Raw genomic sequence first — 121,896 nt, 5'->3', positions numbered from 1 at the left:
TATAACAGCCACACACCCCGCCTTCCACCCCTGTCCTGCAAGCATGCCATCCCTGACGACGAGTGTGTATGGGGGAGGTGGAGGGCAGTGCGAGGCCAAGGGGTTCTGGGCACAGGTCGCGGGGCGGGGGTGGGTGTTGCTGCACTTGATGACAGCAGCCTCATTCCCCACCATCTGGGTGGCGGGGAGATCTGTGGGCCCCAAACCCGAGGCGACCTGGGAAGAGTGGGCAATTAGGGAGATGATCCAGGGGCCCCCCTGGCTGCGGATTCCGCCCCCTCCCCCCGACCCCAGCTGTGAGGCAACGCAACATCCGGCTGTGAGATTCAAGAAGCAAAGACCAGGCTCTGGGACTCTCCAAGCCACACCCCCCAACCCCTCACCACCCTTCCCATAGCTACCAGAATTCCTAAGACCGCACTGGACAGCCAGGGCCGTAGATGGGAGTTTATTAGGATTTGCAGAAGCATGACGGGATGTACCAACAAAGTTTGACTTTATAACATGAACTATTATGGCATCAATGTACCAGCAAAACTGGGATACAGAGCACAGGTTCACATTTTTAAAAGGCAATGGACAACGTCTACTTTTGTCCTTAAAATAAAAATGGGGGGTGGGGGTAGGGGGAGGTATGAGGGGACGGCGAGAGGACCAGCAGAGGCCAATCTGATTTGCAGTTAGCTGTCAGAATCTAAATCTAGTATTGCAATTATAAGAAACTATAAGAAAACTATTAGAAAAATAGAACATCAAACGAGCAAAAAAATATTACACAATTTACATAATAAAAAACACAATCCTCTTAATAATGGCTCCATGTTCAGTAGAAGAAAAAGTACACTGGAGAACCCACACACCTTCAGGTTTGACAATAAACCAACCCTCGTGGAGACTGTCACCCCTGTATGCTCCTTAGACTAATCCACGCTTAAAGGCACAACGTAAGCAGGAAACTTATCTTAAATAGATATTATAAACTTCTCCAATGGGAAAATAAGTCCCAAACTTAAAAAGTTTGTCATCAAGAAACACAACATCATACACACCTTGTTAATAATTTAACAAGGCCTGAATGCCTCTTCCCAGCCATGCTCCGACCCTGAGAAATCTCATTTGGACTTCAAGCCGAGGTCTCACGGTGGAGTGTTCAGCCAGCAGTTTGGCACGTTCACAGGGTGGTCCTGGAGAAGGGGGGGCTCCTGAGAACTGCGCCCCGAGACCCCTGGCTGGTCCACTTCCTCTTGAAAGAGCACTGCCACCCAGTGAAGCAATGGGCACAGAAAGACTGGATCATAGTGATGAACAGGAAGGTCAGTTGACTTTTTTTTCTTTTTCGCCTTAACCACCCATTAGGCATCATAACTACGATGATGAGATACGGAGTGTTTGTAGCTTCTTGCACCACTGGATCAATAAAGCATTTTGTCCCCCAAAAAGTCCACAAGAGTCTGATAAACTGTACATCTCGCTCCCACTAAGGAGCCTTACATAATGCTCTCATTACCAAGGCAGACAGATATTAATATATTTTAAATTATACATAAAATTATACACAACACATATTTAGTTCCATCTGAAGTTGAATTCACACACCTGCGTGGACATGCCACAGCCCTGCCTCTCTGTCCATACTCACACACTGGGGCGACGGACCGGCATGAAGCCGCTCCCTCTGGTCTCCATGGGGGTGGTTCTCAGGGGTCAACAGAACAAGCGGCTCTTAGTGTGTCAAAGTGGAGTGTCCACCCCTGGCGCGGGGCCAGGCCTCTTCTCTGCAGCAGCGAGGCCCCCGAGTACCCGTGGGCTCACCTGCAACAGGGTGGGGCTTTTACAAGCTGTGTCCACACATCCTGTGCTGACGGATCTGCTTCCAATGTCAGGCTAGTCGCCATCCTAGGCAGGACCCAGTCAGCTCACCGTACCCGCCTGGCAGTGGGGGTGGCGGGGAGGAGACCTAGCCCAGCCTGGGTTCCCATTCCCCACCCCCCCTCACCCCATGCACAAAACAGCAAACACAAGCGCAAGGCTCCTGCTTGCAGCCCTCCCGGTGAGAACAGATGTGACCAAGGGGCAGAAGGGAGTGACAAGGGCCCCGGGGGGCTCAGGGTGGGCAGAGAAGCCCCACAAGGCTGTAGTCAACCTGCGGGTATCCAAACGCCACGGGACCAGGTGGTCGATCACTTGATGGAGACCAAGGGGCTCAATGGAACAAAACCCAAAGCGGGGGAGATGCAAGTGATGCTGATACTGTATCAACTAAGCAGCAGTCGTTCGACCATGGCTCTATCACACCCCCCCTCTGGGTTTCTAAAAACTCACCTGGCCCAAAATCAGGGAGGAGGTGTAGGCAGCGGGGGTTGGGGGCCATGCAGGGTCCTGATTGCCCCCAAAAGGTCCCATCCCCACCCAGGGGCTCACGTCTCCCCTGCCCACGGGCCCAGCTGATTCTCCAGAGACACTGCGCCCCTCACTCTCCCACACAGGGCCCGGGGGACCCCGGGTTTTCACAAGGTCACGCACGTGCAGGGAGGGGCCCACAAGTGGTGGGAAGGGGCACTTCCTCCCCACAAGCAGGTCTTTCCAATGTGAGTATTTGGGGCTGGTGCCCAGGGAACCGAGGACACAACATCCCCAGGGAGTGTCTCTGGAAAATAATAGCCAAGCCATGAAACTGAGTCTGGGCGGGGCTGAGATGTGAGACTGTTGGGCACTTCCAGTGGTTATTTTCTGCCTGTGTGTGTGTGTGTGTGTGTGTGTGTGTATTTATGTGGTATGTTATGTCTCTGTGTGTAATGTCTGTATGTGTGTGTGTTGTCTCTGTGTGTGTCTCACACTTTTGTGTGCATATGTGTATGTGTTATATCTGAAAAGTGTGCATATGTGTATATCTGTGTGTATATGTATGTGTATATACATATGTGTGTTGTCTGTGTATATACATGTGTGTATGTGTGTCTGTGTATGTATGTATGTTGTCTGTGTATCTTGTCGCTGTGTATACGCGTGTGTCCATCTCAGGCACAGGAAGGCAGGCCGTGGTAACAATGTCTCCCATCCCTGGTGGGGATAGGACATTTCAGGGGCAATCAGGCCCCCCTACATGGCACCCCCCACCCCACTTACACCTCCTCCCGATTTTGGGCCAGGTAAGTTTTTACAAACCCAGAGGGGGTGTGATAGAGCCACTGTCTGCAGACACTGCTCAGTCTCTTGGCAGCATGGCCCCCGCACAGAAACCCCTGGCAACGGTATGAAAGCCTCTCTTCACAAAAGCACGGGTCACTGAACCCCGTCCAATGACCCAGGGATCCTTTCCTCAGATGGGGCTCTGGCCCGGCGTGGAGGGTGGGGGCTTCTGATACCAATGGGGGGCATTTCGGCACAGCCCCTGGGCTCCAGGAGAGGAGGGCGACCATCTGTCAGGACAGGCTGCCCGTGAGATGCTGAGACACACCTTCTCAGCTGGAGGACGAGGCGTGTAGCTGACTCAAGTGTCAGCTGTGCACAGTCTGCTGGGGGCGGTCAGGCTCAGAAATTTCAGCCAGAAATAAAAAAGTGAGAGAAACTCTACCCGCCACCTTTCCTGGATACCCTCGTTCCCTTACACTCTCCACCTTGGTGGAGAACAGCAGACAACAGACAGGTGGCTAGCGGGCCCCAGGAGGAGAGCAGACAACCAAAACACCTCAACGAAATAAGTTAAGATTCATCAAAATAGGGTACAGCACCAGCTACATAAACCTAAATACTTTTCTTTGGAAACCCGAGCTTCGGGCTCTTGTCCCCACTTTGCAAGATTCGCAAGTGAGACTGTGAATAAAGCTCCCACGAGCGACCAGAGGGGACGACGAAGCCTGCAACCGGGGCTGGGCCCTCACCCACCTGGGCCAACCCTGCTTCACTCATTCTTGCATTTTTTTTTTTTTTCCTCCAAGAACTTTCTGGGGCAGAGGGAGAAAAGCCAAGAGCCATCAGTTTATCAGGCTTCTTTCTACCAGTTTTGTGTCAAAGGGCAGAGGGGGAAGATAATGGGAGCTAAGCTTCACAAGCAGCATTTACATTTTGTGTGGAGTCAGAAATGCCAGCCCCCTCACCTCCTGCCAACGCAGGCCCTTCCGTCCCCTGACTCCACTCTTGGGAAGGAAGGCACGGCCCACCTCCAAGGAGTGTCCCTGGGGCATTGGCAGGGAGCGCCATGTACACAGGGACACGCAGTCATCACGGAGGCAGGGGTCCGGGCCTAGGGTCACCAACCCGTAGCATCCAATGACACACAGAGCACGCGAGAGGGACAGCATGGGACCCCACACCGTCCCCTGCAGGCAGATCCCCACACCCTGAACGATTCAGGGAACGACTCGGCCGTTTTCCACATCACCATTACGCACTAGCTGGATTGCGTGGCGACTCACAGCCAAGGGACAGGAGGACTCCATGTGACGATGAGACGCATGAGGGGCCAGAGGCAGCTGAGGGGCAAGGGGGGGCTGTGCGCCACTCAAGACGAGAGGACACTGGCCTGGGTAACCTTGAGACCCACGAGCAGCAGGAGGGCAGGACCCCGTGAGGAGCCGGGACCATGGGGAGCACTCAGCTAAGCTCCGCTCTTTTGAGGCAGGTCCTACGGAAATAGTGTCACGTTCCAGTTACTCAGGACTCAGCCGAAGCAGCAGCAGAGACCTGCTGGAGGGCTGGCAGGGGGGAGCCTGGTCCCCTGGCAGGAGTGTGCAGAGTGCGGGCCAAGCCCCCTGCCTGGAGGGAGGGGGCGGTCACAGTCCAGCGACCCTCTGGAGGCAGCTCAGAGGGCCGAGCAGGAGGAGATGATCTGGCCTTCCTCTCTCAGTAAACTAAACCGCTGGGGCGGGGCATGGGCACAGCCAGGGGACAGACACCCGGCACCGGGGCGGCTGTCTGGGGCTGGGCCAAGGCAGGGACGGGACCCGGCACGGCACCCCCGGGATGGAGGCCCGGGCTCCCAAGGTGACCTCCGTTCTGCCCGAGGCCGCAGCAGCCGGAGTGCCGGATGGGCGAGGAGAATGGCTGCCGTCCTTGTCCGGGAGGAGGCTCGGAGGCAGGTGGTGGCCAGTCCCGGCCCTGGCCAAGTGGCCCCGCAGAGAGCTGCCGGGGGGTCGGGGCCACGGGCCACACGTGGACTGTGTTGAGCTCTGGGCGCGTGGGCTGGGTGGGGTGGTGGTGCAAGGTGCTGCGGGGGTCTCTCGGGGGCTGGCCCATGTGTCACTTGCAATGATCCAAGTGACCGTCAGGAGTCCTTGAGGGGTCGGCGGCCAGGGTCGCCTCCTCGCTGTGCCAGAGACCGTAGCCAAAGTAAATGAAGAAGCCTGTGGGCCAAGGGCAGAGACGGGGTGTGAGTCCGGGAGGTGGCCCCGGGGTCAGGGCCTCACGAGAGGCCTCTGCAGGCAGCCTGCCCCCCAAGTAAGCCCACATGACTTCCGGCAGGGTCACCTCTACAGCTGGCAAAGGCAGGCGCATCTTTCTGGGCAGCCTCATGCTTGGCAAGCCACTGGGGGGGACCCCTGGAGGGGCGCTGGTGCCTCTGCCTCATCCACTGCCCACCTGGCAGGGCGGCTGCCCTGCGGCTGCTGGAGGAGCCAGGACAGACCCTCCAGAAGTTGAGCTGGGTTTCCAAGGGCACTAGGGCTCCCTGGGCTCCTCACGCTGTCTGTTATAGCTTCTGTTTTTCCCATGAGTGGCTTAGACGCCCAGGTCACGTGGGAATTCATGCAACCCACCAATTCAGTCATTCCGGTGAGTTTCAGGGGCCATGGGGGTCTGTGGTGGGACCCAGAGATCTGTGCCCCTAACTACCGCCCCCCACACTGGCGGGGTGCCACCTTTGTGCCAGTGACAAGGGAGAGCAGTCCTGGAGCCGAGGAGCTTGTGGAGGGCGCTCAAAAGCAGGCATCCCCCACCTCTGCAGGGAGGCAGGGAGCTAACCTCCCTACCCCTCAGTCACTGGGGAATGGGGGTTTGGCCATAACTCAGCCTGAAGGCCACTGCTCTCATCAGGGGTATAGCCCAGTCAGGCCAGTCTCCCAGCCACCAGCACTACTGGGTCCATTTCTGCAGCTCAGGCTGCTGGAGGCCTGCAGAGGGGCCATGGTTGGTGCAAAGCAGGGCCAGGCCCCAAGGGGGACCTCTAGTTCTCCACGGGCCCAGCCAGTCCCTGTAGCCCAGGGGGCCAAGGGCGGGGCTGTCTAGATGATGCTGTCTGGGGTGAAGAAGGTGGTGCTCTGTCAACAGCAGACTCATGGGCTGGTTCTTTGAACATTGAGCTCTTTCCCAAATAGACAGCTGGTTCAGGCAAAGGCTTTACAATTATCTACGAGGGAGGGAGGACCCACAGCCTACCAGGTGTTCCTCACTGTCAGAGAGAAAACCACTGACTACACGTGTTTTCACTGTGTTTTGAAATTGGAAACGGGGGCAGCTGGAGGATGCAAGCCAGCCAGCCAGTAGCAGAGAGGACAACGAGCTGCTGGGCATGAGCGGGGTGGAGGCGAGTGGGTGAGTGGGGGGCCTGAGAGATGCTGGGACACCACGTGCTGGTCACCTCGAAACCCACGCCTCACGTACCAATCAGCATCCACACGGCAAACCGGACCCACGTGCCCTTGTCCAGCTGCATCATGAGATAGACGTTCACGAAGATGCTCAGGACGGGAAGGACTGGCAAGAAGGGCACCTGCGGGGACAGGCAGCACAGCATCAGGTGTGACGGGCGGAGAGCATGAGACAGCAGAACCACCCGAGGGGCGCGCCCTCCCAGGCCTGATCTGGACGGGTGGGGCTGTGTGGGGAGGGGCTGAGTGCCAGGCCCCACTCCAGCAACCCCCATCCCCTCAGCACCCCCAGTACACCCCACAGGCAAACCCTCGCAGATGGGAGTTTGTTCCGAGCGACACTAATTGCCACAGTGAACTTGCGTCTCACTTCTGAGCTTGCTGAACGATCTTATTATTTGTAGACTCTACGCCTGAAGAGGCCCTGGTCATCTCTGAGGCCTGGTAATGACACACGATCCACCAGGCAGACGTTTACTTGTGAAAAGCTTACAGGATGCGGGGCACTGCCCCACCCAAGGGCCTGGGGCCAGCCTTTCTCAGCAGCACTGTCTGTGCCCGGCTCACATGCCCCTGAGTTTGGCCAGCAAGCACCTCACTCCACACACCCAGGCCTGCCGGAGCCCAGCAGAGCAGGGTGGCCTCCTGCAGGAGAGTCAGGATCATGGTCTCCAAGGGGTGGGTCCCTCCAACTGTCAGGCTGAGCTGTTTACCTTGAATGAGAGCTTGGTCTTGCTCTCGGGCTGCCGCCAAATGATGGCCGTGACCACGGAGCAGAGGAAGGCAGAGCCCATGAGTAGAAAGACTGCCCACAACTCCCCCTTCACCAGGGCGTCCTTGCCAAGCACAGCTGCCAGGCAGAAGGTGATGACCAGAAGTGCTAAGAGGGACAGACAGAGAAAACCACACTTCAGTCATTCCCCAGGTTCCCACAGACAGATCAGTCCTTCCCAAAACCCCAGGAGGGTTGGGCTCCATCTCTGCGAGCACCAATCCCAATTAGGGCAGAATAACTGACATCGTGGTCACCCTGGGACCCCAAACACCACATAGGGAAGGGCAGTCTCTTACCTAGGAGGCTGGTTGAGATGTTCACGATCAGCCCGGAGAATTTGGAAGGCTCCGTATTTTTGGGTGAGAGTATGGTTTTCAAAGAAAGCCTCTCTGCTTCTGGTAAAAAGCCCGTCTGAGAATCGCTGCTGCTCACCAATTCATTCTGGTCAACTGGATCAAGCTCATCACTAGTCCTGGCCATCTGGTATACCGTGTTGGGCTGCTCGGGCTGATATCTGTGAGGCAGCATACTGTTTAGCCATCAGATTAGGCTTTAACTCAGCAGAAGTACACACACCCTAACTCATAGTAAGCCTTCAAAGGGAAGCTGCCTAGGACACAAGGCATATAATGGGAAGAAGATGGTCAGAATGATACGTGTGTGTATGCTAAGATGCTTCAGTTGTGTCCGACTCTTTGCGACTCTGTGGACTGCAGCCCACAAGACTCCTCCGTCCATGGGATTCTCTAGGCAAGAATACTGGAGTGGGTTGCCGTGCCCTCCTCCAGGGGAATCTTCCCGACTCAGGGATCGAACCTGTATCTCTTATGTCTCCTGCATTGGCAGGCAGGTTCTTTACCACTAACTCTCCGCAAATAGAAACAGAGGAGACCTGGGCCTCACTCCTGCCTCAGGGCAACACCTTCTTCCTTTTATGTCTCTGTTTTGAGGCAACTTGACCTCCACCATGAAACAGCCCAGAGGAAGATGCTAAGACCGTTTCTCTCACTCTGAAAAGCAGCACTAGCCCTTAAGATATGAGGCCACTCACAACAAAACTGCAGTTGTAGGAAGCTAAAATACAGACAGAAATAGAAAGCAATCATATTAGGATCCTATTCCGTGCAGAGAGCCAGAGAAACATGTCTGCAGGCTGATGGATTTGAGAAATTCTATTTGCATGATTTAATTGGATCAATTTATTTAAAAACTCTAAGTGCCTTGGGATAAATAACTCTTTAAAGCTGGGTGAAGGACCAACCCTATGGCATGATTTCCAAGACACAAGCCACCTGCAAGTGAAGCATTCATTCTAAATGAGGCTACTTATCTCCCCAGCCAAAAGGAACAGAGCTCCAATCTCCTCCACCAGCTTCAAAACAGGCAGTCCTTTTGCATTATTCTGCATACAATCTACGAGTGAGTATGAAGATACTTCACCATTTTTTTCTTTCACTGACTCACTTAACAAGAAGGTTGGGGGAGACTCAGAGAAGATTGTAGCACTGAGCTCTTGGGAAGAAACACGTGGTCGGAAACACTAGCTCTAGCTGATTCTCCAGAGCCACTACTGAGGCTCAGCCCAGGGACGGTAGCTGCAGAGCATGTTAGGGATGGAATCCATGACTTGGCAAGATTAAAGCTCTGCAAAGTAGGGGGCCTCTCGCCAGGAGACCACACTGGATGTCTATGCTACCTGAGGTCACCCCTGGGAGCAAGGAAGCAGAGCCCTGTCTCCCAGAGCAAAGGAAAATTGGAGCAGAGTGAGCATGGAGAGAGGGGTGCTGTGGCGGCCAGGAACCCCAGGACACCAAGCCCCGGCCCGGATCTGCTGTGTCATGGCCCTCCACAGGGCCGGCTCCATCCGGACGAGACTCAAAGCAAAACCTGGAGAGTTTTCCTGCACATTACCCCCAGCTCTCCAGGCCCTGTAACGGGACTCTCACCTCCACGGAAGCATCACAGTGTCCCTAGTTCTCCCTGTGCCCACCAGGGCCAGGCCCTAGTCTCCAGTCCAAACTGAGATCGTTACCCTCAGCCTTCAAAAATTCTGATCCAAAGATCCAGCCCCCAGCCATCAAGTTGATAACCTGTCTCTGTCTTCCAGACATCCAGCCAGAAAAATCAGAGCACGTGAGAGAGCGACAGCTGTGGAGCCAGCCCGGACTCCTTGCAAGGCTATTCTCTATAACTAGACTTTCAAGCACCAGGTCCCACCCTCTCCCATGCAGTTCCCAAAGGAACGATCCACAGTCTCAAGTTTATAGCGTATAAACCGTTAACATGAACTGGTAGCAGGAAGCTGGCAGGGGGCGTCTGCTCTTCTGTCCTGGAACCCAGAAAGCCACACCTACCGTAAGACCAACACGCAGGCAGCCACCAGAGAGTAAGCCAGGAGAGTGCCGATGGACATGAGGTCCACCAGGTCCTTCAGGTCGAAGAGGAAGGCCATCACCGCTGGGGAGGAGGAGACGAACATCAGGACGGGCCTGAACACACTGGCAGCCAGAGCCACCACCCACCCGTGACCCAGGGCACCAGGGAGAGCCTCCCCTTCCCCCTGCCAGCCCTTTCCATGAAGAAACACGGCAGCACTGCTTAAAAGGAAGGAAAGCTTGGGATTAAACCACATACACAGCTCCCAACAGACAGTAACAATAAATAACATTTATATAGAGAGAGCACTTTTATCAACATGACCCTGCTGACCCCCATGGCAATTCTGCCAGCCATCCCTACACTACAGATGGAGAAAGCAAAGTCCAGACATGTTGAGAGACTTACCTAAGTAAGGGCACATAGCTAATAAGTGGAAAAGTCAGGCACTGAGCTAGGTTCTTATGGCTCTGGGGCAGTATGTCTTCCTCTACACTATGCAGACTCACAGAGAGACATGCACATCTATCCATCCACCCATACACCACCCATCCACCATCCATCCATCGTCCACCCATCCATCATTCAATGGCACTCTTGAGCACACCAGTCAATGGGTGCTAGGTATATGCCACTGAACTTTGGTCTTCCCAAGAATACCACCTGAAGCCTGCATCAGGAGGCAACAATGATGAGGAGCTGGGTGAGGGCAAGTCCGGTGCCCTGGGAGGGCTGACAGGGGCTCCTAACCCAGAATGTGGGCATGGAAAGCGATGTTATTCCCAAACAATACCAGTCCCTTCACCGCAACCCCACTTAACACAAAGCAAAACACGCAGTCTTTTTGGAAAATCATTCCTAGATTTCTTTTTTCATTCCTAGATTTTTATAAGTGTATGCACGTCTATTTATGTGGATATATGTGTCAAGTTTCCCACTTAAAAAATAACTTGGCTGAATCTACTTTGGGATACTTTCAAATCACATGCAATCAACACAAGTTGAAATATAAACACAAAGCCATTACTTTTCCACAAATACTTCTCAAATCCACACAAACCATGGCAACTAAAACAAATTCAAACTGAGGTTAACTAACAGAATTAAAGAGCCGCGAGGGACTACTGGATAATTAGAAAACCCACTGTGTGTGTATCAAATGCTCACGTCCTCCTCACTCAGAGAAACCTGAGCCAAATTTCTTCCATGGGAGGTGATTCTTAGAAAACTAAAGACTTATATATCACTCTGACCAAATAAATAAAAAGAGCAAACCCTTGGTCTGGTAATACAAGAACTTTACAGTGGCTTTAAAGATTATAGTTTCATCTCCCTTAATCAGCACAGGAAGGAAATTAAAGCCAGTCTTCAGTATGATCACATTACATGTAAATATTGGAAAAAAAAAGAAAAAACACTCGCTATTTCCAGTTCCTTAATCCCTTAAACACACGGATCATATACTGACACACAGTGTCACTTAACCTGCCCACAGTGATCACGCTTGAGAATGCAGACTCATACAGCATGCGTGTGAAATAAGAAAAACTAGCTTCCTTTCATTAAACAACATTGACCCATAAAACTAAGCAAATTTTGCTAAGGGTGTGGATGCTGTTAACAATTCACTCATTAAGAGGGTCAAACGCCTCCCCTGTGGCTATCTGAGAAGTTCCTGTGATCCAGCTGTGGCTGGCATGTGTCCTCATTCACCATGGAGACCTCCTGCTCCACCCATGGGCTGGGAGGACCCAGCCAGTCTGGCCCCAACACAAACCGGGAACCAAGAACCACTGCTGTCCTCCCTGGGCGTGCATCCTCACACCCTCTTCTGAGCCTCTGCCTCTCCTCTGTGCACCTGCCTCTGGGCTGTGAAACACGACTCAAAGAGGAAACAGAAAACCAAGAGTCTCTTTCCAGGGCTGCCCTGGCTTTCAAGGCACACACAGAGGCCCAAGGGTTCTCCAGCCCTCCGCTCGCTTCTGTCCTCTTGGCAAGGGACCTGATATCGATCCGTCAGATCCACCTCCTCTCGTCCTGCCGTTTGTTGTCCATAAGCTCAGGGTCCAATCACACCCCCAGTGTCCCCTGGGGAAGAGGTGGCATGTTTTATAAAACGCTGATCATAAGGGATTCTCGCTTCCCAGAGAATTCATGAGCTAAGACACATGGAAGGTGAGTTTCCAGCACCAACAAGACACGGCATGTACCGTGAAGGACTTCACCCCACCAAGGTCTACTCAGGGACACCTGGGGAAGGGGAAAGACACAGCTCTAAAGGGACAGTGTGCATGCTGAGCTCAGTCCAGTGAGACGGTAATCACTGAAAAATGCAACCTGTTCGAGAATTCCATCACATCCTCTGTGAAACTGGCATCTGCCTTTTGTCAAAAGGCACTCAGTTACCTTGTGACAAACCAGACTCGAAGGGTAAAAACCAAATGTTAAAAAGACCAGTCGCAACTTCTCTCAGACCAGCACAGGTCAAGACATTTCCTTAGGGAGTAATAACCCAACTGTTAAAATCCTGGATAGGACATTCTAGTTCTTACCGGCAATGGCACCCGAGGTTAAGGTGGCGATTATCGGTGTTTTGGTCCTGTCGTTGATTCTGGCCAAAAATTTAAACAGCAGCCCGTCTTCAGCCATGGCATAGATAACTCGAGGCATGGGAAACATGGAACCTAAAAGACTAGATGGGAGGAAAAGCGAACCGTAAGAAAGCTCGGGGGAATAAAGGCATCGACACACCAAGCTTGGAGGAGCACTTGCAGCAAGTCTGCACATGTGCGTGAGTGGGAAACGCCTAAGTAAACCAGCGTGGCATCTAGACACAGTTCTATGGAAGAGACATTCTGCATTTATTCCTGCGATTATCTCCGGCTGAATCAAAAAGAAAAGCGTCACTGCCTTCATGAAGATCTCCCGGAGGTCCACAAATGCCTCCTGTGTGTACAAGCTAGCAGGAAGCATGAGAGCAAAATGACTCTCGTTAAAAGGCATTTGCGGCACTTGCTCCTTTTTAACGGTAGCCTTTGCTTTATGGCCAAAATAAGGGCCGGAGACAGTGATCACAGAGGTGGCCTGGTCCGGCCAGTGGCCACAGTCAGGGACAAGAGAAGCAGCCCTTGCTGAGCCGACAATGCTGAAATGTGGGCCTCGGGCTATTGAGATGAAATGTCCGTAATGCAAAGACAGCCTCAGGGATTGATGGAGAGCAGCCCAAGGGGAGAAGTCCCACGATCAGGGCTGGGTTGGGCTCTACTTCAAAGGGAGAGAGGAGTGGTCACGGCACACCTGCCTTCCCGAGCGTCTCTGCCCCTCACCTGGTAGACAGGGCGCAGAGGGAGCCGACGGCCACCGCATACTTGGCGCCCTCCCAGCCCACGTGCTTGAAGGCATCCGGCAGGGGGCTGTCCTTGTCCAGGCAGAAGTAAGGCATCATGAGGGTAAGGGCGGCCGACACTCCGAAATAGGCGATGAAGCAGATGAGCAGGGATGCAACGATGCCCACGGGGATAGCCTTCTGTGGGTTCTTCACCTCCTCCCCTGCAAGCCATGAGGAGTTCAGCCAGAGGGCTTGAGACCACCCTGCAGCTCATGGCCCTGAGGGGCCAGGGCCCTTCCAGGCTCCAGGGAGCCCAGGGGAGAGGCCCTCAGACCACAAACCACAACACCCACGGACCCAGGGAAGGTGCTCTCAGCCTTTGCGCTGAGGGTCAGCGAGGAAAAGATAACACACTGGAGGCTGGGAGCCCGGCCCCCTCGAGCGCCCAGACAACGTTGGACTAGGTAGCCACACTCCCCCGGAGGGCATATGAGGTCTGCCATCAGCTGCAGCCACGGTGCCGTCACCCCAGGCCCGCAGGGGACAGGCAGGCCACTTGGGGAGCAATGAAAGGGGGATTGGCAGGAAGGTGCAAATCCACACTCGGGCACTCAGGAGCAAATGGGCGGCGGCAGGCATGCATATACCTGGGGGAGGGGAATCAGACGCCTGGCCAGGCAAGCCCAGGTGTCCCGAGGGCGGTGGACCTACCTGTGGTAGCGATGCAGTCAAAGCCCACGAAGGCGTAGAAGCAGGTGGCTGCCCCTGACAGGACGCCGGAGAACCCAAAGGGCATGAACCCACCAACACCGGGTTTCCCTTCCTTTGTGTCACTGAAAGAGAGAGCTGCCATCAGGGTCACAGCCCCCTGCTTCATGGTCCTGAAGAGGAGCCACCCTGAGGCCCAGCTAGGCCCGGCCCTGCAGCATCCCCCATCTGGCAGGACAGCAGCCCCAGGGCCGTGGGCAGATGTAACTCCAGGACCTCACTGGCGATCGAGGGGCCGGGAAACAAATGCCTCTCTGGCCAGAGGCCAGCACGGGTCATCACCGCAGGGACACAGAGCACAAGGACGGCCAGTGACAGGAAATTCTATCAGCTGGCAGAAACAGTCTCTTCAGAACAGTATGAATGCCCTGTGTCATGCATCAAACTGGGACAACCCTGAGGGATGGGATGGGGAGGGAGGTGGGTTCCGTATGGATGGGAGACACATGTACACCAGTGGCTGATTCATGTCAATGTATGGCAAAAAAGACTACAGTATTGTAAAGTAATTAGCCTCCAAATAAAATAAATTAATTAATTAAAAAAAAAAAAAAAAACAACATCAAGAAGACTAAATCTAGACAGACAACCAGGAGACAAGAGGCGCCATCTCCGTTCAACTCTTTACCGGCTCACAGTGACTGGTGAGGGGGCCGTGAAGCTTTCCAAGTTGACTGGGTTACTCCAAAACATATTTCAAATTGGCTCTACTCCGCCCGGAATTAATGGGCACTGATAAATTTGGCACGAACAAGACTCAGGAATGCTGGGGAGTGACTTATTAAAAGCTCTCAATTCTCTATAGTCATGTTTCGTCCCCAAAAGGAAGGCTCTTTTTGTTTGAACTGTTGACCGTATGGTGTTAGAGCTAGTTTCATGGGTTCGTTTCCTGTCTGCGCTCCAGTTAGTGAACCAGCTGCTGATAAGCGCCTGCCCACAGAGTAGGCCATCGGAGGACACGCCGGGCACCCGGGCCTTAATCAGAGGTCAATGCAACATGTGACCACTCGGCTTTCCGGCCTCTCTTGCAGCTGAACGCGGCCCCCCACTGGATTCTGGCCAGGGGGATGTGGGCAGGAGGAACACATCTTCCAGATCTGAGTGCATGGTCCTTGCACTCTGGTCCCTGGTGGGAGAGCTGGGTCATGCCTGTGCCCACCCATAGCCCAGCTCTGACCACACTGTGTCCTTGGGGATAATGGGTCAGCGAGGTGGACGATCGGGCCCCTGTAAGCCTGCATGTGTCCACGCTGGCCAGCCACCCCCAACTGATCATTCCTGGAGCTGAGATATCCTTGTAAAGCCACTGCATTTTAGGAGGATCTCTTCAAAGCACCAGTTTAACCTTTAGCCACAATTAAAACAGAATTGTAAACAAAATTAGAACTCCCCATTCTTCATCCCAAGATCCTAACATGTATCAAAAAATCTGACCAAAAAAAAAAAAGGTCAGAGAGATCCATTCCAATGTTTGGCTTTTGTTTCCCGAAACAAGGTGAGCTTGTTGGTAAGGGCCTGCCCAGAGGCCTGCAAAGGCACAGGGTGGAGAGCCGGCTGGTCACCTGCTTCCAGCCCTGGGCGTCCTGAGCCCAATGTGGAAGGACGCTGAGGCCACGGCGTCTCAGGGCTGACACACCCCCGTGGAGTGGTAGTGAAAGAGGTTGTCAACATCACGTTGTGATAACTTCAGTTGTTCTGAAAAACTACTCTGAAGAACACCTGAGATAAAAAGTTCCACCGACTTCTTCGTTCAAGGTGATCAGATAGGAAGGCATTTCAAAAGAAAGCAGCATCCACGTGGTACCGCAGAGGAAAATCTTCCTTTCGGAAAAGGAAATTCAGAGTTCCATCATCAAAAAGGATACGGGGAAACAGGGACAACTGAGTGAGCCTGACCACGGTCCTCACCGAGGCAGGGTTTTGGAATCAGCATCCAGAGATGCCGCTGTTCCCCCAGCATCTTCCTGTGTCGTACAACAGACAGTCAAATACAAGGCAAGAAAACACAAATTTCAGACAAACGAGACACCCTCAGCTATCTGACTGCAAAAAAAAAAAAAACAATTCAGTAATGACAAAATATCCTAGCTCAAATTACATTTTTTAACAGAGACCGTACTGGACTGTGTTGTGGTAGCCAAGGTCCACCCTAGCCGCACCAGGCCCAGGCGCCCAGAGTCAGAGGGACACCCACTTGTTCAGGCAGAGGTGACCCGACGTGTTCCGGAAGTCCTCCTCCGTGAGCTGCCAGTTTTTAATTGATCCTTTCACAAACCCCGACACCATGATGAAGCCCAGCACCAGAACGTTGATACACGTGAATATTTTGTTGACCATGGCTGACTCTTTCACACCCAGAGTTAAAAGTCCTGCAAAAGGGCATAAACAGAAACGGCCTCAGTGCTGACCTCGGGCCAACAAGTCCCTCTGGGATGGGGAGTGGGGACGAGAAGGTGACGTTAGAAGAATCTGAGCAGTGTCAAACCTCTGAAGAGGAACGAGGCTGCAGTGACTCTCATCCTAGAGGCAGGGAACAAAACAACCCAAGTCCGCGGGGTGTTGAACAAAGCCATCAGGGCTGGACTTCCAGCCAGCTTGTGGAATTGAGACAACAACCAGGAGCACCCCAGGGACAGCAGGGCTGGGGACGTCTGAGCCAATGGCGCCCCTCAATAGCAAAGCCCTCTCTGGAATGAAGGGAGGCTCTCCCTGAACCTCCATCACTGAGAACCACTCAGTGAGTAGGAGTTCATTTCCTCCAAGGAGACACTCTGTTCAGTGTCTCGAGAGAAAAAAAAAGTTCTCCAGACATGGAATCATTCAGATGCTCTGTGGGGTATTAGCAGTGTCCGCAGTGACGGCCACCTGGGGGTCCTGCCACAGAGTCCCCCTCCTGGGACTCAGTGCACGTAGAACGTCTGAGCCAGACCAGCTCTACCTCGAAAACTCGAGATAAAAAAGTACTGGGTGAAAAAGCACAGGTTGGGGAACACAGGACACACGTCTGTGGTGAACCCTCGGCCAGGGAAGAGTCAGGGAAGGCGCCCAGTGACACGGGACCACCCATCTGACTGGACGTCTCTTACACATTTTAGCATAAAAGATGCCCTACGTCATAGACTGATTTCTGAAATACAGACATTAGAAGGGCATGGAGCAATTCAGGGAACACGTCACACTCCGCTGTGCTTGTTCTTCAGCCTCCCACCCTCCTGTTCTTATGAAAACCTCACTCGTGAAGACTTAATTTCTGATCCATGTTCCTGCCAGCTGGACCAGATGTACCACTGAAACTGACCCTGTGCAGAACGATTTCAATTACATGGTGTGTAAAACAAGGCACGGATGTTTTTAAAACCCATCCCAAATCTTCTAACCTCAAAAGAGAATTTATCTGAGTTTCTGCTTAATGGGTATATTAACAGAACTCCCAACTTGGTGGCTGAGACTCGGGTCAATGTCACTAAGAAGAAGCTGCCATCAGCTGTGTTCAAGCCCTGTCTGCAATTTAAAAATCCTGTACCAGCAACTTTGTGGGGAAACTTCATTATTTAAGGAGGTGTTTTGCCGGCTGGTTGGGTGCAAATCACCTGAGCTGTCTCCAACCCCAAGGTGCAGTGAGCATCGGGCCTGGTTCCTCCATGTCGTCCTGGCTGACAAAGGCCAACTCTCATTTCTAAATGGTCATCCGCTGAGTCAGAAGAACTTGTATTCCTAGGTCACCTCTATACAAAGCCTGCAGCCCTAATGAAATCCTACTCCACAAACATGCAAACACCTGAGAGTCTCTCTTAATTAAACAGCGCACAACTCAACCTATTCAATAGGCCAACCCTATGTGAATCTCTGAGAAGCCACTTTGACAAAAAAAAAAAAAAAAGATGTCTGCATCAATTAAAGAAGACAAGAAAACGGGGGGATGGGAGAAAGAGAAAAGGAGGGAGCCTGAGCCTCACCCCAGACTCCTGGTCCCCCTCCTGACACACCCGACATGTGGTTGTACCTGTGAGGATTACAATGATGATCACGGCAAATATGTCCGGGTTCTCAGCCAGCACCCCGGGTGCATGCAGGGCCATGTGCGTCCGTGAGAACTCCCCAATGGGCTTCCCAATCAGCTCATCAAACGTCGCGCTCCAGGCCCGCGCTACGCTCGAGGTACCTGCCAAGAAACACACTGTCAGATGGAAGAGAAGGCAACAGTCAACACAGCGCCTGTTGTCAACATCTGCAGCACCCGCGGGGGCTCACAGCCCTTGGGTGCTGGGGAGCAGGGAACCCCGGGGCAGCCGCCGCACCCCAGGATGTACTGACCAAGAAGGGAGCGCTGGTTGGAGTCTGCAGAGAAGCCAGACATAGGGCCTGGGACGAGATGCATTCTCCATCACAACCAACACAAATGTGTGTGAGTGTGAGAGTGTGTGTGAGTGTGAGAGTGTGTGTGTGTGTGTGTGTGTGTGTGTGTGTACCATGTGTTTTGAACCTACGTGTAGCTGAATCATAGTAAAATTTAACAAAATAACACCATCCTGACCACCAAGAGGCGCTCTGACAGTACTGACTCTACCTATTTTATTTCACTGTAACAAGAAATCCTGGGAACAGACCATTCAGGGGACCTCACGACCCACCCCTGTGTTGCAGTAGGCAGTGGGGGCCACATTCCTCCCCGAAGACCCTCAGCAGCCGAGCTGACAGGGCCTGCCTCCCAGAGGGGGCCGGAGGGCCAAGGGCGGTGGCTCAGGACTGGCCCCTCCCCAGCAGCCAAGTGGCTGGCTCACCAACCCCCGCCCCCGCCCCCGCCCCGCCAGAGTCAGCCACCTCTGCCGCTCTGTGCCAGGCCTGGGGGGACCATGGGCCCAGAGGCTCTGACTGCATGGAACAACAGGTGTGGAGTCCAGCACCCCCCACCACCACCCCAACAGCCAAGAGCACCCGACTGTTCTCTCAATCCGAGTAACACCCGTCACTGCTTTTCCAGCAACGCTTCCCGGGAAATGCTGCTAAAGTTCCAGTCACCACAAAAGGCGTCTTCCTTTATTTGTAAAGGGTGCCTTGCTGGTGACTGTCACTTGCTGGTTTAGGAACGGCAGGAGCTTCACGCTCACCATTCTGTTTTATTCGCAGGCAAGCTCTCTGGAAACGTAAAGGCCCTTTTAAAGTAGTCGCATTCCCACCAAGAGGCTGGGCTGTCAGGCTGGGTAATTTCTAATTTCTTCTTTGTGCTTTTCTGCATTTCTTAAATTTTTCTGTTATCAGTGATGTATTTACTTGAGTAATCAGGAAAAAGACTGAAAGAGACGAGGTCCTTTTTTCACTAGCTACGAGCAGCCTGATTCTGTGTCTCTTTGTGCTAACAAGACTGGCCTCTTGGGGGCTGGGCTTGTTCCCACTGGGTCCCACGTGCGGCAGGCCTCCACCTTGCACCAAAGGAAAAGGGAAAGACTGCAGCAGCAAGGGGAGGCGGGAGGTGCCGAGCTAGGGGGGCAGCCAGACCCCGTGGGTCTGGGGATCCAGGCTGGGGCGGGAACACCAGGAGGGAGGTGGGGCCCGGCGCAGAGACCTACCGATGATGTAGGACAGGATGAGGTTCCAGCCGGTGATGAAGGCCCAGAGCTCACCCACGGTGACATAGCTATAGAGGTAGGCCGAGCCCGTCTTGGGGACCCGCGCGCCAAACTCGCCGTAGCAGAGGCCAGCCAGCACGGAGGCCAGCGCGGCGATGAGGAAGGAAATGACGATGGCGGGGCCGGCATTCTCCCGTGCCACGGCCCCGGCCAACACGTACACGCCGGCCCCCAGCGTGCTGCCCACCCCCAGCGCCACCAGGTCGAACGTGTTCAGGCATCGCGACAGCCGGCTCTCCTCGCGGCTGCAGTCCACCACCTTCCGCCGCAGCATCTGCTGCCCGACGCCTTTCAGCATGGTGCACCCCATCCCGCGGCTGCAGGTCTGCGGAGGGGAGGACAGAGGCAGGAGCTGCGTTAGCGCTCTGGTCTCACCCAGGGACCCCTTCACCGCAGCAGGTGGGCCACGCGGTCCCCCACTGTCACTGGCCGCTAAGCCCTCACCTCTCACGATCCCACCACCCGCGGGCAGAACACCCACCCACGGATTCCCGGCCTCAGGTGTGACCAGCGGGAGAAACACCCAGAGGCCAACCCACCTGCTGATGGGACTCTGGTCTCTTGAGCCCCCACACTGATTTCAGTTCCTAATCGAGAGCCTTCTCCAGGCAGAAATAGCAAGAGAAGCGCAATTAAGCCCACTGTTCCTGCTGAGAGTCATACAATTCACCAGGAAAAGTAAGCTGTTATTCTAAGGGTATGGGTTTCCCTGGTGGCTCAGACGGTAAAGAATTCGCCCACCAATGCAGGAGACGCAAGTTTGATCCCTGGGTCGGGAAGAAACCCTGGAGAAGGAAATGGCAGCCCATTCCAGTATTCTTGCCTGGAGAATCCCAGGGACAGAAGAGCCTGGCAGGCTACAAGTTCATGGGGTTGCAAAGAGCTGGACACGACTGAGCGACTAAACAACAACAACAACATTCCAAGTGTGCTGTTGTGGAAGGCAAACCAAACTAAACATGAATTTAACTATCAGAGCCCAGAGGCCTTCAATGGCAGTGACAATACTTTTCAGACCTTCCCGGGACCAAGCAGGAGCCAGGCTGTCTCCAGCTTAACAAAGAGTATGCCCAGAGCAGAAAAGCATTGAACTGTTATGAGTTAGGGCCCTTGTAACTGTCGCTACTCTGGGAAGCACTTTTCCTCTGCATGAAAATGTGGGCAGAGTGCTATGTGATACAGTCCAGACGGTGCACATGGGTCCAGTCATTGACCTTCACAGGGACCTTATCACTCCATGGGGCCCGGGATGCCACCCACCTTCTGAACTACGTCCCTGGTCAGCACCCTCTGGGAGACCCCGGCCAATCACAGGAGAATTCATCCCGAGGGAGTGGGGCCTGCCTGGAGCCCCAAGGAAGGGGAACCAGAGCCCCGATCCTTCCAAAGAGGACAGTGTGGGAAGCGGGAACCCTGGCAGAACATCACCCCGGCCAGGCGGCCAAGGTCCACATCAGGAAGTGACAGGTTATACTCGAGCGTATGATGCGATGAGAAGGGAGAGAGAGCTTCCTCCCCAAAGCCGTAACCCCAGGCTAATCCTGAGAAAAGTATCAGACAAATCACAGAAGAGGAACTCTACGAAACACCTGCGTTTCGCTCCTGGTGTATGTGTGCACGTTCTTTTCAGTTGTGCCCAGTCCTCGGGTGTCATCAAGAACAAGAGAAGTCCGTGAGCTGGTGCAAACAGGAGGAGCCTCGGGAGACAGGACACTAGCCTAGAGGATGGGATGAGGCCCCGGGATGGGAGGAGGACAGCGGGGAGAGCTCAGGAAGCCTGAACAAAGCACGGACTCCAGCTGTATCCATACCAGGCAGTTGGCCACAGCCGAAATATCACACCAGGGTTAAGATGCTAATCTCAGAGGAAACGATGTGGGCGTGCAGGAACTACCCTCACGGCTTTCCTGCAAACCTAAACGTGTGCAGAGACAAGCTACCATTATGACTCTGAGCCACGAGAAATTCACCTTGATGACCAATTGGTGTTGCCTGATCTACCTCACTTTGCTGCAGTTAAGTGACCGGAAAGTGCAATCGTCTCAGCGGAGACAGCAGATCTGGCAGAGTCCGTACCTAATCACCTGGAACCCTGAACTGCTTGCCCACACCCCTGTGGGCTGGTCCTCTGCCCGGCCTCAGGCCAGGCCCCCTGCGAGTCACAGAGGGACGGGTGGGGGGTCCTCTCCACATTTTATCTGATGGGCCAAGAGAAGAGAAAAAAACAGTTTCTCGAGACTCAAAAGTTTTCAGCTAGAATGGGGAATAAACTCCTCCGGTCGGAAACCCTTCATGTAAAGATGACGAAAAATAACGCAGAGAGCCAAGAGTCAAATGGGGTCACGAGCTCGGAAGGTGCAGGGGGGCCAGCTCCATATCTGGGTCTGGCATTGGTGGGTGGGGGAGGTAGGAAATGATATCACCCTTGGTGAGGGGGGCGGAAGTGGGAGGAAATGAGGGAAGATGACCGTATTAGTGGAACAGCAGCGGAGCAGGAAAGTCAGAGGTCTGATAAGAGCTGAGAGGGCAGGGACAGAACAGGAGACACAACAGAGAGCGCCAGTGCCCAGGATGCTTGCAGCCACTCGCTGGCCCATTGCTGGCGCTGGGTCGGGAGCCCCGAGCCCTGAGGGGTTCCAGCGAGGCGGCCGGGCTGGGGCAGCAGGTGCTGAGGACCCGCCGGGGACCAACTGGCTGGAAAGCCCGGGGTGCAAGTCCTCCTGGTCCTGCCTTCTTCTTTCTTCCTTCCAGGATTTCCCTGAATTCATTCAAGCCAGACTATGAAACACAACAAAGCCTATAATAAACCACTGCTTGGATAACAAGTTAAAAGGGAAGATGCACCATTTCAACACCACTCTCAGCGGAAGGGCTCTGCCAGGGACGGTGGGAAAGGCAGTGAATAACTTGGCAGCATCATCTCGGGGAAAACCCAGAAGGGAAGTGGAGCCTGAGAGCACCTGACGACCCGTCCTGCTTCTAAAGTGATTGGTAAATGGGACCGACATTTAGAGAGAGCAGGCACCCACTCCCACCCTCTCCTCAGTTCAGTTCAGTCACTCAGTCATGTCCAACTCTTTGCGACCCCATGGACTGCAGCATGCTAGGCCTCCCTGTCCATCACCAACTCCTAGAGCTTGCTCAAACTCACGTCCATTGAGTCAGTGATGCTATCTAACCATCTCATCCTGTCATCCCCTTCTCCTCCTGCCTTCAGTCTTTCCCAGTATCAAGGTCTTTTCAAATGAGTCAGTTCTTCCCATCAGGTGGCCAAAGGATTAGAGTTTCAGCTTCAGCATCAGTCCTTCCAATGAATATTCAGGACTGATTTCCTTTAGGATGAACTGGTTGGACCTCTTTGCAGTCCAAGGGACTCTCAAGAGTCTTCTCTAACACCACAGTTCAAAAGCATCAATTCTTCGGCGCTCAGCTTTCTTTATAGTCCAACTCTCACATCTACACGTGACTACTGGAAAAACCATAGCTTTGACTAGATGGACCTTTGTTGGCAAAGTAATGTCTTTGCTTTTTAATATGCTGTCTAGGTTGGTCATAGCTTTTCTTAAAAGGAGCAAGCATCTTTTAATTTCATGGCTGCAGTCACCATCTGCAGTGATTTTGGAGCCCCCCAAAATAAAATCTTTCACTGTTTCTGTTTCCCCATCTATTTGCCATGAAGTGATGGGTCTAGATGCCATGATCTTGGTTTTCTGAATGTTGAGTTTGAAGCCAACTTTTTCACTCTCCTCTTTCACATTCATCAAGAGGCTCTTTAGTTCCTTTTTACTTTCTGCCATAAGGGTGGTGTCATCTGCATATCTGACATTGATATTTCTCCTGGCAATCTTGATTCCAGCTTGCGCTTCTTCCAGTCCAGCATTTCTCATGATGTACTCTGCATATAAGTTAAATAAGCAGGGTGACAATATACAGCCTTGACATACCCCTTTCCGTATTTGGAACCAGTCTGTTGTTCCATATCCAGTTCTAACTGTTGCTTCTTGACCTGCATACAGATTTCTCAAGAGGCAGGTCAGGTGGTCTGGTATTCCCATCTCTTTAAGAATTTTCTCCTAGATGTAGTTTTTAGTTCATAACAAATGGATTCTCTCCTCAAAACGACAGAAGCCAAGTGCAAAGCAAAGACACTGCAATTGGACAGCACGGTCTCTCCTTGGCTTCCCAAAGTGACCCAGGAGGCTAGAGCGAGCACCACCTTCCTCTGAAAGACCACTCTATCCTGGGCCCTGGGAAGGGCTGGTCCACAGTCCACACACCTTTCTCACAGGGGCTGCTGTCTGAGGAAGAAGCCAGAGCTGCCAGAGTGACTGTGCTGGGACACCTGGCAAAGGGCATGCCAGGGGACACCTTCCGAGAGCCCACTGACCTCATTATAGGCTGAAATGAGCCCCCCTGGACACTGCAGCTGCAGTGAACATGCCACATGCCCCTGGTTACCCCTGTCCATGAACCCACTTAACCAACCCTGGGGACCCAGCACCATCTTTAACATAAAGGGGCCGGGGCACTGAGTTCTGTAAATTCAGACCCAGACACTGGACTGCAAACACGTGAAAGGGACTTTTTGGTTGAGACTCCCTGGACATAGCTGACTTCTTGTAAGTGGGGAGACAGCAGCCACTGTTTCTCAGAAAGAGTCCTGGGCTGGAGGGAAGTGCTCGGGTGCAGTGAACAGGAGCGCAGGAGGGCTGGCTGTTTCCTCCTGGGCTGCCTCTCCAGCACGCCCTCTCTGTCTGGGGAAAGGGCAAACCCAGTCCCTTGGAAACCACTGGGGCAGGAACGCAACCAGTCGCCGCCGAACCCCAGGGCTGAGAGTGCGGACAGCACGAGTGCCGTGTCCAATTCTACTTCCCAGGGCGGGAGAGATTGAGATGCTCACTAACCCCGCCCTGGGTTTATTTTAAAGTAACATCCTTTCTTTCCCCTTGGCAGTAATGGAAAAAATCTGGGTTCTCCAGGCAGCATCATCTGTCGGTATTGTGCACATTACCCCACAATTCACGTTCGTGCCCGGGCTCCTGAGCTGCTCATTCAGCCAACAGCTGAAAACAAATGAAACTTCTCCACGTAAAACCAATCGAAGCACACCAGCCTCACCAGTGTCAGGCTCGGACAGACTTCCTGCAGTCAGGATTTACGCAGAAAGTCCCCAATATGCATTGAAAGCATTATCTGGAAATTACGTTATCCTGTCTCCCAGGGAGAAATTTCTGCAACAGTCGAGAGCTACACTTTCATTCCAGTTTTTGACAGGAATCCTGTAACAGCAAGAGCTTTGGCTCTCTCTCACTCCCGACTCACACATTATGAAAGAATGTCCTCTTAGAAAAGCAAAGGAAATCTGTCCCTTTCCCACAGAATTTCTAACTCCAAGTTTGATTCCAGTGATCACTATATAACAGTCGGAGCAAGATGGCCCAACGGGTCCAGACTGCTGAGATAAAGACTTTAGGATGCGGTGCTGAAGGCGTCTGACAAAGGCAGGCAGGTGTGAACTGTATGATTTTTTTTTTTCCACTCAAATTTAATGACAGTCCCATTACCGAAAAAGAAGAGCTTAATGGCTTCATGGAGGGAGGGAAAGAGGTCACAGACGGAGGCTGTGATAGACACCAAGTTCATAAATGCTTTGGAGAAAGTCTTGACATTTGATTCTTCATACGTCTGCTTTTTTTTTTTTAAGTGGTCATTACATTTGGGAGTGGTCCCAAGCAGGGGAGTCATGTAGAATAAACCCCGTCATTCCAGCAGGAGACAGACGCACTGAGGTCTACACAGGACGCTGACCGGGGACGGGCGGTCCCCAGGTCCCCTTCAGCCGCGTGGGGCAGGGCTGCCCAGGAGTCCTGAAAGCTCCGGAACACCTGCAGCTTTAATGAGGAAGGGAGCAGAAGTGAAGCCATCTCAACCAGACGTGGTTCAAAGCGAGAGCATTCCAGGTCACGGGCCACGGCGGAAGAAGAGAGATGCACGCAAGGAATGCAATCTGCGTTGAAGGAAGTTGTTCTCCAAGCCAGATTCACTTCCCCCAGGTGTCAGGAGGCCCAGGTGCAAGAACTTTTAAGTTTTTAAAGAAAAAGAAACAAGGATGGAGGGGACTGGTTGACGCAGATGAAGACCCAACACATGGGCATGTGGAAGGAGGTTAAGGAAACGACAGAACTGAAGCTGGGGCACAGCAGGGCAGTGGAGAGGCAAGGGGAGGAGGGGACCACAGGGCGCTGAAGGTTTGCAGTGGCTGGGGGGGCCAGCCACACCCCCATGACATGTGACCTCAGGACTCGGACTCTCTTAAAGTCTCCCAGGATCTACACTCATCTGACCCCAGGCAGCGATGGACAAGCTGAGGGCAGAATGGAACTCCTCCTGAATTCAGGGATCTCACTCCCGGTATGATGCCCTGGGCTGACACAGCTGGGCTTGGGGAAAGCAGAAAGGCAATCTCAGCCGAAGAGGCAGAGTCGGGGCCAGTAACTTGGTGGAGGGCATGCAGCCAACAAAAGATGGGAGTCAGGGCTCAAACCCACGCCTCACCACCTGCAGAGCCTGCTGTCCTCTGAGTCAGGATCCCCGGGGCCCCGGGAGCGTGGAGGGGGTTGGGGGAAAGGCTGGGCAGCTAACTGGCAGTGGGCAGGAGGGTGGTGGTGGTGTAAGCCCCCATCTCGGAGCTAAGCGTCAACACGTCCCACTGGCAGGGCCGCCTCTAATCGCCTCTGCCCCCAGCACCTACAAGGCCCATGAGCAGAACGTACGGGACCAGAACACGTACAGGGCCCATAGCTCACACTCAGTACGATCACTGATTTAATTTCAGGAAACTTAACAGGACACTGGCTGGACGTCTGTCCTTCATCTTAGGCAACATCTTCACCATTGCCTTCAATGACTTAAAAGGGTCTGTCCATCAAAGGAGATCTCATTTGCTGAATATTCAAAGGTTCGCGTCACCAAAGAGTCCGGTTCTGTTTCTCTAAATGAATACACATGTAAGAAGATGCTATTTGGGTTAACATTCAACCCAAGCAACAAGGAGTTGCCTCTGAGGCCTTGAAAGTTTCCCAACAGTTCCTTGTGTCGTGGGAGGTGCTCCACTGTGGGGACAGCTGGTGTCCCTGTCATCTCTGCCCAGGGTTCCTTGGGTTAAAGTAGTGCATGTCTCTGGGGCCTCAGTTTCCACATCTGAAAAACGGGGTGCCTCTCTGGTCCTGCCTTGACAGATAAGGCACAAGGAGTATACTAAGACGGCTTCCCTGGTGGCTTGGTAAAGAATCTGCCTGCAATGCAGGAGATACGGGTTCCATTCCTGGGTCGGGAAGATCCCCTGGAGGAGGGCATGGCAACCCACTCCAGTATTCTGGCCCGGAGAATCCCATGGACAGAGGAGCCTGGCGGGCTACAGTCCATGGGGTCGCAAAGAGTCAGACACAAGTCAGCATACACAGGCAGGCATGCTCAGAGGCAAATTCTTCCCAGGCAGAGTCAGCTCTGGTTCTTTCTTCTAAGTCTCAGCACCTGCCCATCACTTCTCCCTCACAGAAGCAAGGCAGACAAATTCTGGCAGCTTGAGGTCCCCATCACACGGCGGTCATGAATTGACGCCTGGCCTGACACTGTCAACGTTGCTGGCTTACCCACACTCAAGCTTGTCCACAGCGTTTGCCCACATCCAAGAGAGACAGCAGACAAGAAGCCAGTGGACGACCCAGTAAGTGCATCCTCACAAAAATCAGATAAAATCTAGGAACGCTTCCTCCTGCAGCCAGCAGGATGTGACTAAGTCTTTTCGTCTCCCAACAGTGTTTCCATCACCAGGGAAGCTGTGCTTTATCAAGACACACGCCCCGGTTCTGCGTGTGGAAACGCGTTACAACAGAAACCTGTGTTTCGTGAGGGGCTCAGAGTTCCTCCAACATGTGCCTTAGTGCTTCTCACTTCTCTGGGATGGAAAGAAGCAAACGTGTGCCACCTGATTCACTGAAGCCAGTGACAGACAAACTCTGTAGGTAGGCCCGGGGCCGGGGGACGGGCCCCCCCTCAGGGCAGGGTCCATGAGCCAGAGCCCAGCAGGGGCCTGGACCTGAGTGGGGTGCGGGTGCAGAGGGGCTGGTGAGCGGGCTTTGTAAAGTTGCGTGTGTGTGAACTGTGGACACTTCGTCTGGCTCTCCAACCTCAAATGGAAATGTCTTAAATAAAGTTCCCCCAGGATCAGAATTCAGACTTACTGGCAGAACACTGTTTCTTTAGTTCTCCAGGCTCTAAGGAATCCTGAAAAGCATATTAGAGATTTCAGAGGCTCCTTCTCCAAATGTCCTCTTTCACAAAGCGCCAGGACAGCCGGCCCCTGGAACCAAGCAAGGCGGGGACTCCTGCCCAGCAGATCTGACCACACTGCTCGGTCACAGACCATTATTTTCCCATTTACTCAGTTACTCACTCAGCAAACTCTCACAGACTCACCTACTTACCCGTAAGCTTGGGGCCACTGTAATCCTCAAATACCTGTCACTTCCTCCCTTCCCCCAGTCTTCCCACTGCCACAGGCTACTCTGAAAAAACTCAGAATTTCTAGAAAATGCACTGGCTCAAAAGTAAAGTAGCTGTGAGAAGTCAGGGACAGCTTCCCCAAACCGACCTGGAGAAGAAACTCTCTCGGGAGCTGGGGTCCACCTGAAACCAACCCAACACACCAGCTCCTCGCCACACACACACACACGGGTTCACTTTGTCCTCACCAGAGACCAGCCGAGTCACAGGCCTCCCTCCTCTCCCAGGAGGATGGGTAGACCCCCAGCCACAGTCACCTCACTTTAAGTAGGGAGCCAGGATTTGAACCCACGTCCTCTGACTCCAGGAGCCCTGTTCCATGGCAGGTGCCAGAGTGACACAACTTTGACCAAATATACTCTTCTTCCCGTCTGACAACACTCAACTTTGTCACTTATCTGAAATCCTACAAATAAGGGAGTCACATGAGTTAAGACAACCTCTTTCTGAATGCCACTACTCCTGTCAAGTCCAGTCAATGAGTTACTCACACGGTGGGGTGGATCTGCGTCACCCACCCACTTCCCGCAGCCGCTGGCCAGGAGCCACTGGCTTTGAAGCAACAGGCGCTTTCTCTGGGTCTGAGGACAAGGAGGTAACTGGGGCAGCAAAGCCCAGCAGGGGCCTCAGGGGAGAGTTCTGGAAATCACACAGAGGGCAGGGGCCTGGAGAATCATATGGAGCAAGAGCTGCCAAGGAGACAGATCAAATATTGCGTTGGGAGAGTGCGTGTCTCTGAGAAAAGGGGGAGGACAGAGTCAAATGAGCCTGGCAGCAGCCCTAGAAAATAACAGGAACACACACGAGTGTGCGTGTATGCTCAGACTGATAGAAAATAACAGGAACACACATGAGTGTGAGTGTATACTCAGACTGGTAGAAAATAACAGGAACACACACGAGTATGAGTATATACTCAGACTGGTAGAAAATAACAGGAACACACACGTGTGAGTGTATACTCAGACTGGTTGAAAATAACAGGAACACATGTGTGTGTATATACTCAGACTGGTAGAAAATTAACAGTAACACACACAAGTGTGAGTGTATACTGGAAGGAGAATCAAGGCAGTGTCTCTGGACAGATTACTGGCATTTTCACCAGCATTTTAACATTCTTTCAGTGACTAATTACTGCTTCTGAACTGAGGGGAAGGAAATCTCTTAAAGAGTCCGCCTGGGAGGTACCTGGGTACATGGAGTTTCATTACGTTTTCTCTCTGCATACGTGCACATTGAGAAATTCCCAAAAGCAAGAGAGAGGATTTCCTGTTGGGCTGACCCAGAAAACAACAAGGAAACTCCTCTGGAGACCTGCACCCCCAGGGCAGCCCCTTGATGCTAAGACATGGCTGTGTACAAAGTCTCTTACGCGTGATTAGGTTGAGCTATATGAAACTATCAATATTCGGCCAATTTTTTTTAACTAGAAAAACAGTAAAGGATTTGTAATAGGCAGTCGTGGACCATGTCCCTGACATTTCTCTGGGCCTAAATTGTACCATTTGGGGACTTTGCCTGAAATTACAGAAACCAATGTGAGTTCCAAAGAAGAGGTTAAAGGAAAGCGAAGAACAAAGTGGTTTGTAGGTTATTCAAAAGCTGGGAGAGAGAAACCAGCAGACACGTGTTTCTGTGCCATCCATGGTGCGGGACATATGTGAAATTTCAGGTTCACCCTCCCCACTTTTTGGCAGGTCACACGCTCACCTGCCCAAGAGACACAGCTCAGGCCCACCAGGCTGAACAGGTGAGGCTGGGCTGGGCTGCGGGGAGCAGCCAGGAGAGCTGTGGCTGAGCGTCTGAGGGATGTGCACTTGAGATGTAAACCTTTTATGTAAAGGAAGGGTTGAGGGCATCAACCACATACCACCAGGAGGATTAATCAGGTCTTACTGGGCAGGACAGACCCGAGGGGAGACGGTCCCAAACCGCCACCCGCCTTTATTTGGGGAGAATCGACACATTAGCCTTCGAGCAGGGTATTTTGATCCAGCTGACAAAGTGCCTGTGTGCAAGCAGATACTCTATCCTTTCCCATATTCCTGCATTTACTCCATCCCTGTCCTCTCCCCTTGGAGCCCCTGGTTACCATGGGGATTACCTGTGCAGGGCTTACTGTGCAGGGATAAGCCCCAGCAGGAAAAGCATGTTTCGTGACAGGTCGTGCTGGTGTGTGTACAGCCTGCTTCTCTGGTGGCCAAGACTTCAGACACTCGCCCCCAAGAGAAAAGCATTTAAAGTCTGAAGGAAACACCGTGGCCCCCTTCCTGGCTCCACACCCCATCTGTCTGCAGGCCAACTCCCAAGCACTTGTTTGTACACTTCCCCAGCGTGGGGACTTTTGTTACATCACACACGTGGGGAAACATCCAGCGGGCAGTAACAGAATTGTCTCCCTCACAGAGAACATGCCACCGTGGACCTGAAGTCACTCCACAGATTCGGGAGCAAGCTGCCAAGTGCACAAGGGCCTGTGGACACCATAACGCATGACTGACAATCAAGAGTCAGGAGAAAATGCAGCGGAGGATCACGGTGAAGCCTGAGATGGACAAAGTGGCCAAGAGTGCGGACAGGAGGCCAGGGCCGGCCTGCGGTACTGAGTGTGAAGGATGGACAGTGGTTACACCGACGTCACAGGCAGAGCCCCTGGCTCTGCTGTGATGGAAGCTCCAGGGCCATGACCTTGAAGACAGGCTGTCTCTCTGGAATGCCACTGGAACCTGACCCCGGGCCTCGCCATAAGCCAGGGCTCATTTTCTGGCCTGCAGTTAACTGGTTCCCGCTCAGTGATACAGGAAAGCTCAGGCATACGGGGCTCACTCAGAGCATCCCCATGCCCACAGGGAGGTCTCTATGTGGCAAAGGTCACAGCTATGCGCCCCCCAGTCCCCTTATGAAGGACTCAGCGAGGGCCACTGATCCTGACTACTGTGTCTTCTCAACGCAGCTCCACACTCAAAATTAAGAATATGAAGGGCCCAGAGGACTGTAGGAATGTGGGCGGGGGTGTGAGTGGGCAACTGCAGTTCTTTTACACACACACACACACACACACACACACCCCTCTGAAAAATTTTGTGATGAATGAAACAGTGACAAAAGTGAAGCCTCCATACTCAGTGACCAGTTTCTTATCTAAAAATAACCTGAACAATAACTGTCCAGCACTTATATAGTAGGATTCTTTTTCACCAAACTACATCCTCTGCCAGATGAAAATATAAGCAACAGGTGAAACTTGACCCACTCTCACTATATTTATTAGGTTTTAATTTTTTGGCTGTACCACATGCCTGCTCTCCATGCCTGTTCCTGTCCCACCTTGCCCCCACCCCCGGACTCTGGGGCTCCAAGGACCAACCTGAAATACACTGGTTATGGCACCCAGGAACAAGCTGTGGGAGAACTCTTGAGGAGTAGAGTGAAAGGCTGAGGACTGAGAGGCATGGGGGCCAGGATGCAGACTGGAACAGGCCCTTGAACCTGAGACCGCAACGGCTCCAAGAATCACAGGCAGATGAGGAAAAGATACATTGAGGCCATGGCGTTATGGCCGCCCGCGGGGCCCAGTCCCTCCGAGGACGGCAGGCCACGCAGACAAAGCCCTGAGCGCGGAGACACCTGCTCCCCACCACGCGCCCTGCACCGAAGGCCCTGCCATCCCAGGACATCAAGCAGTCTGGACCAAGCAGAAGTGCACACAGAAACTCAAGAGACCATGAGAGTGAAGACAAGCCTTTCCAGGTGAGACAGAAGAGCTGACTGAGGCAGGCCAGTGAGATGTTAAAAAGAAGACTTAGGGCTTAGCTGTCAGTTAACTTAAAAAGCCAATAGCCAAGGAAAGGCCTAAATGAGTAACATCCCGGCACCAAGAGCAGACCCTCCTGCTGGACTGCACCTGGACTACGATGTAAGGACTGTCGCCTCGTCACTGGGGGGTCCCTGGTCCTGGAGCGATGGCGTCTCAGGAGCCTCGAGAGGGGGCCGCTGGCTCCTAGGAGGCAAGGGAAGAGACCGTGTTAGACTCCATCTGGGGGCCCAGAACCTCCAAGCCCACGGCCGACACAGGGAGGAAAGCTTCTGTTCAGCTCAGCATCAGAGGGCAGACAAATGGTGGGGAGACGAGGTCCCAATGTAGATGGAGCAGCATGGGTGGGGGGTGCAGAGGGGACGTTGTGGGGCACTGCTGGGGAGAACCCGGGAAACTGGACAAGACGGCCTCCAAACCAGGGGTCCCACCCTGCCACCACTGCAAACATGGGGTCACGTCTCAAGTAAGAACAGCAGCAGAGCATCATCCAGACAGGCCACACCCACACACCAAGGGCACAGAGCCGGCCTGTGCACACTCAGAGGCCCTGAGAAGGGCCAGCTGGGCAGTGAGTCCTCTGGGATGCTGGCACTGAGACTTCCAGGTCAGCAGGGCCAGAGAGCCTCAGCTGCATCCTCCAGGGAACTCGGGACTCCAATCTGTGACCATCCGCTCTCCTGTCCTCGCTGGGACCATGGCATGGCTCCAGTACCCCATTCAGTTGGCACTAAGTACCCGCCGGCCCCAGGGACTTCGGGGCAGGCCCCAGACTGCTCCGATGTGGGCGGGCCCTGTCACCGTGTGCCTGCGGTCCCAGAAGGAACAGATGCGGAGACGGCCAGTCCTCACGGGGCGTCCAGGAAGAACCTCCGGGATGAGACGCCTCAAGTCCTCTGTCTTCCTAGCCGCAGGGTTTCTACTCTGCACGCACTCATGCCCTCACTCACTCAGGAGCAGGAGAGGTTTGGTTATTATGCTTCGTGACCCCAGCGAGGATCAGCTCTGAGCCAAACACACACGTGAAGTTGCTCACCAACAGCTCCAGCTTGTGACTTCAGAAAAGCCAAGTTTCCAGCAGCTGGAATCAACTATTCCATCCCAACCAGCACCTTTCCTCTGTTCACCCTACACTAAGATGCCATTCTTTGCCACTTCCTCCTTTGCAGATGTTCAGACCTACAGAAAAGCTGGCATATTTACGTACTTTTCATCTACATTTTCCAACACTGAACATTTTGCCACATTTGCTGTATCGTTACATACATGCACACTTTTCTCCCAAACCCCTTGAGCGTGAGCTGCAGTGGCTACCATGACACTTGACCTCTAAGTATTCTGATAGCCCACAAGGATGACACTCACCTACGTAACTCTTAACGCTGCTGTTACAGACAAGAAACCGAACATTCGCTCGACAGCCTCTAAAACGCAGCCCGTGATCAAACGTCCAAAACTGACAGTATTGCCAGATATTGTCTATCATGTGCCAAGTACAAGGGCAGTGGCAGGAGCGAGGGTGCGTGAGGCTCAGGTCACAGCACAGGGCGGATGGACACACGATCCTTCCCGGGGACGGGCGCACCCACCAGTCTCTATCTCGGCCCAAGAGAAAGAGGCAACTCCACCTGGAGACCTCAGGAAAGGCTTCTGCCACAAGGGGATGCCGTTCAGAAGACGAGTTTACCCGACATCACTCAGAGAGCAGGGTCGGAACATAAAGACGGAGATGCTAGACTACGGCAGCCAGAACCATGCCGCCCAACCCCGATGTCCAGGTCCTACTCATGTGACTACAGCAGGCTACATGACAAGGAGGCTGCAGACGAACAGAGGAGCCAGATGACCTTTGGTGAGATGTTCTCGGGTGGGTCTGATGTAATCCCCAGCGTCCCTGAAGGATGGGGGAGTCCCGGTCAGAGGAGTGGGATGGAGAGGCTCTAGGGGCACTGCCAACCTCAAACTGCCCAGGGCCAGGAGCCAAGGCAGGCAGGCAGCCTCGAGAAGCCAACAAAGGCAAGGCCCTGGATTCTCCCTAGAGCTCTAAGAAGGTACACACCCTCCCAACACCTGGCCTGGAGCCCAGTGACACCTATTTTGGATTTCTGACCTACAGAACTGAAAATAGTAAATTTGTGTTCTTTAAAGATTTTCTTTTTCTTTTTTTTTTTAATGTAGAGGCTTGAAGCAAGGCTGGAATCCATCCAAGTGCTGGGGGCTGGGAACAAGTCATGGAGTTTGGCCGCCAAGAGCCATCATTAGATCTATATTTTAGGAGGAAAATCCTGGAATGAAAGGAACAGAATTGATAAGGAAAACAACTGACGATGTTTGGGGACAATGATAAGATTTGAACTATCAAAAAAAAAACCTAGAATTGTGGAAAAGTTGTATCTGTCACCAAGGTCTCAGTTGATGGTTTCCCAAGACTTAAGAGTTTTCTGAGGACACTGGTGGTGATATTAACAAATGTGTTTTTAGATAAACATATACATGTGATGGCTTCCCTGGTAGCTCAGACAGTAAAGAATCCATCTGCAGTGCAGGAGACCCAGGTTCCATCCCTGGAGACCCAGGGTCGGGAAGATCCCCTGGAGAAGGGAATGGCAACCACTCCAGTATTCTGGCCTGGAGGATCCCATGGACAGAGGATCCTGGCTACAGTCCATGGGGTTCAAAAGAGTCAGACACATACTGATCCATACCACCCACATAAGTAGAAGCTCCGTGGAGTTCTCCACAATCTTTAGGACCGTAGGGGGTTCCGAGATCAAACAGTTTGAGAACCACTGCTTTAGGGCTGCCCTAAGGCGTGGACACAGCCAGGCTGACACCGGCCCCCCAGGAAAGCTGCTCTCCAGCTTCCTCAGGCAGGGTGAAGCAGCCTGACTGAGGGCCTCCCTGCCCGTGTCTCCCTGTCAGAGCAGCAAAGCAGGTAAGGGATGCTCAATTTAAGTGCTAGAGAAGACTGCCATACATTAAACCAGGCTGAGCCCACCAGGATTATTGGGGCTGGCATGAAAAGCAAGTAAACTCATTGGCACTGCTTTTCTTTACTCCAAGAATGTTCCAACCGATTCATTCTACTTCGGATTTGAAGTTTCACTTGTTAAAAGCAGGGTAGTAAGAATGCTACAACCACCTCAAACCGAAAGCATCTTATTTCACTTATTTCATCATAAATACAGCAGGCTGTATTCCAACACTATCCTGGACAGGCTCCCAAGGGCACAAGTGTGATCACGACACCACATGTCTGTGCAACAGGGGACACCCGCACACTGATGGGAAATGTGTTTATGCAAAGTCACCTGGAAACATCAGTGAACACACTTCCACTGAATAACTTATAAATCAAGAGGAATCAGGCCTTCCCATTAGGTACATTGATAGGAACTACTAAACAGGTTTTTTTGCTTTATCTTATTAAACATAATGCACAATTTTTTTTGGTTGGTGTTGTTCAGTTACTAAGTCTTGCCTGACTCTTTGCGACCCTATAGACTGCAGCATGCCGGGCTTCCCTGTCCAGCTGAAGTAGCTGCTTTGCCTTTGAATGAGTCTGTGTTTTGTTCTTCAAGCCACAAGTGTCTTGAGTGTCAGACACAGTCGTGGAACCCAGGGACACAGCAGTGAACTCATGAGACCAAATTCCTGCCTCTGAGAGTTTATGTACCTCTTATGATTGGAACATCTTTGAAACATATGGATGAATGAAATATCAACAGGAAGAACATGTTTCTGATTCATTAAAGCAATTCCATGAAATTATTAGAAATAAGATGAGCCCCAAATACACAAGCCAGCGCTCCATCCCGCCAGGTCAGATCCGAGGGTCATGGTAAGGAATGAAGCTACAGGAACATGGTTCAAGGCCTTACGGGGGGTTCTAACAAGTCTTCTGACTCCAGCCAAGTACCACAGCCAGGAGCCCACAGAACAGATGAGGATCTCCTGAGGGGATGCGCAGGGGATGGGATCCTGGAAGGAGAGCATCTTTCATTTGAAAAAGCAAATGTTAATTAAATTTTTCCTTTGGTGAAAAGTTTTGAAATTCCAGCATGATTAAAGGGAGCATGGGCAAAGAGGCTGGTGATCACTGAGAAGGAGTTAATATCCTTCCTGGTCCAGGAGAGAGGGGATGATGGGCTCAAAGCCCGAGTGCTGGACAGAAGCCTCAGGGTCTCTAGAACCGGAGCAGGGTGCCCTCCAGGCACCACCCAGGATCCAAAACTGTCCTCTGAGACCCTCGCACTTTGTCCTTCCTTCCGTTAGGACCCTGTGGGATGGGCACCGTGGGGATACGTCCAGAACTGACATCACGGCAGCTACGCTCGCCAGAGCCTCGTGCTGGTGACTCCACAGGGCCTTCCCAACCACAGGAACCTGGGAGCCATCCCCTCTGTCCTGAGCCTTCCAGCCTGAGGCTCTGCATTTGGGATTTACCCAGAAACGAGCAGACTGTAGTAACCGAGATAATACGCTCGCGAGGGCAGACCTGGCCAGGACCAGAAACCCAAGTACTCTCTACACATCGTGGCCCCTGCCCTCCCCCGACCCACACCGCCTGCCACCTGGATCTCCACCACAGCAGGACCACACACACTCACTCACAGGTTCTCAGTGAGAAAGGATGGGCTTCCACCTGAGGACGGGGGATGGGGGCTCATGAGGACAGGGGGTCTGACTGCTGTTACTAGTGGTTTCCCGGAGAAACTCATGGAGCAGACTCCAGTGTCCAGTCTCCCCCAAGTTCCAGTGTCCACCCTGACGCCACCTTTACTTGGGGCCGACACCACTTCCTGCCCACCCCCTAAGGCAGCGACAACACTTATGCATAAAAGCTGTTTGAAGGACCTTACAACATATACAGACGAGTGTGGTTCTACAATGCCTACTGGGGAAAAAAAATTACAAACTCTAAAGGAAATGCGGTCAAGGAAGCAGCAAGATGTCCATCCAACTCCCAACCCTGCAATAATTAAAATCACTGCAGCCTTTTCTGGAGCAAGGAAAGCCCACAATCTGATGATTCACCCTCCCTCTGAGATGAGAGATACTTCACAACAAGGTGACTGAGTCTTTTTTGACTGCATGCTGTCGAGGAGGGGAAACCCGCCTCACAGTGTGGAGCTGAGAGCAAGTGCTCTGCAGATGCGTTTATTTTTAATGAATTGGTTTTTAAAGTAATGTTTCAAAATTTAAAAACCTACAAACAATTCTGGGGATAAGCACGTATTCACAAAGAAACCAATACCTTGTCCCCAAACCAAGACTGAGAATTACTAAGAGGCAGGCAGATTAAGGGAAAAAAGTAAAAGATGAAAAAAATGAACTGATGACCAAGCTCCACTCCTTACAGCGGTTCTAAGACTGAACCTGGTCTTGAAGACGCGTGGGAGCGTGTTCACTGAGAGTCACGTGAGATGCTCAGAAGTCAGCGGGGATGGGCTGCTGGGAGGCATCCCCGCCCCCAAGAGAGAAAGGAACCAGGCAGCATCTCCCACTGATGCTTCACAGGTGGGGTGTGAGGCTCAGAGCAGGTAAGAAGCTCAAGCTATTCTCAGGCTCCCCTGCCACTCTTGTTATGAAAAGGTCATTGCATCAGAGTCTGAGTGGGAAGGAGGACCGTGGACTCTGAGATTCTGGATGAACATGAGGAGGCGATCCACCGCCACTCTTGCTATGACTCTGAGATTCTGGATGAGCACAGAGGAGGCGAGGCCCGCAGGTGGGGACAGCAGCTTCCGCCCCAGAAAAGCTCCACCTGTGAGCCTGCAGCCAGTCTCGATTTGTTAACACCTGAGAATCCAAGTGACGAAATCTTAGACTCTACGACTTGAACAGGACCAAATGGCCACCTGATGCAGAAGTCCTCGTGGACTGTAAAAGGAAAAAGTGAGCAGGGCAGGAAATGTGTGGCAGGGAGAGAGAGGAAGAGGGGCATAGAAAGCATGCAGGCTTTCCATTCAGTCATTTCCCTCCAACACTGCAAACACGCTCAGCAACCAGACTCCGAACTCCACCGCTGGCCCAGCAAAGATGGGCACGCATCTGGGGGTCAGGGGTCTCCCCAACGAGGACAGCAGCATCATGACGGCTGACGTTTTCGTGAAGTGCCTACTTTGTCCCACTGGAACACAATTCCACTTCCAGAAAAGCAGCTTCATAAAGTAGGGGGAAACGCGGAGTTGTGGCTCAAACCTCTGCTCAGCTGACTAAAACTGCTCTGATGCTTCTGAAACTCTATGTGAGACTTATCATAGGTCGCCCAGGGCAACAGGCCATAATGTAATTACAGTAAAATCAGACACAGTGACGTTCCTCCCACTGAGCAAACCATCAGAGGCAATGGAAAGAGGAGAAATGGTTTCTGAAGACAACCTGACTGGGTTTTGACTCCCAAGTACCTGATTGACCTCTCGTAGGTTACTCTGAACCCCTACTTCCCCACTTCTGCAATGCGGAAACCACTGTCGAGCTCACAGAATTGCTTAAAAATAATTAAAAATTGAGATTATTATCCCTATAGCTACATCAAGCACTTCTTAAAAATCAATGAATCGTTAGGGAGACTTTCTCTGAATAAGGGACATAAGAAGAAATACTTCCTCTTTGCTTCCTAGTTTTTCCAACTGCACAGACTCCTGGCTGGCACTCTGGAACTTCTAGCCCAAACAGCTACGTGAGCAACACCAACACACACATGCAGCCGGGGGAGCCACTATTTAAAGGCATCCTCCCATTCAAGTGAACAGCCATTTGACTATGAATATCAGCCCTTACTGATATTCAGTCAGGCTTCCGCAGTGGCTCATTTGATAAAGAATCTGCCTGCAATGCAGGAGACCCAGGTTCGATCCCTGGGTCGGGAAGATCCCCTGAAGAAGGAAATGGCAACCCACTCCAGTACTCTTGCCTGGAGAGTCCCATGGACAGAGAAGCCAGGCAGGCTACAGTCTGTGGGATCGCAAAGAGTCAGACACGACTGAGCGATTAACTTTCACTTTTTCATCAGCCCTTACAAAGTGTGTCACTATTTTCAAAGAATCCGCTCATGAATGAGCTGTTAGGTCGACAATGATGCCTGTTCTGAATTTGGACATTTGTGGCTTCTGTCTGCCAATGACTTACCCCAAAGAGTTTAATAAAACAGCATCTCTGCCAGTGAGGAAGTGACGTACTGCTGGAAAGGTGAAAGGGCTGCTCAGGAAGAATTGAACACAATATGAAAACTCCAGGGCTTTCTCCAAAACAAGCAGCCGAGAGGAGGCCTGGGGAACCTCAGGATGGAGTTGTCGGGGTGGGCCAGGGGGAGGCCGGGCCAGGCATCCCGGGACAGGACGGGGCGTGAGGAACATGGAGTCCCAGATAAGCGGGCGGAGGGAGCCAAGGTCGGGGCGCCCACAGTCCAGGCTGACCTGCAAGATCTCCTCTGACTTGATGATGGTTCCCCCGTAAACACACACTTTGGCCCCACGCAGATACCCTCTCCTGAGACTCAGAAAATACAACGCCTCATGGCCTCTATGCTCGGGATTCCCTGAGGCCCTCTGCCAGGGCCAAGGGAGATCTGGGCATGACCAGGAAAACACGCCCATGTGCGGGGAGGATGGCGTCTCTCCACCACACTGGGTGGGCCCCCCAGGAGGAGACAGCAGGCCCCACTCCCGGTTTCTGGGTAGCCTCGGCAAGTTACCCTCTCCTGCCCTCTTAACCAACGTCTCCTGTCTTTGAGACCCTATGGTCTGGGGCCAAGAGCCCTTTACCTGTTCTCACTCTCAGAGGGCAATGCGTAGGCTCACGACTAACCCATCGCTTTGACAGATCAAAGCCAAAGCCACTTCCCCTCCTGGGGCCCAAGAGACGATGCCTATTACGTCAACAGAGCCTAGGAGGGGAACGTGGTGATGACGGCACAACAAGGTGAATGGGCTGAATGCCACTGAAATGTGTAATTCAAAATGTACAACAGAAAATACATACGATTCAAAAACGGAAAAGATTCCTCAAAAAATCAGAGTCATCGCCATAGGACACAACCGCTCCTAGATATCTAACCAAGATAAACAAAAGCCTATAAAAACACTTTAATACACACATTTGCATACAGATGTTCATAGCAGCACTTTTCACAATGGCTGAAAAGTGGCTAAACAACCCCAAAGCCCATCAACTCATAAGTGGATAAACAAAATGTAGTCTATCCATTTGGTGTCGTTCAGTCACTAAGTTGTGTCCAACTCTTTGCAGCCCCATGGACTACAACATGCCAGGCTCCCCTGTCCTTCACTATCTCACGGAGTTTGCTCAAATTCAGGTCCACTGAATCAGTGATGCCATCCACATGAGGGAATATTATTCAGCCTAAAGAGGAATGAACGTGGATGAGGAACGACAACATGGATGAACCTTGAAAACATGCGAAGTGAAAGAAGCCAGTCACAAAAGGCCACACGCTGTGTCAGTTCAGGGACACGAAAAAATCCGGAATAAAGACAGAGGAGATGAGGGCTTGCCTGAGTGGGTGATGAAAATGTTCTGAAATTGTGGGAATGGTTGCCCAATTGTGGATATAGTAAAGCCACTGAATTTGTACTTCAAATGGACGAACTTTATGCTGTTAAATTATATTCAGTAAAGCTGTTAAAAGACAAGAGGCACCCAATTCACAAGAAAAGTATGGCTTTTCTATCAAAGGTGGCCAAGCAGACCCTGCACCTTCTATACGAGTTCAGTTGCAAAAGCAGCACTGTGTCCCCCATATTTTAATTCTGCTCAAGTCAAAACTCTGCCACTTCCCCCCAAAATCAGTAATTATAGCTCTGGTTGCAGTTGGTAGGACAACCTCCACTCTATCTGCACAAGCCACTTATACGTACCAGTCATTTTGCTCTGAGAGTTTCACGAACATGGACTTAGCTCCTGTTCCATGAGTCCCTCCCTACACTGCACTCCCTCGTCCTTCATTCTGTGACACTGAACACAAGCTCCAGTTTCAATCCAGAGCTTAAGATTTCATGGTCACAGGGCACAGAATACTTTGACTGAGGACACCTGCAACAAAGGTTGGTCTAAGTGATGCACACGGTTTAAGATTCCAGCTCACACAGGGCCTGGGCTTCCCTGGTGGTTCAGACAGTAAAGAATCTGCCTGCAATGCAGGAGATGGCAGGTTAGATCCCTGTGTCGGGAAGACACCCCTGGAGAAGGGAATGGCAGCCCACTCCAGTATTCTTGCCTGGGAAAATCCCACGGACAGAGGAGCCTGGCAGGCTATAGTCCGTGGGGTCGCAACAGTCAGACTTGACTGAGTGACTAACACCTTTCACACAGGGTCCAGGGGAGAGGGGACCCCTCTCGCTCTGTGTGTGACTATGGTCCAGGACCTCAGAGAAAGCAATCAATTTAATAGAGAATCAGCAGAGAGGAGACCATCATCAGGCAGCAAAAAAATCTAACCAGGTCTCTAAGCACCAGGAGAGTATTTTCTAAGACTGCCAAGGTGCACCACCAGGACAAACAAACCACCCGAGAGGTGGGGACGACACACCCAGCTTGAGAAGCTGCAAGGAAGAACGCACAGGAGACCAACTGGGGGCCACTTCCCGAGCTGAGTGTTCAGGGTGCTGCCGAGACTGGGTCACAGCCCTGTCTGCCGACTCTGCAACACCTGACACCCACCTTACTCTCGAAAATGCCCACAGGGGCTCCTCCAACACACTGTAGGATAAAGACGTCTAAAAGAGATTCTCAATTGAATTTAATAAAACCTGAGCAGCTGGTATGTCACAGACACAGCCCGGTTACATGACGTGAATTAGGCTGACACAAAGAAGAGGTGGGGATGGGGCAGGGGGGTCGGGGCAGAAAGTTCCTGACGCGACACAGAAGGCCCCCCAGCCACCACAGCCTCACTCACACACCGCACCGCCTGGACAGGCCCACAGGGTGGACACCCACCCCCCTGGCGGCTTCAGCCTGCATATGAACCCCTGGGCAGGTGTGGTCGCCACGTCTTGACCGCACGGGAGACACCGTGAGCTCGGACAAGCACCAGTCCCCCATTCCCCGAGGGAGAGTCTTCTGTCTTGGTTTCACCCCCTGAAAACCGGGTAGAGCGTCTTCAGTTCAGTCTCTCAGTCGTGTCTGACTCTGTGACCCCATGGACTGTACCACGCCAGGCCTCCCTGTCCATCATCGACTCCTGGAGCTCACTCATCTCATGTCCATTGAGTCGGTGATGCCAACCAACCATCTCATCCTCTGTCGTCCCCTTCTCCTCCTGCCTTCAAGTCTTCCAGTCTTACCCCTCTGATACAGCTCCCTACCCACCCACCCCGCCTTGCTTCCCGCTGTGAAGACCAGAGACCAGAGAGGCGAGACAGAGGTTAAAGTCTCAGACAAAACTGGGTTCAGAACATGGCAGGTGAGTGACTTAATCTCTGTGGGCTCCCTTTTTCCCCACTGCAGGCTGAGACCAGTCCTGGTTCCGGTCACCTCCCAGCGACGGCAGGGTGGGGAGGAAGGGGTTAACACCGTGGTGCCCGGAGCGCGGCTGGCACACCAGTGCTGTCATGAGCACCTTCTTCATCCATGTGGGATCTTACCAGCAGCCCCCGTGCAAGACGAGCCAGAGGGTAAGCAGGTCCTCCAAACAATACCTGTTCTAGTCTATGACGGGGTTCCGTAGCTGACTAAGCGCTGTGCAAACATGCGGTTTAAAAAACAAAAATAAGCTTATTGTTTGACGTATTTCCCTCTGCACCTGTTTAGATAGTTGCAGGTTTGAGGACTACTGCCTCAAAATAGGTAAACTGACTTAAAACTATTAAGAATATATATATACAAGGAAATGAACTGTGTGAAGAAATGGACATACACATTATAATCAGTATTGAGTTTAGAACCACTGACTTTTATTTCTGGATCTGTAAACATCTCGGGTTCCACGGAGCTGACGGCCGCGGGGTCTGTGGCGCGTGGGTCTGGGGCTGGCCGTGGCGGTGACCCTCCTGGTCCCCGCTGTCCTTTAGGAGCCGGGACCCGCTCAGGCACCCTCTTCGCAGGTGATGGGTCAGATGGCTCACCTGTGAAGGGGGCTGTGGGCTGAGACCACTCCACCCAGGGGCCTCTTTGCCTGTCTGGCCCTTGGGCCCAATCCGGCTGTTTTAGGAAACGAGATGCTCTGTTTCACCTGCTCTCGGCAGGGCGGCCGCGCCCACCATGAACCCTGGCAGAAAGCGATGCCCAGTCATGAGGCCGCTTTCCTCCTGCCAGGAGGTCTGGACGCTCACAAAGCCCTGTGGTTTGTTTTGCCAAACTGCACATACATTGAATGGAAATGTTTGTTTTCCATGTCCCGCTTTACGTCTCTGCAGACAAGTGATTAAAGAGTAATTTCAAGGGCATTTTTTCCGCTCATCCCCCTCTAACCTGGTTACATCACGCTGCTCCACTTCCTGCCTTTTAACTTATGTTTCTGTCGGCGTATCATCCACTCTTCTTTGTTGACCTTTCCGTGCACAGCATTGCTTCAAAACCCTTCTTCAAAGGAGAGGTCAGTGTGAAATGTCACTAGGAAGAGTGCCAGATGGCCAGTGGCCAGGGGCACCGGCTCCAGAGCTGAGCCTACCTGTGACTCGGGCGCCAGAGGCAGGAGGCTGGACCCCTGGACCTACCGCCGGCCACACCCACACCCAGAGAAGCCTGGTCCACCCGCCCAGACCCCCCGGGACCCTCCATCCAAGAGCTGCTCACAGAGCACCCACTGCACGCACGCACGCACACACACCCTGTTAGGCAATGCAGGCGACAGAGAAAGCTCTGTGCTCCCTGTTCTGGAGGTTCGTTTCACACACAGAAAGGATCTGTTAAAAAAATGTACAGAGGGAACACGTGGGAGGACTTCCAAAAGGTGGAGGTGGGAGAGGCTGGAAGAAGCCAGTAAGGTTACTGCACAGAAGAAAAGACGGCTGAGACAGGGCGGTGGGGGAGGATGCGCTAAACCGCTGATACTGGAGGCAAGAGATGGAAAGGCAGCCAAGGAAACTGATGTCTCAAGCCCGGGAGACCGAGGACCATGAAGAGGCAACGTCAGCAGTACGTTTTCGGGTGCAAAAATCTAAGTTTCTGCATTCCAGGTGAGGGTGAGACCCACACAAGATGCTGTGACCTGCCGTTCTGGCTCCCCAGTCCCCTCCGCTCTGGTTTATAAAATACAAGTGATCGGAGGCATGTGACAGCCATGTGGTAGCCACACAGGGGCCCTGAGCAGCGGACTCCCCTGACGTGGAGAAAGGGGTGTGACTCCGTGTGTCCCCTGGGGCCCCACCCTCCCCCCTCCAAACAAGGCCAGACCACAGGCGGGACACCACTCACCCCAGCCTGTCACGTGAGCAAGGACAAGTAATGGCTCAGTGTAAGTGTGCCCCAAGTGTATCATGACTTCGTTCCAAATACCGCCCGTAAATTCTTTTTCAGTATTAAAAAAGTGAATACTAAAATGGATCCATCGACTGTCTACAACTCAAGTTTCTCTTCGTGTCCAAATTTAACTGGGCATCCGACCAGTCTTCTTATTTGCTCAGCCTGGTGACCCCCAGCCTGGTGTCCGCGGCCCAGGCCTGAGCACCTCGCTCCCACCCCAGACCCTCCTTGCCCCTGACCCTCAGCTCTGACCCACAGACGGCCTCTCTGCAAAGGCCTTGCCCCACCTCCAACATAGTGTGCATGGAGGACGCCCCCATCACAGACCCAGAAAAGGACAGAATCTGCAAGAAAAGGGAAAACCGCCAAGTATATGAAATACATCGGGGAAACGGGTGGGGGGGCTCCTGAGAGCACACAACTGGGTCTAATTAGGAAAGACTGGCTAAAAGGGAGCAGTTTCAGGAGGGATGAAGATAGCTGCTAAGAGCCTGGCATCCTCTCCAGTTGGCTTAATCACAAAGAAATGGGTCCTTGGCTGGCGGCCTGCATCTTCGCAGCATCTGCGGGGAACCAACCCCCCGGAACGCGGCCCACGAGGGTCAGCACTTGGGTGGCTCGGCCAAACGCCTGTGGCAGCTGACCAACGTCTGCTGAGTGAGCGAATGAGGGAGTGGATGAGTGAATCTGGACTTCTTGAAGAACTTGTTCAATGAAATTTTAAAATCATCGAAAAATCCAAGTCTAGGGTAAATCTTCCACTCCCTGGCACACCTCACCAGGGCAGCTGATATTCTTTGCTTTTTAGCCAGTTTGTCAGCTGAGAATTATTTGTACTACGAGTTACAAGCATCTGTGCTGGGTCTAAACCAAACAAACGAACCCAAACACCTGCTCGTCCACCCGACGAAGCACCTGTTAGGATTCACACGCAGAGCCGAGGGGCAAGGCCACCCCCTCCCAGACAAGAGAGAACCTTGGTCCCAAAACGTTTTTTTTCCTACGGTCCTTTGTGTGACCATTGTAGCTGGTCTTTAGTTACGGGAGCGCCTAATCAAACAAACATCTGAGAACACCACAATTTTCTTATTTATACATAAAAGTATTATTCAACCCTGTTCTGATTTCCCTTGCTCTGGCTTGGAAAGTGTCCCAAGGACGCCCTGGCCAAACAAAAAACTTCAAAAAAAAGAGGACGACATATATTTTTAAAAGAGAATACTGCACACTGTTTCCCAGATAAATCCCTGGTGTATTTTGAGTATTTTATAAAGAAACTTTGGCTCTGCAACTATGAACTTCCCATTCTGCTAACAGACCGATAACTTAGGGTTTACAGACACTTTCGAACCTGGACAGTGGACGCTGGGTGGAGCCCTGGGATACAATTCACCTGGTGTCCGGCAAACCTGCTCTTACTTCTGCTGCTAAACATTCAAGTATTTCATGATGGGGTTAAAAAAAAAAAAAATGGCTAAAAGCGAGTTTAATGTACAAATCAAGCCAAAGGTTTTTCATACCAATGTCTGAAGAGTTAAAATTCAAACGGGGTCTATGCTGTTAGTACAGTAACGTGTCTTTTCAGACTCAGCCCAAAAGAACCGATCTCTGTCCTCGCGTGGGGGACACAGGTGCCAGCTCGGGTCATCCCCCTGCTGCCTGCAACCTCCATTCTGAGCTGGACATACACGTTTATCATTAATTTTCAGCAAACGTCATCAAGGCTCTGTGCTGCCTAGAGTTGCCGTGAATAAGAGCAAACATTCACAGGAAGGGCCGAGTCAAGGAAAACAAGACTCTTCGATGGGGGGAAAGGCCCACACGACCGCCTCAGTCCATCTCAGGGCTTGGTCATGCACCACATCACTGCTTCCCGGGGCCCCCAATCCCCACTAAAGGCTAACAACACCGATCTCAGATCAGACCTACAGGACCTCCCGGGGCTGCAGGATGCAGGCTTGGAAGCCATCTGTTGGGGGTCACCAGCTCCCCCGTGCCACCAAGGACCCGTTGATGCAGGCACATGGTCTTCCCAGATGAAAACATGCCGGGTCTGTCGACATCAAGGAGTGAACAGAGGAAGGAAGAGTTCAGCCAATGGGAACCGGCACACACTGACCGGGAGCTGAGAGCGCAGCCCCCGGCCGATGCCTCCAGTTGGCCGCTCCCCCGACCCAGGCCCCAGACAGTTGGACAGGTAGTGTCCATCTGAAGGACGCAGGTGCCGGGCTGGAACCCAGGTCCATCCGGGAACACAATTCCTGCTCCTCCCGCCTCCACCCTGGTGGCTCTGGTGGGAGCCACCCTTGCCCCGGCTGGTCACCTCCACTGCCGAATCTCTTTATCGATCGTGTACGTGCGTGGTAGTCGCTCAGTCCTGTCTGACTCTGTGACCCCATGGACTGTAACCTGTCAGGCTCCTCTGTCCATGGGATTCTCCAGGCAAGAACATTGGAGTGGGTTGCCATGCCCTCCTCCAGGGGATCGTCTGGACCCAGGGGTCAAACCCAGGTCTCCTGCATTACAGTCAGATTCCTTACCCTCTGAGCCACCATGGAAGCCCAATTTAAATGCCAAGATGAACCTTCACGAATTATCAACAGAGCAACACAAGGTCAACTCTAGAATTCAACTGCAATTCCATACTTAACACGGTCTGCTCTCCCGAGGCCTGACACGCCTAAGGTGCAGTGACCCTGACAGTCAGACAGGGCCCCGCGCCTCTCCTCTGGGCTGCCCCCTCTGCGGCTGACTCTGCTCTCGTGCTGACCTGGCGACGGTCCAGCCCGTCTGGGTCAGGTCAGAGAAGTAAGAATGGGGCACTGACTGTAGGGGAGTGGACGGGGGTGGAGGACGCCCTGGAGACAGCCAAGGAACCTTCCAGACTGTGGTTCCGAGAGCGGGCTCCTCATTCAGACCAGAGGGCTGTGCCCAGCTTGCTTCAGGGGGACTCCAGGGTGTGAACAAGATGACTCGGGTGGGCACCATGGACACCAAGTGTGTCCTGCTCCCCCAAAGCCCACACAGTCCTGACTCAGAGTCCCAAGAACAGAAAGAAGGGTATCTCAGTCACACGGGGCAGCTCTGGCCAGAGTCCTATCCCTGGGGAAGCTCACAAAGCACGCTTTGTACAGGGGCCTGTCCCATGACAGCATTCCCAGAGATTCGCAACAACCCCGGCCCCACGGGCCAGGACAATCACATCCTTCTCACGTCCACTTTTCCTCTTCCGCCCCCGCTCCTTCTGGGCCTGTGGGTGACCAGCCGCGGAAAGCACTGTGTTTTCTTCCTTTACACTGAGACCCTTGCAAGTCCTGACGAGGGCCCAGCCCACCATCGGGGAGGGCCAGGAACCCAGGGTCGCCTCGCCCGCCGGGTCACCTCTCTCTCCGCTGGCACTGCCAGACAGGGCGTTCCCAAATCATCCCCTCCCAGCCCACCGACGTGCTCTCCTCCACCCTAAACAGGAGCCGAGCCTTCTTAGCGGTTTGCAGACTAGCAGTTTCCCCTCTCCTGTAACACAACCCTTGTCAGATTCTGCCCAGAAAGCAGAACCACGGCTGTGCAATCGAAGGCTTCTTGCAGATCTGACCATCTGCCATCCTCTGTCTCTGCTGACGCTGACGCCACCTTGACCCCACAGCTGAGTGTGCACGGCCTGACGCAAGGGTGTGTTATTTTCACACGCACGCACCTGCGTGCCTAAATAGGCGTGCTCGGCCATCTCCGATCCTGTCCACCAAGGCAAAAACTAAAGGACCTTAGGCAGAAAGCCCGCCCTTCAAGGGGCTCCTGGAAGTTGAGACCCAGGAAAGGCAGCCAGGCATCCCGGGGTCTGTCTCCAGGCTGATCCACCCCAGAGGAGCAAAGACAGAGGAGCAGCGGTGGATGGAAGGCGGCCTGGAGGCAGAGGGAAACCCATGTGTGGGACACGCCTCTCGCCTGCTACTACTTCCTGTGGCACCGCGAGGGCCCACCCACACTAGGAAAGCGGTGATTCTTCAGTATCCAAGTCTGGCGGTCCATGTGGATGCCGGTCACCAGGTGGGGTGTTTTTGTTGTTGTGTTTTTTTTAATAACAGCCACTCTGCTCCTTCTAGTCGTACAAATCACCCCACTCTACGTTTCTGGGCTCACACAGGCCAAGTGGCACTTCTCAATCAAAACCTTCGCCAGCGTCCTAACTCGAGAGCTTCTGTTTTCTGCTGCATCGGATTTGTACTGTCCCTACTTTTACACTGTGGACACTACACTGCTCCATGCAGCTCTTTAGTCTCCACTATCACCCATTTCCTGCTGAGGGCTGGAACCCCTAAAGTGAGTATCCTGATTCGATCTCTTTCAAACCCAGAAGCAGAGAGCGTGGCCCTGAGGTCAGGAGTCAGGGGTCAGGGTTAAGACTTGCTCAGGGTCACTCCATCTGTGGCCTGGCCAGTGGCAAGGAGGTCTCTGGACTTGCAGGCCCCTCAAACTGCTGGGGAGGCCTTCCCCGGGGCATGAGAGAAGAGTGTGGTGAGTCCCCAGGCGGGACCCCAGGACGAGGCAGCAGGGTCAGGGGGTTCCAGCCCCAGCCCCTGCGGCCCTCATGACACCACACCTGGAACCCAAGACATCCACGACACTCCTCTTCCTGCCACAAGTCAGCCCTCGGCCCCGGAGACGACCCGCGAGCAGGCGGGGGGTGGTCCGTCCTCCTCCACAAGCAGTCTTCACACGTTAACACGTGTCTCCTTGCTGGCTGCTGTCCTGAGCTGTCAAGACCGGGCCCCCTCAGTGGACGGACATCCCCTCCGCCAAGGTAACAAGTGTCAAAAAGCAGAGGGATTATTCAGGGCCCAGCCACGAGGTCTCACCCATGTGACGCGCTGCTCATCCTAACACCTGGTGAGACACATAAATAATGTCTCCAGACACAGAAGAGAGGAGGAAAGCTGTTTATAAGACACTTTGCATGAGGCGCCAGGAATGAAATCTGATTTTGCCCGAGAAACAACACTGTGGTGACGATATAAAAGAAGCTACTAACGATCATGGGATCAAGGGCAGGGGTCAGTCCCCCACCTCGACCCCCACCAGACCCTGCCATGGACACTGCCGTCCACAGCCCTCCAAGAACATCCGGTAATGGCTCATGGTTCTTTACAGAAGTGATCACAAGTTCCAAATTTTAAAGAAAAAACATCAATGATGTTTCTATGTACGATTTAGCCTTCCAATGAACACGTGGATTAATGAGCCAGATAATAAAGCAAAAATAAAACCCGACTACAACTGAATGTAACAATACTCCACTTCCACCACTGTGCCCCTTGCTATCTCCCCGGGAGTGGGGGGGACATTTAGACTGAAGAATTATTCCAGTATGGCGTCTCCACAGCATGTGCAGTGAGGAAACAGGCCGCCTTTAAAGCTTGCTGAGAAGAAGCTGATCTGCTTGGTGGCCAAGCTTGCCTTTCATCCCCCAACACAAATCCATGCACTGGGCAAGAAGCTCCCACCTGGACGGTTGTCAAAGACAGCCAAGCTCCCCTTGACCATTCAAAGGCCAGTGACCAAGGCCACACCCCTGGGGCCTCAGGGCTGCCGGGGGAGGATGGACCCACACCTGAGCACCAGTCCGTTCTGGAAACTTCCTCCAAGGCCGACGGAAGGAAACTGCAGGGGCTTCGCACCTGCACGCCCACCCGGGCCTATGCCCCACCTCTCCAAGTGGCGTCCTGGGCTGAGGTCTCAGGAGCAGGGGGCCCTAACACCGTGCCTCCCGGCCCGCCCCAGGTCCAGCAACACCGGACCCGTAACAAAAGGTCCTGATAGCTCCTCTTCCATTAAAAACCTCCCAACTAGGAGAGAACAAGGGGCAGCCTCTCCTTAGCCCCACCGCAGCCTCCAGGGATACCCTACATACCAGTCCATGCCTCCTCCATCACCTCTTCCACCGCCACCCCTGGGATGGGCTCTTCTCTGGACAGAAACCTCCTGAAGACTAACCCTCTGCACACCAACCTGACCTAGAGCTCACAGGCATGAACACCAGGCAATGTTCTAAACTCATTTTACATCCTGAATCCTCAGCACAGCCTGCAACGTGGGGGCTATTACTGTCCCCATTCTCCACATGGGGAAACTGAGGCAGAGAGCTGCTGGCGGGCCCACACACGGAGTTCTCGCAGCTCTTTCTGGGCCGTCCTGTCCCCTCCCAGGGCCTCTCCCCGGCTGGAGCTCCACCCCTGCAGCCTGACTCACGACTTCCTCTCTGCTGTTGGTGGCAAACAGATAACCAGGCCGGTCAGAGATGAATGGGCCCTGGCCCCTCCCATCACAAGGGCGCCCAAATAAACGGTCCAGGAATAGCAAGTGCTTGGGTTCCTGGAAGGACATCTTTTGAGTGTCTGCTCCACACCACGCTCCACGCCGGGTGCCAGAGCCTGGCCTCAGGGGACTGTGGTCCAAGCACCACTGAGGTCTCCTTGATGAGGTCCGGCTGCCAGGAGTTTGACAGATGCCAGTGACCCGAGAGGATGGGGAGTTGCTAGGAATTCTGCCCCTGGCCTTCAGACGCAGACCTGCAGGCCTGGGAGATCCCTGGGTCTGTGTGCAGGCATCTGAGACACTGGAGGGCTGGAGGGCTGATTTCAGGATGTGAAAGGCCCTGGGATCTCATGCAAACTTACACACTTAATGCACCTGTATTCCTTTTCTCCATCCTGACGTCGCCCCTGCGGCCACATCTGCCCCGCCTGCACCAACACATGAGTTTCAGTTATGGGTGGAAGGCGAACTGTAGCAAAGAAGAGGCCACGTGGCACAAGGCAACGTGGGTCTCCTGTACTGTGCACCATCTGCCCAGGCATGGTGAGGCCTGCCCCCTCGGTTTAAATTTCTATTTTTATTAGTGCACACTCTGCAGGTCCAGACACTAAGAGAGTCTGCATGGAGCGGGATGAAGCCCACGGACCACACGCATGTTAAAGTGAGCCGTGGAGCCCTGCTGGCTGGAGGCAGTCTGGGGGAGACGGCGGTTCTAGGAGAAGTCCCTGCACCATCACTCGCTGGAACTGGGGACCATGCTGCTTCCTCCTGCAGAGCCTCAGAGCTCTCCCTCCATCCTGGGTGCCAGCGCCTCACCTGGGCAAGACAGTGTTTCTGGCCTGTGCACAGCCATACACCTTGCTGGAAAGGGAGACCCTGCCAGGGGGCGAGGGCGCTGACCCAGCAACCCCCAGGAGGCTCCAAAATCTCCCGCCACCCGGAGGCTCTCCAGGCGATTCTGGGAGCTGTAGACAAGTTCATGGTGGCTGAGCTCTCGCCAGAACTCATCAGACCACAGACCCAAGAGTCTTTCAAGGATGAGGACTGAATCCTAGCGCAAATTGGATCCGATAATTTTCCAAAATTCTGCGTGCATCAAACTCTGACACTCACGAGATGCTCTTCCCACTTCAATACAATACAATACACTCACAGAATTGGGGAATGTTCTTGCCTAACATTTCCTAAGACTGCCCTCAAGGGAGAAAGAAATGTCTCCCAACAAAGTTTTTTCTACAAAGACCAAATTTGCTGCTAAAAATTTGAAGTGATAGATTTATGAGGGACACATTGTATGCATGCTTGCCAAGTTGCTTCCGTCGTGTCTGACTCTTTTGGCAATCACATGAACTGTAGCCCACCAGGCTCCTCTGTCCATGGAATTCTCCAGGCAAGAACACTGGAGTGGGTTGCCATTTCCTCCTCCAGGGGGATCTTCCCAACCCAGGGATCGAACCCACATCTCTTACCTCTCCTACACTGGCAGGTAGGTTCTTTACCACTAGCGACACCTGGGAAGTCCCTGGGAGATATGTTATGCGATTACAATTACAGATTATCTCCTATTTCACATAATAATAACATATATAACAGCATAAAATCAAGCTCCTGAGGATTCTTCTCAAATAGTAACAACAGTGGTGATGATATTTGTAACTTATAAATGAATTTTAATAAGACTATAAATTAGCACTCTCAATCCTTAAATTTGGTGAGAAGCAAAGTAAGTAAAATGAGTTACAAGAAACAAGGACAGATATTTGTACACTGTTTCAATAACCTAGGCAGTTTATCCTGTTCCAATTCTCTTGTCCCTGTGCTTTTGTTCCATACATCAATTCCCTTGATTTACAGTTGTTTGAAGAATTACAACAATAAATTACATATACAGATTTGTAAGTTACAGAATACTAATTTTTTTAGCAAAAAAATTCAAACACTTCTCAAGCAAGAGAACAAAATCCATTCAACCTTTTCAAGAAGAACACTTTAATGGTATGATTGCTATTGCTAATATTGTGTTTTCAATGCCCTGCTCAATTTTAATCCATCAGACCTCAGAGTCCAAAACTTAACGTCTCCAAGAAGAGTGTCTTTTCTTACTCTTCTTCCCACAAATCCTCAACTCTGAAAGAGAAGGCTCACCTTTCAGATGGGCTCTTCCTCAAATCACACTGAATAAAAATCAAAGTGTTGAAATTAACAAATGTTTGTGCCATCCCTGGGAAAAAAAAAAAAAATCACACAGCCCAGCCAGGCCACATTCAAAACGCCAGCGTGTGGGGTCAGCTTAGGACAGAGCGACCCACGTCTACATCAGCACAAACCACCCCGGGAATGCACACAGATCCTGCCTTGTGCCCCTGTCTGATTTCTGGGGAGTCCTCACACAGAATAATGTCCACTTCAGTCAGAGAACCTCAGTCACCACAAAAAGAAACCTTTTTACCCTCACACTGTCTTTGTCCAAACCAGTGTGGACAGAGAATTCCTCCCAGGCCCAGCTCTCCCTGCAAACTTCGAGTCGCCCCCAGGGCTGTCTGTAAGGCCACAGAGAAGAGTAAGAATTCTCAGAGCACACGCAGGTCCAAGAACACGTGCTGTGCGGGGGAAGTTTCGTCTTCATCTCTATATAAACACGCGTGTCCCCGGGTGTGCACCTGAGCCATGCCAGCTTATCTCCTCTTAGAGACTGAAGCCAAGGAACAGACGGCCACCACCCTCAGGAGCACCCAACCACGGGCCCCAGCAGCCTTTCCCCAGCCCAAAGGATGCCTTCCCCAGGGGCCTCCAGAGCCCTGTGTGGACCGGGCTCTGAAACCCAAGTGCCGGCATCCTTTGGAAGGAGGAACGAAATGCCCTCACCGGGGCAGGCACATGCAATCCCTGAGACCAGGGTCGTTCCTCCAAGCTGACCTCTGGAATGAGATGCTGCGTTATTAAAGGACTTTCTAAGTCAGAAACACGGCAGCGGACAGCCTACCATTGTAGCTTGGTAGCACTGATGCTCGAAGATGAGACGCTTCTGGCAAGTCAAGCAAAGTTCCCAACAACAGGACAGGTCAGGCCGATGCAAAGAGCCTCAGACACAGCACGTGAGAGGCTGTCATCTTGCCCCATCTGTGAAGAAGCCTAGTGGCCAGACCCAGGAAAACCCCTCCTTGCAACAAGACCTGATTATTCCCAAAACAGAAACGTCACAGGACGGTCTGCACCAAAGCACAAAAGGTGGTACGTGTCTGTACCAAAAAAAGCCCCAAATAAACCCCAAATCAAGATGCCAGGACAGAGTTAATTAAAAATAATTTAAAATTAAATTTAGAATAATTTCTCGTTCTTTCCACTTGCCAAAGTGTTACTACATAGCTCAAAGGCACCCCTCCTTTTTTTCTATCTTAGCATAGTTTATTTTTTAACTTTTTATCTTATATTGGGGTATAGCTGATTCACAATGCTGTGATAGCTCCAGGTCGACAGTCATACACGTACCCATCCTTCCCAAAACTCTGCTCCCATCCAGGCTGCCACATAAATTGACCAGAGTTTCCTGTGCTATACACTAGGTCCTTGTTGGTTATCCATTTAAAGACATCCTCCTCCCCCGCCTTCACCCCACTTTAAACTGTACTGCTGTTTCACTAATTATAAAAATAATTCTTTCAACAAACATTTGCTAAGCACTCGTTCAGGGGCTACATGCCCAGGAGTGAACAAAACAAAGCCTGATTTTTAAGTGTTTTCTTTCTGTACAAATACAGGCAACTCGTTGAGATAACACTGAATATGAAAAATTGAAAAATTTTCACTTTTAACAGTAAAGTTTTTCCCATAAGATCAGATGTTCCCTGAAAACACTTTTATTGACTACATAATATTCCACATGGACAGTGTCATAATTTGCCCAAAGGTATTTTCAAACGCTCACTGACCTCACGATAAAAACGCAAACAAGAGACGCAGCTAAACACAGCATGTTAGACCCAGATTTAGGACCTTAACAGGGAAAAGGAAGATACAACCTTACCGATCACGGACGGAGGGAAAGTACACGGTCACGGCTTCCCCGTGGGCCACAGTAAGGCCCAACTCGTGAATCTCCCTTTTTTATAAGCCCTACTCCCTCTTTGATCCAAGAGAACATTGTCTGCACAGAACAATACGTTTTCATTTCAATTTCCCTTCTTTTCAGGAAAGGAAATGTTTGCACTTCAAAGGGTTCCTTTGAAGAGCAGCCTCCGGCCCTGGCCGGTCCAGGTTAGGAGTTCCGCGGCCCCAGCGGGGCGTGCAGAGTCTGGGCGGCTGCCCACCGCAGCCCCTCTCCAGGCCAGCTCCTTCAAGGAGAGGGTCTGGTGCGGGAGAAGAAAAAACAAACATTGGAAAAATACTCGAGGCTTTTGATCGTGGCCTTCAGAGGCCCTTTCTCACACAGTGTGGATTTCACAGCCCAGGGAAACTGAGGCACAAACGCCAGGGAGCCAGGTCCTAAGAAACCAGCCCCACCCAGTAAGGAGGTCTTCTAAGCTGGCAGAGTGGAGCCCTGGGGGCATTGCTGGTGATGATCAAGGGGATGTCTGCGATAACCAAAACGCACAGGCAAGATCCACGCCTCATCCAGCAGTTTGGAACCTTCCCCGGGAACCTCAGCAAAGACTAGGATGCACAATTTAGGGTGTCCCCTTTTCTCTCTCCACTAGCCTCTCCTGCAGGCCCATGCCCCTACCCTCTGCTGAGTCTGGGGAGTCAGGGCTTCACAGCAGACAAGAGAGGGCCTGCAACATTTCTTTTCAAGTCGTGAACAAGTTCTGGGTATTTAATAATGATCTCCACCCTTCCCCACCCCGAGGGGGTTAACTGCCTGTTCAGGTGGGCAACCGGCCAGGGGGTGGGCAGGGGAGTGAAAGCTTCGGCTCCAGACAGGGCGCCTGCTGCCCGGGGGCCCCAAGTCTCTGCTCGGGGCTCCCGCCCTGCGTGTTCGGGGCGCAGGTCTGAGGGATCAGGTCGCCCTGAGCTGAAGACTTCCGACCACCCACCTTCCCGCGAGCCCGCTAACCTGCCGGGCGCTCGGCCTCCTCGTGTCCTCCTCCTCTTACTTTTCTGTAGTTTCCCAGTTCTTCACAATAATGCAGTCTAACTTTTAGAAACATTTTTTCCTTAAAGAGGCTTATAAGAGAAAGTTAGACCACAGTTCCATTGAAAAAGCCTCTCCCGAAAAAGGGAACAGAAACAAGCTACCTATGCGCACATGGAAGGGACATTATTTGAACAACGGAAAGTTGACTGTGGACGAGATGACAATGTCATAACGTTAAATTTCCTGGTTTTGATGTCGTACTGTGCTCATGTAAGAGAACGAGAATAACCTTACTAGGAAACACACTGAAGCTTGCAGGGCGGTAAATCAAATGACATGATGTCTTCGACTTATTCTGAAAGGGTTCAGGAAAAAATACATATATGTGTGTGTGTAGATTAACTGATTGACAGATAAACAGAAAAAAGGAATAAAATATAAGCAACGGGTGATTTGAAAAAACTGAGGAGCTCCTCTAACTCCTGCAACTTTTTCTTTAAGTCAGAAGTATTATTCATGAAAAGCTGAAAAGTAAAAGAAGAGAGGAGAGAGGCAGGCAGCACTCCAGGCCTCACGACAAGACCAAGGTCCCAGCCACTGGGGCCCAGTCTCTCCAGGACTGCTGCTACCCTGGCTACCCTGGCTCAGACAGCCCCCGTCCCCAGCATTCTGAGGGTGTCAAAGAAGCATCTCACAAGGAAGGAGACCCCGCCCCACCTCCCACACTACTGAAGTAAAGATTTGGGCCCAAGGACCACTGCCACCGGCCTTGAGAAGGCGGGGGCAGAACCGGGAGGGAAACCACGCTTCCCTGCAAATCAGAGCCCCTGCGGAGAGCCCCCCACCCCAGCAGAGCTGGAGGCGGAGCAGAGAGGACTGATGCAGACCAGAGAAGCAGGGCTCCCCGGGGCCTGGCCAGAAGCCCCACATCCAGCCAGCTCTGGTGATGCCAACGCCAGACTGCTGCTGACCCAGAAAGAACGTGGCCCAGCCTTGTCACACACGTGCCAGCGCCAGGTCTGACCACTGGCCAGCACAGCTGTCCCGGGACTCCAGAGCTCCAGCTGCACCAGGAGCCAGGGCTCAGAGAGAAGAGGGCTGCACGCCAAAGACGCAGGGGCAGATACAGAAATAACGCGGGCCGCCCCACAGCGGTGGGACAGCTGGCTCCTGCACCTCCAGAACTTACTTGGAACCCACAGAGCCCGGGGGGCCTCACATCTCCAGGTCCATGTGCTTATCTCAGGGTCCACCTCAGGCCCGCGCACACACGGATGCCAAACCACAGCCCCGAGACAGCTGCAGCCCCAGACAAGGCCGTGATGCCCACGGCCCTGGGCACATTCGGTGTCAGGACCCTGTGGCTAGGTCCCAGGGGCAAATCCACGCTCTGCCGCTTACAACCCACACCTGTGCCCATTAACAACTTGCATCCCTTCTCCAGGCCCCCTCCCCATCAGCCAAAGAGCAGAACTGACCTCACTGGGTGGCTGTGAGGATTAAATAAAAAACACAGAAAGCGCGAAGCCCACAGTGAGCGCTCACAAGGGCTTGTAGTCTGAGTCTTACTCAGCCCCAGGGCCTCTCCCTTCCTTCCTACTTGGTCTAAGAGACTTTGGTTAATGGCAAATAAAAAGATTTGGGCAGATAAAAGGATTCAGAGAAAGAGAGCGTTTCCGTGCCAACCTGAAAAGGTCAGCACAAGCATCTTCACGGGCGGGAAGACAACGGTGACAAGGATGTGATGAAACACCAGTCAGACCACGGTCCCTTCTTTCCCCTCGCCAGCATCCCCAGTGATGGCCCGCCACCCACCCCACCCCACCCCACCCCACCCCTCTCAAGGATCTACATCACCCCTCCAGGAAGGAGGAAAAACGGTGGGAAACAGACATGGCCCAAGTTTTTAACCCCAAAGCCCTCAGGGTAAGTTGGACAAAATGTCTGGGATTGGGATGGATGAGGGTGAACACCTTCCAAACAGACACACATGCACAGCCTTTCTCACTCAAGCACACATATAGGCACGTGCACACAGACATAGGCAGGCAAACACTGAGAACGGGGCCGGGAGTTCTGCCTCCCAGAGGCGTGGAAAAAAAGTGGAAGTGTTCGTCAGTCGTGTCTGACTCTTTGTGACCCCGTGGACTGTAGCTCGCCAGTCTCCTCTGTCCAGGGGGTTCTCCAGTCAAGAATACTGGAGTGGGTTGCCATTTTCTTCTCCAGGGGATCTTCCCCAACCAGGGATTGAACCCATGTCTCCTGCATTGAAGGCAGATTCTTTACCATCTGAACCACCAGGGAAGCCAGCCCGAGACATGAGGAGGATTCAAACCCAAGGTTGTGGATCTGAGATCTGCAGAACCGGCCTCCCTGACACCAGGCCCTTCACCACCCCCTGCAGTGCGGACCCAGCTCCAAGGAGAAGGGACTACACGTTAACATCTCGGGAAAGTGGGCGAGCAAAACAAAGCTGTTGCAGATTTTGTTTTTCTCCATGCTGAAATCAAAGAACTGAGCTTTCTCTCCAATATAATAGCGAATATTTACATGACGCACTTGGTGTGTATCAGAGTTCTGTGAGGTGCATAACCTGGATTATGGCCTCATTTAAATCCCCTCAACCCTACACAGTGGGTACCAGAAGTCAATTACTCTGCAGGCAATACAGAAAAGAATTTAAATGCGGCTCTGAGAAACATCTTAGAAAAAGGCATTTTAGAGATAAGTGGAGCCCGCTCTGGGGAGGGGGGCCATGAGGAGAGCGGGGGTGGGGGGGCCGCCGGGATTGGCACCGTAAGCGGGTCTCGAGGCAGAGCCCGCTGTGTGCCCAGCACGTGCGCAGCAGCCTCTACTCCTACGTAAGTAGGAAAGCACTTGGTTCTCCTACACAGGAATCTTATCTGCACAGATATTTGGAAGCTCTAGGGCAGGAAGACAGAGTGTTAAGGACACAACTGCGTCCAGAGGGGAAAGGTGATTCCGGGAAAAGGGAGACAGGGTGGAAATCCACACTGTCCTGCTAACGCAAGACCTCGTTTCTCCCTCCTCTGTTTAAACCCACCCTCTCGGGAGCCTGTGAAGCCTTTCTGGAGCTTGACTTCTGGTTGCACTTATCAGGAGGCTGGCAGAGGAAAGAACTTATTTCATGAAAGACACTAAATGTGTTGACTTAGTACCTTTATTGGGCTTCCCTGGTGGCTCAGATGGTAAAGAATCTGCCTGTCAATGAAGGAGATACGGGTTCGATCCCTGGGTCGGGAAGATCCCCTGGAGGAGGGAATGGTAACCCACTCCAATATTCTTGCCTGGATAATCCCAAGGACAGAGGAGCCTGGTGGGCTACAGTCCAAATGGTTGCAAAAGAGTCAGCCACGACCGAGCGATTAAGCACACAGGCACACTCAATCCGGCACGCCAGTCTTTTGGTATTTACCCAGAGGAGTCACTGCATCATTACAAAGCTGAGAGGGAGGCTTCACACGTTTGCAGGGGCTGGACCATCCACAGGACCTTCCAGAGGCCGCACACAGATGCGACGGAACTGGCCACAGGGGCCTCGGGGACCCCGTTCTTGGCAATGGACCACAGGCCCCAGCTCCTGGAAGCAGCATCCTCACTTCAGGGCAATGATCTGAGGCTGCACTGAAGCTGTAAAGCCTTCGAACTCCACACTGACGTGGTCTCTTCCCCGAATCTACCACTTGGCGGTGCCCCCTCCTCCCCTGCTAGTGATAACAACCAGAGGAAAAGCCAAGTGACAGACCCATGTGTGGCGTGATGGGGGACCTCAGGTCAGAATCTATTCCAACATGTGGCCTGTGTCCCCTGGATGAGCGAATCGTGACACCTTTGCAGGGAAATGAGGACAGCAGCCCACCCAGTCCTTTCACCACGTGCTGCCCGTCCTTCCAGCAGCTTCACAGAACGCACTGAACCACCATGGTAGGCTGTGACTCGCTTTGCATAAGTGTCGGGGTGGCTGGTGTCAAAGCTGCTTTGGAATTTGGGGGGAATACCAGAATACAGAGAAAGAGAAGCCGCTGAAGTCACTACAGGGCTGATAACCTGCCGCCAAAAAGGCTACTCTTCTCCTCCCACTGGAAGTGACCTAAAACCTTGGGGGTGGATACAACTTCAGCCTGAAGCCCAGGGCCAGCGGCCTCAAGCCCAAGAAACCCCTGGAAGGCAGGCATCCTGAAGACCAGGAATGAAAAAGCAGGCCCACCCCATGGCTGCTGTCCTGCTGCGGGGCCGACCAACTAACCACAGCCCGGAAGCCCTCTGGAGGGCACAGGAGGCCGGGGTATCGCACACGACTGCAACAGGGCAGGTGGGGCTCAGTCCTGTCTGTGAGCATGCAAGGGTCTGAGAAAAGCCAGCTGTGCCTGTTACAAAGTCCTTCCCAACACGCTCTTCCCGACCTCACCAGGACGGTGGCTCCGCTCTCCTGGGACCCACCTCTCCGGCCTCACCTGGATTCTTCCTTTAAATCCACAGAGGGAGCGAGGACACCAGCCTACAGATGGCGCAGAGCTCAACCAGTCACGTTTCTACCAGTTCCACCCTGTCCAAGCTGCCACCATCCAGCCTGCACAGAAGTGACACACGGTCACTCTCGCTTGCGCAGAAGGAAGCTCGACTTGCGTTTCTTTCCCAGACCTGACTACCAGCCTCTGCGCTGGCCTGCCCGCCTCTGTGCCCGCCCCTTCCCCATCTCTTCTCCACACCGGGTCTGAAGGGACCCTGGCCCTCTGGGACAGCTGCCCACCACTCTCCGTCCCTGAGAAAAAAAGTCAAGTCCTCCCGTCCCAGGGGCCTGCCCTCAGCTGGAGCAGATGGGGGCGGGCCCGTCTGCAGATGCACTCCAGGTGGAAGAATGGCCATCTCAGAAGATGCCTATGGCCCAGATAACTCCAGCCAAAGTGTTACTCCCTCGTTCGTGTCTGACTCTTTGAGACTCCATGGACTGTAGCCTGCCAGGCCACTCTGCCCATGGTATTTCCTAGGCAAGAATCCTGGAGCAGGTTGCCATTGCCTTCTCCAGGGGATCTTCCCAATCCAGGGATCAAACCTGTGTCTCCTTATTGGCCAGCAGATTCTTTACTGTCTGAGCCATCGGGGAAGTCCAGACAACTCCAGGGTCAGAGGAAAATGTTTCTTCCCCAAACAAGGACACACTTATTCCAGCTTCAAATTCCTCCCTGGGATTAACGGACCAATACCTCCAAATACATGGTTAATAATGAAAGGGATTAATTTAATTAGACACAAGGCAGGGCCCTCCAACATAATTACATATTTTTACTGGCCTGAGTAGACAAGAAACTACAGACTAGAACAGTCAGTAGACATGTGTTTAATTCCATCAAAGAATGAAAGCTTCTACCAGATATAATTAACATGTGTCTTAAAAAACAAGCTCCCCAAGGCCAGCAATCTCATGTTTCAAGCCCTGTTTTCCTTTAAAGCAAATAATTATATGCATAAGAGCATCCATGTGGCTCAATCCAGATTTAAACAACCGAGAGTACATTTCTGATCTCTATTCATGCTTGTCCTGTTCAAGTGAAAACTCCTCTGGCACGCTTTAAATTTTATCTCCAATAATTAAACATGATCTTAATATGCTAAAACCTTTCAAAACTCTTTGAATCCATTGTTTACTTTGTCCCCCTAAGTTTCTATTCTGACTGTGGGACTTAAAGGCCTTTCGTTTTAATGACAAATGGGTGTGTTCAGTGTAAAAATAATAATTTCCACTGAGATCAACTAAAAATGTTGGGGTGGGGTGGGGATAAATGTATCATGGTTTCCTAATATCAGAACCACACACAAGTGGCAAGAAACTGTTAAGATAAATCCCACAGAAATTGCAATTCAAATTAAGCACAATGAGGAAGCTCTGCCAGAGGCCAAAACACAGTTCTCCCCGGTCATATGTTTAAGAGCTCATTTAGGGAAATACACCTGGGATGGAAACCCTGGCCCCCTCTCTGTCGAGGAGTCTGGAATAAAATCTACTCCAGGGTACACCTGAGAGCCTCAGGGTGGGTGCTGGGCAGTGTGGTTTTCTTCCAGGGGCACTTGCCTGGCTGTCCTAATCACACAGGTCAAGCACCTCTCCCCTCCGGTTCTCAGAGCCACGGAAAAGGGATAAGACCAGCGAACAGGGCACGCGGCGGTAGTACTACTACAGCGCGAGGCTGCTGTGTACACACAGGTCTCAGGATGACCGCCGACCGCCTGGCCTGGGAAGTTTTCTACTACGTAGAAAGGAACACACGGAGAATAGGTCGTCTCGGTGAAGCCGGAACTTCCTCCCACCAAAAAAAACCATACGGGAGCCGTGATCACCGGCCGGAGAGGTCAGTTCGGATCACAAGGAAGCCCACCCGGTGCGTGGGTGGGGGTGGGGGGGGTGGGAACTTCCCCTAAGTAACCCCCCGTGGGGGACTGGGTACGAGGTGGAGGCAGGCCGGGGAACTTACAGGGGTTCCAGGGAGGAATAGAGGTGGGCGCCGCGGCCAGTGCACGGGGTACGCAGCGCCGTCACCAACCGGCCACCTGCCGCGGGACCACCCCGCGTCCCCCCCGGGGCTGGCTCCGGACGCGCGGCCGATGACACGTCGCGGACCTCGTGGCGGGGTGGGGTGCTCCGTTGTGCGCCATGTAAGGGAAGGTCTCCCGGATGCCCGCCGAGTCCTGTGCGCGCCCACCCACCCGCTCCGGCCCCGTAACCACCGGTGCGTCCCGGCGCCCAGTGCCAGGCAGGGCACGCGTGGCACCCACCCCGAGGCGCCAGGGCGCCCACGCTTACTCACGGGGTGTTGCATCATGCACCACGCCGCGTCTTCAGGGAAGCAAAATGGACTCCGTATCTGAGACAGCCGCATGGGCACCGGCCGCGCGCACCGTCCGCCCGCCTGCCAGCCCGGCCCGCGCGCCCACCCAGAGAGTGCCAGCGCACCCCCACCCCCGACCCCCCGCGCGCGCGGACCCTGCGCTGCCCTGCCGCGGCCCCACGCAGCTCCGGGATCACCCCCCCCCACCCCACCCTACGAAGGTGACCCAGACTCGGCAGGCCGGGCACTCACCGAACCGGCAGGGAGGCAGGATGCGGGCAGGACCGTCGCTGGACAGACGCCCTAGCCAGGGCTGGACTGATGGACGCTCGGTCGGACAGAGGCGCAGCTGGACTGGACGGACGTTCGGCCGAGGATCGGTGGGACTGCCGGATGATCTGGCGGAGGCACGGCGCGCGGGATCGGAGGCTGGTGTAGCCGACAGCTGGTAGTCCCGCGCTCCGCTAGCAGGGGACCCGCGGCTCACACCTGCCCGCGCGGAGTGAATGAAGTGTGGAGGGCGGGAGGCATCCTGCGCGCGAGTTTCATCAGCCGCGCCCCGCGCCCGCCCTCCCCTGCGCCCGCCCACCCCGGCGCCCGCCGCCCGCCGCCCGGGCCAGCGGGCCCGCGTCACCGCCGGGCACCAATGGCAGCGCGGCGCGGCCGCTGCTCCCGGGGCCGACCGCGGTGGGGGCGGGGCGCGGGGCGGGGCTCGTCTGCTTCGCGCACGGGGCCCCGGCCTGGGATTCCCCCGCCGTGGGCGGCGCTTGCAGACGCGGCGGCCGTCGCCCGCCCCTACCCGCAGCCCCGCCCCCACCCCAGCGTGGACCAAGCTGGTGTGACACCCACCCCCCGCCCCGGACTGTCCACCCCCGATCACGGGCCCCAGCGAGTGGACAGACACCACGCTCTCGGCCAGTTTGCCTCCTCTTAAATGAAAATATTGGGGAGACACGTGAAGGTGTTTTGGGGTTTTTTTAAGTATTATTGTAAATCTTTTCTTTGTCATCGGAATATTTATGACTATTGCCTATTTTTAATAAATATCACATCCTCGCCCCTTGTCAGGAAGAACCAGAAAGCCCGAGTGCGCCTGTGTCCCGGCGGCGGGACTAGCGCCTGCCTTTGCAGGCATGTCACCGAGGTTACTTCCGCACCTGCTGTCCCCAGGAGGGAGGTAGCAGAGACCGAATTACCCCCGTGCTCACCTCGCAGGCTTCCTCTTTGCTCCAAAAACCCAAGCAAGAATCACGATCTCTAGAACTCCAGTAACCTTTGACATGAAAGAGGTAAGTAGGTCATAAATTAATCCTTCCGGCCTCCTAACTTTGTAGGAAAGAAGGAAAAACCATAGCGTGGTGTCCACGACCTTTAAATACTCTCCACACTTCCTAACCGCCTGCCCCCCCCCCCCAACAAATGTCCTTGGTCAGTAATGGGGGCTCATTGTCACAGAGCAATATTGTCACAGAGTGCCATACACTATTACTACTCATTTATAAAGCATGTAACTGCAGGGTGCCAGCTTCAGAAATGTTTTCATGAATGCATAAAAATAGGTTAGTATTTGCAAGGCACTTTGCACAGGGCTAGAGAATTCCATGGACAGAGGAGCCTGGCAGGCTACAGTCCATGGGGTCCCAAAGAGTCCGACAGAACTGAGGGACTAACACTTTCACTTTCCCACTTGGAACAGTGCTCAAATCATAGTGAGTGACTGCATAGGCGTTGTTTTAAAACAGTACGTTTCAATTGGAACTGTCTGTCGGTGATGTGATGCTCTCAAGTTGCATTAAGGAGGTCTCCTGTGCAGAGGAGAATCCCACCGTCTGAATCCCACCTTCCTGAATCCCAGAGTTTCCTTAACGCTGACACAGACAGACAGAAAGAAGCCTGGTTTGCCTTTGCCCTTGATCTGGATTTGAATCTGAATTCTACTGTTTCCCTTGTGGCTCAGCTGGTAAAGAATCTGCCTGTAATGCAGGAGACCTGGGTTTGATCCCTGGGTTGGGAAGATCCCCTGGAGGAGGGAATGGCTACCCATTCCAGTATTCTGGCCTGGAGAATTCCATGGTCCATGGGGTTGCAAAGAATCGGACACAACTGAGCGACTTTCACTTTCTACCACTTCATTCCTGTAGGGTTTTCTGCACGCTATCTCACCTCTGTTTGGAGCTTATAAACCTGTGTTCTTAGCAGACTATCCCTTAGTGCCTGAAATAAGATTGTGGGATTTTTTGTTTGTTTGTTTTAATTAAACAAAATTTGATGGATTGTAGAGATGCTCTGCTTGTGTGGCCGACATGGAACATAGAGTTAGTGTTTGTAAATTCTGAGATCAAGTGTTCCAGGCCCTGGTGGATGTATGGGTCATCGTAATCCAGGAGATTTTCGGCAATGTGCCCAGTTCAGCAGTCCCACCCAGCAGACTTCGCCTTCAGAAAGGCGATAGGAGACCCTCTGTGACAAGGCCCTCTAGCTAGCAGCTCCCTGGTAGGAAAGAACGAATGTGAACTGGCAGAAAACTAATTATGCTTGGAGGCCACGTAGTCTCGAGACTGCAGGACCACAGGGAAGCACACGCAGCCAGGCCCTGGCGCTGACAGCGCTGAACTCCTCACCACAGAAGACCCATGCCTCTGTTGGGGTTATTTAGCAATCTGTAGCGATTTCAGTGTTTTCCCACAGTTGTTCTCCTCCCTCTTGTCCCGTGTGCCTAGTGTGGAAGGTGGGAAAGCCGTCGAGGTTCTCCGACGCCTCCTTGTCTCAAACAGTGCAGTGTCATAGCTATGCTGCCAACACAAGGAGCGCTGGCCCTAGATGGGGACGAACACCAAGGTCCAACTGCAGAAGGCTGGTGTCCCCACTGTGAGCAGAGAGGCCAGTAGGCACAACAGCTCTCTGGCATCAGCTGGACGTGGCCATGAGCCTGGGCTGCATCACCTGTGAAAGGAGGGGGTCAACAACTCAAGCTGCCCCCGACCTCATCTTCTTTTCCTCTGTGCTTCTACTGTCCCTTCCTCCGCCTTCTCATTGGAAGATATGAAATCGAAGAAAGTGTCACCAGCCCTGGAGCCAGGTTTCTGATTCTTTTCCATTTCCCCTCAACCAGGTAAGGCCCCCACCTGTGAATCCTGGGGTTCTGTGTGGCACCTGGAAACTGCTCCCCGGACAGATCATTGTCATTTGTGAAACTGTTAGTTGTTCAGTCATGTCCGACTCTTTGCAACCCCATGGACTGTAGCCCACCAGGCTCCTCTGTCCATGGGATTTTCCTGCCAAGAATACTAGAGTCGGTAGCCATTCCCTTCTCCAGGGTGTATTTCTAACCCAGGGATCAAACCCATCATTCATAGGGCTTAGCTTATTCCTGCAGAAATTTGATTTGACAAAAACCATCCCGTTCTTTGGATTTCTAAAAGGGTGTGCCACTTGGTGTGGCGATACACCATTTTCAATCAAACCTAGACACAGTGGTGACTGCACTCTGAAAGCTCTCATCACAGATAACGCTTTCCTGCTATATTAGGATAAAAAAAGAATGAGGTCTCAGCTCACCCTAACACCCCGGATGTTTCATCAGGGGCTTTCCTGTTAGCTCAGATGGTGAAGAATCCACCTGCCAATGCAGGAGACCTGGGTTCGATCTGTGGGTCGGGATGATACCCTGGAGAAGGAAATGGCTATACTATACTCCAGTATTCTTGCCTGGAGAATCCCATGGACAGAGGAGCCTGGCGGGCTACAGTCCATGGGATTGCAAAGAGTGGGACACAACTGAGCGACTAACAGTTTCATGAATGACAATGATCTGTCCGTGGGTTACAGGCCATGGGGTTGCAAAGAGTCAAACACGACTGAGCAACTAACACTAACATTCCAGATGTTTCTAACTTTGTCAAGCAAAAGTACAACCTTTATGCAAAGACATTTCAGGTTCTAAACATTCTGTCCATATCCCTCAACATCCCTTCCTACCTTGAGCTTCTGTGGCCTCATGGTTTGTGCTGAACTTCCCTGCTCAGAGCATGGGCCATCACAGCAATAGTGCAGTGGCCTAGAACACAGACAGTAGAGACAGAGCATCTGTGGGACTGGCACCAGGTAACTGAGGCTCTCTGGGCCTCAGTTTTCTCATTTGAAAAATGGGATCTCTAAGGAACTGCTGAAAGAGTTGAGATAATGAGAGCCCCCTGTGAAGTGCCTGGCTTATAATAATATGACTCCATAAAGGCTACTGATTACTGTTAATACTCATCAATGATTTTCACCTAATGCATGCTCCACTGATACAAGCAAATACCAGAGGGATGACTTTATCAGCACTTGTTTTACTCTTTGGCTCCTAAGAGGAGTCACTAAGGAGGGTGGAGGGGGAGCCACAGGAGCAATGGTATTTACAGATAGCTTTTCATGGTGCACCAACACCACACCCTCCCTAAGTTGGCACGGGGGTAGGAACTAGCCCGCAATCCCATCTGCAAGAGCTTTGCTAGAATCCAGAGCATGGGCAACTCAGAAGAAGGACATTACTGCAAGCAGGCTCTCTCATGCGCTCCACTGTTGATGTTTTGTGCCAAATAAAGCTGTGTTTCAGGGGGTCACCCTGTGCATGGAAGGGATGTCCACAGAGTCCTTGGTCTCTACCTACTGGGTGCCAGTTGCACCCTTACACAAGCAAAAATATCCCTCGATGTTGCAAAAAGCCTCTAGAAGGCAGAAATTGCCCTCCCTCCTTTGAGAGCTGCTAGCCTAGAGGGACGTCTGATCGTCTTGCACTGGGTGCTGGATGAATAGAGATGGTGCCATCCTGACAGGCAGGGTTCAACCTCAGCTGGTCAGCACCAGTTCAACTGGACCACTGTTTACCCCTTCTAATGGACTGGTACCTACAGCATCATGCTTGTTAAATATGCTTCTTATAATTCCTGCATGGTTGAGCCTTAGCCGGGAGTTTCTTTAAAGAAGCAATGATGAAAGCAGATGTTAGTTGTTCATGTAGCAAAGACAAAGTTCATTCCAAGACCATTATGGCGGTACTTGCCTGGTGGTCTAGAAGTTAAGACTCCACCGCGCTGCCACTTCAGGGGGCGTGGTTGGATCCCTGGTCGGGGAATTAAGATCTCACATGCCAAAAAAAAAAGGGGGGGGGGTACATCATGGTGGCTCAAAGTAGTCAGGTGGAAATTATTCTACCTCAAAGGCATCCAGTTATTCCCCGGTATGGACTTCTCACCCACCACTACCTTCTCCCCCATCTTCCCCAATCATAGTACAGAATGACATTGTAGACAGCTTGTCTTGAAGGATGGTCACAAGCTATTCATCTACTTTTGGACTTTTCCAGAGCAACTTTTACGAGGTGATTCTCCTCTAGGTGTCTCTGTAAATAGAAATACACCACTTTTGATGATGTACCTTAGGCTCCGGGGTGAGGTACACACCCCATATTTCCTGAGAGGACGGCTTCAGATTTTGGGTCCCAGGGTGCTGGCAGTGGGGATGGCCACCTGTTATTAAAAGACAGGCATCCAGAAGTGTTGCCCCTGGTATCTGATCTATGTCCAGAGAAGTCCCCCAACATGGGATGAGGGGGAGGGGAGCAGTCAAGTAACTGGGGTACTTATGGATTCAGGACTAAGGGAAAGATGAGGGATGAGTCAGGTTGTGTTACTGCCTGAAATGAGCCCAGCTGCCAAGTAGAATCACACAGCCGCCATAAGCAACAATCCAGACCACATGTTCTTCGTGTGTTACCACCATCCGGCTCCAGTGACCACTCTGGGCACACCTGTCCTGTGCTCTGATCCAGCCCCAGGTAGGGAGACAAGCCTGGCATCCAACTGTGCTGGTTTTATCACATGGTCCCAGGACACCATGCCACAGGACAGCACTGCCTGTGTTCCCACTGCCCAGAGAAACTGTTCTCATTTACCCTTCTTTTAATCAGTCTCCTCTCCCATGGACTGAAGGATGCCATATGAGAAAACTGGCTGTAAAGAGAAAAGCCCTTCCCCTTCCAGGCCGGCCTTGACCCGGACATGTGGACTCTCCCCTTTGGTTGGTTGCTTCCCAGAAGTTTCCACACCAAGTCGCTTCAGGCAGCCCAACCCCACACCCTCCCACTGGGTCAAGCTTGATAACTCAGCACAGTAGTGATATCAAGCTGGGACCTCTGCTCTGCTTGTTTTGAGGAGAATATTCTGTCTCTTATTAAGTTTCCTATGTAAGTGTCACCAGAGTTAGTCATTAGTTACCCTGAATAGCTTATTACTTAACCATTGATCATTCATCAGGCTGACTGAGTGGTATTCTAAGTGATTGTCACAAGGAACAAAGAAATATAAATTTCTTCTTTTCTTTCTCTGGGGTTGGGGAGGGGAGGGTGCAGGGCAGAGGTTCTCTGTTCTCATATAGAACTCTCAAGTTTTCTTTTTTTAGCTATGTATTTTTTAATATAAATTTATTTATTTTAATTGGAGGCTAATTACTTTACAATATTGTATTGGTTTTGCCATACATTGACATGAATCTGCCACAGGTGTACATGTGTTCCCCATCCCGAACCCCCCTCCCACCTCCCTCCCCATCCCATCCCTCTGGGTCATCCCAGTGCACCAGCCCTGAGCATCCTGTATCATGCATTGAACCTGGACTGGCGATTCATTTCACATATGATAATATACATGTTTCAATGCCATTCTCCCAAATCATCCCACCCTCACCCTCTCCCACAGAGTCCAAAAGACTCTTCTATACATCTGTGTCTCTTTTGCTGTCTCGCATACAGGGCTATCGTTACCATCTTTCTAAATTCCATATATATGCATTATTATACTGTATTGGTGTTTTTCTTTCTGGCTTACTTCACTCTGTATAATAGGCTCCAGTTTCATCCACCTCATTGGAACTGATCCAAATGTATTCTTTTTAATGGCTGAGTAATACTCCATTGTGTATATGTACCACAGCTTTCTTATGCATTCATCTGCTGATGGACATCTAGGTTGCTTCCATGTCCTGGCTATCATCAACAGTGCTGCGATGAACATTGGGGTACACGTGTCTCTTTCAATTCTGGTTTCCTCGGTGTATATGCCCAGCAATGGGATTGCTGGGTCGTATGGCAGTTCTATTTCCAGTTTTTTAAGGAATCTCCACACTGTTCTCCATAGTGGCTGTACTAGTTTGCATTCCCACCAACAGTGTAAGAGGGTTCCCTTTTCTCCACATCCTCTCCAGCATTTATTGCTTGTAGACTTTTGGATCACAGCCATTCTGACTGGCATGAAATGGTACCTCATTGTGGTTTTGATTTGCATTTCTCTGATAATGAGTGATGTTGAGCATCTTTTCATGCGTTTGTTAGCCATCTATATGTCTTCTTTGGAGAAATGTCTATTTAGTTCTTTGCCCACTTTTTGATTGGGTCATTTATTTTTCTGGAATTGAGCTGCAGGAGTTGCTTGTATATTTTTGAGATTAATTCTTTGTCAGTTGCTTCATTTGCTATTATTTTTTCCCATTCTGAAGGCTGCCTTTTCACCTTGCTAATAGTTTCCTTTGTTGTGCAGAAGCTTTTAATTTTAATTAGGTCCCATTTGTTTATTTTTGCTTTTATTTCCAATATTCTGGGAGGTGGGTCATAAAGGATCCTGCTGTGATTTATGTCGGAGAGTGCTTTGTCTATGTTCTCCTCTAGGAGTTTTATAGTTTCTGGTCTTACATTTAGATCTTAATCCATTTTGAGTTTTATTTTTGTGTATGGTGTTAGAAAGTGTTCTAGTTTCATTCTTTTACATGTGACTGACCAGTTTTCCCAGCACTACTTGTTAAAGAGATTGTCTTTTCTCCATTGTATATTCTTGCCTTCTTTGTCAAAGTTAAGGTGTCCATAGGTGCGTGGATTTATCTCTGGGCTTTCTATTTTGTTCCATTGATCTATATTTCTGCCTTTGTGCCAGTACCATACTGTCTTGATGACTGTGGCTTTGTAGTAGAGCCTGAAGTCAGGCAGGTTGATTCCTCCAGTTCCATTCTTCTTTCTCAAGATTGCTTTGGCTATTCTAGATTTTTTGTATTTCCATACAAACTGTGAACTTATTTGTTCTAGCTCCGTGAAAAATACCATTGGTAGCTTGATAGGGATTGCATTGAATCTATAGATTGCCTTGCATAGTATACTCATTTTCACTATATTGATTCTTCTAATCCATGAACACGGTATATTTCTCCATCTATTATCAAATTTTTTAAGTCCTGTGTGAGGAGAAGATGGAGAGAGTAGCATAGAAATATATACATTATCATATGTAAAATAAATAGCCAGTGGGAATTTGCTGTATGACTGAGGGAGCTCAAAGTGGTGCTCTGTGACAACCTAGAGGGGTGGGATGGGGTGGGAGATGGGAGGAAAGTTCAAGAGGGAGGGGACATGTGTATACCTATGGCTGATTCATGTTGATGTATGGCAGAAACCAACACAATAGTATAAAGCAATTATCCTTCAATTAAAACTAAATAAAAATTATTTTAAAAGCCCTATATGCAAAATGTTGACATAGCAGTCAATTTAACCATTGACTTCCTAATTAACTATGGGTAGAATTTTTTAAAACAAAGGAAAAATACCTTGATTGACACTATGGCAACTTAAGTATGTTTACAGTGGCGCCTGACCTTCCATCTCCCCATTCATGGGATGTACTGCCATTCAAAAGAAACAGTTAGATGCAAATAGATGCAAAGCAGACACATGTTGCAACATGTGCAACATCTATTTGCATCAGGTGCTGCACCTGAGCAGCACCACCTGAGCAGCACCTCCACTCATTCTTATACTCATTCACCCCTAAAGAAGGAAGGAGCACGCAAATGCCTGTGGCGGCCAGGTTCCCACCCTCTCACCTGGCGAGCATCTTCTTGTTCTGCCTCTGACTCATGTCATCACTGACCCCCTCATCTGCACATCTTTCCTCATCCAGTCCCATTCATTTCCAGCGTTGGTAGGGAGTGGGTAGGTAGACTGCCACCTACCTATCACAGGTGATTCCTCAGGAGCCTTCTTCTCCAAGATGGGTACCTCTCCTCACAGTGAACCGACCTTTCCAGGCTGGCATTAGTGTTCCACCCACATAAAGGAAAGAAGCAGTCCATGGGAGACCTTGTGTACCAGTTATGACTTGGTTGTTTTTCTGGTGCCCAAAATTACGCACAGAGTGCCCAGGTCTAAAGCAAACACTTCTCAGATGAAATCAACAGCAACTGAGAATACCAGAAGATGTGAGTTCTAACTGTACTATGGTTCAACCATTTTGTTTTGCTGTCACACAGTCTGTAACGATATGGAGATCATTCATTTTGCATTCTCTCCTGTGCCGCACACATCTGGTAATAAGGATAAACAAACTGGCTCTCCTGCCCACAGGTCAGTGTCTGGGAAAAGGCGGGCTGCTGATGACTCATGACTGGAATCTGTGTGTCCACTCACCTGTGCCAACGTTCCCGGACCTTCAGCGCCCATGCTGGGAACTTTCCCTGTGCTTTCCGCTCCAAAGACAACAGAAGAATATACATATATGAAGTGAAAGTCGCTCAGTCGTATCCGACTCTTTGCGACCCCATGGACCCCATGGAGTCCATGGAATTCTCCAGTACTGGAGAATTCTAGAGTTCTGGAGTGGGTAGTCGTTCCCTACTCCAGGGGATCTTCCTAACCCAGGGATCGAACCCAGGTCTCCTGCATTGCAGGCAGATTCTTTACCAGCTGAACCACAAGGGAAGCCCAAGAATGCTGGAGTGGTAGCCTATCCCTTCACCAGTGGATCTTTCCGACCCAGGAATCAAACCAGGGTCCCTGCATTGCAGCCGGATTCTTTACCAACTGAGCTATCAGAGAAGCCTATATATATATGTATATGTATATGTATACCTAAATTCCCTGTTCTCTGCCAGGTAATTCAACAAGAGTCTTTTAGGATGTTAATAGAGGATAATTGAGCATATGTGCTTTTCGAACTTGGGTTCCCTGAAGAAATAGTTTAAACCCCATCAGGCCCACCTTTTATTAATACTTGCACACCTTATGTATCCTTTAAAAGCACCATTTTGCTTAACTCTCAAAGAAATCCCACAAGGTGGGGATTTTAATTTCCTTTCCCGCAGAAGAGGAAACTGGATGTTCAGAATGTTAAGTGACTTTCCAAAAGGACTTCAGTCTAAACCCAGGTCCTTTCACCACACTGTAGGGCCAAAAGATAAACTCAGTTCTGCCCTAAATTATACACTTAGCTGGAAAAGCTGTCTGAAGAAATAATGACAGAGATTTTCCAAACTTGATGAAAAAAGATCAACTTGTAAATCCAAGAAGCCCAGCAAACCAGAAGCAGGACAAAGAAAAACAACCATAGTCAAACTACAGAAATCCAAAGGGAAATTCTTTCAAGCAACCACAGTTGGGGTCTGTCACAGGTCTGTAAAATTAACCCTGGAGAAGGAAATGGCAACCCACTCCAGTACCCTTGCCTGGAAAATCCCACGGACGGAGGAGCCTGGTAGGCTACAGTCCATGGAGTCACAAAGAGTTGGACACGACTGAGCAGCTTCACTTTCTTTTTTCACTTTGTAAGATTACAGAGCAGGTTAGACACCACTGAATTAAAAGAGACGTCGTGAACAGAAGGAGTTATTTGGAGCACCATCTAAAAGGGCAGAGACGCAAAATAAAGAACTATATTAAACAATAAAGAAGTGTAGTAAGTTCTAGCATATATAAAGAGACAAGATTTAAGGACATAAGACTAAGACTTTTCCAGGAAATACAGATAAGATTTAAATGCTAAAATATCAGAATCCAAGTGGACTTTAAGTAGGGAAAAGTCCACAACTAGAAACAACACAGAGAAGCTATAGGACATGAAAAATGAAAGGTCTTGAACTTCCCTGGTGGTACAGTGGATAGGAGTCCACCTGCCAAAGCAAGGGACACTGGTTCAATCTTTGGTCCAAGAAGATTCCACACGCCAAGGAGCACCTAAGTCTGTGCACCACAGTGACTGAGCTCACACGCCTAAAGCCTGGAACTGGAGAAACCACCGTTTTGAAAAACCTGCTCCCTGTGACTAGAGAGTAGCTTGCTTGCAGCAATGAAGACCCAGCACAGCCCAAAATTAATTCATTCATTAAGAAAGACAAAAGATCTTAAAAGCATCCAAGAAAAAAGGCTAGATTACTTACAAAGAAATGGCAGTGAGAGTAAAATCTTATTTTTCAGTGTCTGTGGTATTAGAGTCAGTGACTTCACTGTGCTCAGAGATACTGAAGAGTTACCCACAGTCCTCTATACTGACACTGTCTTTAAAAGCAAAGGTTAAATAAAAATGTTTTCTGACTTAAAAACTAGGAGTGTTTTTCTCTAAGAGACACTCATTAAAAGGACATATTACAAATATATGGAGAAAAACCTCTGGTGGAATGTCCAAGGGACAAGAAGAAATTGAGAGTAAAGGTATCAGCAAATATAAGTAAATACAGATGGTATAAAAGAGTGTCTAATTTAGGAGTGTGGGTAATAGAGGACAACTAAAATATTGAACAACTGGATGAGTGGTGCTTCGCAGTTAAGAGAACAGATACTAAATACAGATTTCTTCGGCTCAAATCCCAACCCTGGTGCTAATTATCTGGTATGTCCTACCCTGCTTTGTATGTGCTCAGTCGCTCAGTCGCATCCAACTCTTTGCCACCCCATGGACTGTAGCCCACCAGGCTCCTCTCCAGGCAAGAACACTGGAGTGGGTTGCCATTTCCTCCTCCAGGGGATCTTCCTAACCCAGGGATCAAACCTGAGTTTCCTGCAGTATGCTGAATTGGCAGGCAGATTCTTTTTTTTTTTTTTTAATTTTATTTTATTTTTAAACTTTACAATATTGTATTAGTTTTGCCAAACATCAAAATGAATCCACCACAGGTATACCCGTGCTCCCCATCCTGAACCTTTACCACGGCGCCACCTGGGAAGCCTAATTAGGCGAGTTTATTAATCTCTCTGTATGTCTATCTACATCTTTTAATATGAGGAGAGTCATAGTGTTTTCTCATAGGGTTATTGATGATGCTTAAATTAGTTAACATATGGGGAACCACTTAGAACCACGCTTGATATGTAGCAAGTGTTTTGTAAGTACGAGCTACGATTTTTAATAATTTTCAATAAAGCATTCTCAAGTCCTTGTGTTGTCAGGTAAAATACAGAATCATGGTGAGAGACTTTATCAAACTTCGTTTGACAGCAGTGATTAAGAAAATAAAAGTACTATTAGCAAGCTTCTTTTGATTGACTCGTAAAACTTGTGCCCCACTAATTTAAACTACATAGACTTTTCAAAACTCTACTTCTTAATCTGCACGATAATTCCGAGAAGTAGAAACCAAGCAGGTGTGGCAGATACAGTTAGTTGCCTCCCCAGTTTCAGTCTGCCTTTCTTGTATGCAAAACACTGGTTTCCAGTGGAGTATGAATGTGTCCAGCTAAGACCCTGACTCTCCCAGGTGACTTTACAGTTATGTGGCCTTAGAATCTAGTTTAGATCATTTAAGTGAAAGTCATTGGGTTGGGTTTCTGGAAAAGCCATGTTATGCTTTATGCCTTTAAGGCTAATATGTATGTGTGCTCAGTCACGTCTGATTCTGCAACCCCATGGGCTGTAGCCGGGCTACTCTGTCCATGGGATTTTCCAGGCAGGAAAACCGGAGTGGGTTGCCATTTTCTTCTCCAAGGGATCTTCCCAACCCAGGGATCAAACCCTAGCCTCTTGCGTCTCCTGCCTTGGCAGGTGGCTTCTTTACCACTGAGCTACTTGGGAGGCCTTAAAGCTAAAATGTGTTTCCGTCTTTTGACTGTGTGTGTGTGCTACTCATGCCTTCAAAGCTTCTGTATTGTTTACATTTTTCAAGCAACTTTTTAAAATAACAATAATAAAGCAAGATATAGAACTGTTTGCTATGTTCCCATTATAGTTGCAGAACTTACAGAAATAGCTATTAATATATGTTTGTTTATATGTTACAAACGCCTGATAAAAATACACACTCAGCTGTTAACAGTGAGTGATGGGGAGGCAGTGGGAGAGTGGATGAGGCACTTTTTTACGTTTTATTTGCTTCCGGTCTGTTTGATGTTTTTACAGGTTTGTATTCTGCTTTTGAAATCTAAAAAAAAAAAAAAAAAAGCATCAATAAATAAAACATATGCCAGTAAAGGGAAGGGGAAAGAAAGCCATTGCTTTCCAGCTCAGAAGGAAGCAAAGGAGTGGTTCCAGGACTGGGGAAGAGCGAGGAGACAGGACTGACTCAGGAAAGGGGAGTATGTGGATCAGTGATGCTGTGATGTCTGGGGGAGGCAGAGGGGTACGCGCCCACATGATGGTGTACACCTCCCCACGGTGAAGGAGAGACTCGGGGCAGGGAGTGGGGAGAAACAGAGATATTGACTTTGGCTAAACGTGCAGAGGGAGACAGGAGTAGGGGTCCAGCTGGAAGAGTATGCAATAAAGCAAGTACCAAATAAACACCGGGGGGAATGGCCATGTTCTCATTTTTAGATGTGCCCTCCTCAGCTTTATCAGCGACTGTATTTCTGTGAAAACCAGAGTAATTTTCTTCAGTTAGAAACATGTTCTTTAAACTATGGCCATAGGCCATCTGTGCCTCTGCCTAGACAATGCATAGTGAATGCCTCTTCAAAATAGATGGCTTTCTATTACACTGTATCTCCATAGCAGGACTTGGGAATTAACTTTGCCATTGGAGAGAGGGAATTGTATTAGGGAAAAGAAAAAAAGTTTATATGATAAATTCAAGTGGGATAATAATACGATTTTGAGGAAGACTAACCTGAGAAAATGCACAGGAAGCATGCTATTTGTGTAAAATAGCCTTAAAAACCCATGCACAATCTCATCTTTGTGGATGCTATGCATAAAGAAATCTTAAGAGAGCAGGCCGAAGTTAAACCAGCTGAACTGGGGTGATTTTGTGTTTTCTGAGAGAAACATAATATACGAGAGACTTAGGATCAGCTAAGCTCTTGCTGAAGGAGACACAGATGGTGGCTCTTGTGGTTTTTGCTTCTTATTCCCTTTGAGTGAGAATAAAATTATCATATTTTTGCTCTTCAAGATTCCTCAGAATAAAAAATTAATATACTCAGGAAATTAAAAATGAGTATACTCAGAAATTTCATTTCTAGGAATTTATCCTTTAGATAGAGTCACACATGTGCACAAAGATGGCTATGGTAATGTTGTTCATATTAGCAAAAACTCTGCCTCTCTGGGAAACAGAACTTTGCAGTTGATTAAAGCCCAGAAATTTTACAACTCTCTAAAATGGATAATGGGGGATGATTTATTTTTCTGTTTAATAGAAGAGACCCTTCAGTGTTATCATTTTCACCCTGTAGGACATTAGCCAGTTTTCTATCAAAATTGGCAATGCTATTTCAGAATTTCTTTTTATCCATTGACTTTATAATTTTCAACTTGCATATTCCCCTTTTTTTAATGTATTTTAAAAAATTATTTATTTATTTACTGGCTCTGCTGGGTCTTCGTTGCTGCATGGGCTTTTCTCTAGTTGTGGCGAGCAGGGACTCCTCTCGAGTTGCAGTGCCTTCTCTTGTTGCAGAGCGCAGGCTCCAGGATGCATGGGCTTCAGTAGCTGTGGGCACGCAGACTCGGTAATTGTGGCTCCCAGGCTCCAGAGCACAGGCTCAGCAGTTGCGGTGAACAGACTTGGTTGCTCCAAGTTGCTCCAGGATCCTCCTGTATCAGGTATCTAATCAGTGTCTCCTGCATTGGCAGGCGGACTCTAACACTGAACCACCAGGGAAGCCCGCATAGTCCCTCTTGAGCCAACTTTGTCATCCTGGTGGTTTTTTCATTAATGAATTAAAACTTCAGTATATGTGAAGAAATCTTCTCCCATGGTTGTTTTTCTGGTGTGATTGGCCAGCATATTCTGATCCACGGAAAGAAGATGACCGTGGGGCCACACCTCCCCCTCCCACCTCACAGGTGAAGGGCTTTGGAAATCACGCAATGCAAGGCTGTGAAACTCACTAACCTACATACAGCTTTTGGAAAGTAGGTGAGTTCTGGTCACTGGACTTTTTCCAAAGCCATTTGCCTCAGGGGTGGGGGTCATTGTGTACTCAACACTTGTCTGTCCTACTGGAAACAGGCCTAACCAGATTGTCAGAAAAAAGTGGTTAACCCAAGGTCTTCAAATATGGAAAGTTAAAAAATAAAACTGCAACAAGAAGCCTGCAAGATGCCATTAAATAGACCTGGACATTAGTGCCCAGCAAACACCAAGTATTTGAGACGCAGCCCTGTAGCCACTGAATGTAATCAATGGCCTTGATCACGATGAGATCGTACTGCCAGAAATTTTAGGGTCATAGCAGGTCATCTTTCCTTTTATTTGTTTACTTGGCTGTGCTGGGTCTCAGTTGTGGCATATGGGATCTTTAGTTGCAGTGTGGGAACTCTTAGTGTGGCATGTGGGATCTAGTTCCCTGACCTGCATTGGGGTCTTAGCAACAGAACCACCAGGGAAGTCCATCTTTCCTTTTACAGGTGAATTTTTGGGAAGAATTTTGCATCTAATGGGTAGCATGGATCTGAGAACTGTCCTACCAAAGGGTCATCGCAGTTCACTCTGAGACTTTGACCCTCACTCCACGTCCCAAGGCTGCAGGAATTCCTAACATCCAGTCTGGCTTCCAAATGCTAAATTTCCATGATGGACTTGATCTTGTTTGTGAACCTAGGGCTGCAAATTGACACTATAGAATTTTATTCAGCAGAGTGGCAGTAGTTAAGGCAAGCAGTCCTGGCAAAGTTTCAGATGAAGAAGCATCTTCCTGTGTGGCAGGTAGGTGTGTGAATTGCTATGGCTTGTTTTGGCAAACAGGCAAGCAGTCTGGCAATAAGTTGCATAACTCATCTATTCCTCCAGGGCTCCAAAGAGGGCAGGCAGAAAGCAGTTTTCTCTCCCCTTCGTGGCCTTCCAGATCTCTTTTATTGTTTCTTTCTCGTCCCCACCTGAAATCCCCAGTAGCTGATGTAGCCTTTTCTGTCACTTTTAAATCATTTATTTAGTTTTTAATAAATGCAAAAAGGTTTATTTCTGACTCATTTTAAAAGACCCTTGCAAATGGAAAGGCTGAGTCTTCTCCTCATCATCGTGACTCAAATGACAGAGCAACCACCATCTCAAATGTTGTTGTTTAGTCGCTAAGTCATGTTTTGCAACCCCGTGGACCCATAGCCTCCCAGGCTCCTCTGTCCATGGGATTTCCCAGGAAAGAATACTGGAGTGGGTTGCCATGTCCTGCTCCAGGGGATCTTCTCCACCCAGGAATCGAACATAGGTCTCCTGGATTGCAGGGGGATTCTTGGAATCCTGGAAGCCTGTGTGTGTGTGTGTGTGTGTGTGTGTGTGTGTATGCATGTGTGTGTATATATACATGTGTGTATGTGTGTATATATATATATATATATATATATATATATATATATAAAATGTTCTTTTCCATTATGGTTTATCACAGGATACTGAATGTCCCTGTGCTATACAGTAGGACCATGCTGTTTATCCGTCTTGTGTATGATAGTGTGCATCTGCTAACCCCAAATTTCCTATCCATCTCTCCTCCATCGCCACCCTTTGGCAAACCCGAGTCTGTTCTTTGTGTCTGTGAGTCTGTTTCTGTTTCACAGGTAAGTTCGTTTGTGCCGTAGTTTAGATTTAGCGGAGAAGTGATATCATATGGTTTTCGTCGTTCTCTTACTCCCTCGATATAATCATCTCCAGGTCCATCCGTGTTGCTGCAGATGGCATCATTTCATTTTTTTGTGGCTGAATAATGTTTTAGTGTGTATGTATAGTGTATATAGTGTGTATACATATATATCTCACATCTTTATTTATCTGTCAGTGGACATTAGTTGCTCCTATGTCTTGGCTATTGTAAATAGTGCTGCTGTGAACTTAGGAGTGCGTGTATCTTTTCGAATTAGTGTTTTCGCCCAAGCCCAGGAGTGGGCTTGCTGGATCATATGGCAACTCTAGCTTTAGTTTCTTAAGGAACCTCCAGACCATTTTCCATCAACTAGATTTATTCTTGATATCCCAGGACGACATGATCTGTGTGCTTCATGCAGAGTTGATTTAACGCCCCTGGTCTCCACGAGGACTGTGGACTCCAGAACCTCTTCTCCAGCAGCCCCGAGTCCTTTCCTAAAGACGTGTGCATCACTGCAGTGGCCAGCGCCATCCGTTCATGTCGTATTTCAGGTCAGGGACAACGAAGCCTGGAATGTGGCACCCCAGAAACCAGCCAGAGCCCTGTAAACTTGCAAAGGTCAGAAGGTATCACTCTTGGAGTCTAGAAACAATCTGGACCACTTAAAGAATCCACCTGCCAACACAGGAGACTTGGGTTCGATCCCTGGTCCGGAAAGATCCCCTAGAGAAGGAAATGGCAACCCACTCCAGTATTCTCACCAGGGGAGCCTGGTGGGCTACAGTCCATGGGGTCACAAAAAGTTGGACACAATTTAGCAACTAAACAACAGCAAAGATGCAGTAGGAATAAAGAGGGTACATCCACTTTCTCTCATCAAGAGCCCTATTATGTTAAACAAAGGAGTAATACCTCCCACTCCTGAATTACCTTCCAGAGGACAGCCTTGGGAGAATTTACCAAAGCATGGGCTGTGAGCTACAGGCTCAGGGATCAATCAACCCTTTCCCTTTGGAGCAATGGCAAACATGGCACATTGCGTGGAAGCTGCTTCTGGAGTGCCCTCTCTCAGCTAGAAAGGACAGGCAGCTTCAGTCTGATAGAATAACACATTTGTGCTTTGCTTGCAGAACTGAGCCTCCTCAGCACTCGTCCAGTTCAAGGTCAAGGTGAAACTGACTCTGGGTTTAACCTCACTCCACGGAAATGGCTAAAAATGCCCCTTCCTATTTGTTAGCTGTCTTCATCTTTTAACTTTAAACCAGAAAAGTTTATGACAGAAGATTATGCAAGGAAAGTATTTTAGACAAGCCATGGCAAACGAAAACCAAGTCATTACAAGAATTAATCACTAGCCAAAAAACAGTCTGTTGTTAACTCCATTACGAGTTTAAAGCAGCTATTAAACCAAGGGCATTAGATTCTTCTAGCTCGTTTTCTCATTCCTGGCTTATCTCCAGCTGGCTTGAAATGCTAACACAGTAGCTGAGAAATTCACGGCAAATCCAAACACAGCCCAGATCTGCAGGACTTTGGGGTCTCTGGGATTCTCTGAAACAGTTGTCTCAAGTAAGTATCAGTCCTCAATTCTCAGTAAAAATGTCCCAAGAAGATGGTTTCACTCTAAAGAAGATACAGGAAAAGATACAGGATGTCAAGATGAGGTCTATGAAGCAGACATTTTCTCTGGACTTTGCTGCATGTCCTGTTGAGAGCCCCACCCACCCACTGCACTGGTTAATTAGCGTTTTCTTAATTAGCATCTTTCAATCTTCTTTATGAGACACAAAGCACTCTGAGTAAAGCGTGGCACATCAGGGACCAGGAATGTGGAATTCTAGGTCTGACTTCATCTCTGACTCAGAGGATCTTGGGCAAGTCCTAGCTTCTCTGCCCTCATTTTTTTTCCGTCTCTAAAATAATTATGGCTCATCTGTATTATCTGATTTGTTAGGACAAATTTCATGACCACATCGGCATGAAATCTGGATGAAGCTGGAATTGAGAAATGGATCAGACACTCTTGATCGAGATGGTGAAAGCAGAGGCTGGAACCAGGACAGATAACTGACTCCCACCCAGGTTGAGGGTGGCACGGCGCGTGGGGGGAATCAGGGAGAGCGATATTTTGAAAACATAGCTGTTGTTTGAAATCCGTAGTATATTTGGTTAAATTTAACTCAGTAAATTTCACAACATATTATGATCTATATGCGTATATATTGTGTATTATGATTTTGGATGGGTAAGATAGCTAACACATTTTAGTTCTTAAGGGATTTTTTTTGGTCTTTTTAATTGTCCAAGTCAGACAAACACCCTGAATGACATTAAAGAGAGGGAGGTGAGCCAGATGGGTCTAATTTTGGTATTTTGAGCAGTGAGCCATTTCTAGTCCTTACCCTTCCCAGAGATGGATGGACGAGGCAGACCCAGGGAGCACCTCTCTTTAATTGCACAGACATAAGAAGGACCGTTCCAGTCTGGGTACACCAGCCCTTCACACTTAAACCTTTTCATGTTGACAAGTGGAGCTGATGCTGCCAATTGGCAGAACACTGGGTTCTTTCTCAGATAATGCACGTGTCTTAGTCTCAGTACAGTTTTTAAACTGAAGGGAACTGCAGGCCTTATCACCCAACACTCACACACAGGTATTAACAAATGGACATGCTGAGCACTACTTAAATTACATTTCTTTCAGGAAAACAAGCAGCAACAACAAAAACATAAACCAATCATTGATCAAAAAGAAAAAAAAAGGATTTTGGAACAATCAGAAACAGAATCTACACCATTGGGAAAAGGTTCAATCTGTGATTCTTATTTATAGGCAGTCTTTGTGAGCATTCTTTATAGTTTATCTACATGAAATCAACTTGGGCTTCATCAATTCTGCTGGAAGAAAAAGAAGATGAAGTACTCCTGGAACCACCAGCAAGCACTCTGGAGAGGACAGATCATTTAATTGCATCATTAATTTCCAAGACATATGCATTACATTTGAGTCTGCAGAACATAACCTATTAGAGGAAGCCCAATTGCAAGTGCTCATAACAGAGAACACAGAAGACCTCATTCACCAGCCACCTCTCTTTCCTTTGATTTCTAGCTTCCAGAAAGCAGCAGTGTCGCCCAGCTGCAGTCGCAGGACCACCTCCCGGTGGAGTTAGAGTAAGGCGAACAGGGAGGGTCGTGGGTCCCGCTTTTGCCCTGTGGACAGTGTTTGATGTCTTAAGCCAGGTGATGAGGACGTGTGTGTGTGTGTTAGTGGCTCAGTCATGCCTGACTCTTTGCAACTCCATGGACTGTACCCCTCCAGGCTTCTCTGTCCATGGGATTCTCCAGGCAAGAATACTGCAGTGGATTGCCATTCCCTTCTCCAGAGGATCTTCCCAACCCAGGGATGGAACCCAGGTCTCCTGATTGGCAGGCGAATTCTTCACCACTGAAGCCCTGATGAGGGCATGTGCATTTATTACTCTTTATTCCTATTCTTAGCATATCTTAAACATCGAGATAGTATATTATTTTTAAGGAAAACAGACCTGACTCTGCAGGCTTTGCAAAGTGATTCAGTCATCTTAAGCTATTTAGGTCTGTGTACTCTTTCTGGCTCCAGCGAGAATCGTTTCATACAATTAAATTTTTCTCCACTCATCAAACATTAAAATCATAAAGATATATATAAAGCAAACAGCCAAGACAACGCACTAGTCCTCTGGCCTCCTCTACTAATTGCACTCCCCTTCCCAAAGATGAGCACTCTGTTTCAGCATGCCCTTTCAGATGCTCTCTATATCCACACGTAGGCATATTCACGTGTTGTGCTTCCAAACGTAGTGTCAGCTTTGACCTAAGCATCCTTCCTTGGCTTTGATCGCTTACAGTCAACAAGAAGAAAGAACCGATGTCCTGGGTCAGAAGAGATAGGAATCCTGGAGAGGAAGACTTGAATCAAGAGAGGACGGCTGTGATCTCAGAGAAGGGAGCATAGCCTGGTAATTCTGCCTTAGGCTGTGTGCACAAACTTGCCCAGAATAGTCAGAGTGAGGGAACCGAGGGGCAGCGGTCCCCAGCTGGGGAGCTGGGACCCTTTTATGGTCCATGATGCCTGGAGCACCGTCATGTCCCTTGGCTTAAGGGCGGGCAGCTGAACAGCGGAGTCTGAATGACCTAGGCACAAAGAGGACAAAGCCGGGCAAAGACGCTGGTTTTAGGAGCGAAGCTCTCAAGAGGCTGCTTGTGCAGACAGCTCATGCCTGAGATGAGGCGGTTTCTGCAGGGGCCTTGGGTTGGGTGACTCACTAATGAGGGTCAGCGTGGATGACATAGAAGGGGTGAAGCCGTGGACTTATAGCCCAACCTAAAGACGGGTCCCCCTTCACCCCATGGGCAGCAGTGGGAGGTGTATCAGATCTCAGGGAGCCTGCCACTCTGTATCTGCCCTGGGGACAAAACACCTCCTCCTCGGACTTCTCAGGAATGGGACTCTCTCGAAGCAAGACCAGGAAGCTGTGACAGCCGACCTGTCAACCCGCCCAGCTTGCTAACAGGGACCTCTGCTCCCCAGATGGTGACCACCTCCTGTCTCTTGGTGTTTCCAAGGTCATCTTTGCAAGCCTGTTGCCTTTCTCTCACTTCTTAACGTATCTAAACTGGAAGCTCTTGGTGGAGATTTTTTTTTTCTCATATAGCCTAAGTCTTTATTGAATTTGTTGCAATATTGCTTCTGCTGTTTTATGTTCTGTTTTTTTGTCCAGGAGGCATTTGGGATCTTAGCTACCTAAGCAGGGATCAAACCCACACCCTCTGCATTGGAAGGTGAACTCTTATCCCACTGGACCAGCAAGGAAGTCCCTCATATAGCCTTTTTAAACTGGGTGTAATAATCCACATGCCATAAAATTTGCCCTTTTCAAGTGTACAATCTGGTGGCCTCGGGGCAGACTGCCTCCTCCAGTGCCTCCTCTGGGTGCCTCTGGCTAGGCTCTGCAGAAGCTGTTTTGGGGAGCAGCTTCTTCTTGTGAGTGCCCCCTGCCCTCCAGCAGGGATGAGCTGGAGGAAAGCAGGTCTGGCTCCCCCTGTGCCTGCCCCCTCCGGCCGTGGACCTGCCTTGACCGGGGCCTTGCAGGTCCACCGGCTTCCCCGTTTGCTGTGAGCACAGGCTCGGATGTCAGGGCAGAGAGAGAGGTCACTTAGGTAGACTCTATTGATTTTTGCCATCTTCTCGTTCCTCTGACTGTCCCCTTTCCCCTGGAGGAACAGTTAGGAAATAGCTAACAATCCTTGCAGCCAAACAAAGTTTCTGATTTTACTGCATTCCTAAAACAGTGGAAAAGAAATCAAGAACCGGGCCTCAAAAGGATCCCGTAGAAGCAAATTACATTCCTATTTGATGGTGAAGTGGCTGGCAGTCCATGCCTGCGGGATCTGATGTTCCCTGAGAAGGATATTGCTTGACAGTTGGAAAATAGGCTGGCCTGCACACATATCTTTCTCCTTGAGACCAATTAGAAAGCTCTGGAAACCTGGTTAAGGAAGGAATATCTGGTATTTAGTTCTGTGCATAAAATGATAACCCAACAGCCAGAGGTAACTGTGGGTACACATATTTTCTGAGAATGCAATAAACTGAACTCCAAATTTACAAAACATCATTAAGTAAAGCATAGTTATTGGCGTTCCAAAACCATTCGGCATTTTTATCCTGGTGATATTTTGTTTTATGGGATGAGGCTGACAATAAACAGGTCAGAGACTGTAGACACCTCCATGCTAAAAATTCTTAGATTCATATGTGAATGCCTCAGAATGTAGAGTAAGACATACCTTCAGAAACTAAAGACTTTCAGGGTCGTGTGATTGCGTGTTTAAAATGTTTTTTAAACTGATGTTGTTGGGGGCCTTCCCTGGTGGTCCAGTGGCTAAGACTCTGAGCTCCCAATGCAGGGGGCCCAGGTTCAATCCCTGGTCAGGGAACTAGATCTCACATATTGCAACTAAGAGTTCACGTGCCACAAGTAAAGATCCTGCATTCTGCAACTAAGACCAAATAAATAATTTTTTAAAAATTGATGTTGTTGGAGATTTCCCCCATAAAAGGTAATGAAAGTGATAGCTGGTAGAGTTCTAATAAAGCTGAGAGCTTAAGAAAGATGTTGAATTAGCCTTACTAGTCTTAGACAGCTGCTTATCTACCCTGGAAAGGTGAAAAAAACGACCAGCCTCATGAACCAAGGCAATAGTGTGAATCCACATCCCCTGGGACCTTGGTAAAAATACAGAGGCCCAAACATCAGCAATGGCAACAACAGGAATACAGAGGCTCAGGTCCCAGGCATCAAGCTTAGTCAGCAGATGTGTGTGTGTGTGTGTGTGAGTGTGTGTGTGCTCAGTCATGTCTGACTCTTTGCAACCCTATGGACTGTAGCCCACCAGGCTCCTCTGTCCATGGGATTCTGCAGGCAAGGATACTGGAGTGGGGTGCCATTTCCTCCTACAGGGGATCTTCCTGACCCAGGGATTGAACCCACATCTTATCTTCATGGGATCTAAAATCTAAACAAATTCCCTTGAATATTCTGAAGCACACTAATATTTGAGAAACCTTTTGAATTTTAAAATCAAGTAGACAATTGAGATTCAGAGGCCATCATCCTGTGACCTTGAGCAAGCTTGTCTCTAAAACTTAGTTCTCTCTTTTCACCTACTCCCTGGGCTGTTGAGAGGACTAAGTTAATGGGCTGTTTGTCTCAGGGCTGGCCATCTGGGTGCATGCTAAGTCCCTTCAGTCATGTCCAACTCTTTGCAACCCCATGAACTGTAGCCTGCCAGGCTCCTCGTCCATGGGATTCTCCAGGCAAGAATACTGGAGTGGGTTGCCATGCCCTCCTCCAGGGATCTTCCCAACCCAGGGATGCAATCCACATCTCTTACGTCTCCTGCACTGGCAGGCGGGTTCTTTACCACTAGTGCCACCTGGGAAGCCTAGAGGATGATTAATTAATGTTACTTCCCTCATGAGGTTGCTAGGACTGCCATAGCGAATTACTATGGACAGGGCGGCCTAAACATCAGACATTTATTTTCTTACAGTTCTGCAGCCTGGAAGTCCAAGGTCAAGGTGTCAGCAGGGCTGGTTCTCCTGAGGCCTCTCCCCTCGGCTTGCAGCTGGCCGTCTTCTTGCCAGGTCCTCACGTGGCCGCTTCTCTGCGTGAGTGGCCCCGTATTTCTTTCTCTTCTGATCAGGTCATTGGTCTTATTGGATTAGGGCCCCACCATGATGACTTCACTTAACCTTAATCCTCTCCTTAAAGCCCTTCCCTCTGAACACAGCCACACTAGGGAGTTAGAGCTTCAATATGTGAGTTTTGGTGGAGACATGACTCAGTCATAGCACTCCCCTTCCCTTCATCATTTTCCTTAGTTTGCATCTGAATCATCTGTAACTCAAAAGGACTGGTTTACAATACCAGTAAGCACCTCACATACAAATCTTCAAGGTTTGAACTTGCAAAGATGCAAACGTGCCTGCCAGCCCCTGTACGCCAGCTACTGTACTACTGTACTCCAAGGTACTGTAAGATTAAAAATGTTTTCTTTATTTTGGTGTTTGGTTTTTTTTACGTTCCCATTATTTGTGTGAAAAGTATCATAAACCTATTATAGGACAGTACTTATACAGCTGATAGTGTTAGTTGAGTACTTTGAGTACTTTGTTGGACTTCCAAACTGGACTTCCGCACACTTTCAGAAGGGAGCTTGTTCGCACGTACAGGACTTACTGTACTCCTCTGATGAAAGCTCTGGCTGAAGGTGAGGTGAGGATAGGGTGCAGGCATTTTGCTGGAGACACGTGCTTCTTGGGAACCCTGTCCCCAGAACCCTGGTCCAAGATGATAGCAGAGACTCACTACTATTCTTAGCTAAAGGACCCAATGACTCTCACTAGTTCAGTTTCATTTTTTTTTTTTTTTAATGACCTAGGTTGAGAAGTCACGGAATCCCTTGTGTCTAAATTCTGAGCCCTCGAATTTCCAAACTGTGAAGGGCTTTCTTTTTCTTCTAAAGATAGATCACAGCAGAGAAAAAGAAAAGTCTCTTCAGATTTCAAACATAGAAAGTGTAACTCAGTGATATATTATTTCCTGTCAGAGCGGTTATTTGTACCTATATTTAGAGTCCATAATACTCAGTTTCAGATGTGTAAGGCTTCGTTCCACGCTGCCTCGCCCTTCGCTGCTCTCCTTCGTGGCTGCACCCAGAGCTCTGCAGAGGCCAGCCGCGTTGTGACAGAACCTGTGATGTGAACTTGATTCGTTCTGATGTTATACAGGGGCACCTGGCCACCTCCGATCCATCTCCGATGTAACTGGCAACGCACTAAGGTGACTCAACCTGTGAATCACTCAAAACCAAGCTCGAAACCTGCAGGCCCTGCACCGTTCCCTTATTCACACTAGAATTAACATTTTTGACTTAGACTATGAATTTTACCTCTTTCCCAATTACGTCCCTTGGCTCTCCATTGTTTTTTTTCCCCCATGAAACTGAAGCAGCCTTCTAAAAGTATACGCATTTATTGTATATCTTCCTCTACCCGATTTAATGTGTGCCACTGATTCCACTGAATTGTGAATGACAAATTGAATGGAGAAGCCTGGAAGTAGGTATGTATTTATAAGAAAGTCCTGACTATTTTTCTTTGGTAACTTGGGCAGAGAGGAAGGCTCCGTTTGGGGGCACTTCTGGTGTATTCGTTTGTAATATATATATAATTTATTTATTGCCTGTGCTGGGTCTTCACTGCTCACAGGTTTTTCTCTATTTGCAGCAAGCAGGAACTACTCTCTAGTCGCGGTGCCCGGGCTCCTCTTTGTTGGCTCCTCTTTGCGGAGAACAGGCTCTAGGGTGCGCGGGCTTCAGTAGCTGCAGTTCCCAGGCTCGAGAGTTCAGGCTCAGTAGTTGTAGCACGCGGGCTTAGTTGCTCTGAGACATGTGGAATCGTCCCAGATAAGGGATGGAATCCAAGTCTCCTGCCTGGGAAGCCCCTCTTGGGTGTTATTGTGCGTTATTGTCAGGACCATCCTGACCACCCCAGTGGGCCGAGGCAGCCCCAAAACTCTCACTCTTCACCTTATTTATTGTTTGCCCCGCACTTGGAAAAGGTGCCCTATGGTTCAATTCTAAAATGTCAAAGCCCAGAGAGATCTTAGCCTCTCTCTCTTCCTCATTCTAATTAGCCAACGTTAAGCCACATAGTTGTCCAGGCAAAGTGAGTTTTCCTGGGCCTGGGCTCAGCCACGTGACTTGCCTTGGCCAATTGTATGTTGACAGAAGCGGTACAAGGAGAAACCTTAAAAAGTGCTGGTGCCATGCGGCCAGCTGTCTTGCACTTCTGCCGTTGCTGGGAGAGGACGTGTCTGGCCAGCAGCGGGAACCAGGACGAGGAAAAGACTCGTTTCATCTTAGCTAGGCGTCCTCTGCCAAGCCTAGAGCAGCGCTCGCCAGCTGCTCCTGGGAAGGGATCAGTTTTTCAAACATGTTATTTTACTGTTCCTGCAGTTATCTGCAGTGCTTCACACCTTCAGAGCGCTCAGGTGAAGTCACCTGCACTCACTGTGGGACTGGGCTGCTGTGGGTGTATGTTCTGCACATGTGGTCCACAGACCCCTTGCTCCCATCACCCTTGCCCTCCCTCCGTGGTATGTGGCTGCTGCCTGTGTACTCAGTGAGATGGTGGTGGGCGAAGGGGAACGTTCTTGGGTCACCTGAGGTCTTGGCTTCAGTCTTAGGCAGACCCTGAGCGTCTGAACTTGGAGGAGGGCTTGCTCAGTTGGTCCTGTGCCTTCCCCCAAGGACACACAGCTCTGCAGTGAGTGTGGAGGTGGCCCTGGTAGGAGAGAACTCCCCACCCTCCTCCAGCGGCAGTCAGTTTTCACCTCTGTTCCTCTCTCCAGGATCAGTTAGTTTTCCTCTGGGACTGAGCGTTTTCCACCCCACCCCTGGCATCGCCCATCTCTGGCCATGATGCCTCCCCCAGCAGCCCAGGATCTTTGCCTGGGTCCCCGGGGCATGAGAGCTGGATCCTGTGCCCATGTGTCATGGAAGGGAGTGCCCCCGGGTCCCTGCCCCGCCCCACCCTGTCTGCAAATCTCTGAGGGAGCCTGAGGAAAAGAGTTGCAGAGTGGGTTTGAATAGCCCGTGTTTAGGCTCCCAGGAATTCACAGCCCTCATGGAGGTCTACACTTGGCCCTTAAAGAAGCCATGATGTTTGAGTTGTTTTCTTCCCCCTGGCGTTAATGACGGCCACCTCTTCTTTCTGAGCTCCCACATGGGTGAAATAGTCCTCACATTCCATTTTCCTTGGAGGGCTTGTCACCACCGAATTTGGTTCACTTCATTGCCTGCAATCTTAACTCTGAGATGGGCTGAACCAGTGTTATGGTTTTGCTAATCACCAAGATTGTCATCGTTAGGGTGGAAGCAAGGTTCCTTTGTGGCTCTCCACATCCCAAGCCCAGTTAGACTCCTCGTGCCTTAGCTAATGGTCTGAAAACTTCTCTTTATGGTTATTTCCTTGGGCTTCCCTGGTGGCTCAGTCAGTAAAGAATCTACCTGCCAATGCAGGAGTCTTGAGTTTGATCCCTGGGTTGGGAAGATCCCCTGGAAATGGAAATGGCAACTCACTCTAGTATTCTTGCCTGGACAATCTCATGGGCAGAGGAGCCTGGTGAGCTACAGTCCCTGGAGTCAAAAAGAGTCAGACACAACCAAGCAACTAAACCACCACCACCGTTATTTTCTTAACATTATCTTGATGCCATTTTGGTTTCTTCTTTCACCCCCAGAAATATTTAAAATATTTAATGTGTGTATGTGGATGCCTGTGTGTATGTGTTTCATTTAAGAAAACTAGGTAGTTTTTTTTTTTTTTGCAGTATTTCAAGTTTGATAGCATAGTGATTAGATAGTGTACTTGCACCTGTTCTTTATATATTAATTAATGCTTTTTGTGGTTGAATTTTGAAAATGTTCCATTTACATACCTTGTAAAATATGAAGACTTAATTTTTTTAGAACGGTTTTAGGTTCAGAGCAAAATTGATGGGGAGGTGCAGAGATTTCCCATCTACCCGCTGCCCCCACACAGGCAGAGCATAAGGTACTTAAAAAAAGTTTAGAATCTGTTTTATGGTATAGAGTTTGCATCAAATCATTTTAAAAATAAATCGTTCAGATCTTCTCTATCAAAAATTATTTTGTATCTGCTAATCCTTAAGTTAAAAGACGCTTACTCCTTGGAGGAAAAGTTATGACCAACCTAGATAGCATATTCAAAAGCAGAGACATTACTTTGCCAACAAATGTCCATCTAGTCAAGGCTATGGTTTTTCCAGTGGTCATGTATGGATGTGAGAGTTGGACTGTGAAGAAAGCTGAGCGCCGAGGAATTGATGCTTTTGAACTGTGGTGTTGGAGAAGACTCTTGAGAGTCCCTTGGACTGTAAGGAGATCCAACCGGTCCATTCTAAACATCAGTCCTAGGTGTTCTTTGGAAGGACGGATGCTAAAGCTGAAACTCCAATACACTGGCCACCTCATGCGAAGAGTTGACTCATTGGAAAAGACTCTGATGCTGGGAGGGCTTGGGGGCAGGAGGAGATGGGGATGACAGAGGATAAGATGGCTGGATGGCATCACGGACTCAATGGACATGAGTTTGGGTGAACTCTGGGAGTTGGTGATGGACAGGGAGGCCTGACGTGCTGTGATTCATGGGGTCGCAAAGAGTTGGACACGACTGAGTGACTGAACTGAACTGAATCCTTAAGTGGGGGTATATTAAAATTTTCTCAATATTATTATTTTTTCTAAAATTTTAGACATAACTCTAACTGTTTGGAGTTTCTGTATTTTGGTGTTATTCATCTGGAATAATTGTTCATGATGGGAATTTCTTTGTCTTTTTTCTTCTCCTTCATCGAGAAAAAGTCGTTCACTTTGTCCTGTTAAGAATTCCTCTTGAAAGTCTTCATTCGGTATTAAATAACTAGGTATTTGGTATTAATAGCCAAGTGTCAGTAATAACCAATAACTGCTCTGTTTGTGCTTATATTTGCAAAACATATTTTGTTCATTTTTTTTTTTTCACCTTTTCTGGTCACTTAGTGTGATGATTGACATTTGGGAGGCTCAATTTTATCATTTGCAGATTATAACTTCTTGTGTTCCTGGAACTTTGGCTCTGATGTCATCGTCACTTGAAGTCTTGTCTGTGCTCTTTCCAGGCTTCCTCACCTGTTCCTCCAAGTGCACCCTCTCCAGCCATGACCGCTTCAAGTTGCCATCACCTCCACCCGCACGTGGCGCCATTGCTCCCTGCTTATTCCAGCTGCATCCCTGGAGGCTCTAACAGTTCAAGGTGCACAGGAGTTCTCAATAAGTATTTCTTTAGTGAATAATGATGGGTGTACAATTAGTTAGGTTCATCGGGAAGAAATAGAAAACTCAAATATCAATGGCTTAAAGAGTTTCTCTCCCTCTCTTATTTAATCCCTAGGCCTTTAGGCATTTAACCCAGAGCATCTGGTAAGACTTTTGCTCTAAGAAATGTTCAGGGACACAGATTCCTTCCAAATCATCATGTTGCATCCCCAGGGCATGTTTTCCATCCGCATGTCTAAGATGGCCCACATCTCAGGCCACAGGATGGGGGAAGGGTCAAAGAAGAGTCAGCAGAATCTCTTAGAGAAGGTTCCTGGGGCCTGCCAAAGATACAAACGCTTCTCCTTTTGTAGTCTTAGCCAGAATTTCATCTCAGGGCCATGCTGCCTACAAGGGAAGCTGGGATGTGCTGTCATAATCTGGATAACTTGGTGCCCAGCTAAAAATGCCATCACTGTGGAAGAAGAGGAAACCATGAACTGGGGCATCTTTAGCAATTGCAGAACACTAATCATGCATTGGAGAAGGAATGGCAACCCACTCCAGTGTTCTTGCCTGGAGAATCCCAGGGGCAGGGGAGCCTGGTGGGCTGCCGTATACGGGGTCGCACAGAGTCGGACACGACTGAAGCAACTTAACAGCAGCAGCAGCAATGATCTGAAAAGACATAGTGTTTGTGGAAACAAGAGGACTGATGGGGTATATGGTAGTAGGAACAAGGTAGTGGTGGGCCAGCTACAAAGACCAGGAGGGGCTGGCCTGAGAAGGGTCTTAGACTGTCATGCCAAGACTTCAGATATTATCCCGGAGACTGTTTATCAGTGACGGTTCCGAAAGGAAGCAGACAGTTTGAAAGGGGTGAAGTGAGTTCAATGAAAGTGAAAAGTGAGTGAGTGAAACTCCCTCAGTCCTGTCTGACTCTTTGCAACCCCATGCACTGTGGGACACCCACCACCACCACCAGGCTCCTCTGTCCGTGGGATTCTCCAGATAAGAATGCTGGAGTGGGTTGCCATGCCCTCCTCCAGGGGATCTTCCCGACCCAGGTATCGAAGCTGGGTCTCCTGCATTGCAGGCAGATTCTTTACCTTCTGAGCCACCAGGGAAGCTGAGTTCAGTGGAGGGACTATTTAAAGGTGGATGATGCAGGGTCACAAGCAGCAGGCGCCACATCCCCACCAGGACTGCAGAGGCAGGTGGGTAACGTTGCTGGAACCCAACAACCTCACAACTCCTGTTGTAGGAGGTGGGCATCAGGTAGGAGCTGTGCCTTTGCAGAGGAGCACTGGCTCTGCAGCGTGTGGCCTGGACACAGAACTGCTGACGCATCTGCAGTGCAAAACGAGCATGAAGACACCGTGTTCAAAAACTCTGAAGATGGCAACAGCAGAGCGTTAAACCAAATGTATTGCCTTCCTTGAGCACAGGGGGCCTGTGCCTTTTGTCCAGGTTACACACCCATGAAGCTGGCCTTGCCTGGCAGAGAAGAAGCTGGAGGAAAAGCACCCTAAACTTTGCTCTACTCCAGCCCTCTTTCTTTTTCCCTTGCCTTCCATTGCCCACACCCAAGGAGAAGTCAAAGCCAAGGAGCCTGGTTGAGGCCATCCATGAAGGTGAGGCCGCCCATGAAGGTGAGGCCCAGCCAGGTAGGAGAGCAAACAGTGGGACTGCGGGAGCAGCTACAGAATACCAAGCTCACCATGCAGAGCCATTAGAGATTTTAAAGCAGAGTGACGTGTCCAGTTTATTTTTAGGAAGAACTTTTTGACAGCCTTGTGGAGAATGGATTAGAGAGCCTGAAGGCAGAAAGACCAATTAGGAGGCTACCATGATGGCTTCGTAGTCACTCTCCTTTTTTAAAAAAATAAAAATTCACTGTAGAAATATATTTCTTATTTATACTGCTAACCAAGTAACACACACACACACATATAAAATTTGATGTTCATGCAACAATACTTAACCTTATTACAAGCAAAGTATTCTGATTTCATTTAGAAATATTGGTTCCATATTATAGTAATCATTTTGACCATATGTGTAAATCAAACCATCATGCAGTACACCTTAAACTTACATAGTGATGTGTGTCAACTCTTTTCAATAAAACTGGTGGGCAGGGGAGTGGGAATGCTGGTTCCAAATCATTTAGGTGATTCTGTGAGTCACTGATGAGTCACAACTTTCAGTTTAAACATTAGTCTAAGAATGTTATAGACAGAACAGTGCCCCACAAAGATGCCCATGTCCTCTAAGTTTGATTGAGGACCCTGAGATGAGAGGTTACCTTGCATTGCCCAGGGCCCCCAAGGTATCAGTGCGTGGGTGCTCCATCACTAAGTCGTGTCTGACTCTTTGCAACCCTATGGGCTGTAGCCCACCAGGCTGTCCATGGGATTCTCTGGACAAGAATACTGGAGTGGGTTGCTGTTTCCTCCTCCAAGGGATCTTCCCAACCAAGGGATCGAACCCACATCTCCTGTATTGGCAGCCAGATTCTTTACCACTGAGCCATGTAGGAAGCCCAGGGTCTTTAAAAGGGGGAAAGGGAGGAGGAAGAGATGTGATGAAAGAGACAAAGTCTGAGTGGGGCAGCTGGCCATCGCTGGCTTGGAGGAGGGAAGAAGGGGGCCATGAGCCAAAGAACACATACCTCCAGAAGGTAAATAAGGTTGAGGAGACGCACTCTCCCTGAAGGCTTCACAAGGAATGCAGTCCTGTTAACACCTTGATCTTCGCCAGTGAGACTCACAGGACTTTGACCTCCGGAACTGTGAGGTGATGAAAGTGTGTTGCTTTAAGTTGTTGAGGTTTGTGGTGATTCATTTCAGCAACAGCAAGACCCTAACTTGAGGAGGGAGGTGAAGAGGGTCAGAGTGAAGGCAGTCGGTGTGGGCAGGGAGGAGAGACGTGGGGTCAGCTCCTCTCCCAGGGCCAAGGACCACAGCCCCAAGACAAGTCACAGCTTTCCTTCGTCCCATGTGTTGTAAGCCTGGGAAAGTTAAAATGAGTATCAGAGACTTACAGGGGGATGAAAGCCTGTTGAAAAACTCTTGTTTTAGTGAGACGTGACTGTGAATTCAGGGTGGATAAACAGAATGTGCTGTAAACCTGTGAGCGGACCTTGAAGGAGACAGACAGGGCCACCCAGACAGTTTCTTCCTTTAGTCCCAGCTGCCCGAGGAGATTTACCTGCTGAGCATAGCTCTCACGGATGAGTCTGGAGTGTATTTAGAACTTGCAAAGTGAAGCAAACTATTGATTTCTCTAGAAATGAAAGAAGAAACTGCTCCAGAACAGAAGTCATCAGCCACACTGTGGAACTAGGAGATGAACAGTTTGTAAGATGGACAGACGAGCACACGAGTTAGTCCAGGATTGGTTGTATCAATCATGGAACACGTGATGGGCAAACCAGCCACAGGACCTGGTAATGGTCAATCAGCTCATACTTTTAAGTATAACGATCAATCTCCACTCATAAGTTACTTGTTCTGAAAACACAATTCATTGGAAGATCAAATCTCACGATAACTAGGGCACGTGATTTAAAATAAGTCATTTACAACAGCAAGAGAAAATGTAAGGCAAATTGTCTAAGAAAAAATCTAAGGAGGCACAAGATCTTTATATAGAAAATTATAAAACTGTAGAGATACATGTGTGTGAGCACTCAGTCATGTCCAACTCTTTGATACCCCATGGACTGTAGCCCAGCAGGCTCCTCTGTCCATGGGATTTCCCAGGCAAGAATATTGAACTGGGTTTCCATTTTCTTCTCCATAGAGACACATAACAAGATCTAATAAATGAAATCTGTTCCATGTCTGGCCGGGGTGACTATCTTAAAGATGCTGATTTTCTCCCAAATTTCTCTGTAAGTTCAAAGCAATAAGGAGCATTACCTCCTGAGTGTGTGTGTGCACATGCGTGTGTGTAACTTAGGAAGATACCTGTAAAGTGCGTGTGCAAGAGCAGATGGCCAGGAAGCACCACGACTACTGGAAAGGGAAACAGACTCATTCAATTAAACTAAAAATTTAAAAACTCAAATGTAATAGAAGTTGCCATAAATCATATGATAAAGTCAAACAGAGCTTGGGGGAGGAATTTGTAGATACAGGTAACTCATAAAGATTGAAAGGAGAAGGGGGCAGCAGAAGATGAGATGGTTGGATAGCATCAGTGACTCAATGGACAGGAATCTAGCAAACTCTGAGAGACAGTAAAGAACAGGGGAGACTGGCATGCTATAGTCCAGGGGGTCGCAAGGAGTCGGACACAGCTTAGCAACTGAGCAACAACAGTAAAGCATCAGTCAGTGAGTCAGTCAGTTCAGTCCCTCAGTGGTGTCTGACTGAGACCCAGTGGACTGCAGCACGCCAGGCTTCCTTGTCCATCACCAACTCCTGGAGCTTGCTCAAAATCATGTCCATCAAGTCAGTAATGCCGTCCAACCATCTCATCCTCTGTTGTCCCCTTCTCCTCCTGCTTTCAATCATTCCCAGCATGAGGGTCTTTTCAAATGAGTCAGTTCTTCCCATCAGGTGGCCAAAGGATTGGAGTTTCAGCTTCAGCATCAGTCCTTCCAATGAATATTCAGGACTGATTTCCTGTAGGATCAACTGTTTGGATCTCCTTGCAGTCCAAGGGACTCTCAAGAGTCTTCTCCAACACTATGGTTCGAAAGCATCAATTCTTCGGTGCTTAACTTTCTTCACAGTCCAACTCTCACATCCATACGTGACCACAGGAAAAACCATAGCTTTGACTAGACAGACCTTTGTTGGCAAAGTAATGTCTCTGCTTTTTAATATGCTATCTAGGCTGGTCATAACTTTTCTTCCAAGGAGCAAGGGTCTTTTAATTTCATGATCATAGTCACCGTCTGCAGTGACTTTGGAGCCCCCCAAAATAAAGTCTGTCACTGTTTCCATTGTTTACCCATCTATTTGCCATGAAGTGATGGGACTGGATGCCATGATCTTAGTTTTCTGAACCTTGAGTTTGAAGCCAACTTTTTCACTCTCCTCTTTCACATTCATCAAGAGGCTCTTTAGTTCCTCTTCACTTTTTGCCATAAGGATGGTGTAATCAGCATATCTGAGGTTATTGATATTTCTCCTGGCAACCTTGATTCCAACTTGTGCTTCATCCAGCCCAGCATTTTTCATGATGTACTCTGCATATAAGTTAAATAAGCAGGGTGACATACAGCCTTGACATACTCCTTTCCCGATTTGGGACCAGTCTGTTGTTCCATGTCCAGTTCTAACTGTTGCTTCCTGACTTGCATACAGATTTCTCAAGAGGCAGGTCAAGTGATCTGGTATTCCCATCTCTTGAAGAATTTTCCACAGTTGGTTGTGATCCACACAGTCAAAGGCTTTGGCATAGTCAATAAAACAGAAGTAGATGTTTTTCTGGAACTCTCTTGCTTTTTCTACAATCCAACAGATGTTGGCAATTTGATCCCTGGTTCCTCTGCCTTTTCTAAATCCAGCTTGAATATCTGGAAGTTCACAGTTCACATACTGTTGCAGCTTGACTTGGAGAATTTTGAGCATTACTTTACTAGCGTGTGAGATGAGTGCAATTGTGTGGGTCTGAGCATTCTTGGCATTGCCTTTCTTTGGGATTGGAATGAAAACTGACCATTTCAGTCCTGTGGGCACTGCTGAGTTTTCCAAATTTGCTGGCATATTGAATGCATTTACAGCATCATCTTTTAGGATTTGAAATAGCTCAATTGGAATTCCATCACCTCCACTAGCTCTGTTCGTAGTGATGCTTCCTAAAGCCCACTTGACTTCTCATTCCAGGCTGTCTGGCTGTAGGTGAGTGATCACACCTCGCGGTTATCTGAGTCATGAAGATCTCTTTTGTATAGTTCTTCTGTGTATTCTTGCCACCTCTTCTTAATATCTTTTGCTTCTGTTAGGTCCATACCATTTCTGTCCTTTATTGAGCCCATCTATGCATGAAATATTCCCTTGGTTTCTCTAATTTTCTTGAAGAGATCTCTAGTCTTTCCCATTCTATTGTTTTCCTCTATTTCTTTGCATTGATCACTGAGGAAGGCTTTTTTAAATCTCTCCTTGCTATTCTTTGGAACTTTGCATTCAAATGGGTATATCTTTCCTTTTCTCCTTTGCCTTTCATGTCTCTTCTTTTCACAGCTATTTGTAAGGCCTCCTCAGACAACCATTTGCCTTTTTGTATTTCTTTTTCTTTGGGATGGTCTTGATCCCTGCCTCCTGTACAATGTCACGAACCTCTGTCTATAGTTCTTTAGGCACTCTATCAGATCTAATCCCTTGAATCTATTTGTCACTTCCACTGTATAAGCATAAGGGATTTGATTTAGGTCATACCTGAATGGTCCAGTGGTTGTCCATACATTCTTCAATTTAAGTCTAAATTTTGCAATAAGGAATTCATGATCTGAGCCACAGTCAGCTCCCGGTCTTGTTTTAGCTGACTATAAAGCTTCTTCATCTTTGGCTGCAAAGAATATAATCAATCTGATTTTGGTGTTGACCATCTGGTGATGTCCATGTGTAGAGTCTTCTCTTGTGTTGTTGGAAGAGGGTATTTGCTATGACCAGTGCATTCTCTTGGCAAAACTCTATTAGCCTTTGCCCTGCTTCATTCTGTACTCCAAGGCCAAATTTGCCTGTTACTCCAGGTATTTCTTGACTTCCTACTTTTGCATTCCAGTTCCCTATATAATGAAAAGGACATCTTTTTTGGATGTTAGTTCTAGAAGGTCCTGTAGGTCTTCATAAAACCATTCAACTTCAGCTTCTTTAGCAATACTGGTCAGGGCACAGACTTGGATTATTGTGATATTGAATGGAAACGAAGAGAGATCATTCTGTTGTTTTTGAGGTTGCATCCAAGTACTGCATTTCGGACTTTTTTGTTGACTATGATGGCTACTCCATTTCTTTTAAGGGATTCTTGCCCACAGAAATAGATATAATGGCCATCTGAGTTAAATTCACCCATTCCAGTCCATTTTAGTTCATTGATTCCTAGAATGTCAATGTTCACTCTTGCCATCTCCTGTTTGACCACTTCCAATTTGCCTTGATTCATGGACCTGACATTCCAGGTTCCTATGCAATATTGTTCTTTACAGCATCAGACTTTACTTCCATCATGTCACATCCACAATTGAGTGTTGTTTTAGCTTTGTCTCTGTCTCTTCATTCTTTTGGAGTTATTTCTCCACTGATCTCCAGTAGCATATTAGGGAGTATATGGACTCCCATACTGGGGAGCATTTAAAGCATCAGTGCCCAGAATATTTTAATAATTACATATCAATATGAATCAACCCACCCACTAAGTAAGCAGGCAATGGCAATTCACAAAAGAGGAAATCTGAACAGCCAATAAATATACAATGACATGTCCTACTTCACTAGTCATTGAGGAAATAAAAACAAAAATGAGATACCTCCTCACTCGCATAAAACAGCAAAACCTTTTCTATGTGACGATGTCAAATGTTGGAGAGGATGTGGAGGAGCAAAAACTGTCATACTTTCCAGATAGGAGTGTAAAGAGGTCCAAGCATTTTTGAGAACAATCTGATGCTGTCTAATGAAGAGGAAGATTCCTAGCGATGCTCCCTTGAGAAACCCAAACATGTGCACAAGAAGACCCACAGTACCCTGTCATTTAGGCATTGTTTAACCTGGCAACAAAATACCCATCACTGCGAGACTAGACACAAAAATACTGGTATATTCCCCCCCAAAGAAGAGCTATATCAGGGACTTCCCTGGAAGTCCAGTGGTTGGGATTTTGCCTTCCAATGCAATGGGTGAGGGTTCAATCTCTAGTCTAGGAACTAGGATACCACATGTCTTATGGCCAAGAAACGAAGGTATTAAAAAAAAAAAAATGAAGGCAATGTTGTAGCAAGTTCAATGGGAACTTTAAAGATGGTCCACATCAAAAGAATCTTTTAAAATAAATCTTAAAAATGATCTTTAAAAAGTACTATGTCATAGCTGAAAATGAGTTCACTAGAGCCTTGTGTATTACCATAGATAAATCTCAGAACAATAGCACTGATCCAGAAAATCAAGTTTGTAGCAAAATGCATATAGTAACATGGCATGCAAAACAATGTTTTGCACACAAAATCCATATAAACATCTGTATAAAAGTCATAAAAACTTTTATGACACTAGAATGTTAAGCACCAAACTCAGAACGGAAGGTCTGGGAAAGAGGAAGGGGAATGCAGCTGGGGAGAAGCGGGAAGACACAGCAGGCTGTAGCTGTGATGTTTGATTCATACTCTACGCTCATTATTTTATTTTATATGTTGGACCTTTTTATATGATCTACTTTTGTCTAGTTTGTCCCACTTTTTCAATTCCATAATCAGTGCTCCCATTTCATTTAGTTTATATTTTCCAATTTCATCTGTCTTTTTTTTTTTTTGATGTTCTTTCTCAAGCCTTTATCAAGTGTAGTAGAAAAGCTTTTATATGCATATGTATAAATAGTATGCATAATATATATATCTTAGAAAACTTATGCCTATGCCTAACTAAAAATGTTAACGACATTTTTAGTCCCCTTGTTTGACTTAGTATGGATAGAATGCTAGATTTCTAACTTTTTAAAACAAAATAGATATCCAAAAAGCAACCCAGGTTTACTGTATAGCACAGGGACCTATAGTCAGTATCTTGTAATAACCTATAGGGGAAATAATCTGAAAAATAATATATGTGTATGTGTATAACTGAATCACCCTGCTGTGCACCAGAAACATTGTAAGTCAACTATACTTCAATAAAATATATATATTGAGAAAAAAATCAAACCTTTCACCTTGACAATAAAGCCCCACAGTCTTGCCCCCCATCCCCAAGCCTGTCTCTGCCAACCTTTCCAATCTCTCCATTCATCACTCCCATGTACCACTGGGCTCTTGATATACCGTATACACAGTGACACCATTGTGTCATTTCCTGAATATATTTCTTTTCATAGTGCCATGACTTTACTGTTCCCTCCATGTGACCCCACCTGGGAAGCCATTCATCCTTCCACATTCATTTTGTGTATCATCTCTGTGATCTCCAAGGGCTCCTTCTCGAACTCACATGCCCAGGAGTCATCCTTAGGTCTTCTTAGAACTCAGGTTCTGATTCTGCAGGTCTGGGTGGGGCCTCCATGAGGATCACATGGAGAACTCCACCCTTTTCCTCCAAAATCAGGATTCCTATGGCCTCCCCTCCATTCCCTTACAGTATTCATTGCATTGTTCTGGGTCTTCTTTCTTAAAAAAAAAAAAAATGAATATCCATCTTTTCCGTGAAACTCCTAAGGCTAGTCATCTCCTAGGGTAGTTTTCCTGCCCTGGACTTCACTGAACTGTCAGCACCCAGCCTTCATTCTCTGACAACCTGAAACATTCCAACATTGAAAGCATAATTGCCTTTTGCACCTCAGGTAAAACCTTGTTAAATCTGTTAAAACATATCTGTTTAAATTATGTTTCATATCTCAGGCCAGTAGCAACAGGTAGGTAGGACAGTAAATGCAATATGGTGCGCAGATCAGGTCTGAATAAGTTCCTAATTACCGTGCTCAACGCAAAAGGCAAGCTGGAAACCCTGAAAGATGTTCCAATCCCTTAGGGCAGAGAAAGCCGTGGAGATGGGGAGAATTACTTACTTAGTCACAGGGCATGGATCTTGCTCTAGGCGTTAAGGTGGATTACGGGAGCTTTGCAGAACCTGTTCGAAGAAAATAGGCCCTCTGAGAGTAGGAAGAGCGAAAGGGCAAATGAAGGGCTGCCTGATGAGTAACTCTTAATGGCCTGCCCACGGCTCGCCCGCCACGCTGCCAGTCCCATCCGTGGGCAGGGAGCCCGCCTGGCTGTGCCCGTGGCAGAAGCAGGCAGCTGAGTGGAGGGCGGTGGAGCCTGGCACCAGCTGGCACTTGCCTGCCCGAGTCCAGTGCTGGGTCTGGGTCTCGGCGGCTACGCCCCTTCTTGAGCAATTTTCATCTGTCAGGGTCCACGGGTGCCGGATTCAACAAATACAAATATTGCACGGGGTATATGTAGACTCAAAAAGTATTCCTTATTTATCTGAGATTCACATATCGTGGGGCATCCGTATTTCATCGGGTCACTGTCTCTGGGCCTTGCTTTCTTCATTTCTAAAGTGGGGATGATAAGCTGATACACATAATAAAAGTTGTGGGAAGAAATGACTTAATACAGGGAACATGCTTAGAACAGAGCCTGGCTCCACAGCACATGCTCACCAAGGTGACTTTATTATTCTGCCTTCACGTCACTATCTTCAGGTTTGTCTGAACCGTAGACACACAAGTTCTAACTGATCACCCTGACTCTAGTTCCTTTTCCCTCCTTCCTTCCATGTGACAGCCAAGGAGGTCACTTGCCAAGGAGGTCACTTGCAAACAGAACTCTGAGCATGCCTTTTTTTTTTTCTTTTCCTGGCCATACAACAGGCAGGATCTTAGTTCCCCCACCAGGGATTGAACCCTGGGCCCCCTGCAATAGAAGGGCAGAATCCTAACCACTGGGCAGTCAGGGAAGTCCCCTGAGCATGTGTTTTCAGTTCTACTACACGTCTTCTCATGGCTCCCCGATCCACCTTCCTCTAACTGGGTGACCTTAGTGAAGGAAAATCAGAATGGAGCTGCTTTTCTCCACAGTGTGGGCGCTGAGGAGGTGTGGCTTCTGCACGTCTCAGCCTGGATGGAATCTGAACTTTTGACCACTACTCCTAAGGATGATAGCCAGAACATCTGCCAGAAACTCAAGATTCTTGTCAGACCCTTGCCCCACTCACGACAGCCCATCCACTGACAGGACCCCTACCCTAAAGCAACCCGCAGCAGCTTGTCCCTTATGAACAAGTACTCATTTCCTATGCCAGAGAACAGCCTCATGGCTTTTGCCCCTGTCTTTCGGTTTTATCCCCAATCTGCGTCTCCCAAATTGCAGTTCTTAAAACCCTTCTGATAAAGCTCTTTGTTCTACAAAGATTCAAGATAGCTTCGTGTCCAGCGCCTACAAGACTTGCAGCCCCTCACCTTTTCAGCCTCTGTTGCCACCACCCCTGCCCTCTGGGCCCCATGCCCAGCTCTTCTTTCCTCCCTCTGTGCCCTTCCCGGGCTACCCCGTCTATCTGCAATTCCCGTCTCCCTGTGGCCCCTGAGAGACAGCCTCGCATCCTCTGGAGCTCTGTGTTAGAGCGCCTTCTCTGGCAATTTCTCTAAGCCCCCATTGTGAGACCTCATCCACCTCCACATTTGGGTTCTCATACCTTTATCTGCTCCTGTCATACTATATTATAATGATTTCCCATTCTTACATTATATTTTCTCTAACAGGATAACATCTGTGTGTACATTAATCTTAATCCACAGCCTAAAGTTTTTAGTTAGTATTTGAAGTATCTTAATCAGGAACTCACACATCAAGGCTGGTTATCAAACATTAAAAAACAAATAAATAAACAAAAAAACCCTGGCAGGAGTTTCCAGCCCAGAGGAGACTGCAGCAACTTCAAACACCTTGCTCCCCATCTTCACCAGAGGCTGTGCTCTCTGGCTAAGGGATGTGGAAGCAGCTTTTCATTTCTGGAGTGGGCGGTGTTGAGGGAATATGGTGGGCTTATATGGGCACCACTGTTCTGTCAAGAGTAGAAGAGAGGGAAACCCGAGCTCTCAACCCCACTTCACTCAGTCCTTCCACTTCCTGGAGGTTTCTGCCATCTGATTTGCTTAAGCTGATTTATTGTTGGCATACAGTTTCATTTGTCACCAGTGAAACTTTCATGCAAAGTGTTTATTGGAGAGCCTGAAAGAACAGAGAGCAGGGACTTACCCAAATTTTGGGGACAGCTAGAGAGACTGGTGTTCTACCTGCTTGCTAACAGAAGTTGGTTCATGTTTGGGAATGTGGCCTAAGACTTGCTCTCTTTGCTACACACACCTGGTAGGGACGGGGCGGCGGGCGGGGCTGGGGGCAGGCAGAATGCACCTGTACCCTTCCATGTGTCCCAAATCATCGAGGCCACCATCATCCAGCAAAAAGGACCAGACACAAGCTACACCAAATTGCTTCAGTTTGTGTCACCTTCAGAGACCGATATTCAACACCTTTTTGACTCTGGCCCCTCCCCCTGCAGCTAGTACCACTGTGGGTGTTTATACTGAAGGAGCAGGAAAAAGCCAAAACCCTTTATTGCTGAGCCAGCTTTAAAGCATTGAGGACAGACCCAGACATCTGGTTAGCAAGTAGGGTCAGGATGAAAATATGTGGGGCTTCCCTGGTGGCTCAGCAGGAAAGCACATGCCTGCCAATGTAGGAGACATGGGTTCAATCCCTGGGTCTGGAAGATCCCCCTGGAGAAGGAAATGGCAACCCACTCCAGTATTCTTGCCTGGAGAATACAATGGACAGAGGAGCCTAGCAGGCTACAGTCCATGGGGTCGCAAAAGAGTCAGGCAAGACTGAGCGACTAAACATCAGCAACAATGAAAACATGTAGGAAAAGAAAGACTACACAAGAAAAGTTACCTTATGATATCTTTTTCTTGAAATTGTTTCTGTAAGAAACAGCTTTCCCTCTTGAAAATTCATACCATCCCATTAGCAGTAAAGGCATTGAAGAATCTTTTTTTTTTTTTTTAAGAATCTTAAAAAAAAAAAAAATCCCTCTCATGCACTTTGCCTGTTGGTATTTTTCCTCAAAACCCATAACCTTAGTCTAATCATGAGAAACATCAGACAAATCCAAACTAAGGCACGTTCTACAGCACACGTGGACAGCACTCTTCAGAACCGTCAAGGTCGTGATAAATAAGGAAAGCCTGAAAAACTGTCAAAGACTGGCGAGACCATGGGGACATGATGACTAAGTGCCATGTGGGATCCTGGCTGTGCTCTTGGAACAGAAGGAGGACATTAGTGGAAAAGCTGATGAAATTCAGATATGACTGGAGCTTCACTGGCAGTACTGCACCAGTGTTAACGCCCTCAGTTCAGTTCAGTCACTCAGTCGAGTCTGACTGAGACCCCATAGACTGCAGCAGGCCAGGCTTCCTTGTCCATCACCAACTCCCGGAGCTTGCTCAAACTCATGTCCATCGAGTCAGTGATGCCATCCAACCACCTCATCCTCTGCCATCCCTTCACTTCCTACCTTCAATCTTTCCTAGTGGGGTCTTTTCCAACAAGTCAGTTCTTTGTGTCAGGTGGCCAAAGTATTCGAAGCTTCGGCTTCAGCATCAGTCCTTCCAATGAATATTCAGGACTGTTTACTTTAGGATTGACTGGTTTGATCTCCTTGCCATCCAAAGGACTCTCAATTGTCTTCTTCAACACAGCTGTTCAAAAGCATCAATTCTTCAATGCTCAGCCTTCTTTATGGTCCAACTCTCACATCCATACACAATTACTGGAAAAACCATAGCTTTGACTATACAGACATTTGTCGGCAAAGCAATGTCTCTGCTTTTTAATATGCTAAGTTAGCTTTTCTCCCAGGGAACAAACATCTTTTAATTTCATGGCTGCAGTCACCATCTGCAGTTAACGCCTTAGTTTTGACTAACATACTACGATAATGCAAGCTGCTGATATTAGTGGAAACACCATGGAGGAAATACAGGAATTCTGTATTTTATAATTCTATAAAAAGTTTTGCAGCTTTTCCCTAAACCTAGAATTATTCCAAAATAAAAGCTCATTTAAAAAGGAAATGTGTTTTGAAAATAAAGGTAAATATTTGACTGACTGGATTTCTTTTAGAAAGACCTTTAGGAAGATTAACCAGATAATCTTCACAGTCTGCTTAAAAAACAGATGAGGGAGTGAACAGTTCTGCCTGATCCCATAAAGAGAGGAAGCCACAGGTCTGCTCCAGGCCAGAGACCTGGACTCCTGGCAGACAGACAGATGGACACTCCCTGTCACGGAGGCGGGACCAGAGCTCTGCCATAGCTCGCCTTTCTCACCCGATTGACTTCGCCCACCCCCTCAGCAGGCAGTAATCATGCCTCCCTCCCCTGGAAGTCAGGGCGTGTCGCTGGACTGCGGGCTCTTCTTCTGAGAAGCCTGAGGTGACTCATTTCCTGGGACCTCAGAGTCTCCATGCCTGGTCTTCTGCTCTTGGACATCTCAAGTTCAACCTTCCACCTTGCACATCCCTGCACTTGACATTACTAGGGTAACAGTAGTAATGTCTTTGCTAAAACTGGGTGTGAGCTCCTTCCAAACCTTCACCTCCATCCTGACCCATGATGCCATGCCCATCCTTCAGCTCCCCAGACGGCAGCCGCCATTGGTAACCACTGTGCCCCGAGGTCCTCTCCCATCCTCTCTCCTCCCGACACCTCATCCTCTGTACTCCGGGAACTTCACAGTGTGTACACCCAACAGCTGTGGCCACCTTGGAGAAGACAGACAAGAAACTTGTAAATAAGTAAGACAACTCAAAATACAGATGGGCATCGTGAAGGAAATAAGCCAGCCTGCTTGACTTGCAGATAAAGTGTCCGGGCATTTATGTGGTGGCCTCACCTGAGGCATGAAAGGGAGCCGGCCTTGTGAAGATCCCTGGAGAGTGCAACTGTCCGGAGGCATAGCTAATTCAAAGGCCTTGGGGTGGGAATACTTGCAGCATTTGAGGGAAAGAAAGAAAAGCAGAGTGACTGGGGTGGGTGGGGGTGGTGACTGAGGGATGTGGAGGGTGAAGGAAAGGGTAGAGAGTGAAAGGGGGTGAGCAGCGGTGAGTGAGGGTGAGGAGGGGTGAGTGGGGATGGGTAGGGGGTGGAGGGATGAGTGGGGTGATTGAGGGTGAGTGAAGGGTGAGTGGAGTGATGAGGAGTGAGTGAAGGGTGAGGGGGGTGGTTGGGGTGAGTGGAGGGTGAGGGGGATGGTTGAGGTGAGGGTGATGGTTGAGGTGAATGGAGGGTGAGGGGGGCGGGTGGGCCAGGTCCACTCGTGCAGGATTGGGGGGTGTGAGGAGATGCAGGTTTCATCCTACCTGCTTCTTGTGTGTGGAACCGGGACAGCACAAAGGCCATGAGTGCCGGGCCCTGTCTCATGAGGGGCATTTGGTTTTCTCCCCCAGCCTCAGGAGTGGAGCTCTATGGGCCAGGCCTCCGTCACATGCCCCACACGTCGCCCTGTTGGGAAGACCGCATCTCCTGCTTCAAGGACGTGGGGAGGGGCTGCAGAGGCAGCACAGAGAGCTGCCCTGACAGGCGGGACCACACTTAGGAGACAAGGCAGAGGCCTCTGAGACAGCTTCCTTCCTCCTGGCTCCTTAGAGCTAGGAAACCAGCCTGGCATTTTACATCAATCAGACCATCCAGAGAAAGTCTCAGTGTCTCAGAGTGATTGAAAAAACAAATGTCTGTAACAAATGACAAATAGGTTAGAAAGTGGAAGAATTCATGGGGTGGAAGGAACTGGTTTACGATTCTATTTCCAGCCCATTAGCCCTGAGCTTTGAGAGGTCAGATAAATGGGTGTGATCAGTGAATTTCCTTCCTCTTTGTGATGGTAACCATAACAACAAGCATGTTTTGAACACACCATGCGAGCCAGGCACACAGTATGTTACCAGGCCATTTACCTGGAAATTTACAATCTTCATAACCACCCATTTTTCAGATGAAGGTTGGGAAGTTGAAGAATCTGCCCACGATCATGTCACTAGAAGATGTAAGATTCAAACACTGATTAGGAACCCTAGGGTCTTAATCCCTGCCCCTGGGTGGCCGGGCACCTCCAGTGTCTGCTCCAGGCCTGCTGGGCGCTGGTAGAGCTGCTCCCTGGGCCTGGCAGCTGCCCCGAGGCTGGGCCTGTTCAAGCAGGAGCCGCCACCCCTTAGGGAGCTGGCCACCACTGCCAGGGCTGAAGGCCAAAGTGAAAGGAGCCCAAGGACTGGCAGAGTCAGGATGATCGCTGCTTATGTTCCCCTGAGGGGAAAAGGGGAAGAAACTGTGGTTTTGATGAACGCATCTACCCTAGCCTCTGGTTGACTCCACACCCTACCTCATCTAGAAGCTTCTTCCTAGGTGATAGTTGAGATGTAAGTCTTTACTGAATTTGTTACAACATTGAATCTGTTGTCTGTTTTGGTTTTCTGGCTGCAAGGAATGTAGGATCATAGTTCCCTGACCAGGAATCCAACCCAGGACTCTGGGTGCATCTGTGTGGTGGGTTGAACTGAGGCCCCCCAAAGGGTACGCCCAAGTCCCAACTCCCAGAACCGTGAGTACAGACTCACCAGGAAAAAATGTCTTTGCAGATGTATTTAAGAGGTGAAATCGCTCTAGGTTTCAGTTGGGTCCTAAGTCCTAAGACAGATGTCCTTACAGGAGCAGAGGGAGGTCTGGGACATAGACAAACAGAGAAGGTACAAGGTGAAGCTGAGGCTGGAGTGATGAGCATGGGTGATGAGGAAGCTGGGAGAGGGAACAAGGGTCCTCTTCCTCTGGGGCCTCCAGGGGGCCCGTGGCCAGGCTAGCACCAGGAGTTTGGACTTTTGGCCCCGGGAACCATGGAGGGTGATTCTCTGACGCTTTAAGCTGCCAGTCTGTGGTGATTAGTTAAGGTGTCCCTGGAAGCTAACAGGGTTCTGCCACCCTCATCCTTAGGCCTAACAAACTAGTTACACTGCACCCCCTTCGCACCCCAGGCAGCGGCATGCAGTGCTGAGTCCCTCGGTCGTGTCTGACTCCGCAACCCCATGGACCATAGCCCACCAGGCTCCTCTGTCCAAGGGATTCTCCAGGCAAGAATACTGGAGTGGGTTGCCATGCCCTCCTCCAGGGAATCTTTCCAGCCCAGGGATCAAACCTACATCTCTTATTTCCCCTGCATTGGCAGGCAGGTTCTTTACCACTAGCACACTTGGGAAGCCCCATCCCCTAGGCAAAGGGTTCCCAGATTCCAGGGAGAAATGGAATGGATAAGGGCAGGCCATCTTTGCCCAGTGCACTGGTCCTCGTGGGCAGAGCCTCAGGGCAGGACATAGATGCCAGCCATGGTCCAGCTTCAGAAAGGGCCCTCTTCCAGCGCTGGGGGCCCCCCTCTCCCAGTTGGACTTTGGGCAGCTCCTTCCCTGCTGGGGGCACAGGTCAGTCTGTCTTTGATGATTCCATCTCTTCTCCCCGCCTTTAGCCTCCAGGGGAGGTGCTCCCTGCCCCTCTCTGGACAGGGCCTGGTGGGGCCGCCCAGTGCATCTCACTCTGGGCCGCTTTCCCCCTTGAGTCTCCTAAGTGCTGAGTGACTCCAACTTCTCTGGCCCCATGTTTACCAACAACTTCCACAGACAGCTAATCCTATCCTTTCCTTTTGGATTTTTCTAGTTTCATCCAAAGTACGGTTTCCAAACCCACAAGGGGCAAGGGGGGCACCTTATGGGTGGGGCTCCATGGGGACATCCCCAGCTGGTGCTACGTGAGTTGGTGCCACAGCAACATGCCAAAGTGATGTCCGTCAGCAGGCGTTTGACACGGGCAAGTGCATCCTGACCGCGATTTTTCTTTGTGTGTGTGTGTGTGTGTGTGTGAGAGAGAGAGAGACTGAGTATATGAGTGCTGTAAAAGTGTGAGAGTATGTGTCTCTTAGTGTCTGTGAGTGTGTGTATCTGTGAGAGTGTGTTGTGAGTGTTGTGTGTGAGAGTGTGTGAGTGATTGTGTGTATGAGTGTGTGTGTTTGACACAGGCAGATTCATCCTGACAGCTCTTTTTCTTCTCTGTGTCCGTGTGTGAGAGAGAGTATGAGTGTGTGTGTTAGTGTCTGTGAGAGTGTGTGCATGTGTCTGAGAGTGTGTGTGTGAAACTGAGTATATGAGTGTTGTGAAAGTGTGAGAGTATGTGTGTTAGTGTCTGTGAGAGTGTGTATGTGTGTGAGAGTGTACGTGTGAGACTGAGTATGTGAGTGTTGTGAAAGTGTGAGTGTGTTTGTGTCTGTGAGAATATGTGTGAGACTGAGTATGTAAGTGTTGTGAAAGTGTGAGTGTGTTTGTGTCTGTGAGAATGTGTGAGACTGAGTATGTAAGTGTTGTGAAAGTGCGACAGTGTGTGTGTTAGTGTCTGTGAGTGTGTCTGTGAGAGTGTGTTGTGAGACTGAGTGTATTGTGAGACTGAGTATGTGAGTACTATGTGTAAGAGAGTGTGTGTGTTAGTGTCTGTGTCTGTGAGAGAGTGAGTGTGTGTGTTAGTGTCTGTGAGAGTATGTATGTGTGTGTGTGTGTCTGTGAGAGTGTGTGTGAGTCTGAGTATGTGAGTGTTGTGAAAGTGTGACAGTGTGTGTGTTAGTGTCTGTGAATGTGTCTGTGAGTGTGTTGTGAGACTGAGTATGTGAGTGTTGTGTGTGAGAGAGTGTGTGTTAGTGTCTGTGTGTGTGAGAGAGTGTGTGTTAGTGTCTGTGAGAGTGTGTATGTGTGTGTGTGAGAGAGTGTGTGTGAGTCTAAGTATGTGAGTGTTGTGAAAGTGTGACAGTGTGTGTTATGTCTGTGAGAGTGTGTGTGTGAGACAGTATGTGAGTGTTATGAAAGTGTGACAGTGTGTGTGTTAGTGTCTGTGAGTGTGTGTGTGACAGAGAGTGAGTGTGTGTGTGAATGTCTGTGAGAGTGTGTGTGTGAGACTGAGTATATGAGTATTGGGAAAGTGTGAGAGTATGTGTGTTAGTGTCTGTGAGTGTGAGTTTGTCTGTGAGAGTGTGTTGTGAGACTATGTGAGTGTTGTGAGTGTGTGTGTGTGAGTGATTGTGTGTGTGTGTGTTGAGATAGGACGCAGTCGCTAGCCACCTAACATTTTGATGTTCTCACACGGAATAAAGGGAGACTTTGAAGTTCTTACTCTTTCCGTCAGCACTAAAACCCTGAGATTCTGTGGAGCTTGTCCCAGAAGAATTTAAGACCAGAAATAATGAGTTCATGGGTGCTTTCAACAGCTCACTCTTACAGAGAACTCCAAACCCACAAGAAAGAAGAAAGAACCCTCCCTCATCAACCCAGTGTCTGCAGCGACCGCCTTTGGCAGAACGCACTGCTTGCTGTGAGGGACTCGCTCCTGTGGTTTGTTTTTAACAACATCTGTCCTTGAGCCACCTTCGGAGGGGCGAGGCTGCTTCCTGCCCACCTGCAGCGGGGCCCCGAGGCCCGTGTGAGCTTCACCCGCCCGCCAGGAGGCGAGTTGTCAGGCAGCCCATCTTGAGGGCCCTCCCATCCACTTCCAAGCCCTCTTCTGGGCAGATTTCCTTGACTGCAATGTGTGTGTGTGTGTGTGTGTGTGTGTGCACTCAATTGTATCTGACTCTGCAACCCCCTGGACTGTAGCCCACCAGGCTCCTCTGACCATAGGATTCTCCAGGCAAGAATACTGGAGTGGGTTGCCATGCCCTCCTCCAGGAGATCTTCCCAACCCAGGGATCGAACCAGTGTCTGCTGTGTCTCCTGCACTGACAGGCGGGTTCTTTGCTGCTGAGCCCTGGACCATGGTGCATGCTCACCAGTGAGCCGGGATGGGAGGTCTGCTGCTGAGTGCAGCAGGAAGACGGCAGGGAGAAGAAAGCAGAGGGGGGGTTGGAGGGAAGGGAGGAGGAGAAGGAATTCTGGAGTAGAGGTGAGGCCAGGACACAGGCAAGGGTTTTGGGGTCCCCACAGGCAGTAAGGGAACACCATGTCCTCAGGAAAGTGGGGAAAGGAGACAGGAGAGGGAAGGAGGCTTAAAATGTCTTCAAGGCTGAAGTTTGGCCAAGAGAGCCCAGTCCTCCTCCTCCCTCCCTCTGACACATGTGCCAGAACCACATGTGTCTCCTGCATTGGCAGGTGGATTCTTTACTGCTGTCACCACCTGGGAAGCTCCCTCTCCAATCAAGATGGACAATAAAACCAAGGACCTGCAGTGAAGAAAGAAATCGTCCCAGAGACAGGCCCACGCAGAAGCAGGAAGCAATGTGATGAGGGCTCCGAGGCACGGCCATCCGGCTCCGTCTAGTTCACTCCTGGATCCGCTTGGAGCCCCATCCTTCCGGACCCTCAGGACGTCAGAGGGACACTTACCTGAAGACGTTGTGCCCTCACGTGCCGGCCCCCGTGGGAGAGCTTTGCGCTATTTTCCTAGCTGTTCCTCTTCGCTCTGTCTGCCTCATGTTTGTGGTTTGGGAAGGGGCGGAGAGTGGGTGAGTAGGGACTGATCTCCCGGAAAAGGTCCACAGCTAGGCTGCCCTCGGCTCCGTCCAGTGGAAAGACCAGCCCAGACACAGACCGCCCCCTGTGGCTTATGGGGATTGACGTCCAACTCTGGTTCCCAAGACGGATGATGGCAGAGGGCAGAGTGACGCCCTGGGAACATATATATCTGGATACGGCCTGAGAATCACATGGTCCAGTCCAGTGCCGGGGTCCAGCCCCGGTGGATCCAGGGAATTCGAAGCGGGGACGGCGTCGGCGAGGATCAGGAAACAACTGCTTAATTAAACGTTAATTAAGGATATAAAGAGTAATAGAATAAAGACAGCTCAGTGAGGAAATTCAGTGGAGAAAAGAGGCTGAATAATTCAGCCAGAAGGTGAGAGAAAGAACGACATGGGGAGACCAAGTTTCGGTGAACAAGGCCCGCAATTTATTTTCCAAAATAGTTTTTATACCTTAAGTTATGCATAGAGGATAATGGGGGAAGGGGTAGAGTCATGCAATAAGCCAGGCTTTCTTCCCGCAAACTTACCATATGCAAAAGTTTAGGTGATTTGCATCATCTTCTGGCCCTGAGGCCTGTTAACATTTTAAGATCCTTTCTTCAGAAAACTTATTTTTCTCTAAAGGTGATTAGTCAAGCGCCACCTTCAAAAGCATTAGATAAAGTTGCATTCCTACAGAGCAAAGGTGTGGTGAGCTATAACAGGAAAAAGAATTAACTCAAGGGTCCCAGGTTGCAAACATTAAAGCTACTACTTACACCAATTATACTAATCAATACACTGCCAGGGACACAGCAGGTAAGGGATATGGAGACTTAGCAGCAAACTTTGGCCCAATAAGCGAAAAACCCTTCACCAATACAATTTCTAATCAATCTTTTAACTGCTCAAAGGACTCTGTATTTAGACAGTTTAGAACATCTCATGCCTCTCACAGTTGGGAGGCTCTGAGCAATCACATGTGGCCGGAAAAACCTATTCAGGCAGGCTAGAGGACTTCCAAAGGAGTTTGTAGGTTGAAACACTGTCACACCCAGGAATTATTAACTGGAGCTGTAAGTTAACTCTTTTTTTTCAGAGAGAGGTAGTGGGGGACAGCCCCCCGTAAAGTCAGAGGTGTAGGTGAGAGCACAAAGCAGAAAGTAGGCAGACTCTGGTTTTGGGGGTAGATGCTCGAGAATTTCCAGGGAGACTCCTGAGGCTTGATCCCGCCTTTGCGTATGCTGAGCCTCCTTCCTCATGACCTTTGCCACAGGCGGAGCTTGCTCCCCACAGTCCAGTTATGATCTCGTCCTCCCGGCCTCCTTCATTCATTCATTCCATTCGGGACATGCTGACTGTGTACCTTCCCTGTGCTGGGCCTTGTGCAGAACTGCCCAACAAACCTGTCACGGACCCCACCCTGGACCCAGGGGGTTGGTTTCCTTTTCAAAGGTTGAGGAAGTGCCCAGGCAGGGGACGCCTCTGTCTCCTCCCTGCCCCCAGTGCATGGACTTTGGGGTTCAGTGCCTGCCTCCCAGCTCCTGTTTGAACACGCCATCTCCTCCTCTGGTCTGCAGGGAGCCCAAGTTCCATCACCCCTGCGCAAAACAGGCTTTCTGGTCCTGGCCCCTGGCCTTGCTCTTAAGGCTTAGAGAGCCCTCTGTTGGTGACCCACGTGCAGTACCCTGGCCTTGAGCTGGCTCCGGTAGCATTTTCTGCTCCTGTGAATCCCATGTGTGCGGTTCACCTATCCAGCCGTCAGTCCGTCCACCTTAACAGCCACTGCTGAGTGCCAGGCCCTGTCCGAGGGGCAGAGGATATGAAAATGTAAAGGGAAACTTTCAGGCTTCTCACAGGTTTCAAGTTCAACTCTCTTCCCATGAATGAGGATCCTGGCGCTGGTGGATGGATGGTGCATTTGCAGTTCCATAATCTCTTTCGGTTTTTCCAGTGGTCATGTATGGATGTGAGAGGTGGACTGTGAAGAAACATGAGCACCGAAGAATTGATGCTTTTGAACTGTGGTGTTGGAGAAGACTCTTAGAGTCCCTTGGACTGCAAGGAGATCCAACCAGTCCATTCTAAAGGAGATTGGTCCTGGGTGTTCATTGGAAGGATTGATGCTGAAGCTGAAATTCCAATACTTTGGCCACCTGATGTGAAGAACTGACTCACTGGAAAATACCCTGATGCTGGGAAAGATTGAAGGCGGGAAGAGAAGGGGACAACAGAGGATGAGATGGTTGGATGGCATCACCGACTCAATGGACATGAGTTTGAGTAAACTATGGGAGTTGGCGATGGACAGGGAGGCCTGGCGTGCTGCCGTCCATGGGGTCACAAAGAGTCGGACACAGCTGAGTGACTGAACTAAACTGAATCTCTTTCACGGGCTTCCCCGTGGCTCAGCTACAAAGAATCTACCTGGGATGCTAGAGACATGGGTTCGATCCCTGAGTCAGAAAGATCCCCTGGAGAAGGAAATGGCACCCACTCCAGTATTCTTGCCTGGAGAATCCCAAGGACAGAGGAGCCTGGTGGGCTATGGTTCATGGGATCTCGAAGAGTCGTACACGACTTAGCAACTAAACAGCAACAACAACAGTCTTTGTCAAAGGATTCGAGCTGAGGGACCCTCCAGTTAAGTGGACACTTTGTGGCTGTCCTTTGCGTCCTAGAGTTTCTGACCTAAAATGGGCAGATATGTGTCCACTCTGACTCTGTGCTACATTTGGAATAATGGGCTTAACTCTCCTGGGAGATGAACTCTTTCCCCCCAAACCTACCTCCACCCCCTGCCCCCAAGGACTCCTCATTTCTGCCCCCTAAGCCGGAGTCCAGGGGGCATGGGCGTGAGGACCCGCAAGCCCCAGTTGGAATCTCCTGCCTTCCCTCCGGTCGATCACTGCTGCTGGGCTGCACCTGCCCGCCTCCACACACAAGGTACTGGTCCCCCCCTCCCCAATCCTTCCATCTTCTGAAGGACAACCAGCACACCTTGACTCTCAGCAGTGACCACGGGGAACCTGGCACCCCCTTTCTCGCTCCCACAAGACTCAGAAAAATGCAGGTCCTGTGGTGTGGGCCCCTCCAGGGCCAGCGAGGGTTACCACTCCCCCTCAAAGTGAAGACCCAGCCTCTCCTCCAAGGGACCAGCCCTTCAGGCAGGGACCAGGCCTTTCTCAGTAGCAGAAACACAGAGGACATGCTCTTTTCTGTCCTTCTTTTGTGGTATTTCTGTGGTTTAAATCTTTCTAAAAATATTTTATTGGAGTACAGTTGATTTGCGATGTTGTGTTCATTTCTGGTGTACAGAAAATCAGTTATACATATCCACATATCCACTCTTTCTTAGATTCTTTTCCCATACAGGTTATTAAAGAACACTGGGTGGAGGTCCCTGTACTCCACAGCAGGTCCTTGTCAGTTATCTATTTTAGATAATTTTAGTTTGTGTTTGTTCATCCCAATCTCCCAATTTATCCCTCCCCCTCCTTGGTTTAACTCTTTTTAAGCTTTTAACACAGCATCTTTATTGAGATGGAATTCATATATTATACCAATCACCCAGTTAAAGTGGACAATTCAGTGGTTTTTAGTGTATTCAGATTCTTGCAACTATCACTGTGATCAACTTTAGAACATTTTCCTCCCCCAAAAAAGGAGGCCCCCACCTCCACTAGCTGTCACTCCCCACTTTCCCCCTGACCCCAGGATGTCCTCATCTACTTTCTATCTCTGTGAATTTATCTATTCTGGATAATTCCTATTGGAATCAGGTAACAGTGGCCTTTTGTGTCTGTCTGGCTTCTATCACAAAATAAATTTTTGTTCCTTATTTTATTTGCACTTTAATTAGACTGGTAATATAGTTTATCAAGAAACATGAGACCCTTGCTGAGAGAGGGGTGCTTAACCATTACCCAGTGACATCAGGCACGAACAGGGCCCTTCTGGCCCGCCTGGCAAAGGCGTGGGCGTCTGGCTTTCATCTGAACGCAGGCCGCACCCACTGCGAAGCCCCTTCCCCAAACCAAAAGTGCCAGGTCACCCTCAGCCCCCTGGGGTCTCACCTACACCTGAAGTTAATTTACTTCCGGTGTTATTCACGTTCTATTCAACAGCCAAAGCATGCTTGTGACTGATGGAGAAGTAAGACTAATTTCCCCCAAAGAGATGAGAACCAGCAGTTGTATTTCTCATTTCAGAAGCATGAAATTTGACTGCATGGGGTACACACTGCAAAGGAAAGCAGACAGGGAAAACAGAGCTGTGACGACAAACGTGGAGGGGATCCGAGAACTGCAGGCAATCGGAACGAGCTTCTCGGAGGCTTAATTGGGCCGGTCACGCGTCACAGCTCTGAAAAGGGCAGCATAATGATTTACTGTTGGGCTGTTAAAGGCACCTGGCTCAGAGGCATCTCTGGCTGTGCCTGTCCCTCCCAGGACTGTTTGTGGTACTCTGGGGAATATTCTCAGCAAATGAAAAATGTACTATTTTTTCAATCATAAGTGTCTGCTGGGTGGAGATGGAATTATGCCTTTTGGACAACAGCTTCTCCCTGAATCGACTGACTCATGAGCACGAGATACAGTTCAGCAGTGGATGTTTTTAACCATCGATACCCTCCCCACTCCACCCCCTGCCTCCCTGCCCTTCCTACAGTAAGGTGCCCAAATACGGAGATCTCTTATCAGCCATCAGCATCACTGCCTTCATTGTTAGTGCCCCCACACGAGAGACTCTCTACTCACAATTATATACAGTAATCAAGAAGTTATCTTCTGCAAATCCCTGGCTCTGATCACATGTCTGCCCCAGCCTTGAGCCTAACTTCTGTAAGGAACCTAGCGATGTGTCTATGTTCTGAATTCACTCCCGGGCCAGTTTGGGGCCACCTGTCACAGCGTGGCCGGGGATCGCCCTGGGTGAGAGCCGGTTTATATTTCCTGCTTATTCAGATGCAGGCTCCGTCCCTGGAGCCAGACGTTTCGTCTAGACGCTTCCAAGCCAAGAAGGCCCCCTGGTGCCCGTCCGGTTCTGGGTCCCCCGAGGCACATGTGTGCCTCTGGTGTCCCGAGCAGCTTTTGTTTGTCTGTGTTTTGTGTTTGAGCGCATCCATCTGGCTCGCCTTCTGCCACCTTTTCTTCTGTTTACACCCACAGTCTCAATTTGTCTTCCAGCTCTTTCCAAACCCATTATGCTAGGGACAGATTTAGCCCATTTCCCAGGCCAGATGCTCAAATACATCCTTTCCTGCATTAAAAATAATCTCAAGCAGGCTCCCAGCCAGCAGCAGGATTTACAGGCCCTTGGAATTCTAGGAGAAATCCGCAGAAACTTTTCTGATTCTGGCTCGGTCCCCCCAGATTCACTCCTCTGGAAGGAAAAAAGGCACTGATTTCATATGAGCGTGGAAAACATCTGAAGTTGTTGGTCTCTCGCAGACAGAAGACCTGGCCCGGACCCAACAGTACAGTTCTTTGCTGATGTGATGTTCCTCTCTCATGAGGTCGTGCACCACTCCCTGGCAGGGCGAGCCGCTCCGGAGCTGTCCCCCTGCATTTGTTCATCCATCGCCTCCAGCCTGGGATGCTGGGGTTTTCTGGTTAGCACCATGCTCTCCACCTTCTTGCTGATTTGGGTGTGTACACATTCATCATATTCTCCTCGTATGTCGACTGTTTTCAGCTGGGACCATTCTTTCTTGCCTCATCGGAAAGCTCCAGGAAAGGGCTTGCTGATGAAAGGAGTATGGTGTTCGGAGGAGAACAAGCTCCCATCATCACGCCCAGGGGAGGAAGCCAGGTTCTTGGCTGGAGCTCAGCAGAGAGTCACCGGGACAAGCATGCGATGCTGCGGGCTTCCTCGCTGACGGGAGAGCGGCCCCCTAGGCAGGGGCCGCTCAGTCTCACACAGGGGCCACCCTTGGCTTCCCAGGGAGAAAAGCCAGCCTCAGAATCCAGCGTGGGAGAGACTGCGACCGACTCCCAGGGATCCCGATGAGGGGTTGCAGGTGAGATCCAGGAAGCTGCAGGTGATCTGGACTCAGGACTCACCAGAGGTGGAGTCTGGCCCCCTGGGCCACGGCCTCTCTGAATCCTCCAGGCTGCTGAGCTCCAAACTCAGGTGCCATTATGGTCCAAAGGCTGCACCCAGAATGAAGGTCCAGTGAGAGCCCGTGGGGCTAGAGCAGAGGGGGGATGCATCGCACCTGGGGGCTAGGTGGAGCACCCTGTGTGCCACCCACAGGCACCGCCAAGAGCCCCTTGTCAAATGTAAAGGTGGAGAAACGCCATCCCAAGTCACCCCACCCCAGGAGCCATGGGTCCAAACATCGAAGAGAGAGGGCGGGGTCAAATGCCACCCTCGACTGTCCCAACAGCACTGCCCCGATAGCCCGAGGGTCAAGGCTTCTCCTTAACCTCATCAACCCACGGTCGACGCTGCCCCTGATTGTGTTCTTTGCTGTATCTATGACCCACTTGAAGTGAAGGGAAAGTCACTCAGTTGTGTCTGACTCTGCGACACCATGGTCTATACAGTCCATGAATTTCTCCAGGCCAGAATACTGGAGAGGGTAGCCTTTCCCTTCTCCAGGGGATATTCCCAACCCAGGGATTGAACCCAGGTCTCCCGCACTGCAGGCGGATTCTTTACCAGCTGACCCACCAGGGAACTGCATGACCCGCTTGGTGCCATGTAATGAATGTTTACTCTGGGCCACAAGGTAGGGGTCCTTCCTATGGGAGGGACGGCCTGCAGAGACCCCGAAGAGGATGCTGCTCCCCGTTCACTCGCTCCTCAGAGTGGGGTCCGGGGCTGGCGGCAACAGCATCACCTGGGGACATGTGTTAGAAATGCAGAATCCAGGACCCCCAGTCCTCCTAGTCAGAATCTGCCTTTTAACCAGACCCCCAGGTGATTTGAGGCTTCCCAGGTAACACGACCCAGTGGCTGAACACACACACACACACACACACACACACGGCAGGTCCTGCTGTGTGGACAATTTGGGATTTTCCCACAAGCAGGTTGGCACAGTGTCCACAGTCAGCCAGGCTTGTTCTCCTGCTTTTTATGGGGGGACAGTTACCTTCTTGTGCCCACCTTCTCCTAAAAGTGTGCCATCACAGGCCACTCCCAGGCTACTCGGTTCTGTGGGGCAGCTGGAGGCAGCCAGCGACCCCTGATCAAGAGAATTTCATTCTCATCATATGTATAAGGGCCGACATACTAATTTTGCAAGCATGATTTAAGTACTGGGGAAAGGTTTGTTCATTGGACAAGCAAAGTGCTTAAAAAAGAAAAGTAAATATATTTCCTTGTAAATGCACTATGAAATGTTCAAGGGAGTTTAATTAGCCAGAAGTTCTAACCTGCCTGTGTGCTCAGTCATGTCCCTTTGCAACCCCATGGAGTGTAACCCTCGAGGCTCCTCTGTCCAAGGGATTCTCCAGGCAAGTGAGTTGCCACTTCCTTCTCCAGGGGATCTTCCCAACCCAGGGATTGAACCTGCGACTCCTGTGTCTCCTGCATTGGCAGGCGGACTCTCACCACTGAGCCACTTGGGAAACTTGAAAAGTTCTAAAGTCCTTTTGTAAAAAATTACTTGAATTTAAATAAATTTTTAAATAAAAGAATAAGATTTGTTAAGTTCGACTCATAAGCTTAAGAAAAGCTGGGTTTTACAATGCATTACTTTTTTGAACACTGTATTAATTGAACACTGTATTAATTTTTTAGACACCAAAGTCACCTTTTTGGGGACTCAAATTCTCCTTTCAGGACCACAAAAAATGTGCAGCAGCAAAGGTACAGAGGAGAAACCAAGTGACATGCTTCCCTGGGGAAACATGGTTTTTCTTACCAGCTCTTCTGAGCCTCATTCTTTTCTCACTGCATCTGGTTTTGCCCTTTGAGGGAGAGAAGAAAAATATGAGTTCTCTGTGTTGCCGGAGATTGACGATTTCACACGCTGAGCTCTATTTTTCTGCAGGAGAGCAATTCCTTCGGCCCCATCTCCTCCTAATAATTGATCTTCCATCTTGATTCCATCTTCCTGAGATATCTCATCTCCTTCTGATCCCATACTTCTGTGACTTCTCTTCCAAACACCAGACCCCCGATGTATCCACCAGCGGTCCCCAGGACAGGCTGCTGTCATCTCAAATTCAATACCTCTATACCACCTCCTGGGCCTCCCTCCCCTTTTCCTCGTCCGCAGGCTCAGAACGTCAGGCATCTTAACGCCTCTGCCACGGTCCCACCTCTCTTTAATAAGTTCATTCTTTCTTAGAAATTTCCATAGCACTTCCATTACCATGCCTGCATGCTAAGTCGCTTAAGTCGTGTCCAGCTCTTTGTGACCCCCTGGATTAGGGCTCTCGCAGGGCTCCTCTGTCCATGGGGATTCTCCAGGCAAGAACACTGGAGTGGGTTGCCATGCCCTCCTTCAGGGGATCTTCCCAACCCAGGGATCGAACCCACATCTCCTGCGGCTCCTGCACTGCAGGCTGATTCTTTACGGCTGAGCCGCCGGGGGAATCCACCTCCATTGCCACCACCAGAGGCCAATTCCTTATTTCCAAACCACAAGAGCTTTTTTTGGAGGGAGGGCTTTTTTTTTGATTGGTATATAATTCACACACCATGACATTCACTCGCTTAGAGTGTCCAATTCAGTGTGTGGTTTCTACTGTATCCTCAGATAGGTACAACTATGCTGCTAAGTCGCTTCAGTCGTGTCCGACTCTGTGCGACCCCATAGACAGCAGCCCACCAGGCTCCCCCGTCCCTGGGATTCTCCAGGCAAGAACACTGGAGTGGGTTGCCATTTCCTTCTCCAATGCATGAAAGTGAAAAGTGAAAGTGAAGTCGCTCAGTCGTGTCCGACTCCTAGCGACCTCATGGACTGCAGCCTACCAGGCTCCTCCGTCCATGGGATTTTCCAGGCAAGAGTACTGGAGTGTGGTGCCATCGCCTTCTCCAGGGACAACTATAACCACCATCTAATCCCAGAACATTTTCATCAAGCCCCAAAGAAGTCCTGAAAATGACTTCTTAATGAACCTTATAGCTGGTGATCTTTGCACTTAACTAAATACAGCTGAAGGTGGATTTCGGGTTGAGCTGTGTCGGGTTCAAATGCAGAGAGTGTCGTGTTGTCCTTACCTGAGGCAACTGTGGTGCAGTGGTCCTGGACTCCAAACTCAGCAATATGACATTCACTGCTTTTGTGGCCTTACTATTTCCTGTGCCCAGTTTTATCATCCATAAAGTAGGACAACGACGGTATTTGTTGTTCAGTTGCTCAGTCGTGTCCAATTCTTTGTGACCCCGTGGACAGCAGCACACCAGGCTCTTCTGTCCTTGACCATCTCCTGGAGCTTGCTCAGACTCATGTCGGTTGAGTCGGTGATGCCATCCAACCACCTCCTCCTGTTGCCCCCTTCTCCTTTTCCTTTATGACAATGTTATAGTATGAGAATAAATCAGATACACTGGTGCAATGGGAGCAATCCGTAAACACAAGTTGTTATTCTATGGATTTCTGATCCAACTGTATAACCTTAATGAATCTTAGAATCTTAATCTTGAGATGACGGCAGATTCACCGACGTTGCAAGAAATCATACAGAGAGATTCCTCAGCTTTCTCCAGTGAGTTCATCCTGAAAAACCACAGTGCAAATCACAGCCAGAAAATCGACCCGGATGCAGACCGATACCGAATGTTTCTGCCGCCAGAAGGACCCCTCACGTCGCCCTGTGACAGCCCCTACTCACTCTTCAACCTCCCTGGGAAATCCCTGATCTGCTTTCTGCTTTGTCATTTCAATCACGTTAAGTCAGGATAGGTGGGATAGCTGCTTTTTACAGTGTTCAGTACAGTGGCTCTGGGAGATACACAGACTGG

The 121,896-nt window shown here is 49.9% G+C and overlaps 1 protein-coding gene, 1 long non-coding RNA gene and 1 other non-coding gene across 10 annotated transcripts; 2 read left to right on the top strand and 1 right to left on the bottom strand.

Moving 5' to 3' along the window:
- Positions 1-432: 432 nt before the first annotated feature.
- Positions 433-63,518, bottom strand: SLC7A1 (solute carrier family 7 member 1). Of its 6 annotated transcripts, none has more exons than XM_070800228.1 (13): positions 62,747-62,816; positions 31,931-32,026; positions 19,399-19,783; positions 17,835-17,993; positions 16,026-16,200; positions 13,775-13,896; positions 13,062-13,284; positions 12,288-12,427; positions 9,714-9,816; positions 7,656-7,888; positions 7,298-7,464; positions 6,598-6,706; positions 433-5,342 (listed from the first exon to the last, which is right to left on the bottom strand). In XM_070800228.1, the coding sequence occupies exons 3-13, from the start codon at positions 19,766-19,768 to the stop codon at positions 5,239-5,241; spliced, it is 1,905 nt and encodes a 634-aa protein (XP_070656329.1). In that variant the 5' UTR covers positions 19,769-19,783; positions 31,931-32,026; positions 62,747-62,816; the 3' UTR covers positions 433-5,238. The 6 variants fall into 6 exon arrangements, with proteins under 6 accessions (XP_070656329.1, XP_070656332.1, XP_070656330.1 ...); XM_070800231.1 differs by having other exon boundaries at positions 7,656-7,873; XM_070800229.1 differs by lacking the exon at positions 62,747-62,816 and adding an exon at positions 54,603-57,416.
- Positions 61,558-92,505, top strand: LOC139186203 (uncharacterized). 3 transcript variants are annotated; one of them, XR_011569743.1, is made up of 4 exons: positions 61,558-62,017; positions 63,563-63,783; positions 86,403-86,520; positions 87,503-88,977. It is a non-coding gene; the product is annotated as an uncharacterized lncRNA (long non-coding RNA). The 3 variants fall into 3 exon arrangements; XR_011569744.1 differs by lacking the exons at positions 86,403-86,520; positions 87,503-88,977 and adding an exon at positions 91,598-92,505; XR_011569742.1 differs by lacking the exon at positions 87,503-88,977 and having other exon boundaries at positions 86,403-86,910.
- TRNAG-CCC (transfer RNA glycine (anticodon CCC)) lies at positions 85,214-85,286 on the top strand. The gene has a single exon. It is a non-coding gene; the product is annotated as a tRNA-Gly (tRNA).
- Positions 92,506-121,896: the final 29,391 nt, after the last annotated feature.

The sequence above is a fragment of the Bos indicus genome, chromosome 12, assembly GCF_029378745.1.
Source record: "Bos indicus isolate NIAB-ARS_2022 breed Sahiwal x Tharparkar chromosome 12, NIAB-ARS_B.indTharparkar_mat_pri_1.0, whole genome shotgun sequence".
Classification (NCBI taxonomy): Eukaryota; Metazoa; Chordata; class Mammalia; order Artiodactyla; family Bovidae; genus Bos; species Bos indicus.
The sequence above is the reverse complement of the archived record's forward strand: the minus strand, read 5'-3'. Positions and strand labels throughout refer to the sequence as shown.

Coding starts and splice junctions, on each gene's coding strand:
- SLC7A1 (XM_070800226.1), bottom strand. CDS start 63,503: ATGACAAAGAAAAGATTTACAATAATACTTAAAAAAACCCCAAAACAC. Junction 13,897..16,025: donor GGTCACCTCTGCCTGAACAA/GTGGGTGTCCCT, acceptor TCTCTCTTTCAG/TGACACAAAGGAAGGGAAAC. Junction 7,465..7,655: donor CATCTCAACCAGCCTCCTAG/GTAAGAGACTGC, acceptor TGTCCCTCTTAG/CACTTCTGGTCATCACCTTC.